The 144,179-nt window shown below is 38.2% G+C and overlaps 4 protein-coding genes across 6 annotated transcripts; 1 reads left to right on the top strand and 3 right to left on the bottom strand.

Annotated features, from left to right (window-relative positions):
- Window positions 1–9,814: 9,814 nt before the first annotated feature.
- On the top strand, window positions 9,815–17,618 carry shha (sonic hedgehog signaling molecule a). The gene is made up of 3 exons (XM_079801125.1): window positions 9,815–10,603; window positions 14,086–14,347; window positions 15,853–17,618. Exons 1-3 carry the CDS (start codon window positions 10,301–10,303, stop codon window positions 16,545–16,547), a joined length of 1,260 nt encoding a protein of 419 aa, XP_079657251.1. The 5' UTR covers window positions 9,815–10,300; the 3' UTR covers window positions 16,548–17,618.
- A 5,292-nt stretch (window positions 17,619–22,910) lies between these two features.
- On the bottom strand, window positions 22,911–83,662 carry rbm33a (RNA binding motif protein 33a). Of its 3 annotated transcripts, none has more exons than XM_079801101.1 (19): window positions 83,459–83,662; window positions 81,705–81,786; window positions 80,188–80,239; window positions 75,526–75,599; window positions 66,651–66,927; window positions 58,813–58,932; window positions 58,529–58,715; window positions 57,515–57,810; window positions 52,688–53,012; window positions 52,111–52,172; window positions 49,832–49,958; window positions 49,258–49,607; window positions 47,392–47,676; window positions 46,777–47,067; window positions 44,148–44,741; window positions 37,664–37,828; window positions 30,901–31,065; window positions 27,886–27,974; window positions 22,911–25,143 (listed from the first exon to the last, which is right to left on the bottom strand). In XM_079801101.1, the coding sequence occupies exons 1-19, from the start codon at window positions 83,475–83,477 to the stop codon at window positions 25,095–25,097; spliced, it is 3,609 nt and encodes a 1,202-aa protein (XP_079657227.1). In that variant the 5' UTR covers window positions 83,478–83,662; the 3' UTR covers window positions 22,911–25,094. The 3 variants fall into 3 exon arrangements, with proteins under 3 accessions (XP_079657227.1, XP_079657229.1, XP_079657228.1); XM_079801103.1 differs by having other exon boundaries at window positions 49,270–49,607; XM_079801102.1 differs by having other exon boundaries at window positions 52,688–53,009.
- Window positions 83,663–114,314: 30,652 nt separating this feature from the next.
- en2a (engrailed homeobox 2a) lies at window positions 114,315–116,833 on the bottom strand (the record flags this gene model as incomplete). The annotated part of the gene is made up of 2 exons (XM_079837186.1): window positions 114,315–114,631; window positions 116,353–116,833. 2 exons carry the CDS (start codon window positions 116,831–116,833, stop codon window positions 114,315–114,317), a joined length of 798 nt encoding a protein of 265 aa, XP_079693312.1.
- Window positions 116,834–134,564: 17,731 nt separating this feature from the next.
- Window positions 134,565–141,135, bottom strand: insig1 (insulin induced gene 1). Its single transcript, XM_079810686.1, has 6 exons — window positions 140,804–141,135; window positions 140,326–140,665; window positions 139,581–139,705; window positions 138,956–139,122; window positions 138,621–138,720; window positions 134,565–136,271 (listed from the first exon to the last, which is right to left on the bottom strand). The coding sequence occupies exons 2-6, from the start codon at window positions 140,657–140,659 to the stop codon at window positions 136,242–136,244; spliced, it is 756 nt and encodes a 251-aa protein (XP_079666812.1). The 5' UTR covers window positions 140,660–140,665; window positions 140,804–141,135; the 3' UTR covers window positions 134,565–136,241.
- Window positions 141,136–144,179: the final 3,044 nt, after the last annotated feature.

Raw genomic sequence — 144,179 nt, 5'->3', positions numbered from 1 at the left:
TGGATGCTTGTCGAGGAAGTAGTTACACAATAGGCTGCTGATCTAGCTACAGAAGTACTGTGCTGCGATGTCCTCACAGCTGCCTGTATATATAATGTGGCCATTACTAAGTTTAAACAACTCAAAAGGTTCATCCCTGCTCCCGAATCTCTGCTTGTGAGCAAAGCAGTTCTGCATTAGGCAACTTTGGCTGTTGATTGACATACATTTGTTCTTCGTGTCACTCAAATCAATCTACTGATCAGTGTTGGAGGGTTAGGCGCAGCTGAGGCGTTGCATCTCTTTCTAAACCTAATTTATCTTTGTCACACAAATACATACGTCTATCTCTCGCAGACAAACGCACACACTAACCTGGAAGTCTGGAGAATTCTTCTTGACTGCACCGCTAGCTTTTTTTAAAATCCCTGGTCAGGCTGCTGTATTGTCTGTTCGTGAGGATGTTTTGTGTGTGCACTCACTTCGGCCATCATAACTGTAGAGTAATCGTAGGGTTTTTGTTTGTGCCTCATACATAAACTCAATAAATGAAAAGGATAGTTCACAGAAAACTGAAAATTCTGTCATCATTTATTCACCCTCATGTTGTTCCAAACATGTATGACTTCCTGTCTTCTGTGGAACACAAAAGAAGATATTTTGAAGAATGTGTTTGTCCAAACCAACACTGGACCCCACTGACTTTAGGCCTATATCGTATTAAAAAAAAATCATCTTTTTATATTCAACATTCATACAGGTTTGGCACAATATGAGATATGAGATTTTTTATCTTGTGTGAACTATCCCTTTAAATTCTTTAATATACCAATGTAATTTTGAAATAATGTTTTATAAATAGGTGTGGAAATAAAAGTATGTGGGGTTTTTTATATTCTCTATGTGATCCTCCTTTTTTTTGCTTGAGCTTAAGTCTTCCATTAGACTAAATGACTTGAAAATCCATCCCTCACTCCTACCAGAAGCTAATTTAAGTTGCGGGTGTTCCAGTAGGCCTGTTTGTTATACTTTTATGCAGAGTTTTATGTCATACATTTTTGGGGATCCCTCTTTCTGTTCAGAAGTTCTATTCTTTTAGTAAAAATGCTGCATCTGTATCTGTGTTTTAGCAGCCACTTCTCCCTCCAATCACTGATAATATAAATGTTATGTCAACCACTACACTAAGGGTCTCTTACTACAGTTAGGGAACACCTCCATATCGCCCCCTATTGGCTTTTTTCAGTAGTTAAAACACTAAAATTGTTACTGCTCACATTGTATTGGCCCCTTCACCTCTCATTCACAGTAACTCTGTCACACAGAGTATGGTGCTCATGGTCATTTTATACAAGCTCAGTCTCGATCACGTTTTTTGCTTAAGGAGACTTTAAAATGCTCAGCCACATCCTCATCCAAATCCTTGCCCCACCCCCACTGCTGCCTTTATACATATACATTGGGTTCTTATGTGGAGAGACTGTTGTTTGACCCCAGCTAACCACCGTTTTATGTCACTTTAACTCATATTCTGTCCTTTCCTGGTCTCATTTGCTGTCTTTTTGTTCATTTCTCTGGGATATGTGGAGAGTCATATATATATACTCATAATTCAGAGAGTCAGGACAGTCCTTTACTGTGTTTGAGGTCTTCATATTCAGGCCTTAAGATTTAAAGCAGGTGAATGATAGTCTATATGCAGTATGAGATATGATATATGATATGATTGATATGATATGATTGATATATTATAAAGCACATAACATTTAGGTTTAGTCTATTGAATGGACTAAATGAACTGAATGCTTTTGGCTTACCTCAAAGATTAAGCACCAAATATCATTGCCTATTGCTTGGCAAGGATTTTGCTGTTAAATAAGACTCTTAAAATAGTTTTGGGATCAGAAACCTGCTTATGAACCTTCTATTCATCATAATCCAAGCAATGTTACTCAAGATGTTGAGATGTGGAGGCTTTTTTTTAAGGTAAATGTCTTTCAGAGGAAGTCATTATATATTTCTTGAACATCAAAGTGTCAGTGGGACAGGGAGATAAATTGTAATTGGCCGGTTCGGGTCATGCTCAATGCCAGGGTTGCCTAGAGACAGGAAACGCTTGATTCTAATTGGGTTGTCTGTCTGATGCTGCTTGCCGGTGTCCTGTCCTGCATCACAGCACACGTTATTTCAGTCCGACACCCAAAGATCTGCATGACCCTGTGGTCTAGAAAGCAGATTGACAAACGAGAATCATTGCTAGAAGTTCTTGGTATGGTAGAGCAAAGCCTGGACTCAAGAGAGGAACTAGTTGGAGTATAGTATAGTTGGGCTTGAATTGCTCTGCAGAAGGCTGTATAGCAGAGGGAATATCTTGAGGAATCACTAAAATTACAATTTGTCATACACTGAACAAAAAGCCATTTAGTGAAATACTCGTATTCAATGCTTTGGTGAGGACAGTTCCACTAGATAAAAAAATATATATTGCATCTTTTTTTGTCTAATCGTGATGAGTTAGTCACATTTATAAAAATTGTATTTGACATAAAATAACTATTTATTTATTTATTTATATAAATATAAATATGATCTTGTCTACTTCAACTGTCCTATATAATAATAATAATGATAATAATAATAATAATAATAATAATAATAATAATAATAATGATAAGACAAAATTCCTTCATTTGTGTTTTCTCTCACATTACATTGCCTCAAACTCTATTTTCCCAGGGATGTCTATTTCAGCAAATGGTTATTTTAATGTACCATAATTCTGACAACACACAGGGTTTGCTATCGCTAGTAAAAAATTCACAGTGTTTATAGCTTACAACATAAAATGGTTTTGCAGTAGCATGTTTAACAATACAATTATATATTTATATATTTAATACATTATTAATTGAATTAATCTACCAAAGGTATATTTTGAAACATCCAATAAGAAATTGAAAATCCTTTAAAACATGCAACCATCCTGGGAATTTATGGAGCTTTAATGGTACTATAAAAGTCCAGATTTTGTTAGAAAGGCTGTAAAATCCAAAGTTGGCTGACAGAAATTTATATAGTACTGAGATCTCTTGTGTAAATCTTGGAAGAATTGCCCTTAGATTTAAACTGGTGGAAAATGATATATGTATATATAGAATACATCAAACAAAGGAAATTATTGCAGTTGCATTGAGATATCATAGTACTTTTATTTAAAAAAAAAAAAAAAAAAAAAACTATTTTAACAGCATTGTAAATATGCAGCATTGGTGGTGTGTACAGTATATGGCAACACTTTATCAAATGATATACAACAGTGCAGCTTTGTAAAGAGTGCTAATGTGAAGATTTAGCTTTGCAGTATAATGTCTCAGAATTCTGATATAAAACTTGACTTATATTTCCAACATTATATTGGTCAGATTTTTTTTTTGATCCTGAAATAACAACAAAAGCCTGAATACTGAAAATAAAATGACATGTTATTTGGTTGCCCACTATAACATTTTGCAGATAATTTGAGTTGAAACTTTTCTCCATTGTTATTCTCTGCATACTTACAGACAGCAAGCCAATGATGTGAATGGTTGAACGGCGGATGTTTAATGCAGGAATGTTTGCATTTATTTCAATCTTGGATCTGCAAGGCCATAGAGACAGTGTCCTTCACTTCAGCCTGCTACAACTTCAATATATATATACAAATATGTTTTTTAAAATATACTGATCAGATCATGTCATATTCTTATTTATGGTAATTACAAATGCTAAGGGCAGCACAAAATACAAAATCTGAGAAATCTGTGAGTTGCTCTCCACTATAGACATACTGTATATATTACAACAGCACTTGAGTGCAGAAAAATTCAACACATTTGTGAGTGGTGAGTGTTAGTCTGCGCCGGCTCTTCAGTTCTAATGTGGCAAGTTGGTGAGGTTTTATGCACCCTCCCGTCATTTATTCTGGGGCGACTCGGGCCGCGGATGTGGCAGGGTCTCACTCGGCTGAGTGGTGAATCAGATTGACTACATGTTGATCAAGTTGAAAAACCTGAGTGGGCACCAAACATACAAATAATTAATTTATGTGATTGAAATTAGTGCATCATGCCATCATGAATCAAATGTGTATACATATATACATTATTACATACTTATATGTGCGTTTTCTCCTACCCCTTCTATGCCTTTCATATGCACTCACACCTGTCTGTTTTCTTTGTGATCTTTGGTTTTGTGATGCTGGTCGTGACGTTTACAGCTAACATTAGTCTACAGTAGAAGTGCTTTAAATCGCCCCACCCCCTTCCAGTCAGACAGAGTTACAGTCATAAAGATAAAGGTTGAGGTGCTTTCCCACCTGTGTAGACACAGATCAAACCGACTGCCAACATGATCCATACTGTTACGTATTAGGAAGTCATTCAGCGGAAAAGTGATTGAACACTGGAACGTTCCTTGTGATTTTGCTCATATTCTTGATTATTTACATTTATGGAGAATTTGATGCATCATTGAGAAAAGTGTACAAAGATTAAAAAAAAGTGTGTGTGCTTACAAGCTGTATAAAGTACACACAGTAGTCATTTTTATTGTGTTCTGTAAAATGTGGGTAAGTAATCACATTTTACAGAAAAGACTTCTTCGCAACAACAACGAAAACAAATGGTTGATGGTTACATGTTACGGTTTCAACGTGTTTGTTTTAGGTTTGTGTTAACATAATCTCATGATTACAGCTGAGATTGATTTGTGTGTGAAATCAACGAACAGAAAGATGGGATTAAAGCCAAGACAAGAATATTTCAATACAACAGGTGTCTTATATCCTTGCATGAAACAAAATCTTCTTATCCTTCTGTGGGATTTTTTTGTAAAATCATGCATCTGTAAAGGACACTTAGCCTTCATCTGCCGACGGTTAACATATAGGCTAGGGATCGCTTTAACAGACCACTATGAATTTACATCAAAAAATAAATACTTGCATTGCAAAACACTTTTGCTGCTACTGAGGTGGGATACAGGTCAGGTTAGGCACAGGTTTGGTGGTATGGGTAGGTTTGTTTAAGGTCTAAGGGAAGGCTCAATAGAGTAATTATAGATATAATTACAGCTGTAATTACATGCAAGTACTTTTAAATTACAAGTACAATGTAAAAACATGTATGCACACAATAAGTGCATTGTATCAAATGATTAATTTAAATGTACCTAATAGTCACCTAATATGCTGCGTTTGCCATAGGCTATATGAGGACGACTGACCAAATCAATCAAATGGAACACAAAGAAAAAAGCTGATTCTTTTAAAGTTATACCGCCTCTCAACCTGGTGCAAGCTTTGCAAGCATGTGTCATGTGCCTGTCTACTGAGCTTCTACCACATACTAAACCAACCACCTTTATTAGGGGGCTCTGAACTGAAGGAACTGGCTAAAAGGTGAGTATGAAGAGAGACATGAGTATGTAAAACGTTTAGTCGCAGAGAACGAGCATTGCTTAGTTGAACAGGCATATACTGCTGTTGGTTAAGGGTAGAATCAAGGTCTGAAGTGGTTTTTCCTTTCTAGCAAAAGGACACACCTGGAAGGGCTGGTGCAGGTTTGTCTATCTGTCTATACAGTAATCCCCCCTGCTTGTTCTGGGAAAATTCCACAGATCTGAACCACACCTTTCAAATGCTTCTAATATGATACTCATCTACTGGAAACTATTATTTGAACAGACTGCAGCTAGATAAAGTTGGCCTACTAATCTGGAAAAGTCTTGTTTGCGAGAAAAGTAACAGTTTCAATATCTAGATGTGATTTTCTAGAGATTCTGTCTTTTTTTTTCTGGATATAGTTGAGAAAGTTGTTGCTGGCTTCAGAGGTTTCATAAAACTGACAAATGCCTTTGCTCTATGACTATTAGTTAGAAATGCATTTGAGCCTTGAACAAATACCTGATATAAAACACACCGAAACGTGTCTAAACCATAAACATCATAAATAGATTTAGAAAGTTGATTTTGCTTTTGAAGCTACCACAAGACATCAGAGCTTTAGAGCTTTTAAAACAAGGTGAGGATGTTAAATAAGCCCACAGACGCAGTTCTGGACTTTCTCAACCATTTGTTTTAGGCTACTCTTGGGATTTAGGGCTTGCTTCTTTCTTATTTGCTTTTTTCTTTTCAACATTTCTACAAATAACAAGGGATAACATGTACAGTCAGTCCCTCATTATCGCTAAATGAAACTTCAACCAGGGGGATCAGGACCCCAATTTGAAGTGTGAAGGTTGCTGTACATTAGCCTGCTTATTACTTATGGATTCTTTTATACAAAAATATAAAACTAGCACAGCTCTGTAGCAAATTAGTTGCCTGTGACAAAAGTCAATTATACATGTTAAGAGGTAATTATATCAAAAATAATTATTAGTAGAATGAAGCGTTTCAGAAAGCCATATCATAAATGACAATAACCTTCGCAGGTGTTCACAAAAAAGTCATGCAAAACGCACCAGAGAATTTCAATGCCATAATAAACTTCTACAAGGATTTCAATATATAGCTGATGTAGTACTACATACAAATCATCTGGGTCAGAAGACTCCTGAAGAGGTGTGTCTTGAGACTCGAGAGATGGGAGGATTCTGCAATATCAAGTAATCGGTCACAGCATCAATTCGTCTTTCCACATAATTCTCACCATTTACCCTGTGCCTGTGCTTAATATACACGTTTTTATTTTCATGTTTTCCTCTTCTCCTCGTTTGAGGCTTTGCTTCTTCCCTGTACAATCGTGCTGCCCTGGATCGCAAAACTCTGGCGACCGGAATGAGGTCATTATCCAAGGCTGTGATGAGGAACTGCTGCACTCTCTCTCTTCCTCAGCAGCAGTAGTCTGTGGGATAATTTTGCTCCACTCCTGATCTTTGATGACTTTACAATGCTTATTTCAAAACTAATTCTTATCTATCACCTCAGAAGCTGAAGCATGCAGACACATGTAGTTAACAATTAATTTTACGATCAATATGAAAATATTGGCTGTAATGTTGTTCAGTGAGCAACGTCCTGGAACCTGTCCAGTAGACTATACTGAGTGTGGGAATGTTTTGAAATCACTGTTCACTATTCTTGTGGAATGTTTCTAAACACTCAGGTAGAAAGGCAGTGCTTCTCGTGGTGTGATGGTGATTTAATGACGCTTTCACTTTTCATTGGTTACTGTGGTCAGCCGCATTGAGCGTTGACTAAATTTCCAGAGGAATTACTGTTGCTCTAGGTAATATGGCACAGGCCACAAGCACCCCAAGTTCATTAAATAGATACTATCTGTGTCCTCGGGTCAAATGGCAATCGAACAAAGCATGCTGCAGCAGATGGTTTACTCTCATGTGCTCACTTATTTGAATATTACTTAATTTATGTATTCCTCTGCTGTCCGTCACCATTTTATAGTTCTGACCAAGTCTTTGACATACCTTTTTATTTAGACCATTAAATCCACATATAGCATTAAGAAACAACAAAAAGTTGAACCATTGATAATCATTATTAGTAGTATATGGTGGTTGATGGCGATTAAATTGGTTTTCTCAGCCTCCACAGGGGAATTTGTCATTATCATGGCACTGAGTGGAATGTGGTAAGTCAATATGAAAATGCCATTGATAACATGCAAAAATACTCCCCCCCCCCCCCCCCCCCATCAGTCTTGGGTTTCTGAAATACTCTTAGTGCTCACCAGCCCCCTTCGCCCCCTAAATCTCCGTTCGAATTGAAAATAGCATGTATTTGCGCATCTCTTAGACTCTCCCTCCCGCTGTGTTGGGTTGACCTGGGGCTTGGCTGTCTTGCCTTGGCCTTGAGAGGACTGAGACTGTGTTTAAGTAGAGGGAGCGGCTGAGCGAGGCAAATAAAAAACTCTTTACACACTCCGAGACTGAGCTGAGCTGGAACCTCAGGTACGCGATTGTGAAATTCCCCACGTTCCACTCCCTGCAGTCCACAACAACACAAAGAGCTGCCCGAAATCGAGGCTAAGTAAGTGTTCCTCCACAGAATGCTTGTCCTTAAGACTGTTTCGCTGTACACTGACTGCTTAGGGTCATTCTCAAAGGATTAGTCAATTGGGGCGGCACATGATCTTGTATGAGTCCCAGAATTACACGACGTGTTTGTTTGTAGGGCTTATTCATGCTACACATACCTGAATGACCTGATCTATTATGTCTACTGTCTGCTCCCATAGAATTGCTGCAGTATGGTTAAGGAAGATAATTTCAGTGATCTCATAATTGCTGATGAATGCAATCGCCAAGATGTAATTGTATAGATAGCGGGGGGTTTCTCCTCTGTACTCCTTTTTTTCTGGTAGACATCCCCACTGATGTATTATCTTTCTTATACACTGAAGGTAAAATATCAGATTATTGCCAACCTCCAAACCCACTTCATGTTAAGCTATAGTTCATAACACGTTCATCATAGTGTGGCAGCGTATAGAAAACCATATTACAGTCTGTACAGTTCACTCCTGTTAGACCTCTGTGGCCAGTTGGTACCAAAAGTAACCAAAGTAACTTCTGTGTGACTGTTTGCTAGAAGTAGGAGCATCATTTGAACTGCTTTTCTTTCAGTTGCGTATTCAGAGTTTATAAAGTTGTTTTAGAAAACTTCTCGATTTGCTCTCAACATTCTGAGAGGTTCACACTGCCTTCAAATTTAGGATTAATATAATGTAGAATTGAATAAATTGACCACGAGACAATCTCCAATCAAAAATTATGAAAAAAAGTTTTGGGGGAAGACAAATCTGTACTTTTCCTGTGTGATGACCGTTAAATATATCTTTACTAATTGTTTTACTCATCGTTATTTAATGGAATTTGTGAAATATGAGCTGTCAAAAAAGTGCACACCTCAAAACTAAAACAAATTGGACAACAAAACATCCGTGTCATGCTCACTTGAAAAAAAAACCTTCAGCAGGGGTCCTCCTTTTCTTAATGTATTTCACAAGACAAGCAGCCACCATCTTTGATAGAGCAGTCTGGAAAATGTGTGAAAACAAGAGAAAATAAGACAATGAAACACATACCTTACCCGCTGCTATGGGCCAGGGAACACAGTGGTTACCATGGCTTAATCTGTCACTGAAGTGGACTTTAAGGGGTGACAGGGTTTTTGCAGGCTGATCTTTCTCCCAAACAGACAGCTTAGCATTTGTGTGCACAGGAAGAGCCCTTTCCAATATCTCAAATAAGCTGTTGGGCAGAAGAGCCAACTTAATCTCTGTCTACTACTCTCTCTCTCTCTCTTGCACCAATGGAATATGGAGGAATAATTAATTGTATCCTAAATTAACCAAAATATTCCTGGCTTTTCAGTTTGGAAATAGTCGTTTGGACGATATTTAAAAGAAAGAGAAATCCTGTAAATTGTTCAGGAATTGAACCTTTCACTTTAAAACTTTGAAAATGACAGCAAGACCTGATGCTGATGTAACCGACACTGCATAAAGCATATTCTGCAAAGTTCAGGTTAGAAGTGAATGGGACAACAAGCGAGCAACCTGATAATTATGTGGTTAAAGAGATAAAAAGAAAAAAAGTTTACATTTAAATTAAAATGTATGTTAGTGTTTTGATTGTGATTATTTTATGATAAATCAGATTAATGTGCTGCTCATGCACATGTCCTCACTGGTGATAGGCTAAATGAAGTTTTGAAAGTCGCACAATTAATTCACCCTTAAGTAGTAGGCCTAACATGAATACAGACCGAATGACTGAAACAAAAATGGTCCATAGGTCACATATACGGATGGGGCATTTGCATCCCAGTAACAAACTGAGCACACATGCATGTCGCAGCCTCACGGACAGCAGCGGGGGAAACTGATGCGTTCACATCTCACCGTGGCCCTCCCCTGAAACCCACCTTCTTTAAAGGTTTTTGCGCGTCCGTTTTGTGGGATAACATCAGAAGGGTTCGTCCCGTCGAGCCAATCAGGTCCCTCCCTACCTCAGATCGCAGCTATAATACATAGGAGTAAAGAGGCTTCTCGCATAAGTGGCTGTGGCTTCAACTAACGTTGCGATTTCGAGGTCAGTCTTACCTTTCACATCCACGCCGCAAACCTCCGATGCGTTATCAGACGCACATTTCCACACCTGTCACGGTAGGGCTTGGCGCTGAGGGACACGCGTGAGCTGAGGAGACGGCAAGGACATCGCCGGAGATCCGCGCAAGGAGAACGAGAAATCCTGCTAGACAGACCGCGCAGGGCGCTCTAGAACACCGCAGCGAGATTCAACGTGCGGCAAAATGCGGCTTATGACGAGAGTGCTGCTGGTGTCTCTTCTCAGTCTGTCCTTGGTGGTGTCCGGACTGGCCTGCGGTCCAGGCAGAGGCTACGGCAGCAGAAGAAGACATCCGAAGAAGCTGACACCTCTCGCTTACAAGCAGTTTATACCTAATGTCGCGGAGAAGACCTTAGGGGCCAGCGGTAGATACGAGGGCAAGATCACGCGCAATTCGGAGAGATTTAAAGAACTTACTCCAAATTACAATCCCGACATCATCTTTAAGGATGAGGAGAACACAGGCGCCGACAGACTCATGACACAGGTAATTCCTTCGCAAATCGCACCGGTGCTTGTATGAAGTCAGAGCTTAAGAAAGTACAGTTCGTGCAAGGATTGCGAATTAGTCTCACGGCACGGCTCTTTCTAATGAAGCTGTGTGAGAGACGTGCCATCAGGAGAGGACCGGCTGGTTGCCTCCTTGCTCATCCTCGCTGTGGAAGGTTGCGTGAAATGTTTATGCGCTTCTCTGTTCCTATGTATAAATGTGTCTTCGCCGAGATAGGCTACATCAGGCGCGCGTTATGTTTTATGAAATGTGCTAGGTACGGCACCTGATCCGAAGGGACTGTGGTGGTCATAATATGTCAGTCTCATGACAGCTAAATATAGAACGAAATTAAGCGAACATGTTCATGGGATCGCTTAGCCAGACCGCAGCCAACCCCGCTCGCAGCGGCTGCTTATCAGGGCATGAAAATATTGACATTTCTCAAAGGATGCTCTTAAAATTGTTTCTGCTTATTAATGGGCCAGGACGGTACCACTTAGTGACAGATTAGAATCAGATACAATGGCCAATAGGTCTTCACCCCTCTTCTTTCGATATTATGCAGGAGTTTGCTCATTTTCTGGCAATTATTTTACGCCCCATGCGATGCTGCATAGCCTATCTATAGGCCTTTTTTTATTTAATTTTTTTTTTTTTTTTACAACTGACCGATATATAAGCAACATAGAGCGATGCACGTGCATACTGAAATAAGTTTTAGGTGGTACACCCCAGGAGTAGACTAGTGCAACGTTATTTTAATTGCATATGCGCTATTATTTTGATACATTTGCATTAATCCGTTAGATACGGTAAAGTGTTTTCCTTGCATGAAAGTATACATCGACTAGTCAGACATTTATTTTAAGATTAATGCTAATTGTGTGTTGCTCGAAAATTATATAAAGTTTTTTTTTGTACATAACATTTATTTATTTTTTTATTTATTTAATTTCTCAAAAAGAAAGCTAGTCCTCTGAAAAAGTCAGACAGCTTCGGGAATAGGCTGTCTGTCCCCAACATGGCTTTCCACTCTCGTCGCATTAGCAGGGATCATTTGAACTTTTGACCCTTTGCCAATGTAAAGGAAGAATAACGTTGCTGCTTAGTAATGCATCGAAAATGTATTTGCTATACAAAGCATATTGAGGTCTGCTTCCGTGTAATTTACAAAGTGATTATAGGATATTTTTATTAGGTTATTTTGGACTTGCCTCTGTTGAAAAGCTGCTCGGTTCAAAGTCTAAGTCATGACTGGTTATCGCATGGACGAGGTTTGCTGAAGCATTGCGAATGTCAACCAGAGTGAATTTACACGCGCCGCGCAGGTGCATTATAAAGTCTCCCTTTTTCTGGTCCTTAAAAAAGATGAAACCCTTGTCTGGTGTGGTTTTCTCAGATGTATATCAAACTCTACTTAAGGCGAATGTGATTATACGTGTGTGATGACCCGCGGGCACACACACACACACACTGCCATTAAAATAGGAAAGCTACCCTTGCAATCTTGTAACTTCAAATGGACGTCTCAGCTTTTCAAAGGGAGTTAACGAGGTGTCCTGTTAGCAAATGTTTTGGAAAAGCGCATCCGAGTGTAAGAGATGGTTTGTTGGTTGAACACGCTGTGTAGTGAATTGGAGTTAATGGTGCTACTCACGAAATTAGGCGCAAGTGCGAGGGCATCCAGGAGGCTGTTTGCTCTGACAGGTAGCTGATAAGTGTTTCCTCTAAAACAGTTCATTTTGGGAGGAGATTAGTAGCTGACTGTGACTACGGCTTGTTGAACAACCTCGTGTGGAGCACAAAGCGGCGGGTTCCCGCTGCGCTTCATGGTGGCTGAACAGAATTTGGCTTGATTTGCGGCACACGACCCAATGAATTAATAAAGAGTTTAGGCTTCACGGGTCTTGAATCCCCGGCACTTTTGCTCTGAATATGCTAGGTTGTTTCTTTTGGTCCCTTGTTTGTATGCTCCTCTCTCATTCGAGTTCCACGTGTGCTGTAGTGCAGCAGATTAAAATCACTAAAGTTAAATCAGTAGTTACAGGAAATCTTTTTTTTTTTTCTGGTAGGATAAAGTACCAGTCTGTCATTTTCCATTCAGTCCACAGATGTATCAGTATCTCAGGAAGAAAATGATTAATGTAGCTGCATATAAGAGGATGCATCTGTGAAGTTTTTGGTGGTTTGATAGATTCACAGACATAGAGATGTTATAGAGTTTGTATAATAGACAGAGAATTGAATGGAGTGAACTGAAACATTATATGTTGTAAAACTGCTTGTACTTTTTTTTTTTAAATGTATGATTAAATATAATCCAGTGTAATAAGGTATATGTGGGTTTCAATGCAGACATGAAAATTAGAGGGTCTAGCGAATCAGTAGAAAGTGGGGCGATAGTAGTCTGGTACAGACATTTATGTAGATGTGCTACGGATGGTGTGTGCGCTTGTGAAGGGGGGAGAGAAAGAGCCAGCGAGTGAGTCAAAGCGAGGAGGGTATGTGTGTGAATTATTACAGGTATTAATTTGGCTTAGTGTCACAATTTGCAAGCATATTTTGAATAGATTTTATATAACCTCTGAAAGACCGCCGGTTAAGCAATCACATCACGTCCCTTGAGCAAACCTGTGCTGCAAGAATAATGAGTAGTTGCTTCTCCTCTTAGACGCAGTGAAAGAGTCTTTTGTGGTGTTTTATTTGACATATTGGTTAAGTGTTGGGAAGAGTTGTCCTGGAGAAGGCCAAGCATCCCAACACAAGGTCCCGGGAAAGGTTAGTGGGTGCACCACCCAAACATGGCCTGATACTCCATAGCTCGTACCTGCACCTCAGCCAAACCCACTGCTATAAACCAAAAGGTTATGATAATAAAAACCACTAATCACTTTTCAGTATTTTTTGCCTTCTAATCTCAATTCACCATTGTATGTATTCTGGCATTTTAAGCAGACGAGGCCTTGATGCAGTCACACCTTTCCCTAGTTGGATCTATATGTTTTAGATCAGTGAAGCGAATGCAATAACTTATCAATTTTTCATTGACCTCTTTGGGCAGAATAGCCTTGCATGCAAGGCTGAATTATTTCTAGTGTAAATACGGGTTTCTTATTTCATTTATAGACTCATTTGTCAGTTAACCTATTTGTCTGGACGTATTGACTGGGATAGATACAGAATTATTGTCAGTAAATGATGTCTGGAGTGCGGTGATCCTTGAAAAGGTTGTTCAGAACTGACTGATTGTTATTAGAGGTACTACTGAACCAGCCTATCACACCCACGTCTTTAAATAAACTAAAACTGTCGGTTTGTTTAAGGGGATGTAAACAGCTTTTATGCAAGCAATCATTTAGGAATTTTTGGAGATCAAGAGGATACTATTTTTTTTAAATGCTTATTGCAACATGGATCAATGAATGGAAGTATTTAAAATCTGCTCTCTTCCCGTTCTCCCTCTGTCTTTCCATTAGAGATGCAAAGACAAGCTGAACTCACTGGCTATTTCTGTAATGAACCAGTGGCCGGGGGTTAAGCTGCGTGTGACAGAGGGCTGGGATGAGGACGGTCACCATTTTGAAGAATCACTCCACTACGAGGGAAGAGCTGTTGATATCACCACCTCTGATCGAGACAAGAGCAAATACGGGACACTTTCCCGGTTAGCTGTAGAAGCTGGATTTGACTGGGTCTATTATGAGTCCAAAGCCCACATCCATTGCTCTGTCAAAGCAGGTAAGACCATGGCAGGATGATTAGAACTGCAAAATATATGCTAGATGTGACGGACACACAATAAAAATAATAAACTGCTTTTAAATGCTGATACAATAAAAGATGTTCCTTATTTATTACTTGAAGTCTAAATTATAACTGTAATCATAAAAATAACTTCTGGCAAAGAAATGATTATTTCTAAATATTATTAATAAATCTAACGTATATTTTAGTTATGAATAATAACCAAGTGATAGGCTATTCCTCTATTAGATCGATTCAATCTTTCACTTTACACTGTGAGTTAAAACGACTTTCCAGCCAATATATTAACTGATCTTACATCGCCCCACTCTGTCTCTTTGAAGGAAGCGCTTATCAAGTTATCACAAGATCACTCACTGCAACAGAATACACACTACATATGAAGACACGTGAAATCAAACACGCACGCTAAAAGAAAAAAAAAAAATGACGAAAACCCGACGAAGTTTGACATCACTTGCGCATATAAAATGTAGGCCTAATTCTTATCAGGAATCTTTTATTTATTTATTTAGTAGAGTAATACGTTTAACATTGATCTAAGGTAATTTAGCTGGAACACATTGGCAAAAGCCTCTGAGGCTTACACCAAATCTTATAATTTAAATTCTAAACACATTTACAAATACATTACAGGCTTTAAACAGAGCCAGTTCGATCTCGCTCGCCCAAATCTGTTTCTCAATTGTCACCATCTTATTTCATGCCCTAGAATCTTATGAGAGGATTAGACGAGAAGTCCATTCTATAGCTCTGTTTACCGACCCAAGAGATCGGAATGTGAAGAGATCCCACAAGGCCCGAATTATTGTGTCATTAAGCTTGACAACGGAGAGCATGATGGTTTCGAAAAATGAAAGGAAAGAAGAAGAGGGCATTGATTGACTACCGCTAGCATTTCTAATTTACATTCAAATCTACACCATTAGAGCCTTGGAAAAGTGTCTGGGCTGAGTAAATAGGTACTATTTGAGCCTGCTTGGGGTTTTTCCTCATTCTATAAGTGTGAATTGTCACATAGAAGTTTCTGCACCTGAGCAAATATGAAAGAGGCGCAAGGAAAGGCAGAAGTGTCCTTTTCCAAGAGTGCTCTGTACACAAGCCGCATTAGAATGACAATGTCCGGCCTTTATTGGTTTTTAATTAGAGCAGTCCATGCAGGCTCTTTCCTCCTTCATCTCACACAAAGACATTTTTGGGGAAAAGCTTTCGATTTACAGCCTAATTCCCGTTGCCAAGTTTTCTTTTGTTTATTCAGACTTTTTCTTACGTGAGGCGACTTTAGGGGCTGATAGTAGCCCACTATAGTTTACATGCATGTTTTTCGACTTTTTCGTTTTACTTACCCTCGTCATAACAACTCAAAATATAGCTGCCAGGCCTGATATTAGAGCGTAGGCTAATTATGTAGCTAACTTCTTGATGTGCTGCATGAAAGGCGTCCCGCTTTATTCACCCACTGCTATTTGTCTCGACAGAAAATTCGGTTGCTGCGAAATCTGGAGGCTGCTTCCCAGGGTCGGCTCTGGTCACGCTCAAAGACGGAGAGCAGAAGGCCGTGGAGGACCTGAACCCCGGCGACAAGGTGCTGGCGGCGGACAGCGCTGGGAACCTTGTGTTCAGCGACTTCATCATGTTCACAGACCGAGACTCCGCGACGCGACGTGTGTTTTACGTCCTAGAAACGAAAGAACCCGTTGAAAAGATCACACTCACCGCTGCTCATCTCCTTTTTGTCCTCGACAACTCAACGGATGATCTCCACACCATGACCGCCGCGTTTGCCAGCAGTGTCAGGGCCGGACAAAAGGTGATGGTTGTTGATGATAGCGGTCAACTTAAATCTGTCATCGTGGAACGGATATACACGGAGGAGCACCAGGGCTCGTTCGCACCAGTGACTGCTCATGGGACCATTGTGGTCGACAGAATACTGGCGTCCTGTTACGCCGTAATAGAGGACCAAGGTCTCGCGCATTTGGCCTTCGCGCCCGTCAGGCTCTATTATGCCGTGTCATCAGTCCTATTCCCCAAAAACTTAAACAGTCAGTCCACTGCGACTTTACAACAGGAGGGAGTCCACTGGTACTCCAGGCTCCTCTATCAAATGGGAACGTGGCTTTTGGACAGTCACATGCTTCATCCTTTGGGGATGTCACTAAACTCGAGCTGAAAACCTTCATGGAAATAAAGCAAGAGAAATCACACTAATGTAGGATATAAGACAATGTTAGTACAAGAGAGAAAGAGAGAGCGAGAGTGAGAGAGAAAGAGACAAAGGCCCCGAGCGGAGTTGGGATATTTATTACAATGACTTTAAAAAAAATGTCATTTTCAAAGAATAAATGGAGCCTTAAAAGTTTTCTTTGCATAATTTATTCTCGCGTGAACTCAGGCTGGTGGCACACAAACGGATTCGAATGATCATCCAGCGGTGCAGAATCTATTTTTGTACTATATCTCATGTAAACAGGAAAAAAAAAAGAAAAAAAAAGAAAAAGAAAAAAAAGATACATGTAAGAAAAAAAGAAAGAAACTTTCATGACAGGTTGTAACATTCTGTGCATATGTGCAAATGACTGTTATATTTTAGGGGTAAGCAAACGCCGCGGGGCTCCAGAAATTATATTTTTATACACAGAATTGTACATTAGATTTTGACCGTTACCTAATCACTTTTCGTTATTTGAAATAGTGTAAGATACGAGAATATATTTTAATTTAAATAGATGCAGAGTCTTTGCAGTCTTGTGCTGTTATCTCTTTTAGAATTCTCTATTATTTTGCCATTGCTTTGGTTGTCAGATTGGGACAGACATATTGTTCACTCTTCTCTGGTTTCATTGTTTCTTGTATTTCTTTAAGAAAATACGAAATGCACATTCTGACAATTCAGTAACGATAATAGTCCCACAGGAAAGAATAAAGGTTTTCGTTAAACAAATTAATAAGTAACTACTGTACATTTACTAAAATGTATTTTTCTTTTCATATTTTGTAATAGGTAAATAGTTTTATAGAAATAAAATGCAGCTGATGCACAGTTTGGATAGCATATGATTGAGTGGCCATACCAGTTAACCTGCCTCTCATTGAGGCAAGGTGTCAGGAAATGTATAGAATTTATTATTTATATGTTTATTATAAATGAATGAGATAAAGAAAATATTCAAACTGCTCGTTGGTATGTTTTTGTTTCATGAATATTCATTTGATGATGCAGAAATTAAACATCTTGACCTATCTTTTGAATGATCAGAAGATAATATTATTGTTGTTATTGATGTTATTAACGCTCATAAACATTTCATTGTTATTGTTGTTGCTTAAAAAGTCGGCTTTTGGCGGCAGTTTATTAAAATATTATCTGGGCTAATTATGTTCATTGCACTCACCGTTTAAGACATGTCACACACAAAAAAAGCAATGACTTACAAGTTGCCTTAATGCATATATTTAAATATGCTACAATAATTAAACAGCATACAAAATATTTTATTGCTGCAATAAAAACGTTATCTGATAGAGTTGACCAAAGGTGCATAATAGGTTTCCAGTTTCCCCCCATGCACGTAAATCCAGCTATTCAGTTTGCATAAAGCTCGAGTGGGAGAAACAAGAAGTCCATTCAAACCAACGTGTGGAAAATGCGAAATGAAGTTAAATCGTACTGTTGGAAGCGGCTATCGGTAAGACGCGAAAAAGACTTTGATCTGGATTTTGTATGCTTGCGAAAAGTTGTGGTCCCATGTTAAATATGAACAGGACAGTCCTTAGCATAAACATCTGAAAATCTCTCACGCAGATTAAAAAGGCTACTGTTTGCGTGCTTTAAGCGCAGCAACACGTTCACCGGAAATCGCCTCGTCTATTATTTCTCATGTCGAGGTGGCTTTTACTCACCACCATGAGAATTACGTCAAAAATATGTGACGGAATCAAATACATTTTTAAACGACTAGACTGTACAGTTGGCTATTAAACACAGTTACACACTTTTCCAGTCTTTAATAGTGAGTTTCATACTGAAACAGGTGGTGCACCAGGTGCAACAAGAAGAAGGGAGGAAGACATCCACTTTAATTCTAATACACGATGCACGAGTCACTCGTGGTTAAGGTAGCCTAAACCCAAACTCTAAGGATCTCTGAGATGTTTCCTTTGGTTAAATCTACGATGTGATAATACAGTCTAACTTTACGCAGCCATCTAATAATGAGCCCCAAACCCATTTACACGTTCAGACTGTAGAAATTCGAAATGACAAAAGCTGAATACATCCATAGCAGTGAAATAGTGCTGTTTTGTAAAACTGAATGGCCAAATGTCATCCTTGAAACTTTCGCAAGCACCTCCCCAGATCACGATATCATTCATGTGAACTTTCTGCTGAACAATATTATCAATGAGAGGAATAGTCACAGAGAGCCAATGTGAGCTCAGCTGATAAACTGGGCATTGAGAATAGTAGGCTACTAAAGTTTGAAGCGAATGTTCTTGTCTGACTGACTGCAAAACAGCATGAAGGGTCAGTAAATATGAAAGATGGCTAGATTAGGGTCTTCACCATCTCCGCGTTGCACCAACAACAAAGAACTAAATATACAACTATATCCATTTATTGTCTTTTATGATGAATGTGTGTGTGCGCATGGACACTTTGAAGGGTGTTAAAACTAGTGAGTGAATGGAAGTTTGAGCTTTTGAACTCTGTTGCAACACGAATAGAAATTCCACTACCAATTCTTGAGTAGACTTCATTGTGCTGCAGGTTTTGCTGCTTTTTAGAGCTGTTGGTGAGGCTCACTCTCAGCCCTGACCTTGAGCATTTACACAGACACAAAAGCGACTGGGCGAAAGCATTCCTCGGAGCAGGTAAATAAAACCAACTAATCCTTCAGAGGGGCCTTGTGTCTGCGGAGAGAGCAACTGTTTCAACAAACGCTTGCTGGCAATTGCAAACCAAAATGGACTGGCAAACTGTTGCGAGGTGTGAATGAAATAAAGGTTGCCTATCGTTAAATTCCAATCATTCATTTTAATTGCCTAAATATTTACCCAAGTGACAATCACTTTTCCAAAAGTACAATTTCCAGGGGACTTTAAACACCTACAGCTTTTGACAGTTTGGTGTGGAGAACACTGCTTATTGATTGCTGTTAAAAACTCTGTAAGAGTTGGCTCAAAGAGCGAGAGGCTTACTTGATACTCAGAAAGTATCAAAAGCCATTCATTTATCACTCAATAACAAGAACATATAGGCAACACAGAAGATAAGATCCAGGAAAGGATTTATTGAAAATAATGATTCATAACAAGTACAGTCAAGACATAATATTGGTTTCCACTTGACAAGCTCCATAAAAGGTTACTAAACAAACATCATTCATTTTCCTCAGAATTCAACATGTAGGACAGTCCGGTGTACACATTTCAAACGCAGCAAAACCGTATCATTAATACAAGACTGAAGGACAACAAAACGGTGATCAAAGCAGCATAAATCACTTCCCCATACAATAATGATTTCCAAGTAATGTTTTCTTTTCATCCAACAACACAACACGTGTGTACAGCTGGCAAGAGTGTACAGATCTTTCTTGGGCTTTGTGCAAGTTTTTGAACTTTGGAACTCAGTAGGGTGTGGTCCCAGAGACGCAAAACTTCCACGGACGTGGGCTAATACAGAAAGGAAATCCAGAAGCAAGGTCCCCCTGCTTTAATACAGAAGGATTATGTTCACACAACACCACAGTGAGATCAACAACAGCCTTCCCATCAAGCCTCGGCCCCAGATGAAAAGAGAGAGAGAGAGAGAGAGAGAGAGAGAGAGAGAGAGAGAGAGAGAGAGAGGGAGGGAGTATGAAAAAGAAAGAGAGAGAAAGATACAAGAGAAGGGATATCTGGTACCACTTAAACTGAAGAGCACCTGTTGAGAAATTAAGACAAGTTAGCATCATCTGGACGACTCCAACACCAACACCATGTCTTGACTGCTTTACTGTAGACAGACAACATTATTTAGAACTGAAACCAAAAGGAGGGTTTTTCATATTAGTTTAATATTTCCATTTTCTTGTGTTACGCATCATTTTAGATATGCAGAGGTTTTCAAAAGCAATATTTCTTTAAATGGAGCGAGGAGCTACACTCGAATTTTAAGGAGGAATTCGATAAACGTGTTTTCATTATAATAACTATCAAAACTTTACTACATGATAAAATAGGCCATGTTATTATTTTTCTCACTATCACCAAACCAGAAAGCTAAACACCAGAGTCTATACAGATTTCAGACTTCTGATTTCAATGGAACACAGTACAGTATATGCTTCTAGTTCGCAATCAACATATTTTGGAGGTCTCCTTTATTTGACAAACACAGTTCAGATCTTGGAGAGCAGAATTCAGGCGCACTAGTGCTGGATGCGGGTATGGGAAGGTATCAGTTATGCACGCTTCTCCCTTCAGTCAATCATTACACTAAAGCTGATAAACAAGGCTCGAAGCTAGCATAAACCGCACAAAAACTAAGCAGTTGAAAGTTTACTTAGAACCATCAAGCCATGCTAAAATGAATGCAGCATCAGATCAACAGAGCGCTAAACAAGACTAAATTCAAAACCAATCTGCCAATCTGTATACTTCATCGTCCTGTCCGGTGCAATCATTGCAATGATTAGTGTGAAAATGTATGATATTCTCAAAACTCATCGGGTCACGCACATTTTAAAGTTACATATGCTATGTTTACACTGCAAATAATCTTGCAATCGTGCCACAGAACGACTCCAACACCAACACCATGTTTAAAAGTTACACAGAATTCCACCTTGTCAGCCAGAAAGCATTATCAGTATTAGTGCAAGCAATTTGCTAGTGCAATTTCAAATACCAAAAAAAACTGAAACAAAATACGATTCCTTTTGAAAACCATACGATTCCTTTTCGAATGACGATTCCTTTTGAAAACCAATGCCATCTTAGAATGTAAAGGGGCTACAGTGCATTTATTTTATGAAAAACCCTCCTTTCTGTGATCCTGGAAGCTCTGTCCTGGAAAAGAGAAAAAAATGGTTTAATTACAAGGGACAAATAATCATACTGCTGCCAACTGGAAGCAGTGTATTGTGTTTGACAGATAAAACTGAGTAAAAACACACCACATCTCCGGGTTTTAAAGCTGAATACCATAACGCAAGTAATCTAATGCCCCGGTTTCACAGACAAGGCTTAAGTCTAGTCCCAGACTAAAATGCATGTGTAAACTGTCTTCACTGAAAGCAACTTGCACTGACATATCTTAAAATATGTCAGTGTTGTTGTTTTGTCTCAAGATGCACACCAGTAATGTTTTTTTTTTCTTTCCCTAAGGCATGTTTATAAAAGCTACTTAAATGTCCTAATTGAACTAAAGCCTAATCCTGGCTTAATCTAAGCCCTGTCTGTGAAACCGGGCCTAGAAATCCTAATCTTGAAGCAACAGGCCATCCCGATATTTCTATAAACTAGCCAATTGTTCAACTGCAGCAGGATCCATGTAAAAAAAAAAACAAAAAAAAACATGGGGAGTGTGCCAGCCATTTGTGATTGACAGAAATTAAGAAAAAAACATAAAACAAAAACATACCAAAAAAAGTAAAATACCTATTCCATTAATTTGGATTATATAGCTTGTCTAAAATTTCTGCCAAAAAGAGACCCAGAAGTCTCTGAAAACTTCAACTTGTCACATGTGTGATTACAGTTTGGAAAGGGACAGTTTCCCCAAGTTACACTTACAACGAAGTTACCAAAAGGTTCAATATGAATCAGTTTTTCTCTCTTATAATGACCGTTTATAAATATTACGTCTTATAAGATTTATAATTATAAATATATTAATATAAAAAGTGTTTCTCAGACTAGTTGAAACATTTTAAATCCATAGGATTCACTCTTTTTTATATATATATATATATATATATATATAAATACATTCAAACCAATAAATGAAAAACAAATCTGCGCCCTATACCAATTTTAAACAGACCAGGTCCACAAAACTCAAAGTTAACAAAAACAAAATAAAATGTAAAAATCTTATTTCAAAAGGATCCATATGTGTTTTGGTTTTATAACATTATTTACAATCTTACCCATTATATATATATATATTTCTGTGATTCCTGGAAACTCACAATGCAAATTATTAATACAAACATATAGACAAAGAGGGTACTGGTATTAAGCATGGCCAACTACTGTATTATAAATTACAAGTGCATCTTAAAGCAAGTGGGTGTTGAAGGGTAGCAGCTTTACAAATGAACTTGAAAGACAATGGTCCAAAGTCTTGGACAGTCAAGAGAAAATTCTCCAGATAAACTGTTGCACCTTAATTAGAAATAAAATCAATGTATACATTTTGCACCAAAACATTCGGGAGGATGGATGAAAATTAGGGAAATGAGTATGTTGTGTTCAGAATAATAAAACACATATTTTAGGATGCAAGAGAGAATCTTCAAACACAAAACAACATCAGACAACAGTTAATGGTGATAAAGACAGTTGGCTTCACATACCCGTATTTACATGGTATATATGTGACCATCTTTTATTTTTCATCTTTAAAATAATAAGCTCTAAGTTCTGCATTAACAAAATTGTTGTAAAATGACCAAGGGATGCTTTTTTTTATGTTGATATATAAAAACAAACTGAGAAAAGAAATTCACCTGTCACATACAAGTAGGTATTTTTAAACCATTTCAAACATGGAAAGATTTCAATATGAGAAAACAACAGACTTGATAGCTTCATACACGTTTTTTTTTTCTTCTCCATTATATACAAAAAAGGTGACCAATGATAATAGTTGCTCCCAAATCCTATGAAATTGTAGACCTGGATGTGCTAATAACTACAAACATTTATTTGATACATTATTTAATGAAATGCTATAATATAACAGGCATGTTGTTATACTGTTATATTATCTAAAACTGAGATATTTTAGATACTATAACAAGACTGTTTTTGCTACATAAAGTATGTAAAGTGATTTGATATAATTAATCAAATTATGAACAATATAACCCACTAGACCACAGAGCAGTTCAGGGGCAATAACGTGACAGTTTAGTTTAAGGTGTACAATTAGACTTTACGAGCACTATACCTTCACAGTACTGGTGGAATACTATTATTACGGTTATTAATCACAAGACGATGATATAATAATTTAGGATGTGAAATGATCGAAGCTATGAAAAACCAGGGAGCGAAATATATTCACTGGAGACTGACAATACATGAGGATTTGTGTTAAAAAAAAAGTCTTCATGGGTAACAACATACAAAATAAATAGGAAAATAAATGAGAAATGAAGGATTTTAGAAGATTACCTGACAGCTGACCAATCCCTATCCCCATCTACTCAATTCAGCTAGAAACCTGTATTCCCGTCTGACCGACTTCAAAACGATTAACTGAGTCCAAGCTATAACCATACAATCATTAGAAATAGTTCACAATATCTCCTTTCACAAACAAACAAACAACCTCAAGTTGTTTTTGTGAACACGATTCCCAAACGCATTCAGTGCTCTAGACAACCCACACCAGCATCAAAAGCTACAATAAAATCCTACCAAATCATCACATAGGCCATATTCAGTCATCCTCTTCAACACACACACACACACACACACACACACACACACACAATATGCGCTAAACTCGGAGGAAAGAAAAATAAGTACATTAAAAGGGGCAACTTTCTCAATGCCTTTAATACTTTCTTAGAAGCCATTTCTAACAACTAACAATTAAAAGAATCTAAATATGCGACTCCAGCATCAACTTAAAATCAAAGTATAAAAGCCATTTACAGTCAGCTGTCTTTAGGTCACAAAGACACACTTCATGAACCACCACTCCAGCTCTGCAGAACAAAACTCAACTGCGATACAATTATAATGGAGAAAGGGACAATGAATTAACTCAAGATTATAAATAGTCATGGACAAATGCACAAAACAAAAAGAGACATTCTAAATCTCACAGTGGCTTCCAAAAATATTCAACGAGAAAAAAAAAACCTCAACCCAAAAATGCCCCTGAAGTTCCATATAACACAGCACCTCTACAAAGCAGTGCTTTTCACTCTGATGTCCACAACATGCCCTGAGCGACTACAGAGCTCCATCCAGAAGAGCTCTGCTGCTCTCTACAGGTGACAAAAACAACTGCAGCGTACAAAACATTCATTCTTTGCTCAAGTCAACAACTGATTTAATTCCAAAATAAATTGACCAAAAACAGCCATTGAAAAGAATTGTTCTAATGATCTGTTTGTTTTGAGAGCTACAGGATGGAAGCAACTATTATCAAGTGTCATAAAAATGTCTTGTTTCAAACCTCTGTCTCTTTTCACCTGCTGTTTCAGGCCATTACTGATTTCCATATATAAATGAATGTACAGAAACAAGAGAGACTTCATGCCAAAGTCATTCACAACATGAGTTCTAATGCTGTGCCATATCCAGCAGGACACAGCTAGTGTTTGGCTTCGTTTTCGACTCTTTCATGCACGCGGATTGAGTTTTTGTTGACAGTACTTTCCACACAGCTTCCAAAGCTTTAGCATCCTGATTGCGCGTCCGTCTCTTAGAAAAAGACGTGCTCTTCTTGCTCACTTCTCTTGTCTTCTCTTCTGTTGAACTGACTTGTTCCTCAGCCATCAATAATGGAAACATCGATGTGAGACAAATCTATCATGTGCCTATGTAATCAAGGGAACATGTGATTGAAATGAGAAACTCACATTTAAAAGCAAGCTAATCTGGGGCATCTCCATCAAAACATGAGTCAGTAGAGTCACAGTAGAGCTCTTGGTCTTTGTTACACAGTTATGTGAGTAATACTTGCTGAATGTTTTTTTTTTTTCCATTTGCCCTTCAGCTACACAAACCAGGCTTGGGCCACTAACACCAACATATTAACGTAACATTTGGTCTAATGCTGTAGCACATTTTTTTTCTTGCTTCCCAGCAGTAAAGGCCTCTTCACACCATATTCTGAGATTCAATATTTGATAAGTGTCCTACAACACCAATAAGATTTAGACCAGGGGTGGCCAAACTCCGTCCTGGAGGGCCACTGTCCTGCAGAGTTTAGCTCCAACTTGCCTCAACACATCTGAGAGGGTCTATATACCTCTTGCTATTGGAAAAAGCGTAACGGCTTACTTGGATCATGTGAGGCACCTCAGCCTATCAGATAAAGTTTACATGAATCAGTTTCTTGTGGATTAGCGTGCTGGTCTCGTGAATAAATGTCCTATATTTGGTGTTATATCTTTAGTAAATGTACAGTAGGATTGCATTGTTTGTGGAAAGTGCTTTAACTGCTTTGATCTCTAACTGCAAATCACTAGTCACTGAAGGGCACATAAAACTAATTAAGATTACACTAAAACAACTAATTAAATACATATTTAATTCATAAAAATTATATGTATATATATTTACCTTCATTCATTAAAAAGCGTTATATCATCATTAGGCACACAGCAATCATAAATCATTAGTCTAACCTGGCAGCGATAGAAAGAACACTTCATTTTTTTATTTTCATTAAACAACTTACAATATAACACAATTTTTGCAATTCAATTATTCATTTTATCTTAATTCATTAAAATACATAATTTCAGCATCATATGCATACACGCAGTTACAATAGTCATTACAATTCAGGTCTTATCAAAACTGGTAAAACCTGAAAGCCAAAGAAAGAAAACATTGGTATTTTTTACTTTCTTTAGACAATATACATCACTCAATATTACTATTAAATACTATGGTAATGCTGCAAATGAGTCCCGACATTCTACTCTGTCATTCTACCTTTTTATCATAGTAAAATCTATTTATCGTTCCCAACAAAAGTATTGTTTAGTGTAAAACAGTCGATTCATTAAATGATAAAGTATTTCCTCACAAAAGCGGTTTAATTAGTGTTGTGAAGCCTCTTCTTCATTGACATCCATAAAAAAAAACGACCTCTGGTCTCCTTCCCTCCATACCAGTGTTAGCATTAGCTGTTACTCTTTTTTGGCTAAAGGTTGCAAGCTTGCTTTCCAGTGGCTTTGCTAGTAAGACCTTGATTAGCTGGTTCAGATGTGTTTCATTAGGGATGGAGCTAAACTCTGCAGGACAGTGGCCCTTCCAGGAGCAGGACTGGACACCTCTGATTTAGGCACTTTTGTCAAGTTTTAGGGATATTATAAGGACCAGACATGAAAAGGTCCATAGGAATCTAATTAAAATCTTATTCGCAAAAGACATTTATAATGTATATTAGGTCTTAAGGCCAATTCACACTGCACAGACAAACGGCAATAAACAAGTCGCCCATTGGAATTAGAGCTTTATGAAAAATAACTCTTGTTCACATTGCCCCAACTGACACCGACAAACTCGAGCGCCCACGGAAAAACACAAGATATTCTCCATTCATTTTAACCAATAAAAATAAAAGATTGCAGCTTTTAGACAGCTCTTTCTTCTCGTTTTATAGTTAATTTGAGGCCATTTATATGGCGTTAAAGGGATAGTTAACCCAACAATGAAAATTATGTCATCATTTACTCACCCTCAAGTTGTTCCAAAACTTTCTTTGTTCTGCTGAACACAAAAGAAGATATTTAGAAGAATGTTTGTAACAAAGCAGAAAGAGCAACCATTGACTACCATAGTATGGAAAAAAATACTATGGTAGTCAATGGTTGCTCTTTCTGCTTTGCTACAAACATTCTTCTAAATATCTTCTTTTGTGTTCAGCAGAACAAAGAAACTCATACAGGTTTGGAACAACTTGAGGGTGAGTAAATGACAGAATTTTAATTTTTGGGTGAACTATCCCTTTAAATGTTGAGAGAGCATTATTGTAACGCGAGAGTGCATCCATCTGCTTGCAGGCAGATTTCTTTCATTCTAGCACAAAACTTACTGGAAGCGCGCTTTCAAATGGCTCTGCTCTCGCTCAGATTTTACACACGCTCAAACTTTGTCCAGTGTTTTCTGATTTGTCCAGAAACCTGCCATTTTCACTACAAGGATAATCTACTAAACACGCCCAGCAACTACGCGCAGGTCAGATTACATCAGTTTGTTGTCGTTTGTTGGAAAATCATACCACACTGCTCAGACATTCCACGATCCAACAAATGCTGATTGAACATGTTCAGTTGGGTGAAAACAAACTCAGACCAACGGCAACAGATGCCGACAGGGCTAACACACTGATCCAACAAACTCCGACAGACCTGTTTGATGGTGTTTGTTGGCATTTGTCTGTGCGGTGTGAATTGGCCTTTAGTGTGAACAGGCCTTGTTCTACAAAATCATGGGGGGAAAAGTCCCAAAATCTATTTATCCATAACATGTTAACGACTCTTCATTTTAATTCATTGTGCATTAAGAAAAGCACAATTAAGTTTAAGATGAATTCAAAAGCTTACCTGTGAAAGCTGTGCTGAAAGCTCGCTGCATGTTCTGGGTTCACAAACTTGGCAATGGCTTTCCGCTGCTCAGGCAACATTGTAAACATCTATAAACGAAAAGAAAAAAAAAAACACACAAATGACGTATTAGCAGACGGTTTTATTATATAAATGTTCATCTACTTTTTCTGTAAGAGGTGACCTCTGTTTCTTTACACCTCAAGAGCAGGAAAAACGTCAGGAGTGCATCACTGAATGCACACAGCTAGATGGCGCTATTGTAATTGTTTTCTGGGTAGAGTGGACTCTTAAAAATGTTTATTCATGGGGTCATTGTCTTGTCAGGAAGCAAATCTTCTCTCAAGGCGAGGTAATTTGCAAACGTCATTTGCTTTTATGTGCAAGTGTATGCTAGGTATAATTTAATGTTTACAAATTATTTTAATGCACAGTGTGGAGGCAAACAACATCTCACTAGTAGCAAGGCAATGCCAGAATGGACACGTTAATGATGTCATTGATGTCTGCAGTGCAAAATTTGACTGGACGGATAAAAATAAGTTCACTTTCTTTAGCGAGGTAAGCTTAGTTTACCCACAAATGAAAATTCTGTCATTAATTACTCACAATTAGTTAAATTAGTTACTCAATTAGTCAATGTGAGTATAGTGGTTCAACCTTAAAATGTTATGAAGCGGCGAGAATACTTTTTGTGCACAAAAAACAAACAAACTTTATTAAAAAAAATCTCTTCTATTCTGTGTCACTCTCTTACATGATTCACGTAAGCACCACAATGCATGCATGTGGTGCTCAGCCAATAGTGAGCCGCCGTTCTGCCGTAGAAACGCTGGAAGCGCTGCACTGTGAATAGCCCAACAACATGAATAGCGTGAGAGAGTGACAGGGAAGAGGAGACATTGTTGAATAAAGTCGTTATTTTTGCGCATGAAAAGTGTTCTCGTTGCTTCATAATAGGGGTGTAACGGTACACGTATTCGTAACAAACATTTTCGGTACAGGGCTTTTGGTACGGTGCACGTGTACCGAACGGTTCTGAATGCAATATTTAACAGTTAACAGTCGGCTTGTTTTAAGCGCGGAACACACTTCAATCCTCGTTCCCACACGAACATATTAAGCATTCAGTCCATTTTATCACGAAATTCAAACGATAAATGCTGTTTTGACGCTCTTTAATGTGACGTGACTGATCACTATATAGGCGCGTCAGTTCAAGCAGCCGTGCGCGTGTGTGTGAACGCGATCACCTCTTCCTAAAGAATAAACATGAATTAATATCTTAAGGTATGTTGAGGATACATTAACACTTACTGAAACGTATCATGTGTCTTGTAATCGCTCAATCAGTGTTTCAACGTCAATATTAAAACAGCTTGTAAACAATGTCACGTAGCATTACATTTACCTCAGAAGTCTTTCAGTGTCTACAGCTGTTAGTTCACTAGAGAAATCAACTCTTTCTCTAAATATATGCACTATATTAGCCTTTATTAATTCTACTTAACCTGTTAGTGATGTCTTGTTTATTTAATGTTTTAATGAATTTAATGAAAATGACAGTGTATGAATGATTATATTTCAACAACATATTGGAGAAAAAAACATTTTAATATTAGATTTAGAAGTTAATGCAAAAACTGCCTCACGTGAAGTTTACATGTTTGCATACAATGTGTTATTTGAGTGTTGATTATTAGATCTAAATATAAATAGCAACTGAATTTAAGCAAATAGTTTGGGCTCTGTTGTTAACCTTTAATATTATAGTCATGTGCAAGTAAGGGCTCCCTATATAGTTTACAGCATTATCTTTAAGAAACTTTGGTATAATTGAATTAATTTAAGGACAGACAAATTTTTGATCAGTAAACCACTGTTTAATAAAAATAAATAAAAAGCAATAAAAAGTAAAACTGCTGTACCGAACCTGTACCGAACCGTGATATTCATCAAAAATATCTTAATTTGTATTCCGATGATTAGCGAATGTCTTGCCGGTTTGGAACGACATGTGGTTGAGTAAGTAATGACAGAAATGTCATTTTCGAGTGAACTAACCCTTTCAATTTATTTGAACAAATGTGAATCAATTAAGGAGGGATGGAGATGGAGAGAGAGTGTGCATCTGTATCATGTATGTGAATGACCTGCATCTGTGCAGCGTCTACTAATAGTCTCTCTAGCATCACTACTAATAGCGAAGCTCTGAGTTTAATTACTTCAAAACCAGTAACATTACAATCTTGTAGCTGAGAAATATGAAGTAGCTTTTCAGTAGCGAAGCTATTTTATTAATAAAAGCTGCAGGACAGCATTAAGTTTCAGTGCTCCTGAATTTCTCTCTGTGAGTGACTGTCAGTGTGTTTGTGCTACGAAGGCAGCATATTAATTTACAATGGTGATTAAACTAACTGTGTGTTAAACGAATATAAATGTACACCTTCCAGCCAATCAGAATGGAGAATTCAGACAGACCATGGTATAAATTACTAGAATTAAGTCAAAACTCCTTCTGGATTGATTTAAACATTCAAACAACAGTAAATTCGGGTTCTCACCAACATAATGCTCTAATACCAATTATTTAAACCTCACTACAACATATTCCACTTTCCTTGCTGGAAAATAAGAAAATATTTGTTCTTAATATATTATGGTCTCCAGAACAGTTAACTGAAATGTAGTTGTCATCTAATAATACATTTTGTAAATACATAATAAATATGCTTGAAGAGGGAAAAACAGCCAAAAGAAGCCCCTCTGAAACATGGTGCAAAGAAGCACCACTTTAGACCAAGATATTGTAAAGTTATAAATACCTTGAGCCATGTTTAATGCTCTTTGGCCAGCAGGTGGTGCTGTCAACAATTTGGTGTTGTATGCTCGAGGCATTGTAATAATGATATAGCAAGTAACACACAGTATAAACAACCTTTGCTAGACCCCTAATAAAAACTAAAAAGAAATATACCGTTTTGAAAAGTGCAAAACAAGTCATTGTGGTCTAACCTCAACAGGGCCAATGGAGTTGAGAAGGTTCATGAGCTGTTTGTTGGTTGTGGTGGTGGATAAACCCTCGATGCAGACTGTGCTGGGCTGACAATCCTGAGCTCTTGGGTTCTGCTGCATCATACGCGCCCCACCACGGCCACGTCCTCGGCCCCGAACTACTAACTGTGGACATCAGTAACAGGAATATTAAATAAAGATGGAAAGTACATTTGGTACAGTACATTTTACCATCAAACAACCACTATGATATTAATAAAAAAGTAAGAGGAGACCATAACAGAAGAAGCCAATGCTTTAATGCAATTCTGGAACTAGGGATGGTTATGAAATTGTGGAATCTTTGTCGTTTAATTCATTATACGCAAGATATTTTTATTCTCTCTGCCTGTACAACGGTTCAGCAGAAATCCCACAATCCAGAAATTGCTCTTATAAACAGACACATTCATACACATTAATGTTTATATCTTCGGAGGCATTGTTAGACTTCCATGGTTAAAACATATGAACAGTTTCAAAAAGCAAGTTAAACTATAAGAATTCATTTATTTTCTGTAGCCTTGATTAAATTAATATTCGTTTTTAAAGTTAAACTTCCTTAGTATAACCATTTGTTCATTGTTATTTGTGACGCTGGTTAAATAAATGCCTATCTGTGGCCAAGAAGCCAGTTGCAACATCAAGGTGAAGTGCCTTTTGTCTGAAATAGGCGAGAGACAGTCCACCAATCTCTTCAGCACTTTACTGATTAAGCGTGAAGCAGCTAGAGGGAAGAGACTTCTGAAAAAGGCCATCATTAAGTCACGCCTGGAGTTTGCTAGAGGCCTTGTGACAAAACCAGGTGAATGAAAATGTTGTGGTCTGTTGAGACTGAAGCTGAGCTCTTTGGCCTTGAAAGCAAAGCTCTATGCTGGGCGCAGACAAAAGACAGATAAGGCCGACGTTACAGTTAAGCACAAACTTTGGGTCAGTATAACAAGCCTTTCATTTTTTTAAGGCAATAACCTATTTTGTGATTTTATGGCACTATTCTTTGTATGATTGTTCTGGATACTAAACAAAAACACTTAAAAAATCATTTTAAAACTAATTTGAACTGAAATTCTGGGGATATACCGATGGCCGATATATTGACCAATAAATTTAATTTTTATGAGCTTGAGTTCAAAAATAAAAATTCTCACTATTAAACACCCCAAGCTTGTGCCAAGCACTGCAAAATAAATCAAACATACACAGTACAGTAGCCTAGCGCAAGTTTTATAATATATTTTACACTCCTACGGCCAACTTTCTATGTAAGAAAATCTACTGCATTAAAAATAGATAAAATAATGCCTAAATAATGCAAACAAGTCATTGGACAACATTACTTATAAACAATAAAAATGCATGTGTCAAATGCATAAATAAAATGGAATAGCCTGTGCACGGAAAATAATTAAATATTTGAATTAAACCATATTGTTAATATAAATGATACGAGAAAAATAAAAGTGCAAGTTATTATTAAATAACGCATCAACGTTTTTGAAAAATAAACATCTAAAATGAATAGTTACAAATAACAGCATTGCTGTCAAAATGTAAGCGCTTTGTTAGCGGTTTAATTAACTCAACTACCCTATAGGAGATTAATTAGATATTTATGCAACATGAACATAATTTTACAACTTATATCTGCACAAATTGACATGAATGCACATGAACCAAGTTACGTGCTAGACAGAATATGCAACTCCTGTTGGATGCGTTCTTACGGTATAACAACGCGCTGAAACGTGACAACTAAACCCAAATAATTCACAGTGTTTTATTACAATAGTGTTCTCATTATACAGGGAGTGCAGAATTATTAGGCACGTTGATTTTCTGATCATATTTTTTTTCCAGGCACATTTGACCAATTCCAAACCACAGTAATCCTAATAACTACTATTGATTTAGTATTTAATAATGTATAAGTGATATATAATTGTAAATGAAAATCACCTTATATTCAGGTGTGCAGAATTATTAGGCATGTTTTCTTTTACAGATAAATTGAGCCAAAAAAGAGATTTAACTCAGACTGAAAAGTCAAAAAGTATTAAATGCCCATGAGAAGGATGCAATACTAATGCAATACTAGACATTGCAATCTGGCAGTACGTTTTGGGAGTTCATTTTAGTCCATCCTGAAGTCCGTTTTGCAGAGATGGACTAAAAATGAACTCCCAAAACGTACTGCCAGATTCTGGAAGATGAATTCTTCAAACAGTGGTACTAGAGGATGTGGTGCTGGTCCTTCAAGAGTCACTCTCAACCTATCTGTCCATAAAGCCTATAAAAAAACCTTCTTCATGTATTTTACAACACTTCAGCTTGTGATTCTTATCTAGTGGGGGTCATTTTTTAGGATTCTTTACCTAACTGAAGTCTCTGAGATCCTGACACCTTGCACTTCTGGAGACTCCAGGTAGGTTGCAGCTTTGGAAAATGGTGGCGCTGGAGACTAAAGGGTTCCTGATGGTTTCACCCTTAATTCTTCACCTTAATTCTTAATTCTTTTGCAGTTAACAGGTGTCTTTTCTTCACCACCTGTTTTTGTCAGATCCTGCTGACCCAACGAGCATTTCACTGTCCAATGGTCACGCCTTAACAGCAATGTCTAGTTTTGCATTAGTATTACATCCTTCTCATGGGCATTTAATACTTTTTGACTTTTCAGTCTGAGTTAAATCTCTTTTTTGGCTCAATTTATCTGTAAAAGAAAACATGCCTAATAATTCTGCACACCTGAATATAAGGTGATTTTCATTTCCAGCCTTCATGAACAATTATATATCACTTATACATTATTAAATACTAAATCAATAGTAGTTATTAGGATTACTGTGGTTTGGAATTGGTCAAATGTGCCTGGAAAAAAAATATGATCAGAAAATCAACGTGCCTAATAATTCTGCACTCCCTGTAATGTTATGTAATATGACAGTCCCAATTATAGATATTGATGTTGTGCATTGCTGAATGAGCTGCATGCGCTGACGCTAAAGATTATCACTGACGCGCTTTACTACCATGCTAATTCTTAACCAAATCCATTCTATATAAGATAAATCAGATACAGTGGGGAGAACATTTGATACACTGCCGATTTTGCAGGTTTTCCTACTTACAAAGCATGTAGAGGTCTGTCATTTTTATCATAGGTACTCTTCAACTGTGAGAGACGGAATCTAAAACAAAAATCCATAAAATCACATTGTATGATTTTTAAGTAATTATTTTGCATTTTATTGCATGACATAAGTATTTGATCACCTACCAACCAGTAAGAATTCCGGCTCTCAGACCTGTTAGTTTTTCTGTAAGAAGCCCTCCTGTTCTCCACTCTTTACCTGTATTAACGGCACCTGTTTGAACTCGTTACCTGTATAAAAGACACCTGTCCACACACTCAATCAAACAAACAGACTCCAACCTCTCCACAATGGCCAAGACCAGAGAGCTGTGTAAGGACATCAGAAATAAAATTGTAGACCTGCACAAGGCTGGGATGGGTTACAGGACAATAGGCAAGCAGCTTGGTGAGAAGGCAACAACTGTTGGTGCAATTATTAGAAAATGGAAGAAGTTCAAGATGACGATCAATCTCCCTCGGTCTGGGGCACCATCCAAGATCTCACCTCGTGGGGCATCAATGATCATGAGGAAGGTGAGGGATCAGCCCAGAACTACACGGCAGGACCTGGTCTATGACCTGAAGAGAGCTGGGACCACAGTCTCAAAGAAAACCATTAGTAACACACTACACCGTCATGGATTAAAATCCTGCAGCTAGTGCAAGGTCCCCCTGCTCAAGCCAGCACATGTCCAGGCCCGTCTGAAGTTTGTCAATGACCATCTGGATGATCCAGAGGAGGAATGGGAGAAGGTCATGTGGTCTGATGAGACAAAAATAGAGCTTTTGGTCTAAACTCCACTCGCCGTGTTTGGAGGAAGAAGAAGGATGAGTACAACCCCAAGAACACCATCCCAACCGTGAAGCCTGGAGGTGGAAACATCATTCTTTGGGGATGCTTTTCTGCAAAGGGGACAGGACGACTGCACCGTATTGAGGGGAGGATGGATGGGGCCATGTATCGCGAGATCTTGGCCAACAACCTCCTTCCCTCAGTAAGAGCATTGAAGATGGGTCGTGGCTGGGTCTTCCAGCATGAAAACGACCCGAAACACAAAGCCAGGGCAACTAAGGACTGGCTCGTAAGAAGCATCTCAAGGTCCTGGAGTGACCTAGCCAGTCTCCAGACCTGAACCCAATAGAAAATCTTTGGAGGAAGCTGAAAGTCTGTATTGCCCAGCGACAGCCCCGAAACTTGAAGGATCTGGAGAACATCTGTATGGAGGAATGGGCAAAATCCCTGCTGCAGTGCGTGCAAACCTGGGCAAGAACTACAGGAAACGTATGATCTCTATAACTGCAAACAAAGGTTTCTGTACCAAATATTAAGTTCTGCTTTTCTGATGTATCAAATACATATGTCATGCAATAAAATGCAAATTAATTACTTAAAAATCAAACAATGTGATTTTCTGGATTTTTATTTTAGATTCCGTCACTCACAGTTGAAGAGTACCTATGATAAAAATTACAGACTTCTACATGCTTTGTAAGTGACCTGCAAAATCGGCAGTGTATCAAATACTTGTTCTCCCCACTGTATGCATGTATATAATATATATATATATATACACACACACACACAAAATAAACATAATGTTACAACTTACAATTGCACAAAGCAAAAGGTTGCGAATGTACAAGTAAACATGACTGTGCTAGTCATGAAGCTATAACTCCATTGTGGATGCGCTCTTTGAGTAACATCGCGCTAAAATGAGAGTTTCTTTATGGTCACTTTTGATCCATTCAGTGAGTTCTTTAAAAAAAAAAAAGACAAGAAAAAGGAGAAAAAAAAAATTTCATTTTCATCTTACCGACCCCAAACTTTGAAATACTAGTGTGCATAAAAATTAAAAATGTCAAAAATATTTCATATACATGCTGATGTGTTGCTGAATGTATATTTGAAAGTATACAAATTTAAATCTGTTCAAGTTTGGTTCTGAATTGGTTATGATAAAATATTACAATACAATGCAAAGGCATTTCATCCATCTTTTCAAACAAAAGCGAGGCATCAAAAGGCCCAGGCTGGCTCTGGGCCCAACTAAGTGAAGCTGCCACGCTGAAAAATCCCTTATGGGTTCTCAATGCTATGAGCTAGATGCTCTCTCATCACTTACGGTGTATAAAATTCACTTTTGCTCCAAGCGAGACACCGGGTACAATGTCAGTGAGTGATTTACAAGGCCACAGTTATATCAGTAAACAGCAGCAAGTGTTTAGAATATCTGACTCAACATGAGAGCTCGGGCAGATGCAGCAAGACAGTCTGACTGAGACAGCGTGAGCGGCTGTGCAGGAAGGCACTCTGCTGTGACTGACTGACACACGTTAGCACTGTATTTGTCCCCTGAGAACGGACTACTGTACAGAGACGGCAGCGTGTGGAAAAGGCCAAGGGATCTTCATCTCTCCTGCTTCAGCCTGTCAATATCATCACACCTGGCACTCTGTTCCATATCATTACTGCTCCTGCTCTCTTCCAAAACAGCTACCAGTCCTCTGGGAGAAGCAGTGACACAGCTGAGCCATAGCAGGAAACCAAATCTGCCGTCTTCACTAGAGCTGAAGCATGAGGGAGAGAGCCACTTAGAGCAGCTCTTCATGACGGGGAAAAAGAGGAAATGATAACTCTAACAACGAGCGCAGATGTGGATTGTATATTCCGGACAGCACTACACATGCCCATGAAGAAAAGCAAATATAAGTAGAATGTGCATTCAAGTGATTTTGGTCAGAATAAAATGGACGTACAGGACAATTTCATCCTTCTCTCAGTCTTTCACTTCCTGACAAAGACAGAAAGCTTTTTAGTTCTAATGCAACATAATGAAGAAGTGTGTGTAATTGATGTTTTCTGTACACAACCATTCAAAAGTTCGGGGTTGGTAAGATTTTTTTTTTTTTTTTACATTTGACAATTTAAAATAGCTATTTTCTATTTTAATATATTTTAGAATGTGATTTATTCCTGTGAATTTTCAGCATCATTACTCCAGTCTTCAGTGTCACATGATCCTTCAAAAATTATTGTAATATGATGATTTGCTAAAGAAACATTTCTGATTATTGTCAATGGTTTAAGCAGTTGTGCTGCTTAGTACTTATGGAAAGCTTAATAAATCTTTAATTTTCCAGTAATCTTTGATGAATAGAAAGTTTAAAAGAACAGCAAAAGGCCTTCATTTCATCAAAAAATCTTACTGATCCCAAACTTAAAGTAGAGTAATTTACCATTCTTGTGTTGGCACAAAAATGATGGGAGACGAGGAATTTGATCTGACTACCCATACACCAGTTACGTACGTAACTTTCCGGCAAGTTTTATCGTTTATCAACAGTATACAAAGTGTGTACAGACAATTCACAATTACAGCTTATTATGAACAACAGAAATTAGTTTCCGCCATAATGCTTTAATTCAGATGTCCCCAATTCAGAAAGCTGTGGGGTTTAAAGAAAGTCGTAAATACGTTAATTCCAACATGAGCACCATTAGTATCAGGAATTAGTGTCAGCTGTGCAAAATGGCATTGTGCACCTGTCCAATTAAGGGCTTATGAGAGTAATCCAGATTCAATGTCATACCCGGTTCGTTTGGTTTGCCATGCCACGGCCAGCCTGTTGTTGATTTTGTACACCACCAGTTGCCATGGTAACTTTCCTGATGGGACCAAGTCTCTGTTGGTGGGCGGGCCGACCAATTGGTTGTTGCTGTTGCTGTGGTGGACCAGGATTGGGACCGGCTTCTGCCTACAGAATACAGAGCAGATACGTCTTATAACCCATAGAACGAAAATCCCCAACAGCACACAAAATGAGTCCATCAAGCTGAAGTCTGACTGCATCACAAATGTTCAAACTGCTTATATCAAATGCAATCATTTATACAATGCCAAGCCGTAGAGTTCACAAAATGTACACAATGTGGAACATGAATAACTGAAAAAAATCATAAAACCATTCCATGATGTGATGCGTTCTGATTTTGGGATGATACTGTGATCAGTTTCAGAGGATAAGGTGAAGCTGAATTCATAAAACATCTTCCAGAACAGTGATGACTGCATCAATGGCATAAATGCCATGGATAAAGACCTGTCTGAGACTGCACAAACTGCCTCTGGCTCTTCCTCGAAATTTGCAGGAATTCGGTTTCCTCATCTTCAGGAAAACCTTTCAAAGTCTCTACGTTATCTGATGGCTGCTGGGTGTTTTCAGATGTTAAAGGCCTTGAAAATGGCCAGATTTAAGCGGTTCACAGGAATCAAAACTCAAAAAAGGAGCACACTTTGTATTGGGCTCATTTCGTATGTTTCGTCTGGAAAATAATCTATGATCTATGAAATTGTATGATGTTTAATGTCGAAGGTTTTTGTGTCTATTTGTTAATTTGGGACTTCTGGACTATTCTTTTTTATTTTGAATTGAAAAGGTAAAATTAGACCTTTGGGATGCGACGCTACTATGACATATATTCGATTCAAATATATGCAATTTAATATGTATATAAATTCTTATAATCTTTACATGAATCATAGAATATGTTTACCTTTCAGATAAATCTCTTTTACTGGGATTGTGCTTTAGTTGATCAGTTGAATAACCAATGACAGACAAAGGCCAATTCACACTGCATAGACAGACGTTGACAATCACCTGATTACAGCACATCACTTGTCAGACAATCCACGACCCTACAAAAGCAGATTCAACATGTTCAATCGACGAAAACAAGCACCAACCAATGCCGACAGGGGTAACACTGATCCGACAAAACCTGAAGAAGTGTCAGTTGGTGAGCATCTGTCGGTGCAATGTGAATTTGCCTTAAATTGCCAAAATACAGTTTTAAATAGATTAGTTGATTTAGTTGATAGGATTTTACATGACACATTAAAAATATATGTGAATATTAAATGAATATCAAAATTATTCTCAATTAACCTGATATTGTGCTTAAACTGATTGGCTTATTGCGATTATTTAAAAAATAAATAAATAAATTGCAAAGAATGTAATAATTTTTTATACGCAGCTTGTCAGTGAAGCACGACTGTGATCAGTAGTAAATGCAAGCAAACATCTTTTCAAACATGAGAAGCATTGACGAACCTCTTATTCAACAAAAGACAACATTTAATAACTTTTTTTTAACTCCAAAATCACTTCATAACGACAGTCGAGCATCCTTCTGTGAGATGATGTGGCTTCTTACACAGAATAAGGCACACAACATATTTCATAGTATTCTATACAGTGATAAAGGCTATGTTGATTGAGCATTGAAGTATAAACATACTTTATTATCATGAAAATACCAGAGAAGGCTTGAACTCAGATAAACCATACACCGATCAAGCATAACATTATGACAGGTGAAGTGAATAACACTGATTATCTCTTCATCACAGTGGTGGGTGGGATATATTAGGCAGCAAGTGAACATTGTCCTCAAAGTGGATGTGTTAGAAGCAGGAAAAATGGGCAAATGTAAGGATTTGAGCGAGTTTGACAAGGACCAAATTGTGATGGCTAGACGACATCTCCAAAACTGCAGCTCTTGTGGGGTGTTCCCGGTCTGCAGTGGTCAGTATCTATCAAAAGTGGTCCAAGGAAGGAACAGTGGTGAACCTGCGAATGGGTCAAGGGCGGCCAAGGCTCATTGATGCACATGGGGAGCGAAGGCTGGCCCATGTGGTCAGATCAAACAGACGAGCTACTGTAGCTGAAATTGCTCAAGAAGTTAATGCTGGTTCTGATAGAAAGGTGTCAGAATACACAGTGCATCACAGTTTGTTGTATCGCAGGCTGCATAGCCACAGACCGGTCAGGGTGCCCGTGCTGACCCCTGTCAACTGCTGAAAATCAGAACTGGACCACGGAGAAAAGGAAGAATAGTTATCTTTTTGTCATGTTTTGTCATGTTATCTTTTACATCACGTGGATGGCCGGGTGCGTATGCGTCGCTTACCTGGGAAACACATGGCACAAGGATGCACTATGGGAAGAAGGCAAGCTGGCAGGGCAGTGTGATGCTTTGGGAAACCTTGGATTTTCCAACCAATCAGACCATAAGGCCTGATCAACGGAGAAATGGGCAACGACCTATTGCTTCTCTATCCGTCACCATGTTAAACCCGCCAATAGCGTGCCGGGTGAATAAGCTAAGATAAGAATGTACAGGTTTACAAACTGAGTTGCAGGGCGAAATCAAATCGCCGGCAGATCAGGCTGGGTTTTCCCAGTCTACCACCTTGCAACTTACAGGACTTAAATGATCTGCTGCAGACATCTTGGTGCCAGATACCAGAGCACACCTTCAGGGGTCTAGTGGAGTCCATGCTTCGATGGGTCAGGGCTGCTTTTGCAACAAAAGGGGGACCAAAACAATGTGTGAATAATGTAATAACGTTATGCCTGATCGGTGTATATTGTCATATTGTTTATTAATCAATCAAGGCGTTTCAATCTTCTGTTTATTAAGATTTTTTGATTTTTGCACAGTATTGTTAAGAAATCCTCAATGACAAAATTCACGACTGAAAAAATAGTCTGTAGGTGCACTTTGAAATGTTTTAACTAATCATCTTGTAATGAATATCATTTCAGCCCTACTTTCTGGGTATGAATTATATGCATTGAAAGACAATATACAAGCAAGCACTGTAAAAGTTTTTGCCACAAACTCTATTGAATGGCTTCTCTCCTGTATGATTTCACACGAGTCTCTTCATACCTTTCTGTACATGAATTATGAGCTTCCAGAACTTCTCATTGAGGCTGTGTGACCTCCTAATTGAACTCCTTTCCACAAATAGAACATAGCAATAAAAACAGTACAAATAACAAAAATAATAGTACAGTTTTTAGTATAGTTAAGAGTATTTCTTAGTCTTATTAAGTGCAAACAATAAGTGCAAGCATAAAGTACTCTCTCAATATTCAAAGTGCAAACAGAGAGCAGAGCTAAGAGGTGGTTACAACTACACAGCGCAGCCTAAGATAGGTTTGATATTGGGAGACAGGCTATTGTTTGTAGCAGGGGTGATGCAGACAAGGACGATTCGGTATCGGTTCAGTAATAGACCATAACCGATTCTAATGTACCGATTCTTTTCTGAAGTCATTTGTCACGTACGTGCTTTGCCGCGGTAGCATACAATGGCAGAGCGAGGCGAGACGAGAGTGTGAGTAATTAAAATGCTTCAACTACTTTAAAAGCCGACATCTGGACCCATTTTGGCTTTTATGAACAACCTGGTAAGCACAACCTGGAGAACACAGCACACACGCTGTGTGTAAATCAAAATCTGATTTATCAAAACCATTTCATTTACACTTAGGCACATAAATGTATCTCTGCAAAACGGATATAAATCCGATTTCCGATCAATTCACGCACTATATACAGATTTAATGGAGTTCACGTCACCGAAAACAACAGATATGAGCTGCATTTTATTAATGATCAGCTAATTTCAAAATCAAAGACCGCAATAGGAGAGCGCGGCAACAGCACTGGTAAGATCATTCAGTTTCTTTACTTTTAATGAATATGATTGTATGTTGAGCATCTTCGACTTTACTTTCGGTAGTTTGTGTGCTGGCTTGATGAAAAAATACGCAGCTGGTCGTCTGCGGCAATGCGTGCTTCAGTAGCGTTGTGTTGTCATATCGGGCTACAACATGCCATATAGCCCATAACACGCTCTCACTTTTTTGCATTGTTGCGAGGAGTAAAATTTACATATGTGGGTTCAACAACCAGAAGCATTTAGACTTTAGTTTTGACTGTAATGCGGCCCAGACCACCTCCTGAAGTGGCTTTTACTATTTTGTGTATTTGTTCTAAATACACATGTTGTCTTCTGTGCCCAGACTTGAGTTTTTTTGTTTGATACAGGGAGGTTGCGAATTCGCAATCACACGTACTATGTGTATATGGAGTGGCAGTGCTGAGCGCGCATTCTACAAGATAAGACATTTAACATGCTCTGTTGCCAAACGAATCCTCCGCCATGGTCTTGTGATCTCGCTTTACTCTCGTCATATGATCAGAAAACTGTAATTCCTGCTGCACTGTGTGTGACTGCAGCTCGTGCAGGATGCGCAGAGCAGACCTTTACAATAGCTTACAATTAAAGCGACCGTTATCCAACTGAATTAAATGGTTTTTATTTCTATTAAAAAAGAAAAACAACCGTAATGAAACGTAAACATCAGACGAGATCTCGTCACACCCCTACTGTTCATTCTATCATATTTTTGGCACATTTAGATATGCTCCAGTGAAGCTGAACAGTAATCATGATGTTTAGGCACTAAAATGTTTTAGCACTCATTACACAGAAATCATATAATAGTTAAGGTAAGTTAGACAACGTTTTTCATAAACACTTTGTTATACTGGTTGACACTCTCTTCACATCCTGTACATGTATTGTATCTACCCAATAGCAATGCCAGTGATATCACTAAATGTAATATTGTCCACTACAATGTAACAACAAACATCAGAATGTATTCCTTATCCGACAGCAAGACTGCATATATTCAGGCTGGTAAAACATTAATATGCTCCCTATAGACTCATTCCTTCAGTCTACAACAAAGACATAATTGCCATACGTGCTACGCTCATCCTTTTCTTCCCATCTGTCTTTTTCTAAAATATGTGCATTATCTCTTATTCTGTCTGTCTCCATCTGAGGGGGTTAATGGATTAATCTAACTCAATACAAAATCCACACATTCAGATTACATCTATCAAACGCCCCGCTGCAATACACAGAGGTGGGGTGACGGCACCTGACAAGCACCTCCCCCTCCCCCACCCACCCCGTCACCTCCATCCCCCATGCTGCTTTTGTACGGCACAGGCTTTGTATTCTTTCTGATGAAAATTTAATTTGCTCTTATCAGTACGGCTAAGCTGGGAAAAATACAAATCCGCCCAAACCGCCATCTCTCTTTCTCCCAGACTCTCGCAGGTATTATTACACCGATATCAACATAGACGAGGAAGATTAATTGCAGATGTCCCCGGACTGACACCTATTCTAACACACTTCAATGATGAGCTGATGGATGGATAAAGCGAGAGGCGAGACGAGATAGATGAAGAGAGTAACACAGAGTGAGCACAAGTTAGAAGGGAGAACAAGAAAGAGAGATAACATTGTCAGGCAGCTGAGGTTGACAGCAGGAGAGGAGATGCACCTAGAGGATCAGCTTCTCTTAGTCTGACACCCCTCCCCCTTTTTCCTCTTTGTCAGTCAGAGCCACGGCATTTTAGATAGCTGTGTGTAGCTTTCTATTAACTAAGTTGACAACCAGTTATCTTCATCCACAGAGATCCGGCACTCAAAGGAGATATTTAGTTTCGCTTCAGGCAGGAGACTGGAAAAGGATGTTTTCTCTTCATTCAACACAGCAAATCATCTCTTAGAGCCCATAAATCATTCTTGTGTCCTCCTTTTCTTGGTTGAGATGCATAAAATGTCCTGTCAGATTTGTACATAACCACCTCAAACTCCAGTCTTAATGCAAAAGGGTAGCTGAAACCCTCAACATAAACTTCCATTAGGTCTTTCTCGACTTGGCTCATAAAAAAGCACACCTTGACTTAAAGAAGACACAAACCTTTACAATGTCTGGATCGTTTGTCACTCAAAGTAAACGCGCAAATGCCAAGCGACTCACTTTAATGACGCCAGGATGGTGCCATTTATGGGCTTAAAAGGTAAAAGTGTTCTGTCAATTAAGTGTGGTATCACAAAACACAGAATGGAAACCACTTTTGGTATTGATTCTTTCAAAAAGAGAAATTCGCTTCATACTTTAAACAGTTTTTAGCTCTAAAAACTTAAGTGGTCGAAAAAGTAGACTCCTTGACTTTTAGAGTAATTGGAAATCCTCCTTGTCCTCCTTTGATTTATTCTAATCAAGAGCTCTGGTGACAACTACTTCAAGAAAACCAAAGGACAAAGACAAAAAAAAAAAAAAAATCTGTGGCATATGAACTTTAAAGATCACATCTAGAGTTTAAACGGGCAACAAATTCACTCACCTCTCCCAGAAGCTTAACTAGTCGCACTTTCTGTGGAACCTGTGGTGATTCTATGCTGTTTGTTCTTTGCATCACTGTTCTTTTCCCACCGGGCTGAGGCTGAGGCTGACCCAGGCCATGCCCTTCTAATGGGCTGGTCTGAACAGCACCCTGTTTTTGAGTGCTTTGTGGGGTTATGGTCCTCTTCTGTTGTGGTTGCCACTGGGCCTGTTGGTTGGCATCAGGTCCAGGGATCTGTGGCTTCTGTGGCCCAGACCAGCCTGAAGCCTGTGTCTGAGGTTTAGTGTTCTGCAGACGAGCCTTCACATTCGGACGAGGGGAACTAAGACCTGACAAAGGGTTCTGGGGGGTTCCATTGGAGATCAGTGAAGGGACTGGCTGTGGGGGTTGGGCTGCAGGGGTCTGTGTGGGGTTCTGCGTTTGTGGGGTCTGGTTTGGGTTCTGGCCACTGATGCGCTCCATCAGTTGTCTTTTGCGCTCACCAGCCTGCATCTGCCTGCGCTGCTCTTTGCGCTTGAGGATCTCTTCTCGTAGACGCTTTTGTTCCTCAATCTTCAGTCTGTACTGACGCGTCTCCTCATCTTCACCTGGGTCCTAAACGAAGACAAATATAAATTCAGGAAAAGCAAAATAAGTTTTTGTTTTAAACATTTTTTGAATATCTTAAGGATTAAATTAAAGGGTTAGTTCACCCAAAAATGAAAATTCTGTCATTAATTCCATGAAGTTCCATGAAAGGCACTTAAAACGTCGTTACAAAGTCTATCTCACCACAGTGGCTCTACAATAATCATACAATGCGACGACAATAGTTTTTGTGCGCAAAAAAAAAATCAAAATAACACCTTTATCCAACTTGTTCTCGACTTCCGTGTGTGCCTCCACGACGCATGCGCGAGAATATGACGTAGCGCCGGTGTTCGGGAATCGATGAAATACACACTTAAGCCACATTTTGAGCACTACGCCGAGACCTAAAGCACGATCAATGTAGAATCCAACAGCTTAGACACGCACGTCTTCCTCTGCTCGTAAACAAATCGCTTCTGGGTCATATGTCCGAACGCCGGATCTGCGTCATATTCTCGCGCATGCGTCGTGGAGGCATACACGGAAGTCGAGAACAAGTTGGATAAAGGTGTTATTTTGATTTTTTTTGGCGCACAAAAACTATTGTCGTCGCATTGTATGATTATTGTAGAGCCACTGTGGTGAGATAGACTTTGTAACGACGTTTTAAGTGCCTTTCATGGATCTTGGAAGTGTCAATGTACTGAATGCCAATGGAGGCCTGTGTGAAGCCTTTCTCAGCCATCAGCTTTCAACTAAAATATCTTCATTTGTGTTCCGAATATGAACGGAGGTCTTACGGGTGTCCAACGACATGAGGGTGAGTAATTAATGACAGAATTTTCATTTTTGGGTGAACTAACCCTTTAAGGTTCCATGTCACCTTTTACGGTGAACATGCACAACACAAAGGCAAATTGTAGTCGTGCATACATGCTGGACAAAGTTTAGCAACAATTGCATTATCTAGAACTATTAGCCTGACTTAAAAAAATTGACTGGTATGACTTGCCAGATTAAATTGTCTGAAAAGACTGCATTGCTTTTGTTTGGCTAAAATCCATGGCTATTTTCATGGCAAAATTCAGGTTATAATTAAAAATATATATTTTTTTGATCTTAGAAGAATTTACTTTTATAAAAAGTAAAAAAAAACAACTACAACTTAATCTGGACTGATTCTGGATTATAGTTAAAAACTAGGGGTGGGGGGAAAAATATCGATTCACATTTGAACAATTATTCTCAAAAATTGATTTTTTTAAAGTGTTACATGTTTTTAACTTTGCAGTACTACTTTTACCTTGTATAGTGTTATTAAATCACAATAAGCCACGAAATGTATTTATTTTCAGTTTATTTACCAGTTTTATATTTGCAAAAGTTTTTATTTTTGTCTCTGGCCTGCCTTGCTTTATTACAGAAGACTGCCATTCATGTGTTTAATGACAGCATTTATTTTATAATATTGGGATGACTAAAAGGGGGTTAGGGTTACATTTCAAGGTTTAATTCAGTGAGATTTTTTCTTCAAGACCTATTAAAATAAATCGATAAACGAGAATCGTTTTTTTAATTGAATTGTGACCTCAAAAGGTCACATCCAGCACGAGCTGCAGTCACGCACACTGTGCAGCAGGAATCAGTTTGCAGGAGTAAAGCTAGATGATGGACAAGACCACGGCGGAGGATTCGTTTGGCAACAGAGCATGTTAAAAGTCTTATCTTGTAGAATGCGCGCTCAGCACTGCCACTTCATATACAGAGTACATGTGATTGCGAATTCAAGCTCCCTGATGCGCGCAAATTTGAAAGGTACCAAAAGACCCCCCCCCCCCATTAAAAACAAAGCTTTTAGAGAAAGTATCAGTACAAGAACGATAAGGAGAGTCTATTAGCCACAACAGTAATAGGACTATGCTAACGTAAACTAACTAGTGAGGTTACTGCAGTATAAAAATGCTGTTCCCATCGCAAAAGTATATGGGTGGAAAACATGCTGAACATTAACCCCCTCTCAAATGAGATGTGTGTATATAGGCATGCTATGCAGCATTACCTCTTGAGTGGTGCTTGACTGTGCAGCTGGATGCTCTCTCTTCATCCCAGGCACACTTGGCTGCTGTGGTGCTCTGGCAGAGCTCTGCCCTTGTGCCACAGGTCCTCCCCTTCCTGCTGGTCCAGAATGAGCAGCCTGCCCTTGCCTAACATTCTGTATTGGCCTAGTAACTGGCTTTGCTTGCCCACTAGGTACTGACGGCCGGTTATTATTGTTGCTAGATGCAATGGGCAGCTCACGAAGGTTGCTGTTGCGTTGAGGAGGAATCTGTTGCAGTGGAGAAGGAGGAGTCTGAAGAGGGGGCGGTCAGATAAAGGTGTTGACATTAATAAAAGTATTGCCAAGACGGAAAATCACTAACACCAGTTTTGCTTCAAAACCTAGTGAACTGACTGACATGTAAATTTATAATCAATAGCCAGGTTTCCACCGCAGGAACTTTCCCCAGAAACTAGGGACTTTTGGGTGGTATTCAGTGTGCAACAGGGCAGCAACAGGGCTGGGGGGTGAAATGTTCCTGGGACAAATTGTTCCGGGTAATTTTGGTGGAAACAGGGCTATTATTGCTCTTTACATCTTGCTTATTGCAACAAATACACATTTGAAATGGCTTACCATTCTGGGCCTGCCATGGTTGTTTCGTTGCTGGTTGCCCTGTGGTCGGGACTGCATCTGTCTATGGCTACTCTGAATGGATTGGCGGAAATGGGGCTGGGAGAGGTGCAACATGGCATGGTGGTCCCTTGGGTGGTGTTGGTGGTGCTGTTGGTGTAGGGGTGGAGGCTGGGAATGAGCCAGGCCCTGTGGGGGCAAGTCCTGTCTATGTTGCTGGTGCTGCTGCTGGTGCAAAGGCTGATGGGATAGTGAAGGATCATGGTGCAGGGGCTGCTGCAATAGACCCTGAATACCATAAAAACAAGAATACAGCCAGATTGAGACCTATAATCAAATGTGCATAAAACAGGCATGTGATCAGCTAAAGACAAAAAAGAAGGTACTGGGGCAACTGGCGAGTAACACCGTTTGAACGTCGAATTTTACTCGCATTTGGTGCTTTGAAACATGCTAAGGGTGTCCCGCAGATGCCGCTGCGAACTCGTGCTACACTGTCAGAAGCAATCTGTGCATGATATTAATGCATTAGAAAAAGTAACATTTTAACATTTTTAATTTAGTAATTGTTTAAGGACATTTCGCGATTTCAATCATCATAGAGTACCCCTGCCTAACCATTTTTTCTCTGATTTACGCAATTCACATGGGTCATACTTTTCAGGTCAGAAATCCATAGAAATACAGATAAAAATCACATCCCTGATTAAAAAAACACAGATCAAAGTTGCCATCTCAAGTGTACAAATGAATCAGATCCAGTTTTATATTTTTGTTCTCTTAAGGACATTTACAGTGAAAATTAGGCCAGCCACGAATGAGAATCATAGTACTTTGGAAGTCAGCCCTGTATAATATTTAAGTAGTCTACCAAACTAAAAATTTGTCTGAACCAGTTAATATGTTTAGCAAAGAAAAATAACACCACGTTGTGTTTGATGAGAATCAAGAGAAACTATTTTCATGAAAGAGAGATAGACATCTGATGTGTAACACAACTAACCCAGTGACCTCAAATAACCATGATCTGACAAACAGTGCTAACACAAGAGGGCAGTCTTGTCTGCTGCTTGGAATGGAGACGGCAGCTTCTCCTTGCTCAGTCCACCACTACACAACCCCTACATTTTATACTCATGTACAGCTTACAATAAATGGTTTTCAACCAAACTAAAACACTTTAGGAATGACTCTGTGCCATGTACAATACCATTCAAAAGTATGGGGTCAGTAATATTTTTTCAACAGAAATTAATACTTTTATTCAGTAAGTATGCACTACATTGATCATATGTGACATTAAAGACATGTATTATCTTACAAAAGATTCAAATAAATGCGGATATCTTGATCTTTATATTAAAAGAAAAAATTTAAAATATAGCATTGATATAATTAAGAAATGTTTCTTGAGCACCAAATCAGCATATTAGAATGATACCTGATGGATCATGTACTGATGCTGAAAATTCAGCTTTGCCATTACAGGAATAGATGGCAATCTATAGGAATAGCATTTTATTATTTTATTATTATTTAAAACTGTAATAGTATTATACAATAATACTGTTTTACTGTATTTTTTATATTAAATGGAGTCTTGGTGAGCATAAGAGTCTTCTTCTAAAAACATGGGGGAAACATTTTTGCTAACCCCAGACTTTTAAATTGTAGTGTACAGCTGACATATGGACTACATTCCAGGACTGAGACTTTACCACATCATAACATTTGTGAATACAGGAACAATTTTAATAATTCACACTGAAAACACAGAATAATATTTTTCATGCCATGCTGTAAAGTAACATGTAATATAATGTTCATCATGCCAGCAAGGCCATGCAGATTTCTGGTAAACCAACTTACTCTCTGGCGTACCTGCATACCAAACGGCATGTGCTGGGGGCTAAAGGGGGGACCCTGCTGCTGGGGCGAGAAGGGCTGTCTGTGACCCACAAAGGCACGGGGGCCAGGGGGTCCTGGAGGGCCTGCATGCTGCGGGCCCATACCCGGCCGAAGGGGCTCTCTCTGGAAAACACCTCCTCCCTGAGGCCCTTGGTTCTGCCCGAGCCCCAGAGGACCAAATCCAGGACCTCCTAGCCCCCCTTGTGGGGGAAAAGATGGAGGGCCTTGCCCCGAAATCGGAAGAACACTGTTATTCATGAGGGGGGGAGGGCCTGTCTGGTCGAACATTTGCTGGCCTGAAAAACGTGGTTCTAGGAATAAGAAAAGAAAGGAAGAAAAGAGATACTGTGAACGAGAAGCTGAAACCTGCAGGATCAATTCTGACATTGTTGATGTCACGCTTCAGTTGCCAAGCAAACGAATGGATGGAGAAACAAAAGTCAAAACAGATACATATACATTTATATATATATATCAGACAATGCAGGTATAGTCTATGCAGGCAACTAGTGTAACCACCTTAATTTGACCTTACCACCAGTGAAAAAGTGATCTTGATCCTGGTGATGTGGTGGTGGTCCTCTCCATTGCTCCTGGGAGGACAGAGGCCGCTGAGGTGGGCCAAAATTCCCTTGGAGATGCTGCTGAAAATCAGGAGGAGCCTGGAGGAGGACAGAAAACGGCAAAAATGAAAATATGACTATTCCAGCATAAAAACATCACCGTTGACACATGAGTTTCAAAGCCAAAAAGCTTCTTATTTGTGCTCCTCATCTTCTTTTTAAATGTAACTCTTCATATTAAGATCATAAACTTCAGCTTATACCATTGAGGAATCTTTTAGGTAGAAAGCAAGCTATTTGCATACACCCTTGAATTATAAATCGTTATCTATTCTCAGTGCTTACCTAGCCCAATGCTCATAAAACTCAAAATCCCCTCTCTACCTTTACAGAAGAAAGAAAGATAACGATCCTTACTAATCCTGGAGTTGAATGCGAATTCCCTCTCCTTTATTCTTTGAAAATATCCCTCGCTTTTAAGAAATTAGCCTTCGTTCAAAGGGGCCACACTTCAGCAAATTGTGATGCTTAGCACCTCTTTACTCATTATAAATGACTTAAGATGCAATCAAACTTTTAATCCACGTTTTCAGCTCTGATCTTCAGTCGGCCAGTGAGTGTCACCAAGGCCAGCCAAGTTGCTTAACAGAAAGTCAATCAGGCAGCTTAGCTAAGCAATGGCCAGGGGGGAGCGAGAGAGAATCACATTGTTATTGTGGACTTCATTGCTCTATTCAAAAGGTCAGCTCCTGTAACACAAAGGGAGCTTAAGTACATTCACAATACCTTTGCAAGTTTGCATTCGTTTGATAAAAGGAGCATGTCCTTTCTGGGGGCTAATCTTTCGTAAATACCCATGGATCTGTTCAATATGTAACCAGTTATGATCTGCCTGAGAGATAGAGAGGGAGTGGGAAAGACAAATGCCAAACATGGGCGGCTGCCATTTTGGAGACAAGCCTCATGCGTCTAAAAATACACCTGGCAAATTCTTCATTTCTGCTGTTCAGTGTTCAGGTATCTGACCAAATGTCAAAGTTGACTAAAAGCAATTTATCCATTAAACTAGAATAATGCCTAACAATGCAACACATGTTACTTACAAAAGAAAATCAAACTTGAAACTTCTACTAACTTGCAAAATGAAGCCAGGCTGTAGGCTTACTAAACAGTTTAATGATTTTTCTGCAATGACCAGCATCAAACATAAAATACAATATAAATATGTAGCATGGAGATTAATATTCAAAAACTCTGCAGTAGTAAATATTCATAGAGAAATTGTGGATCAGCCTATTGTAAGATGAGATGTGATCGTATGCTAATGTATGATAATCAAGTGCCCAGAGGGCTAATGGACGCTGCTCCCTGCAAAATGCCATTGGCATTTTAAACGGTGACCTGTCTGTACCAGACTGGCTATGGGAGACAGACAGCTGGAAATGTGTCATGAATGTGTGTGTGGAACTCTTCCTATTCAGCAAGATTAGGGATGACCAACCACTGTCCAGTAAGTGTCCAGTATCCCCAAACTAGTGGCCGCAGTACATGAATAGCTGACAAATAACATGGACAAACGTTAACTTTCCTTTTCCCCGTCAGGAATTTAGGTTTGAATTTTTATACATTTGAAATTGTATTTTAGGTGATGTGACTGATCATAATATGCTTTTTTGCAGTTAAATGGTCAATGTAGTCTTATAAAAAAAAAACTATTTTATAAGCATTATATAAGAATAGAAAAAAAAGTTTAAAATAGTTTTAGATAAAAATGTAGCATGTAACACTGGCTGCACAGCGTTTCTGTAACTGCCATTTGTCATACTGAAACATTGTATTGCGCATCCTTTTGAGAGCAACAGTAAAAGGGAAAACCAAAGTATATCAGTAAGGACAGAGAAGAGAACTGGGGGGGGGGGGGGGGTTGAGATGGTCTCCTCAGCAGTAAATCACTTTAGCCACAGCACAGGCAGCTGCCTGATGGTTTCTCTACATCCTTACAGGCAGTAAAGGGCTTTTACATCTGTTCCGAGTTTTCACACTCTCTATTTCGATTTCAACTGGCAGATCTTCCCCACACATGGGGACATTTTTGAGACATGCCTTCCGCACAGCAAGACAAATGTTGGTTTCTGTGACTACGGGCCAGTCAAATTCAGGAAATACCATGATGTCTCGACCGTAACACACTGCAGTTTTATGCAGAGCGAAAGCACTTAAATCTAACTTTAAGCAATGTGAGGTTACTTACCGGGAGTCTCTGTGGAGCGATGTTAGGCCTCGTTTGGCTCTGCACAGGAGGCATTGAAGGAACTGAGATTAAAATGGAAATAAAAAAAGCATGAGTCAGGAAAAGGGATGCAGAACGAGAGAGTGGGGCGGCGTAACAGACACCATAAAAGTCTCTTCTTGCCACGTGTCTAAACCATGGTTTGTCACAGCTGGTCACAGAGAGAGGGCTGTTCTGCTGATTAAACTGTGCATCTCTCTCTCGAGCAGACTGGGCCACCTAATGAGATAAACTGACACTCAAAAGGAGTAATTTAGCTGCGAATCATTTCACCTCCGCAGATGTGTGCATTTCAGAAAGATGGTTTAATGCTGATGGACTGCCTACAGAGTGAAGGCCATACCAAAGGGGGAAAATACTTTAAAAAGGACCAGAGTGAAAATGTGAGTAAGCATCAGCCAAAGTGCAAAGCCTAAAAATGAACATGAAATATAGGCACTTTACAATGTCAAACTCATTTTACAGCAGATGCTCAAACAGCTTCGATCCACACAAATATATGAATATCAGGTTGCTGGTTTGGTCTCTGGGGCCATACCTTGTACAGGTGAGGAGGAGGGTCCTCTGAAGTGAGGGTTAATGTGAATGTTCTTGGGGTGGTGCTGTTGATGCTGCTGGTGTTGGTTTTGATGCGCGTGTGAGTGCCGCGGTGGTGAGTTCAACAAGGGCAGTCCGTGCGTGTCGTGTTGTGTTCTGGGCCCTGCGGAACGGTGGGCCAGGTGTGGCATCAACAGCTGCAGCGGCTGCTGAGGAATCGGAGTGCCAGGATCAGGGAATAGCCCAGGACCTCCAGAGCCTCTTGCACCAGCCAGACGCGACTGATGGTGGTGATGCTGGAGCGGAGGAGTCATTCTGAGCTGCTGCTTTAAAAAAAGAGAGAAACAAAAAAACCATCAATCAATAGTGTAAGCCTTCTCTCTTTCACCCCAAAAAATCATCATCTTGCACTGTTGTGACCTTGGTCTCAGGACGACCCCTTTAATCAAGTAATCAATCATAAGAGCCATGTGACTGCGACTGCGACTGAATCTGAATTAAATAAGTAGTTTAAGATGAATACAAAATGCTAAAGTACACTCACAAAAAACATACACTGTGCCTCTGCGTCCATGTTGATTTATGCTAAAGAACAACATATTTCATTTGATGAGTGAAAAATGTACTCCTCAAACTACAGATACACATTGCAGTCTATTTCAGAAAGCCTTGGACATGTAAGCACACTATTATGAACTCATCATCAGATGAAGACAACTTGTACATTATATGACAACTCCTAGACAAGAGTGAAGGGGAATTCAATTAAATCATTACAGCAGTGCACTATATACCACTGTCTGAAGCGTAGCGTAAAAGAACACATCAATGTCGAGGAATGACAAGTTGTGTCAAAAGCCTGAAAAGGCTTTCCTTCTCAATAAAAGAAAATCAGCTTTAAAAAAAAAAAAAGAAAGAAAAAGGTGCAGCACGAACGTTCGAACGAACAGCTCAAGCGCAAAGGGATTACACCCTCGACAGATATTTAATAATAAAATAAGCGCAGGAAGCTAAATCCTTCAGCAAAGTACAAATTTAATTTGGTGTAATGCTTCCTCAATGGACTCCCGCCAAGTTATTTGCCATAATCCATATATCAACATGGATAAGAGGGGGAGTGAGAACAGTGATAATTGACTTTTACTCAAAAGCAAACTGACTCCACAACACAAGGGTGAGACAAGACACAAATCAAAGCACCAACATCTAAAACTGATTCAAAATCTTCAATAGCCTCAAAAGGAACATCAAAATGTAAGAGCCTGACCAATCAAATTAAAATTTGTTTGAAAACAGAATAGTTGTCACAAAAAAAAAAGTGTCTAACAGATGTAAAATATTTTATTGTTTATTTACATGTAGTGGGACTTTGAGTCACGACACAAATCGGCACAATGCCAAATCATTTTTGTCTCATTATTACAGCGGAAACTACTTCATTTATGGTAATACAGATAAGAGTAAGACATCATTAAAAACTGAAAGGTTCTATTTTTATTTGTGTACACTCACAATAAAAACAAAAAATTTTGCTTTTGTAAAATGTTTTGTAACTTTCTATTCATCAACAAATCCAGAGAAAATTATCAGTTTCCAAAAAAAATATTAAGCAGCACCACCTGACTGCTGTAGATTCATTTTGTGTTGATAGTGTTGCCATTGAAACACAAAATTTGAAGTTTCCATCTCTTCCAAATTACAGTAGTTATGTTGTGAATGCAGCAGAATGAAAAACGTTACCTTGTAAATGTGTATTTGCTCCACTGAGGCTTAACAATTCAAAACAATTAATTGTAGGAAAAGCCCAGAAAACCCCTTGGCACAGAATCACCATGGATTACAATCAGTGTATGTGCTATTTGCTGAGGGAAAGTTTTGAAACACAGGTAAATTGGACAATTGCTTATCAGTTCTCCCTTTTACGAAGCAGCTCACTGGTCACTGGCCAGTAGGGGTGTAACGATTCAAATTACTCATGGTTCAGTTTGTATCACTTTTTTGGGGTCACAGTTTCTGTACAGTTTGGTAAGTGCGAAGTTGACTAAAGAAGTACTGTCAAATAAAAATAAAGAAAATAAGAACAATTAATCAAACTTAAAGCTATAGCACAAATAAAATAAACAGTGCTTTTCAGCTTTTTCAGGTAGGTTGAAAATTGAATCAAGTAATTCAATTCAATTCAATTCAAATTTATTTGTATAGCGCTTTTCACAATACACATTGTTTCAAAGCAGCTTTACAGAAAGTGCATTTCATAGATGTACAGTAAAAATGTTAGAAAGACAATGTTAAAGAATAATGTTCGAAAAAGTTAATCGTGTATTAATTTAGGCCATAACAACGCTGGCGTTGAGTCGTCTCTTCACAGGCGTGGAGTAATCTAATGTAAAATAAATTTGCACAGTTTTCATTTGATAAATTAAATCTAGATTAATCCTTATTAAAAAGTTACAAAAAATGAAGGTATATTAGGCAGCTTTAAGTAGGGCTGACCAAAAATAAAAACCTCGATTAATTGAACATTTGACCTCGATTACGATTAATGAACAATTATTTTTCTTTTTTTTTCTTTTTGCCCTCATAAGGTTTTTGAGTAAGTTCACTGATAAGGTTTGTACTGTAAATATGTTCTACTATTAAAGGTGGAATTTTTTTTTCTAATGAAAAAGTGCATTGTGATTTTAAAATACTTGAAGGAAACGGTTCACTTTCAGCAGTTATTGTCTATGGAGCAGATTTCTGTTTGTTGTACATCAGATACAGATAAATTAACACAGTAGGCCTACATTACATTTATTTGAATGCATTAATGAGAGAGTGATTGTGTGTGTGAATTACTCATACCCTCTCTATTCATTATGAAGCTGTGGTTTGTACTTACTTCAAAGGTATTAAAATGTATGCATATAACGGTTGAGTTTCTAAGCTACTTTAGTGACTTTACTTTAGTCACAGCTTCTGTCTGAGTGTTCGTTTGTCAAAATATATCAGGCATTAGTTCAATATAATACACATCTCATGGTCGAAACTCGCTTTAATGTTCAAACTGGCAGGGCTTAAACCACATACAAATGACAAAGCTTTGTGAGGATGCAGGTGAAAGCAATAGGTGAAAGAGGTCTGCCTTCAGGGCGCGCGCGTTTTCAGAGACGCTCAGCTCTGTGTCACTGAAAAAAGCTGAGCACTGAACGGAGAAGTTTTCCGTATTGTTGTTTTTGAATAGTTCACAATCGCTTTAAATGTTGAAACTGGCAAGCCTTTAAACACATTTACTTGACAAACTTTATGAGCATGAAAGTGAAAGCGGCTTCGGGGCTTGCGCCCGCCATCTGTGTGTGTGTGTGTGTGTGTCAGTGCGTAGGCTATAAGAACAGCAATTAACTGACCTGTATAAACTGTGTAAAACATGCAGTTACTATAGTGATTCTGGGCATCTATAAACACAGATAACTGCTCCTGCATCTCTCTGTGTGCCTTCAAACTGCACTTGATGTGACTGACGGGGCGGAGTCACGTGAAAACCGAAATAACCGACATGGGAAAAATACGTCGGTTAGAGGTTCTGAATGTCGGTTTCGGTTATTTTTCGATTAATCGTACAGCCCTAGCTTTAAGACATTCACGGATCCATTGGGGGGCAGTTGTTGCCTAATGGTTAGAGAGGTTGCAGGTTCGAGTCTCGGTACCAGCAGGAAATGTAGGTTACCCACAACTGAGGTGCCCTTGAGCAAGGCAATCGTTCCAATCGCTCCCCCAGTTGCCCACTACTCTGGGGGTGTGTTCAATACTCACCGATGTGTGTGTGCACTTGGATGGGTGAAATGCATAGCGCAAATTCCTAGTATGGGACACGTCACGTTCATTCCTTCAAAATGAGCTTAACCACTTAAACTCCGCGGACCCTGTACATCCGGAATTACATCATGATGTATTAACTTTCAATTTTAAATGTCTTTGGAGGAGCTCTGACCTCATATGTGGTACTATTTGAATGCTTAGAGTATACTTTCTGGAGATATGCATCACTTTGGCATTTGTTTTACACAAAGTAACTTATTTACACTAAATTAATCCGATACCATTTGGCCTACCCAAATTGAAAAGCTTCCCATACCCACATACAGTGGCCTAAATTCTAAATTTTTGAGTCATTTTACAGGAAACCCTTTGAAGTTACATAGAACACTGCTAAAAGTGATAAACATGTAAGTATATGTCGTCTGAGCTGTAATAACCCCCCCTTGACTGCAGACAATTTTGGCTGTTTCCACTAAATTCCAGAAAATACTGGAAAAAAGATTTTTGTGTGGATCATGTATGCAAGATTTATCCAAATAAATCTAAATGGAGGACTATTACCTTTTTTATGTAATATCCGTCTGTTTTACGTGAATATTATGACACGAGTGAAGCACAAAGCTTTATTTACAAAATAAATAATATGTTTGCAATTAAATGTTACATCACAGCAATGGAAACGTATGGATTCATGACAAACGAGAGAGGTAGGCTTTGTGAGGTGAGCCAAATTTAAGCTTTGCGTTTTGGTCACCCGATTTTCAACGAATTTAACAATAGGCTTACTCCATTTTATTCTACTTGACATGGAATCTTTTATTTATTTTCCCATATATATATATATATTGTGTGTGTGTGTGTATATGTATATATATATATATATATATATATATATATATATATATATATATATATATATATATATATACACACACACACACACATATATTTGATTGTGGGAAGCCAAAATCATGATCGTGATTAAAATTTGATTAATTGTGAAGCCCTAAGAGACCTGTCAGTTTCTTACCTGCATTCCTAAATTCACTTGCATCAGTGGAGGCCTTTGCTCATTCATTCTCCCTTGACCTCCAACTCCATCACCACGGAAACCTCCCATTCCAAATAGAGGGAAATCGCCTCTTCCACCGACTCCTCGTCCTCCTGCTCCTCCTCTGCCCCTGATCCCACCTCTACCTCCCATTCCTCCCCTCCCTCCATCTGCTCGTGGCCCCCCTCTCCCTCGTCCACCAAAACGGCCCTGCCTCCGCTGACGTTCCTTTTCCTCGAACTCCTGCAGGTCTGCTTTAGCTTCCTCAGAGAGCTCTGAAAGGAAAGACAAAACAAAGATACAGATTTATTTTATACTGACAAATGAAGAAATTCAGTTTAAAAAAACTTATTTAAACCATCTTTCAAAAGTTCTTTTGAAGGATCAATTTAGCCTTTTTATACTGCTCATAAATAGTGATAATGATAATAAAATATAATAATTTGTCTATAAGTGCTTGAGCCCTCAAGTTAAAACATTAAAAAAGCTGTCCCAAATGTACTGTTACTTGAGTCTGTAACATTACACGATACGAAAAAACTAAACAAAAATAAAAAAAATTATTATAAACACTTACAAGATATACAAAGAAACATTAGATAACTTCTGTCAAGTTAATATATTCAGTTAACCTCACAACAAACAACAACAGCCTTCACTGATCATCTTACCAACAAAAATATTTTGGTAAGACTGTATAACTAGGTAGGCTTTGCTCCTGAATATGAATTATGTCATGTTAATCCAGTAGGTCTGCCTTACTGACCTAAAGGAAGACATAGTTAAGTTTAGGTATGGGTCTTGATGACCTAATCAAATGGACAACTAGTCACTCACACCGGTGCAGCCAAATCATAAAAATACAGAGTTATTTTTACTCATAAACGTTTGAACTGTAGAATGTAAAATAATAGTCAGGTGACTCAAAACAAGACCATATTAGATTTTTAAACCTGGAACAGTACAAAAAGGTGTTTCGTATTAAGTCCTTACCTAATGTTTCTGGGATGTTCCTTCTTTTACTGACAGCATCAGACAGCCTGACCACTGTGTCATCTTTACGCTCTGTCTTAAATCGCAGACGTCTAGATTCTTCGACATCTTCCTCTTCCTCATCAGATTCCTCCTTTACATCTGCATCCTGCTCTGGCTCAGCTTCTGGATCATTTTCATTCTCCACCTGAAGCATGCAGCACACATAAATCATGAGACTCATGCCATGTCATTTTAAGCATCTCCATAAAGAGTGCAAACAGTCTAAAGCAGCTATTCTTTACCTCCTCCAATTCTGTGACCTGAGAGCTGTCCTGCTCCTCAGTTTCCTCTTCACGCTCCTCTTCAACCACTTCCTGTTGGTCAGTCTGCTCTTCACTATACTCAGTCGGGTATTCATCCACCTGGGAAGAACAAACAAATATTTACTGCATTCACTGGAAATTCAAGCAGGGTTTGAAAGTCAGGGCTAAACAGATCTCTTGTATATCATGGATTGAAACACCTGTTCCGGACCGTGTCATAGGTCGGAACTACCAAAAACCTGTTCAATGCCACAAACGACACTGATCAAGAAGATAAAATATTAGAATGAAGCAAAATCACTTGTGAATGAAAATGTTAATGCCACATTTGAGTGAGAGGCCAGAAAGGCCCAGTGCAGCATTCTGAAGTCGGGGAAGGGAGGGAAAGGGGGCGCTGAAGGGGAGTCTTCCTAAATTAGCATAACAGTGGGAGCCCAGTCTCATTACTATTCCCCATTACCATTCCTGCTGATATTTGAAATTCAATGAGATGTAAATGTTTGACATGATACACAGAGAATGGGAGATAAACACGCACACGGCTCAGTGGTGGTGAAAATATCATTGACTGTGTTGTCTTTACACACACTCACTCACTCACATGCACACACACACACAAACAGACACAAAGAAAGCTCCAGCACACACACAACTCACTGACAGGGAAAATATCATCATCTGACTTTGAGCAAATTCTCACACACACACTCGAGCACAGAATGTACAAAAGAACCCGGAGAGACGGGCACACACGGCTTCTGCAGACTACCTTGCTGAACCTCATAGCCTCCACCACAGGTCTTGTCTCCCTCCTCAGGTTTTGTGCCCATCTCTGTTTAAATCGTCCACCACAGACCATGTCTCCATCCCCTGCCATCCCTACAGATCCTGTTCCTGCCCACCTGTTATATCCTACAGGTCCACTAACCAATTTCCCTCTGCTGAAGCACACATTTCACTCTTTAAGATTTAACTTTGGCTGTGGGAATCTGAAAACACTGAAATCACTCTCTTATAGTCATGTCTGCAGGGAAATTAAAAGGGTCCCATTATGTTTTTTTCACATTTTTCAACTTTAGTTTGTGTGTAATGTTGCTGTTTGAGCATAAAAAAAAAATATTTGCAAGGTTACAAAGCTCATAGTTCACACCAAAGGGAGATATTTGATATAACAGAATCCACTTTCCAAGAACTACATAGAACGAATCATTTTCCGGGCTTTGTGAAGTCACAATGTTACTCAATTAAATAATCCCCGCCCACAGAATACACAAAAACATAGGACGAGGCCTGGTTGAGCTGCATTAGAGAAGTGTTGTCGCTATGTCAAAGAGAGACTGTTTTTTCCACCAAAACTCATTTAATTGCCTTCTTAAAGCTGACGAACTTAAAGTGGTTTCAATTTATTTTAAAACACTGTTCCTGAACATTATAATCCCAACGTTTATCTGTGTGCTGCACATTTGACTGAGAACAGCTTCCAGAACCCCAATGCAGGTTACGCACAAAAGCTTCTCCTGAAATTCAGGCATAACAACGGTTACATCACTTGCCCACCAAGGCACCGTGGTTTTGATTTTTTAATTGTAATAATTTTTTTTGGTTCAGTTAGAGAACAGACACTACAAATAAAAACTGAACATGTCTGCCCAATAAGGCATAAGCCAAAAGAGAGTCGCAGCACAGACCAGCAGCAGGAGTCAGATTTAATTCATCAAGAGAGCGAGAAGCTGAATCACAAGATGATCACGGAAGATTTGTTTTTTTTAAAGCGAAATGTAAAAGCATCTATTTAAGGGAGTTTGTCATTGTACGGTTTGGTTGTTGTGTTTTTCATTAAGAATAAGATCATTCAAGCATTCGCCCTCCCTCGAATTGGCACTAATTCTAAACCGAAAGTAAAATGTGCATGGCCGCACTTTCATTTGTTCACGGCCGCACAGTAACGGAGAGGGAAAATTCTCATCGCCACCTCCCGAATAGGTAAAAAGGCTAATACATTTAACATTTAGATTCTATTATTCTATTTTCCACAATGTCAAACCAATGCAGCTTAACCCAAAATGCAAGCTCAGGCATGCGCGTCTTCCATACAAGCTCATGCAGTTGTGCGATCTAGACAGAGAATACTCAGTAGCAGCCTTGAAGGGAGCTAAGAAGCGATTATATTTATTAAGTATAACGAGGTTGGGTTCCTATTCAACTGTCCATCCTATTAAAAAACAGCTAGGCTAAGATAATTGTATTTTGTGTGTAAAAATATTCAAGCGCGAATAAGAACCGTTTCGAGGGGGATGCCAGGTGTGCAAAAAAACAAACAAACAAAAAAAAAACGAATATTCTATCCCAAAATTGAAAACCGAATATTAACCCACCAAAAGATTATTCAAATATTCTGGTCCAGCCCTACAAATTATATCTTGTGATAAATATCAATATCGGTCAATATGGGGGAAAAAAAATTGTGACAATATAACAATGCCATTCTCCTCTTATCTTTTTTGTGGCACGTCCTGCTCTGCATTTTAGCATAACTCTTCACTGCTTTCACATGCAAGTAATATAAATAATAGTATTTATTACTTATAGCCATGAACATATATTAGAGTAAAGTGACATACTTTTCACTTTTAGGCACTAGCACACGGTTCTATAGCAATTATTGTTGCAGGGCACCTTTTATAATATATTTGGACAACATAAATTTCACTGCAATGGAAAGTCTACAATGCTCAAGCAAACTTATATTTGAAGAGACAGTGTTTTTTAGTCATATCCTTGAGAAAACGTGTGCTGTATGCTTTTATTATAAAACTCTCCAGGTCATTTATCTACAGTGAATCCAGATCTCAGCAGTAACAATAAGACTTGATAATAAAGTACAGAAATAAAAGGAAACTGGCACTGAACAGACAAACTTGTAACGTGTGATGTGAGGGCAAGCCCTCTGTGCACACAAGCCCTCTGTTCACCTGTCAGCATTGTTCTGGACACCGGTGATCAAGCGATCACCTGGACAAGCAGAATGATCAATGACATCTGTCCTGCATTAAAGGTCAATGAAAGACAGAACAAAAGAAGCAGTCTGATGAGCCTTGAGTCCTGCAGGATTTGATCAGTCTCTGTGTCTTTGTGTAAAGTGACTAACTCTCATGCTCCATGGCTGCATTTACACTGGCACAAAAATCAGATTTTTTTTATTCGCATCTGACACAGATAGGAATTTGTTGCACGTGTAAACACAAACATTTGCACAAGATACAATTTTTCTTCATCCGATTTAAGCCACTTACAAATGTGGTTTTAAATCAGATACATATCCGATATCTGGACATCCGACCTACGTCTAAACACGCATTGCCGATTCCCCTTTGAATTCAAAGTCACCACAAGGCGAATGCGACCCCTTTGCCCACAAAGAGAGCTTTTTAATGTTGTATTATGAAGCAGATGTGCCTGTACGCGCTCGCAGATTTTTTTATGGAGGTGGAAACTTTATAAAGGACAGAAATTGTGCACACACAGAAACATTCAGGAGCTGGTTTTTAACCTCTGCCCCGCGAGTTTTATAAATAAAACAGCTTCACTGAAAGCTACATTATATTTGACTCTGAAAGCTACATTATATTTCTCAGCAACTTCGCTGTAATTAAACCGGAAAGACTTCTCAGACAGTCTGAGTACTATGAATACTATACTGAGTTAGCTTTTAAGTCTTCTTGCACTTAAAGGATTAGTTCACCCCAAAATGAAAATTTCCAGATCTGCGTGACGGCTCTGCGAAACGATCGGTCATTTAAAAAAAAAAAAAAAAAAAAAGTAAAATTCATATTCTTTTTAATAGGGGCTGTAACGATTTGACCAAAAATAAAAACCTCGATTAATTGAACATTTGACCTCGATTACAATTAATGAACGATTATTTTGCTTCTTTTTTTTTGCCCTCATAAGGTTGAGTAAGTTCACTGATAAGGTTTGTACTGTAAATATTTTCTACAATTAAAGGTGGAATTTTTTTTTTTAAATGAAAAAGTGCATTTCTTTGTGATTTTAAAATACTTGAAGGAAATGGTTCACTTTCAGCAGTTATTGTCTACGGGGCAGATTTCTGTTTGTTGTACATCAGATACAGATAAATTAACACATAGGCCTGCATTACATTTATTTGAATGCATTAATGAGAGAGTGATTGTGTGTGTGAATTACTCATACCCTCTCTATTCATTATGAAGCTGTGGTTTGTACTTACTGCAAAGGTATTAACATGTATGCATATAACGGTGGAGTTTCTAAGCTACTTTAGTGACTTTACTTTAGTCACAGGACAGAATTGACACTGCGTTTCTGCGCGCGATCTTAACGTGATGTGCGAGCTTCTGTCTGAGTGTTCATTTGTCACAATATATCAGGCATTAGTTCAACATAATACATATCTGATGGTCGAAACTCGCCTTAATGTTCAAACTGGCAGGGCTTAAACCACATAATGACAAGCTTTGTGAGGACGCAGGTGAAAGAGGTCTGCCTTCAGGGCGCGCGTGTTGTCAGAGACGCGACACGGCTCGGCTCTCTGTGTCACAGAAAAAAGCTGAGCACTGAACGGATACGTTTTCCGTATTGTTGTTTGTGAATAGTGCACAATCACTTTAAATGTTGAAACTGGCAAGCCTTTAAACGCATACTTGACAAACTTTATGAGGACTAAACTGAAAGCGGCTTCGGGGCTTGCGCACGCCGTCTGAGTGTGTGTGTGTGTGTGTCAGCGCGTAGGCTATAAGAACAGCAATTAACTGACCTGTATAAACTGTGTAAAACATGCAGCTACTATAGTGATTCTGGGCATCTATAAACATAGATAACTGCCCCTGCATCTCTGTGTGTGCCTGCAAACTGCACTTGATGTGACTGACCGAAATAACCGACATGGGAAAAATACGTCGGTTAGAGGTTCTGAATGTCGGTTTCGGTTATTTTTCGATTAATCGTACAGCCCTACTTTTTAACCTAAGTTGTTCATCTTGCACAGATCTGCGAGGTGCTAAGGATGACGTAATCACATAGGAAAGGTCACGCCAGACATAGGCAGAAGTACTGCCCCCGTGTTTACAAACGCCCTTAAAAATACTACATTAATGAAAACACCAACCCTTGGCAAAGTTGGCCTATGTATTCACCTGTAGCAAGAGAAAAAAAAAACTTATTCATTTGGTTATGATCTCCCCTACAGATTAAATGCAGGACATCAATGTCTATTAGGGATGCAACAATACAGTTAGTCCACAGTTCAATACATACCTCGGTTTTTAACCACGGTTTTCGGTTCGGTTCGGTTCTGATGGCTTGTCACATCAGTTTTTTGTTTTTCTATTCTTAGGCGACAGGAACAGCAAGAGGTTAAGGAGAAAAAAGACTATTTTTTATTGCAATACTCTTTCTTTATTTTACTTAAAAGAATTGAAAACCCTTGCTTAAACTTAAAACTTTACTTTAAAAAAAAAAAACACTTGTACACATACCTAGTGTATTGTAAAATATAAAATAAATATAAAGATTTACACTGGCAGCTCAGCGCTGTACAGCTGCATTTATGAATGTATTTTGAGTATGAAATTGAATGAATAAATGTAAAAATAAAACACTACATAGACTTCACTATAAAATATACATTGATTCTTATTAAAGCTATACTGTATTAGTTTTTCAGTCAAGAGCAATGAGTGATTTTCTCTTTGTCTTTTGTTGTTGTATTAACATTAAAGGGATAGTTTGTTCAAAAATGAAAATTCTGTCATCGAGAAATGAATACAGGTTTGGAACAATATTAGAGTGTGTCAATAATGACATTATTTGAGATGTGAACTGTCCCTTTAAGGACAGCGTGTTCACTACTGCACTGCTGTCAATTTAAGACCTCTGTGCATCTAATATACAGACACACCCGATTTAACTTTCACTTTAGACATAACTGACTGTGTTTATGTTAACCTTGTGTGTATTTGACAGTATTACCGCAGTAAGACGACTACTTAGTTCAGTAATCACGTGTTTGACAGGCGTTTAGTGTGCGCGCTCGGAAAAGCATGTTAAAACCGAGCACGCGAATGAGCCGGAAAGGCTTTAAAACGCATGGAAATAATGAACTTTCTTGATTGTGAATATCTATAAGTGTTCCGTGAGTATAACTCTACCACTAACGTGTGATGTGAATGTATTTTGCGTTGTTCAGTATTGGGATGGAGGCAAATTATAGAATTTGTAGAAAAATAATTAATTCAATGCAAAACCGAAAAAAAAACACAATTCACAAACGCATATTGAACCGTGAATGCCGTACCGAACGGTTCAACATTATATTGAGAATTGTGGCATCCCTAATGTCTATCCTGCAAAAAAAAAATATTACCCTGCTTGGAAACAACTACATTTTTCCTAAGGTGTTTATTTCAATCAAATACAAGTGATAATTACACATAATACAATGTTACACTTGTTTCATAAGATTTTCAAAATCGTGATCTCAGACATAACAAAAACCAAGGCGTTGTCATGGCTGACAAGCCCATTAAGTCTTTTAAGATACATTGTGACTTAAAACTGCGGTATGAGAAATTCACTAAAAGCTAATGTTCTCTACAGAGGACAATAAATAATTGCTGGATGACAAGGCAAATCTGAAGAAATGTACACTAAGCATAACACAGAAAGTCAGACAAACAGGCCAAAATGACTATGACATGTATCCTGCACACAGCATTGACCACTTACAGGGAAAATGCTTAATCCTTTAAACCGTTCCACACATTAACTCTGGATAACAGTAAACACAAAGATGCTAAGCCTCAGCAGCTAAGCGACCTAGTAAACAGAGATATCATACGGTCAAAGAAAACAGAATTTAAAGCTGCATTTAAGCAATGGCAATATTGCTCAACAGTGCACCAAACAGCTGGCAAAGTTAGTTTATCACCTTTGAATTCACAGCAAAAACTTTTCCACATCTGTTGGGCCAATTACACTTTAGCAAAGCAAGTCAGTTTCTACTACACATTTTTTCAGTGTTTTGTATTTTCTTAGCACTTCTTTCTTCAGTATAAAACATAGGAGAATATCCCAGACTCCAAACCCCCCAAAAGCAGTAACTAAGATTCCCCTTGTCATAGAGCTTTGAATATAAGTAGCAGTTGTAGAAAATTCCTTTAAAAAAACCTACATATGACTTAAGATATGTTATCAGGTGTCCCAGACCCATGTTTATAGATTGGATAGAGGTCAAAAGAATGGCCTTTCCCAATCTAGTCGGACAGCATCCATTCTTCTTAAGACACTGTCACGTGGGATTGAATTAAGAATAATACTGCCTTGGTTTGCCTTATTACATCTTACTAACTTGTCTGATTCATAAAGGAATCTTTGTTTCAGTAGGATCTTTTGAAAACTAATCTGAATGACAAATCTCATTTTTGGATGAACTGTCTCTTTAAGATCTAAGCTAATAAATAAATAAACATGTACAGAAAGGACAACTCATCAATCATGCTCCTGTGTCATGCTTGCTAAAGACCACTTTAAAGAAGGTCAATAATCTTTTCACCTACAGCCAACTTTATCAGATCTTGTCTGAGAGCTCTTCCCATTAGCCAGCATGGATTGGCAGGACATCTACTGAACAAAGACTGTGAAGAGTCTCACCCTGAACAAAACCTTGAGGTCTGAGGGTCACAAAGCATGAGTTGTCAGGCTGCAGACATGGAGGAAATGTGGTGGGGGGTTTACGGAGAGTGTAAGCAATAGAGATAGCAAGAGAAAGCGTTACTTACTTGAAAATCGTCATCCAGGGGCTCGTCGATCTGTAGCTCCAGAACTTCATCTTGATATTCATCACAATTCTGGTCTCCTGTGTATTCCAATCCTTCATCCTCTCCTTGGTACTCATTTGCCTCATACTCCCCACCCTGAGAGAAACCCGGTTGGCAACCCTCCGTCTCTTCATAGGCATTTTCAGTACATCCACCACCATCAGGGTCTTCATCTTGAAGGTGACCAGAGGTGCCCAGACCCAGTGTTGCATTTAAACTCACAGCCTCACCCTGACCACTGAATCAGACACAAAGACACACGATAAGCACTGGACAATATAGTAATGAATTGGTAGATTTTCATTTAGCTTTTTTGTTACAAGTGCCCTTGAGTTACCAAAAGAACAATGAGTCTGAATTGAAGTGTGTCAACTAAAATTGTTATTTTAAACAACTTATTTTTATTGCAAAAAAGAAAGCCATTTGATTAAAGAAGAAGGTGTCAAAGTGAGTTCAATGTCATCTCTAATAATGTTATGGATGAACTGCTCTATTGATTTTAGAGCACTGAAGCTTTGCATAAATTATGGGGTGAAGACCATTTTGAAAAACAAAAACAAAATTGAAATGTGAACAGCTTAGGTAGTGGTGCATTCTATACTAATTGTGAGCTGACTTTTTTCTATACAACAATAATCTAGAAAAGGCTATTTCGGGCTATACTGCAGACTATTTCCACCATTCATCATCATAAAAAACATCAGAACAGATTTACTAAGTTGTGGCTTCAACTGTCATGACTTAAAACACACTTCAAACAAAGATCAGCTTAATGTTATATTGGTCTGCTGCCTTTTACACACGTTTTAAATAAAACACTGCCAACTAAAAACGTTTTACCCAAAGAAATAAATAGTATTTTGGAAAACATGTTACTGATATACATATATGTATATGAGAGTCCTAACAGTAGAGCTGGAACTAACAATAATTTTTTCAATTGATAATCTATCGGTTATAATTAGGGGCCAAGCACCGAAGGTGCGGAGGCACCTATTGTAATCATTAGATTTCTTATTATTCCTCCGCCATTGGAGTCTATGGCAGCCCATAGAACTGCTTGCAGGAAAAGTTATGAAATTTGGCACACAGATAGAGGACAGTCGTAACTGTCACTATAGCAAATTTAGTGTCTCTAACTCAATCCCTCTAGCGCCACCACCTGTCCAAATTTTTACATTTGATTCCTTGGCTCAAGGCGATTCGATTGTAACAAAATATGTCATTTTCGGTCATGTAAATTTTCCAGCCATTTTGAATTAAAGGTCCCGTTTTTCCTGTTTTTTTGAAGCTTTGATTGTGTTTACAGTGTGCAATATAACGTGTTCATGTTTCGCGTGTTAAAAAACACAGTATTTTTTCATGACTTCCTTATTCTATGAAGTCCCTCCTTCAGAAATACGTAACGAGTTCTGATTGTGCCAGCGGTTCCCGTGTTGTGATTTGTCAGCAGTTTAGCGCACGTTGCCCGGAAAGGTCACGCCTCTTACCATAACGGGGAGATGCATACGCTCTAAGTACAGCGTCCCTGAAGGCCAAACAAAGGTGATTTGACTCCGGGATGAAAATAATAATGTCGCCATGTCGTCGAGACGAACACACTACAAATGCAACCCAACACAACACTTCCTCTTCTCCACGCGGGAGCAACAAGACCACGCCCCCTTTTTTGCGTATTCTTGTGGGCGGAGGTTAGTCAAAAAACTGTTCTACTGACGTCATTAAAGAAGGATGTACAGGGATGTAGTCCAAACCGGCCGTTCGCTGTAGGCTTTGAAAGGGAACTTCTGTTAAATGAAATCTCGCTTGGCATTGAACTTTGAGCTTTATAATTTTACAGGTATTATTTATGCTCTAACAGCAACATTACACACTAACTAAAGTTTGAAAAATGGGATCACGAAGAACAGGACCTTTAAACTCTTTCAAGGCCGTCGCTCCGATTTTCACAAAAATTGAACCAGATCATCCTCAGACCATACAGACAAAAACGTGTGGTATTCAAGATGACTGTACAACCGTTCGCAAACAACACTCAAACCAATTTTACCTAGCAGTTGCAAAAATACAGTTAAGGCTACATCTCTGCAACGCTTTATCGTATTCAAATCAAATGTGGTCAATGTCATCACAAGCATGACCTGAGGCAACATGCAGCATTTCAGGGGTTTTTTTTGTTTCAGCGATTTTGATCCAGAGATACAAAAAATGGCTATTTTTGCTTATGACTTTTGAACCGTTTGTCCAAAAATCATAAAAGTTCAAAAACAGATTCGAGACGTCATGCAGAGTCGACTGATATCCAATTTTACCATATCGGCCATTTTGGATGTCGGCCATTTTGAATTCTGTGCTAAAATGCTGTATTTTATGAACACATGAACGGATTGTTACGAAACTTGGTATGGGTCATCACCACGATGCCCTGAAGGAGCCTGAGAAGTTTTGAAACAGCACCACCTAGTGGAGAATTTTTTTCAAATGCTTATAACTTTGGGTATGGTTGACTTATTTTCACAAGAGCCATCTCCTTAGACTCCTGAATTGTTGCTGAGTCCCTCGATACCAGACTTGCCAGGTTTCGCTTTATGGTTTATGCAGCGTTGTGATTTAGCAAAAACAATCTTCCAAACCGTTAGTCCGATCGAGACGAAACCAGCATAGGAAACACGGAATCCAAGTTGATTAACTAATTGTTTAAACCCAAATGTCATAATTTTGATAGGAAGTGGCAAAAAAATCTAAATAAAGTTTTTTTTATGTTATTGATATAAATGTCTAGCCTGGATGCCAGCCGAACTTAGTCCCGCCCACAACAATTGTGCTCGGGCAGTTCGGTCTGGACTTTCTCCATAGAGAAGTAATTATGCCCGAACCAGAACTGTTCAGACCAATGAAATCGTTAGGGCGGGCTTTAGACGATGATGGACAGATGCTCAACAGTAACGTAATCATCCACGTCATCAAAGGCGCTTGGGTTGATTTTGTTCTAATCCTAAACGGAGAACTTGCTCGTATATGCATTCACCTTCACTATTTCTCTCAGAAATGATGATCGTGTTGGTAAGTAGGCCTACTCTGTGTATCCTTATATTCTTTTTTTACAACACCGGCAAAGATCGTTTACACTCATCTTTTTCTTCTAACGTAACTTATTCCAGCGTGCGTGCAGACAGGGTTGCCAAGTTTTTACAACTAAACCCGCCCAATTGCTAACGTTACTCAAAACTAGCCAAAAACAAGCCCAATAGCTTTCCGGGGAGGTTCTCCGGGGAAAAAATGGCATTTGGGGGGTAACATATGTGTTATTTTGGCAGGGCTGCCTGCTACAATTCGCATTCCTGGGTCTGTATATCACATAATTGGGGTCGCTTCAACCCGCGGACTTGGCAACACAGTGCAGTTGAGTTCTGTTGACATTTGACAACTAACGTTAGGCGTCGCTCCGTTGCTCTGATTGGTTGTAGGTCTATCCAATTTAGGACTTTCCTGGCTCGGTTGAAACACGCCCAGGGCTCCAGAGTGCGACTAAATGGTCGCATTTTGCGACTAAAATTTGAGTGTGCAACTGAATTTTACATCCAGTCGCACATGTGCGACCAGTATATTTGCCTGCTGTCTGTACTGGAGAAATTAAGAAAATACACTTACTAATTATAATTGATGGACGTTATGTCTGGCAAATTCTATCTTTGCCAGCCGTTTCTATATGAGATAATATTAAACCATTTGTCCGTGATGCATTTTTGCCATTCGCAATCCAGAAGAGAGAGAGCGAGCGAGCTCTCTCACGTGGAGCTACAGCGAACACAACACCAGTCAGCTTAATGAGTGACGATGGCCAAGAGAACTACACAACAGTTTAGTCTGCTTAAACTTTAGGGATGTGCTGTGATATTAAAATAATTTTATTTCCGATTTTGGCTTCCAAGAATTATAAAAAGATGGTATGAGGTAAAACTATTCCGTGTTCAGTGCCGTGTTCAGTCGAGCTCATCCTTCCCTTCATAGCCTTGCGCTGTCATTTCTCCCTAAACCTAAACTAAACGTCAGAATCAGTGATTGTTGTAAACTGCAGTCTCTACTGTTGCTAAACTGCGGGATGTGTTTGAAAATAAAGAGCTATTAAATGCACAATAATTTCCAACTTCAAGGCGGCTTATGTGTGTGTGCTGCGAAATGGACCGACTTGCACTTAATATTTTAGGCTTCGTGTGCGCGTCTAAACCATCAAATACACAACAAATAGCCTGTGTCAAAATGACCGGATTGGAGAGTAGTTTCTTTAACAGTTCTTATCTTAAATGGCCGTAAATAGTTTGGAGAAATAGGAGTATATGATATTATTAGTTCTGCGTTCGGTCTTAAAGGGGCAGCGTCTGATAAACCTGCTGACGATTGAGCCATTAATTCGAATCGAACAAAAGGCAAATAGAAAATATTCACATCTCTTGAATTAATAACTTTAGCTTTTATAAGCATTAATCTATCAATTTATACAGTGAAAACTATGCAGTGTTATTTTACATTTCATTACTTTATTAGATTTCTTTGTAGGTTTGTTCTTTACTGTAATATTAATGTTAGCAGACCTTCCTAATGCCTGCACACTGGTCCGTTTACACATAGATGTTTTATATTTTTGTTCAAACTTTGCGGTTTCTTTTGCTATAGATATTTTACTTTTCAGATTATAAAGCCATGTTAATTATGTTCTTAATTATGTTTTTTTTTTTAATAAAAAATAAATAAATAAAATATAATAAAAAGAACCGGTAAGAATACTGTTAAAGTACCGGATCGATAAGCAGTATCGGTAAGAGTAGTAATACCATTAAAACCTTAACGATACCGATCCCTATTAGTAATACAGTGGAAATTAGTAGATTTGGTTAGCATGTTGATTTACGGTGTGCGCCCCTAAAATTTCTGGTTGTGCCCCTTAAATTTTCAGTTGGGGGCCACTGTGCTTCTAGTGAAAAAAGTTAGTCTGGAGCCCTGACGCCCCATAATCACAGCCCAACGGAGCAGTATCAGACTCATATTCTGACTAGAATTGAGTATGACGACGTCAGGCTAATAAATGTATTATAGGCTATAACTCTGAAACAAAATAAGATATAGTCACCAAAATCGACACATATGTATGGGCTTACTCTGAGGACACATAAAAAAATGGTGGGATTATGCCTCTTGGTGGCGCTATAATTAAACAAAACATGAAATTGGCTCTATACAACTCAATGTATTAATGTGGGGTTAATTTTTACTTAAACATTTTTGCTTAAATTTTTCTCCAAATGTCTTTACTCATTTTTGCAGTTGGCCTGCTGCTAGCTTCCTTGTTTGCTTCTGTTGCGCTTGGCCCCGGTATTGCTGCTTGTAGCTATATTTATTTATTTATTTGTTCATTATTATTTTGATTAATCGACTGCTATTCTGCGATAAGCAATACAAATAATATGCTATGAACAATATAAATGTTTATTTTTCTGGTTAATCTATTGTTTATTTTCTGAATACTCAATTAATCCTTTGCATAATTTTAATTTACCAATAAATAATAACTAACTAATCTATGTAAGAACTTTTACATTATGATGTCACTTTTTGGGATTTACAGCGGCAATTGCTGCAATTTCAGTGTGAATAAATGAGTCCAATCGAGGTTCAAGTTCTTCCATTAGATATTTTAAATAATCAACAAAAGCATTACAGTCCCAGTGAACCCGAAGTAGCAAGTGAGTTTTCGTCAGTGCTTTGACGCATTTCCAAGTGAAACGGAATATTGAATAAAGTGCAGGGTTTTACTTCAGCGCTCCTCCTCTCCATCTCTCGCTCATAGCAGACTAGCGGTTGGAGGGGAGTGGTTAAGGATAGTCAAACCCAAGCTGTCAAACTGATGTAATCGGAAAAGGAACGCCATTCCAGACCGGAACTAACTTTTCAGATTTTGATTAAAGATTACTGTGACAAAAATATTTTCTGACTCAACACCGGTAACATCACTTGCCCACCGTGGCACCGCCCCACCGTCGTTTAGATTTTTTTTATAAAATAAAATATAAAATTATTTAGTTCAAAAGCGCCTATTTAAGGGAGTTTGTCATTTGTTTTGTTGTTGTGTTTTTCATTAAAAATAATAGGCTAATGAACCCACAATTCAAGCAACCCAGAGCCGAATTGGCGCTAATTCAACCGAAAGTAAAATGTGCACGGCCTCACAGAGCGCGCATTTGACTGCGCGCGCGCCTCGTCCACTTGGCACTCTGCGATGACGTCATTTGCAGACGCATCGAGTATAAACAAGGCTTTACGGACAAAATGTCATTCATTCATGGCGTGCGTCTCAATCATAGACCGATCAATGCCTGATCAGTGCCCTGACTACAGAACTAGTGAACTGATTGAGACGCACCCATGGCCTCACAGAGTGTGCATTTATGGACGAACTGTCATTCACGGTGTGTGCCGTACTGGCACGTTTTCAGTTCAGTTTTCAGTTGCGTTATGAAAGCCCAAGGCCCCGAGCAGTCGTGTGCATGTTACTGTCGTTTAGATAGAATTAGTGATTTAAAAGCCCCCGCCGGTGATACCGGTATTACCAGTGTTGTCACATGTCGATTAACCGGTGGGAAAATTTCCTCACCGTCACATCCCTAATGAGGACTTTAAATGCTCTGTAACTGAGAGTACGAGAGATGTTTTCTTTTCAGATGTTCCTGCATAGGCGTTGTGCTCCTGTGGTGTGGTAGGCCATTTCAGTTTTACAGAGCGTGCACTTTAGATAGGGCTCAATATTTTAGTAATAACGCCTGGTTTTTAGCATGCCCGAGAGTCGGAGCCGGCATCATTGGGGAATATAAACAGCACGCTGAATCAACACATTCCGTGCAAATCGGCAAATGTATGTAATCAATTACATCGATGCACCATTCCAGCGCTACCAAACAGTCTCCTAAATCAAGCTATTTTAATCTATATGTAGCACAGGGCACACCAAGACTCTCTCATTGTCTTGTAGTTTGACAATGTAATACAAAAAATTACTAGTAATTTCTTCAAATTCTTCATATAACACGTTCAGTTAGTGCTCAATTTGGTTTCATAAATCATACAAGTTATTTGTATAAAAAAAAACTATTAAGCCAAACAACATAGCCACAAACACAACATGCATAGAAAATAGGGATGGGCAACAGTGGTCGAGTAATCGAGTACTCGAACGTGACAGCGATCATCGATAATGAGAACGATGATCGCCCTGAAAAAAAAATATTTGTCTCTTTTTTATTGGTTATTGTGTCGTTTTGCGCGGTACCGGAGGTCTGATTGGTTAGCGTTATACAGCACGCCTCCAGACCGCGGCGAAATAAAGTGAAACTGAGGCGTGCATTGCAGTGATGTCTGGAATCACTGTGATCATTGAATGGTTAGTGCAAGATGTGCAGCGCCAATCTGTCATAGCCTACATAGCATTATAATGAGAACACGATGGAAATTAGAATGCTGTAAATGATCTGTGCTTAGTTCCCCGTGTATCAGCTGATCCACAGAGAAACTACCGAGAACACTCAGACTAGCGCGTGAAGTTCATGTGCGCATTCGCGTCCTTTTCTGCAGATGCACGTTGTAAGATTACTTTTATGTTGTCTATCTGATTAATCTAATATAAGAAGCGTTTGGTTGAGCTTAATAAGCTAGCAAAGCGCTGCCGTTATACCGGCTGTTGTTCATTCTCTTCAGTTTCAGTTCAAACGCATATTTCATGCTCGACATGATGGTTTAGAGACAGTCATATTCTTTTTAGATAGGCTATTTCTTTCTCAGAATCATTTATATTAGTAATGCAGCAGTGCTATACTGTTCTCGTATTTTTTAACAGTAGACCTAGTTTATTTAAAGTTGTTTTTCGTTATGAGTTCGAAAATGCGCAGTGATGTCTGTAAACGCTTCGATCATGAATAATAAAATTAAGTGCATGATGTGCAGATCGATCTGTCAAAGCATTATAATGAGAACATGATTTTAATAAAATGTTGTTTCTGTGTGCTTTCGTTGTCCGTGTATCAGCGTTGTTAAGGGAAGAGCGCATTCAAAATGTTCCGTTTCAAACCCTTCGCCTGTAAAATCTAGCACGCTGAAGTTCACGTGCGCATTCACGTCCTTTTGTGTTGATTTATGTCGTAATAGGTTCATAATAATCTTCATATTAATATTGATGTAGGGTGCGTTTGGTTGAGTTTATTAACCAGCTAGCAAGCTCTGCAGGGTGGTGTTATATACGATATTACTGACTTGGTTATTTGAGACGGTCATTTTATAAAGATGTTTCTTTTTCAAAGACATTTATGCATCATAATCTAGCAGTTATTTTTTGTTTTATATGTTCATGTTTTCATATACCTGTTTTCAAGTCACGTTTGTATTTTTCAACAACCATTTTCATAACAGTTTTAATTATCTCAATGACGGACATGCCCCGCCCCCTGCACATGCCCCGCCCCCGAGTACTCGTTTTTGAGACCTATCGATGATCGAAATGAGAAATTGACAAAAATGCCCATCCCTAATATAAAAGACACAATTGTCTTGAACTCAAAGACAAGAAACGTTAAAAACAACATAACATATCTGTAAAACCAATTCTGTATACAACACCTATAAAATTATTGCCGTAAGGACTGCTTGTCAACTTGAGTCTTGTAAAAACCATCCATGCTGTGTTCACCAAACTATAAAGGCCCTCAAAGTAGTAATTAAAAACAGCAAAACATTGTCACTTAAAAATGTATGGATTTTGCAGTGCCTTTATTTGAGAGTATTGTTGGAGTACCTTGCATTTTGGTCCTCTTCATCACTTTGCAAGAGGTCATCGTTTAGCTCCTCATCTGACAGCTCTGAGGGGTTCTGAGGGTGGACAAAAAAAAAGAAAAACAATTAAAAATCCCTTGCTTAATCTACTTGATTTTTTGGTGAGAATGTTTCATATACTGCCTTTTAAGTCTTTGATAACAATACAGAAATAATTTCCAGCAGGTAAATTATCCCATGATGTACTCACCCTCAAGCCATTCTTTCTGATGAACTCAGAGTTATATTAATAAATATCCTGACGCTTCTAAGCTTTATAATGGCAGTGAACCCACAAGTTTGAAGCTCAAAAAAGGTGCATCCATCCATCATAAACGTACTCCACATGGCTCCGGGGAGTTAATAAAGGCCTTCTGAAGCAAATTGATGGGTTTTTGTAAGAAAAATATCCATATTTAAAGGTCCCATGGCATGAAATGTTCATTTTATGAGGTATTTCAACATTAATATGAGTTCCCCTAGCCTGAATATTGTCCCCAAGTGGATAGAAATGTTTATCGGTGTAAAACCGAGTTCTGGCTGTCTTTCTCTGCCTTTGAGAAAATGACAGGCCAGACGAGCCAATCCTGAAGTCTCCTGGTTTGACGTCCAAGCAGGAACGGTTACCTCCCTTTCCTCCGCCCAGAGAATCTGGCACGCCCATGCAAACGCTATATTATTGTCCTCGGCTTGTGAACGAGTGAACGCTGGCAGTTTCTCAGTGTTTGGATGTACAAATGAAAACAGAAGTCTTTTTTCAGTTCCTTCTGATCTGTGATCAGTGATTTCTTATGTGTAGCTAATTATTTATTATTCGTGCACACGCAGCGGCTTCTCTCTCTCCCGACAGAGCGGTGTTTTCGTGTTTTCTATCTTGTGAGTCAGTGTTTTTGTACGTCCTCGTCGCGTCTATCTGTTCTTAAATGTGCATACAGTCGTTTCTGCTCCAACATCAGCAGAGCCACATCTTTAGAGATAAACCTCACGCACGCTGAAGCTCGGCCTTCAACATCCCTGACCCCCAGTACTGCATCTGGCCCACAGCGGAGGCACCAAACGCGACGCGAGATTAAGCAGAAGGGGGGTAAGCGTGAGCGTATCCGGCTAGGCTAGCCAGCTTTCCCCACAATAAACTGGATTACATTCGATTACTGCTGTTGTGTCTTTGTTTGCGCTGTGTAAGTTACTCAATGCGCGTCACTGACGCTTTTGATATGATTGGAGCATATCTAGAAATAATGCTTTAATCAAACTTACTAACTCGTTCATCTCGCTGTAATGGTACATTGCATGTGTTACAAAGTTGGTAGAATAAGGAGGAAGACGGGTCGGCGTGACTGGGACTCGTGTTTATTCAGAACTCTCAGATACAAACACAATAAACTCGCGCTGACAGACAGCGCTCTAACAACTCAGTAGTTACTATAAATATCTTTGTTAGCAATCGCTCCGTCTCCGTGATGTCCGGTTCGCGAACGAATCATTCTTTTGAATCGGTTCTTTTTAGTGAACCGAATCAGTTCACCAAATCGGACTGAATCGCTCTAAACGGTTCGCGTCTCGAGTCAGCGCTGATCCATAATTTACTAAAGTTACTAACTTTCTGACATGAGTGACAGCCCCTCCGACTAGAAATAAACTAATAACCTGAAGTATATTCTAGTAACTACAACAGTTCACCCTGAACTGAGACATGATGAGAAAACTGATGAGAAGTGAACTCAGGTCCATCCGTCTCTCTGGCAGCAGCTCGTGCGTCGTAGAACTCGTTAAACCACGCCCCCTCCGCTCATTTCAAATGCAAAGATGTCAGCCAATCACAACAGTGGGCGTTTTTACTGAAGTCTCACAGCAGACACGCCTCTTGAAACAGGGCAGTCAGCCACAGGGCAAACAGCAGTATAGACAAAATGCCTTTTATTTCTAAATTATGACATTTTATGATGTAAAAATTATACTAACAATATAAGTACACCTCAGGAAACACTATAAAATAATAGAAAAATGCCATGCCATGGGACCTTTAACACATTCTAAAGTAAAATATCTAGCTTCCGCCAGACCGCCTTCCGTATTCAACTTACAAAAAAAGTGTAAATGCTGCGACGTATGGCGTCAGACGTAGTGCAAGTGTTTTGAACTGCGAGGTGTTACACTTTCTTCGTAAGCTGAATACGGAAGCCAGTCTGGTGGAAGTTGGGATGCACGATATATCGGCAACATATCGTTATCGGCCGATAAATGATTATTTTTGATGTTATCGTTATCGGTCCAATAAGAAAATTTGACCGATATAGTCAAGCCGATAGATAATGTATTATTTCCTTCAGCTGAGACGGACGCGCTGTCCACCATGATGGGTTTGAATTGCTCTAAATATGTTTGGAATCACTTTGAAAAGGAAAATACAGTTATGTGCAACATGTGCAGCGCAAGTCTTCTATAATCTACATAAAATGATAATGAGAATACAATAGGCTGTAAAAGAGCGTTGTGTTTCAGCGCGTTTGTTGAGGGAAGAGCGCGCCCACGGAGTTACACCTTCATGACGAGCACAGTCAAGTTCGCTTGTGCATTCACAGCCTTTTGTGCCATTGTAAGTTGTAATATTATATTTATAATTATTCTGTGTATGTAATATCATATAGGATGCGTTTGGTTGAGTTAATAAACGATGCAGTAAAGCACTTCATTGTACCGGTCTTTAGCTTCAGCGCGCGCCCACGGAGTTACACCTTCATGACGAGCACAGTCAAGTTTGCTTGTGCATTCACAGCCTTTTGTGCCATTGTAAGTTGTAATATTATATTTATTATTTTGTTTATATAATCCCATATAGGATGCGTTTGGTTGAGTTAATTAACGATGCAGTAAAGCACTTCATTGTACCGGCGCGCGCATTTCAAACAGAAATGCACAGCATTAATAACTACTGGGACTGTCCTATACATTACACTGCAATGAGAATATTTCTGTTATAAAAAGTAGTGAATTCTCTGGGTTTAGTTGTTTTTCAGCGCGCTGTTGTGGGAAGCGTCAACAACGCATTCTGACCAGCACAGTCAAGTTCGCTTGTGCATTCGCGTCATTTTAAGCATATGTAATTCGTAATATTACGTTTTTGTAGTATAAACATCTGATTAAAGTCATATAGGATGTGTTTCGTTAAGTCAATAACCCGCAGTGCGTCACTGTACCGGTGATCATCTTAAGTTTCAGCACGCTCTCAAACAGGGGAAGAGCATCCACAGGAGTTATAACCCTTCACCTATGCGTGATTTTGTGCTAATATAAGTTGTAATATTATATTTATTTTGTATAAATATCTGATTGTTCTCATATATGATGCGTTTAGTTGTTAATTAAACTTCTAAGCGCTTCAGTTTATGGTTGTTCGTTCATTCTCTCCAGCTTCAGCGCGCTCTCAAACAGCAACATCATTCCTAATAGACTAGACTAATATTACAGATGTTTACTATTACTGTAATATTAAACTTTTTTTTTTTTTTCAAAAACACAGAAGCATTATTTTTTATAATTAGCACTTTTATTGTTCTCGTATCATTTCCATCAACAATATGGTTTGATTAAAACCATTTCTTTATCGTCTGTGCGGAGGTTATTTCATGCACTTGCATTCTGATTCTTTATTATGCAGCCTAAGTAATGCTGTTCAATTACTTGTTTGCATTATTTAGGTATATTATTTTTATTTTTTAGACAATATAATTTTTGGTAACATTTTACAAATAAGGTCTCATTTTATTAATGCATTAACTATCATGAACAAACAGAGAGCAATAACCTTTGTTTCTTTTAGTAATAAAATGTTTGTGTTTTGTAACAGTCCATTCACAGTTCATACCTAATGTTAAAAGACACAACTTTGGGTCTGAATATGTTGAGATTAACATTAACTAAAATTAATAAATCCTGTTGAAGTATTGTTCATTCATTGTTGGTTAACTAATACTAACAAAAATTAAACCTTATTGTAAAGTGTTAAAAAAAAAAATTTGGCCATAGGAGTGTAAAATTAATTTGAAAAGGTAAGGAATCTCACACTGGTTCAAATAGGCTACTGTAGTGTATAGGTTTGATTTATGTTGAAGTGTTTGGGACATAGCTTTTAATGGTGAGCCTTTTGTTTTTGTAATCAGGCTCTCAGAGTTTATTAAAATTTGTATTTAGATTTATCGGCCAATATTTCGGTTATCGGCTTTCAAATATTAAGAATTATCGGTATCGGCCAAAATGTTCATATCGGTGCATCCCTAGGTGGAAGCTATATATTTTACTTTATAAAGTTTTCAGAAGGCCTTTATTAACCCCCAGGAGCCGTGTGGAGTATGATGGATAGATGCATCCAGTACGTTTATGATGGATTCACAACCATTATAAAGCTTGGAAGAGCCAGGATATTTATTAATATAACTCCAATTGGGTTCATCAGAAAGAAGAAAGTCATATGGCTTGAGGGTGAGTAAATCATGGGATAATTTCCATTTTTAAAAGTGAACAAACCCTTTTAGTCAGCAATTGAAAAACAAACGATGCTTTCTGCCATAACAACAAGGTAAGAACAGAGGATTATATGATATAGTGTAGAGGGGAGAGGAACTGGCAATGATGAAAACCACTTTACCTTTTTTGATGACAGCCAATCTTCTTCAAGTAAGTCTCCCTCCTCCAAATCACTGTGAATTAATACAAATGTATTAAATAAAAATATGCTCTTTTCACAATAAATCTTTGAAATGTCTGATTTCAGCAGAGCAATGAAGATTAGATATTAAAAGCAACAGCTTAATTTGATTTGGAATGCAAACACCACACCCAACATCAACCAATGAAGTCGATATATACAGGGGTTGGACAATGAAACTGGAAGACCTGGTTTTGCGGTCAACACAGCATCAACTCATCTTGGGAATGACAGATACAAGTCCTTCACAGTGGCCTTCACAGAGTGATTTTGAGTCATTCCTTATCCTGAACAGTGGCCACTACGTGATGCTGGTGGAGGAAAGCATTTCCTGAATTGACAAAACACCCCAAAGTGGTTCAATAACATTCAGATCTGGTGACTGTGAGGCTATGGGAGATGTTCAACTTCACTTTCATGTTCATCACACCATTCTGTCACAAGTCCTTGCTGTGTGTATTGGTGCATTACCATGCTGCTACACGGCACCCCCTTCAGGGTACAATGTTAGAACCATTAGGTGTACATGATCCTCCAGAAGGTTCGGTAGTCCTAGGCAGTCCATCAAGCACTATAGGGAATACAATTATATTGCAGCCTAAACCAACACTGATCCACCCCCATGCTTCACTCCCGGCACGCAACAGTCCAGGTGGTAAGCCTCTCTGAGGCTTCTCCACACCGTAACGTCCACAGATGTGGGAAAGACCGAGAACAATACATGTTTTACATTGTCCACAGACCAAGATTTGCACTGCTGGCACCAATGAAACCGACATTTGGCATTGGCATGAGAGATCAAAGGTTTGGCTATAGCAGCCTAACCATGAATATTGACAGTTTTAGCAGAAACAGGAGAGTTGAGGTGCACGCATTTTAATTCTGCAGTTAGGCAGATTTGGTTTTTTGGTTTTTGGATACAATCTGGGTTAGTACCTGGACATCCTTTTCAGATAGCTTCCTCTTGCGTTGACAGTTGTCCCTGTTAGATATGGTTTATTCTATCTGGCTGTTTGCCGACATTACCCTTACTACCATAGTTCTCGATACACCACAAAGACTTCCTGTCCTGGTCACATATACGCCAATGAGATGCAAGCCAACAAACTCTGATATTATGTTGTATCCAATTATGTTGTGTGGATTGCAATATTTTATGTACAGCTGTGCTATTGCTCTGCTAATTCAACCTTCACAATCAGCTCTTACTGATGGAATGTAAAATCAGTGAAGATTGGCCACCAGGCCGTGCATATATAGGCGTGAAAACAACACTAAATTGGCAAGAGCTTCAGTTTCATTGTCCAAACCCTGCAAATGCTTTTGTGATGCATTTTGGATGCTGAAATGCTTTAAGTGTTTCCAGGAAACTGATTCTCTTATTATTTCTGCCTAATAGAGAAATGAAACATGCAGAGCAAAACTGAGCCAGCAATGGGACAGTGATTAAGACTTACCTCTCCAAGTCGTCATCATCTTCTCCTCTCCGTCTTCTTGACCTTTCCGCACCAGGTTTATCGTATTCATCGAAGTCATCATCTACATAAAGACAAGGGAACAAAACACATTCATCTTTTATTATCATACATATAAAATGTTATTGGATGTGTATAATAATAATAATAGTACATGTTCAGACCTTGCACAGAACACCTCAAAGTGTTGTGCATGAGATGTTAAGTTTCAAGACACAATTGTTAGTTGAAGGAAATATACTAGTCTTTGAAGAATGATTCCTATCTTAAAGGGACAGTTCATTGGAAATTAAAATTCTGTGATCATTTAGAAAACACACAGAGTTAATATTTTGGAAGACCATTGACTTCCATTACATGGTTAAACACAAAGACATTTCTTAAAATATCCTATTTTATGTTCCACAGAAGAAAGTGGGCCATACAAGTTTGAAATGACATGAGGGTGAGTAAATTAAATAATTTTCATTTTAGGGTGAACTTTCACTTTAATATAGAAGTAATAGCAATCGTTTATCAGATAATCAGCTCGATATTCCAGAAAGAAAAAACATTTCAAAACGTAACCACGACAGATATTATTTGGAAGAAGGTTCTTGGGATATTTACATTCTAATTGACAGCATATTTAACCGCTTTAAAGCCAGCACGAAACAGACGTTGCAATAGCTAGCTAATCGCTGCCCTATTGTGACATATTTAAGAGCTTCTCAAACAAGAATAAATGTAGGACGGAACTTGATTTTGTCTATCATGAATTGATTAGATCGTAGTTGTTTGCTATTGCTGTAACCTCATGTGAGTGACAGTTTGTCCAGCCCTCAGGACAGTATAGTATACACATCAGATTTAATGAGTACAAGGGCACATACATTTGAAAAAAGAAAAAATCAATTATAATAAATACTGCAAATGCAATTTTTATAAAAAATAAAGAATAGTACATTTTGATTTCATGGTGACTTTTAAAGCAGCACATTTTCCTCTGCTTATAACCCAAATAAATGACTAAACAAGAAAATAGCATTAAAATCGTGTCTGCAGTGATGGCAGATGGCAGTGGTGATGGTGTACGATTGACAAGTTGAGGGGATCAATACTAACAGACAGAAAAACGACATGAACTTATCTCTATAATAAATCACTCCAAAACACACTTGAAATACGACCACGCCTACATTTAAAATAAAAACAAATACGAGTGACAAACAGTCCAGTTGTGATTAAATACGAGATTTTCTCAAAACATCTCATTTGTATCTCTGGCACGGTTAAAATAACAGTCCTGCTGTCTGTTGAGACACCGCTAGAGATGCTTACGTAACTAATCCAGACCCAACCTCATTGTACTATACACGAACAATTCTTCATTCACCCTATAAACATCAACATTACTGTCAACGCATTAGTTATCTGTTGCATTTTTGCATAAAAACACACAGGAAACGCATTCATTGCAACCCTTCAGCTAGCTAGTTAGCAACCACCGCAAATGAATAAGAGACGTAAATGTACGTCTGCTCATGACTCACGACCATCGACATGACAAGCCATAGCCATAAATACAGCCTAACGGGCAGTCGTTTTATTCTTAAAATAAAACTGTGCTCAATACGTACACCAACAGAAGATCTTAGAAGCACAGCAAATTATGAAACAATAGCAGCTAACTCGTTACCGCTAGCTGGGAGCTAAACTAAGTGTAAATTAATAATGCATATATATATATATCATACCCCCGGCATTGGTCGCCATAACCCAAGACTGTATGTTATCTTGGAGACTCTGGTATCCCTATGACGTCGATGAGTGCATTGATACTGGTTTAAGTGCAGCGCTTCAGGCCGTTAGCTTAGCGTGAAATCTCCTCAGTCTGAGCTCTGAAAACATCTGCACAACAATCATGGCGACCGGACTGAGCCGCGCTGCATCATGGGTATGAAACTGCAACGAGGGAAGTGCAAAAGGTAGGCTACAGACTAGCCTGACGTATTTAGTTTTACGTCATGAAAATGAAATACTATAATTTGGCGTGACATGAACCAATTCAATTGTAGTTATTTGTATGAGGCTATTTATAGGCTTTAAGCTGCTTTATCAGAAATGATTCAGGGCTCTCAAGTATTATTGGGCGTGAGACACACGCATTTCAATCCGTTCAAACGCTTACATGCCACGCCACACCTTGTATTTCTCACGCATAGAAATTTCCAGGATAACGCCCACCAAGTTGAGCCACTATTACAGGAATCAAGTGAGTTCCCCATTGTTCAGAAGGCCATGCCACCCACCAGCTAACGTTAATCAAATTTAAAAATAGCTACCGAACAGCCAATCAGAAAATAGCATTGCTGCATTCTGATTCCAAGGACACATTCTGTTCGGATGCTCGCTGAAGTGGATACAGACTGATCGACGTGGGAGAAGACCATATCCTATGAGTACAGTAACAGGGCTTGACATTAATGTTTGTCCGCTTGTCCGGGACAAGTGTATTTTTTGAAAGAGAATTTTACTTGCCCGACCAGACAAGTATCCTGATTAAAACGTTGATGATAAAAACAACTAGGGAATCGCCAAAATGCAAGAATGATTTATTTAGTGTAAGTGGCTATCTATAGTCGAATAATAGGATAATATATAATGTTTAATAAACTGACGTAACAATTTTGCGCTGTTGACGCTCTCACACAAAGAAACTACAGTTAACATTCACGGTTAAAATGACAAATTGTGAAGTTTTTATATTCATAACATATAATACAGTTAAGCAACATCACACAACCAAGAGTGCTGTTTTCCTGAAAACCATCACGACTGAAAATGACACTAATTGTTTATGGAACTTTCATATGAAATCAATTAACATTAAGTCACTTACATTTTAGATGCAATATTGACTGTTTTTGTCAGTGGCGTAACTTTGCTTTGAAAAGTGATGGGGACACCGGGACACCGCACAAGTTTTGCTATGTGTTTATTTAAAACACACACGTGTTTATTTAATACGGAGACGCATTTCTGCCACACACATATTATTTTTCCACTCAATTATGTAGTAATAACGAGATCTTATGTCATAAAAACGACATAATTTTCGGCATAACAATAACGAGATTGTATGTTGTTAAAACTACATATTTTTCTCCTAATAAGGACATGTGTTGTATAGTGATGTGTGTATAGGCCTATATCTGTATCCATATTAGAGAATTTATTTAGCCCATGCCTTTGTCACACTTGTTTGAAAAGCAGAAGCAAGCTCAGCGTAAAATATCTCATCCGGATCGGATGGACCGCTCATGTGGCGTAACTTTAACCTTGTAATGACGGACCCCGGTGCAGCCACAAATATCATAACTATCTATAATAAGGCCTACTGTATTAAGACATTCTAGAAATGTATTAAAAAGAAAGACGCTTTCAGCCTTACTCAACGGCCGCGGAAACAGGCCAGTGGGTTCAATGCATTCCCGGGGTTCATATTTTGCTTTCCGATGTATTAAATATAAAGGCAATTAGTTTATGAAACCTTGATCAAAATTTAAATACAATTCACTTTTCATCATCAACATATAAAAATTAAAACAATAATATAATAGGCTAATATTTAAACATAACTATGAATCTAAATAGGCTACGTTTTGCATGTAGCCTACTTCACTCCAAACGCTTAAAAAATTTATTTTGTTTATTAAACAAAAAGTTTTTAATTTCAAATTTAATTTCTAAATTCAGTTCATATTTCCAGCAAACAAAATTCCGAGCCAAAATAACAAAGTGGTAAAAAAAAACTGCAACATTGAAAAATATTAAAGAATTCGTCGGTGCTTTCGTCGGCATGGAGTGGGGTCAGACATGATTTCTATTGAGTGTTGTTTTGCAGAAATCATTTCTTTAAAGTGAATTTCGTTTTCTATAAATTGTATTTTAATTTTTATCAAGGTTTCATTAATGAATGGACTCTATATTTAATACATAAGAAGCAAAATAAGAACGGGATTGACGTGCGTAACGGACCCACTGGCCTGTTTCCGCGACCTTTGAGTAAGGCTGAAAGCGTCTTTCTTTTTAATACATTTCTAGACTATATGTAGCTATTGCAGTATAGCATACAATATATTACTGTAGGCCTATTATAGAGTTATGATATTTGTGCACCGGTTATGCCACTGATGCTAACATGAGCGGTCCATGGCACCTGTTACCCGTAACGAAGTGGTAAAACTTTGAGTTACCACCATGCAATTTCAAACATTTTGCTCGTCTCTGTATGTGGCAGGCTGGCAGCAATGCGTCACAATAACCTGGCGTAAAAGTCGATTATTCTTTACAGATGGCGCGGTGTGTTTGGAAAGAAGACGAGTTCTTTATTAAACTCATAAAAAAAAACAATAGAATATAAAATGCCACAATTTATCAAGACCTTGAAGCAGATAAGAGAGAGAAACACCTCGTATGTGCCGCTCAAGTATAAGGGGCTTTCCTTGCCATCAGTGCTTGAATAACACGCGCGTCTCCTTCCAGTAAAAATAATGCGTGCGGTGGCTGGGATATACATCAACCTAAAAACATACGTGGCATAATTTTTGGAATGACTTATCACGTGAGGAAAAAAAATGTTTTAGTCGCATAACATCAGTTAATGGAAACGCTGTCATTTCGCAATATTTTTTGTATTGACTATTAGGAAATATGGCAAAAGTTTTGTGCAAATCTGTAATGGAAAAAAAAGCTTCTGACCGGCGGAAAAATGTGTTAAATGAATGTATTACGATTTGTAGATCGTGCTTTTGCTTTAAAACACACCTTCCGCAATCTATTTTTCAATTACTTTTAAAAAGTGGTGGGGACAATATCGAGCCTGGCAAAAAGTGGTGGGGACATGTCCCACCCGTAAATTACGCCTATGGTTTTTGTTCATCAGTCATAATAGTTCCAAACAAAGATCACAGCAGAACCATAACGCATCCCTCACAGCGACAGCGTGTTACTGAATGATTCAGCGTTTTGAATGAATCGGTTGAGTCAATGATTTCTTTCCAACATTTCTTATTTGTAAATTCAAAACATTTTTCAGTGTAAATTATTTAATTTGATTGGCAACAGCCCTATAGTGTCTTATTCTAATTTAATTTATAGATCAAATGTAAGAATATAAAATGAAAGCTGAAGCATAGCCTGTATTTAATACGATTATGGAAAAATGCCCTTCATAAAAGGTAAAAATATCACAAATATGCAGATTTGATTATGTCAAAGCTGATTGAACACTGGTGAGAATAAGGCTTCAGAATAAATTATATTTACAACACAACAAAAAAAAAATGTATTTTTTTCTGGACAAGCAAATGTTTTACTCGGACAAGTGAATGACAGATTTACTTGTCTGAAGGACAAGCACGTGAACAGGCTTAATGTCCTGACAGTAAGTCATCTCATAATTGCTGGGGACTATGTGTCCAGGCAGCTGGTAGGTTAGAAGTTTGACCAGAGTATGTGAATTTCAGTAGCTATTCTGACACTTGTTTAGTATTAAATCTGATTCAAAAGGAAAGAAAAAACTAAAAATTCCAAATTTAATATGGAATATTCATTTGCCTCTTCTCTGACATCTTTGAAATAGACAAATGCAATAATTAATACTATGCATTATCTGGATAAATATAATGAAATAGCCTTGGCCAAAGGTTTTCACATTTCACACACGCACTAAGAAATTCTGAATTAAATAAATATTTTTTTATTAATGTGTCATTTTTCAGATCAGAACCCCGTCGCCAAAATCTCACACTGAACTCAGTTCAAAACTTCAGAGCCCTGGAAATGCATCCCTTAACATTCAGCCTCAAAGCTCGGCTTATTGATTGGGTGTTTAGACCATGCTGAAAAAAACTATAGAAACCATCACATAAGTTCTAATGGTTTTCACCAAAAAAAAAAAATATCATTACAAACTTTACAAACCATCAAGCGTTGACCTAATGGTTTCAGTAGCAGTGTTGCCAAGTTTGCGGCTTCCCCGCAGAATTGGTCTACATAAACTGACGAATTTTGTGTGAAAGGGAATTTCTTTCCCTTATGAAAACAGAATGTTTATGATTAGGCCTACTACTAGTGATTTTCAAGATTCAAGATTTATAACACATAACAGTTACTGTAAAATATGCATTTTAGGTATGGGATTGGCACCTATTGAATTGTTATATTATAGCCTGTTTTGGTTATTTTAGATTGGCCTTTGGACTGGTTTTGCACAGATCTGGCAACCATTGTCCTGTAGTGTGTTTTGGGCAATATTCCATTAGGATTTAATGATTTTAATAGCACTATGGTTTTAACATGCAAGGCAAAAAATTACCAATAGAGACCCACTGCGACCATTACAGTTTCCATTAAAACTAATACAATTCTCATTAGAACCATTAAAACCATTATTCCATAAGGGTTTCTTTTTCTTTTTTTTTCAGCAGGAGTTAGTTTAGTCTCAGTTTTAGACAACCTTGAGGTGACAGATGATCATGTCAAGTCAAATCTTAGTAGCAGATATAAGGCTATAACAAATGCAGATATCCTCTTTTTCTTGCTTATTACAGTTGGAGGTTGTAAAATAGGGTAAATGCAGGTAAAGTGGGCCAACTTTTGTTAAATGTATAGCCTAAAGATACATAGATGTTTTTTTCTTTTCTTTATAACGTTTGTTAACTTTAAGTGCAGCTGTCGTTTCAATTTAACTATGTGTTGTTTGTAAGGTATATCTATCAATAAACATTTTGAGATCATGCACTCCAAACTATTTTTTGTCAGGTAAAATGGGCCATCCTTGATTTATAAAAATTATCCTGTATCTTAAGTAAAAACACATTTTTTTAACAATTAAGAGGAACATAAAATGGTATTGTAAAATATTGTAAAAAATAATAATAATTCTGTATTTGTTTTCTCTAAACACTTTAAATGACCTTTAATTGTGTCCATATCTTAAAGTTTTATATTCTGCATCTATTCTGCTTTCTCTTTCCTTTCCTCCATCTCTGACTTGAATTCCCTGACTGCACACTGATTTCTGTTAAAAGGTCGATTATACATGTCAACTATAAATAAGCAGTGAATGTCGCTGCCTTTTTTTAATGAATTTGATTATACTGAAGGTTAAAGATCGCACATGCTGAATCCATGGCCCACTTTATTTAACGCAGCCAAAGTGGGCCAGCGCCTTACAAGCCTTACAAACTATTTTATCATTAGAGAAATAGTGTCCCTTTAATTAAAGACCATTGTTTGCTCTGAAAGTATAAACCCATTGAGCACAGTACAATCAGGCTTAAACGACCCACTTTACCTGCATTCATTTTCATGACGTTATTTTAACATCTCTACATTTCATTTAACAGAACATCTTTGAAATTGTATAGAACACTTCAGAAAGGATCACTGCAGTTTATGTGTGAAAATATATTGGACAAGTAACTGTAGGCTATTTCATAGCTGGCATTTAATGACTAATGAAATTAATTTTTCATAATGACTTTTTTCCTAAGGAACAGCCGCAGAATCATATTTTTGTTGTCAACAGTCCAAATTCTGACAATTATGTTTTTTAAGGCAGGCTATTCATGTCAAATGAATAGCAGTTGGAGGTTGGGAAGAGTTAACATAAAAATGATACAGAATATTCTAACAAATTTCTAGTAAATTTCAAATAAAAAGTCTCACTGAGTGTATTAAAGACATAAATTACTCATTCATAGTCTATAAAAAACAGAAATTTTAAGAAAAAAAATCACATTTGATCCTCAACTTTTTTTTGGAACAAGCTATAGGCCTACAACTATAGCAAATATATTTTTATAGTGAAAAACATTAGTGTTTCAATGGTTTTTAATGTTTAGCAGTTCTTTCATCAGTCATTAGAATAATGTTTAATAAATCCAATAAAAATTTGATCAATTTATTAGTTTGTATTGTGCTGCTTCATGTTATAGTTAGCCTACAAATTGCTGTGGATTGGCTTAAGAACCAAAAATCAAACCAAAGTTTATTAATCCTAAAGCCTATGCTTTGTATTATTATGAAATGAAACGGTCCTACTGTAACTAGGCTGTTTATATTTTTCTTTTATGGTTTTCATTTCTCTTAAAATAGGCTATAATTCACCTATCCAAACTAGAACACGTACACTATTCTATATTTTAAAAAAAGTTATCCTTTGGTGGTGTAATGCAGGAAATTATTTAAAGCTATAGTGCAGAATTATTATGCCGTTTTCTTTTCACGTACGACTCAAGAGTTTACATCCATATATCAGCAATGTCTGCACGATAAAACTGATTCATCCCTACCTCCAATCATATTTCTGCGACTGCGTTTCCTAAAGATTATTATCTCCCTGCATCCATCCGGGGAGTCATTCAGAGGTTATCATTTTTTTTGGTCTGTTGTTATTGGATATCATGCTGAAATTCGGAACGCCATTGGTCTGGTGCTTGTCAGTCTGTGGCGCGCCGACGCTCGTGAACGCGCTGCGCAGACAGTGCACGACACGTAAGTGGCCAGAGAGTGTCTGGAGTCTGTCTGAAACTGATAAAAATGGTGATGGAGTTTATCCAGAGTCTCGCTCATAGTCATTAGAAAAACAAAGGGAGACAGAGCGGAATTTTACCATCATCCAACACTGTAGTCATTTCGTAGCTTGAAAACTAGATTCTATTGTAGCGCATTTCAAAGTTTTATTCCATGTTTTTCACCAGACAGACAGTTCATTAATTCACAGGTAAGATGACCGTGGCGGGGCGCAAATCTTTTTGTCTAATACAGTCTGCCGTTGTTATGGTGATTGTGTTGTTCATGAATATATTAGTACTTAACTGTGTGCGATGCTGCTTAATCATAGCAAACAAGACGACGCATGTAAACCGCCGATCGGATGCAGGGTGGTCATTTTAATGTGATTACATGTTACCGCATGTCGTTCGGCGGGATGAAGAAAGAGTTTATCGCGACCATCTCTTCAGACAGATGACGCACCTGTGCTCACGTGAGCGCGGTTTCTCATTAACCCCATGAACTCGTGGTGCCAAAAACAGTGAGCTGTAGTGTGAATATCAGCGTGTCAGGAGTGTATACAGATCATGCCGTTATGCGCCAAGTCGTCTGTTGTCTATCCGCAATTTAAGGCCCGTCTTTGTGCGTGAAGTTTCCGCTTGCGGTGGATGACGCGTTGTAATTTATCATGGTTTGGCGTTTAGACTGTTTTCCTGGAGCAATTTTTTTATTTTAAGGTAAATACCTGGTTAGTCTAACGACAGTAACTACTTAGACTTCAAATGCATTTTGGCAAAACTACTACCAAAAATAAATAATTAAATAAATATACGCAAAAACCTCCTAACGCGTTTGAGTGTCTGTATTAATACGATGGCGCTAACTTGATATCTCATGATATCTCCGGTCACAGCTCGCAACTGGTGTCAGTTCAGTTTTGTTGCGCCGGGATGGTATCGCCCATAAATGGTTCGTTCCCAAATAGCTAATATATTAACACATTAAGTTAACTAATGGTAACTTAGTCTATTTAAATTAAAATGTAGCTATAATTTGTCCCCAAAAAAATATAACTCGTTGACTTTATCCACCCGTCAAAAATACAGGGAAGACGGAGGCTATAGTTACAAATGTTTTTTTGTTTGTTTTGTTTTTTGTATGTTTATTTCACACAAATAATTCAAAGCTATCTTAATTTTAGTGAACTTTGAATTCACACTATCATATTTTTGAGCTGTTGGGTGAAGTGAACAGAACACTGGCATAAATTCAGACAAACAATTATTAACAGAAAGGTAGCTATTATTTGACTGAAAGGTTGACCCTTATCATGCATAAATGTTAAGTTTGGGCAAGTTGCCCCAGTTATATTGGGGCATGTTACATTTTTAAAATGTTACAAATTATACAATTTATAAATTGCCACATTTATTGATCAGAACAACGGTTTGAGATTTTTATGTTAACATGTACGCGTTTGCTGTTAAATACGTGTTTCATAATTGTTTCTTTGTTTTAATTTTGTTGAAGAGTCAATAATAGGCTGTTTAATGGTCATTGTACCCCATATACTGTAACGTGACAACATGCCCTGCTGCAAAAGTTCAACTCGTGTTTAATAAACTGCTTTTTTTTTCATTTGCAAATAGTAAAAATATTCTATATATTTTTTTATTGCTAAGACTTTAAGTTATTGAGTGCAGAAATACCAAGAAATATTCACTGGAGTAAAAAGATTCCCCTTTATTTATAATTTAATGAGGACATTTAAATAGGCAATTTTTTAATCCAATTTTGTCATAGTTTTGTTATACCATATTTCCGTGGTGTATTTGAAAGGTATCAATTGATTCTGGTATTATATTGTCTTTTTCATGATCAGAATCATGAATGTTAATCAAAATGCAGAATTCATCTGTGCAGACCAAACCATTTCAGTTTCGTTAACGGGCTTATATGCTGTCTTGCAAACAGTCATTTCTTAACTTTACATTTATCAGTCTCTGAAGTTAGAATTGAAGGTTGAGTGTTAGAATAGGTCTGCTTTCCTCCTCTGTAATTGTTCTAAATCATCCTTTTTTTGACCGAATGTATGTTCGTATTGGTCCAGATTTGAAAAGGCACCATGAATCTGTTGCCCATGTGGCTTGGCTTAGCATGCTCATGCATTCACAGTTTTAAAGCAGACAGAGACATCTCTCTTTGATATTGTTATAAAATAAGCAGACATAGGACTCAGCTTTTCAGTCATATGCAAAACAAGATGGCTGCTTCACAGGAGGCACAAGGATATACATTGGTAGATATGGTCCCAGGTCCCTCCTTTATATTATGTTTTGAGTCTGTCTCAGCGAGAGAAATTGGGACCCTGCACTCACTGGATGTTATCATGCCCTGGCCCAGAGGGGTTGTGCCATCAAAAACAACATCTAAGCTAAAATATTATTGTGACAAGTTACGATAACTGATATAAATGTATACTTAAAAAAAATCATTGTCTTCCCTTTACTGGTGCATATATGTTATGTAATTATAATTAATTATATTATCTAAGCACAAATATATATATATAGTATAAATACTAAAAAGAATAATCGGCCTAATCATTGAAGGTCACACAAGGTTATGGTGAGAATTTTGTAATTCTTGTTGTAATGGTAGATGGCATCTAGGTTTTATAAGTTCTGTTTGTGTATGACGCAATGATTAAAATAAAAATGCTTTATATGACACATAAAATATATATATTTCCAATTTTAAGAATCTTACTTTGCGATGGCTCATATATAATGTAGTGATTAACAGAAAACAAGAATTCCATCCATTCAAGCTTAGTAACTAATAGCAGAATCATTTTTAGACCTAGTGTTGTGTAAGCGTCTGTTATGTTAGATACAATTTGCTAAGATAACACATATGCAAGTTTATTTCGATGTTTGCAGTATTTAGACAAAAGACTAATGAAAATAAGCACTGAATTATTCCTATTTTAATCGTAGTAATGTTACAAATAAGCTTTCACGTTTATGCTTTTTTTGGGTATCTGCTAACTATTTTGTATTTTTTAAATGGAGTATATTACGTTTTGAGGCACATGGTCAATTTAGAATAGGTGTGGCTCACTATGAGACGCTTAAAGAAATCTGTTTTCTGTTGGTTAGGTATTTTTGTTGCCTACAGCACAAACTGATTTACAGATATTTTCTGCCAATTTGAGCAGCTCAGCGCATACGTGTTCATTTTGAGGTTTTCATTATTGTAATGTTAGATGGTATTATAAATGCGCCGCTGCACACTTCTGAATATCAGTTCACCTTACAGGCCTATCAGCGTCCAACCTCAGTACTCCATGTCATGTTTCAACTGGTCAAGCTGTGTGTAAGTGTAAGCATGTTGGTTTTGCTCATAGGACCGTAAAACGTTTGGTTTTAATGTTTTTGAAAATGAAAAATTGTGCACATCAGCAACCTGTTGGTGGAATTATGTTCCTATGCTACTAGTATATCTATTTCAAGTATTATCAGATGTTTTATGCGTGCGTAATGATATAAAATCTATGCTCCATCTGCTATGATTTCATGTTTATTGAAAATGCTAAAAGATAATGAGATTTTTAAATAAAAAAATGTATGTTATTATTTGATTATGATAATATGTGTAAAGAGATGTAAAAGTAATTATGACACTCTCAATATAAAACTTGTATTCATTTTAATTCTTTGTGTTTGGGCTTTCTTTATAGGCAGGAGGATTCAGCTACACTTAAAGGTGGTACCGGTGTTCTGGAGTTGTGCTGCCGTGCTGCCGGTAGGTTTAAAAGGGCATTTCCCACAAGCACATTTGGGCATGTCATGGAGAGAGAGGTGGAACGGCAGGAATGCAGAGATGTGTGCAAAGGTGCGATTATGAAAGCCTGCAGGCTGATGAGTGTGCATCAGAGAGGCTAATGCTAACCGAAACGAGTCTCTGTTTTCCTTTGTCAGATGTGACGTTTGAAATGTTGCTGAGCAATCGCACTTTCAGCTTGGCACACCAATCATTTTCAGTACTCACTTCTCATATGAATTTCTAACTGATTTCTTCATTGAACACAATGATTAGACGGGTTGATTAATGGACAGGTAAAAAAAATACTGTACAGACAGTCTGGCGTAGAAAAAGCTTAGAGTTTAATGTGAAGGTTACAGGGAGACTCTTCACAATAGTCATTTTTGTGACTTCATATGGATGGTTAAAAGCTGCCAAGCTTTTTTTTTTTTTTTTTTGGTGAGAAATAATATCTCACAAAATGAAGATGGCAGCCATTTTTATTGCAGTGTCCAACAGCGCCCCCCGGGTCTCTCTGTAGCTCTTGTGGAGCGAGCTTATGGATTTTGTGTGTGAAAGAACAAGGTTCTCACTCTCCTGCATTGCTTGCATATATTCAATATCAAAGCCACAATGGCATTTTAAAGGGATCACTGGCAGGCAGCCAAAGCATAGAGCCTCTCTCTTTTTGGTGGCTGTCCTGGCTTTCTTGCTTTCTTCCTATTACTCATGTCCTCGTGCTGATGGCAGTGTAACGTCTGACTCTTCTCAAAGCTTTACCCAAGTGCTGGAGCGAGACATTGGATGTATTAGGACAGCTGCCTCCATTTTAGGGAGGAGTTTTGCAGAGGAAGATGGATACCCTTTCCACAGTACCAGAATTTGCAGCGTGAATCAGTTTAGACTTGAGGCATCGCCTGCAATATTTAGCTATGTTTTGTCGTTCGACGTTCGTTTGTTAAAGATTTACCCCAAATTTGCTTCAATTGCATTCGTTGTGTTTACATGAGATTATACATTTGATGGAACACTATGAATGGTGCTGTGGGTGCAAATTTGACCCGTCTCAAATGAAAGCAAATGTCCTTTTAATGGCTCTTTCGACCTTCCGCATAGCTATGATGACATTCGAAATATCTTTTTTTTTTTTTTTTTTTTTTGCCACTCACACAGATTTTTTTTTTATCTGCTTTTAAATGCATTTCTGGAAGTGATATTGTTTGTTAGTTAGTTAGTTACAAATATCCAAATAAAATGGTGCCCTCAGGCTCTCAGGATTTCACTGGTAAATGATGATGTGCTCTAATCTGCTGTGAAATGTTAATTGTCTTATTCCTTTGTATATTACACATGCATGTTTAGATTTTTTTTTCAACCCCTAGGTAGCACATTAGACAGATAGTATGACTCTAAAATATATTACATCACACATTATTTTAGTAGGATTTAAAAATATTTTAACTAAAAGTTTAGTTATTTGATTGTGCCCTTTACGTTATGTTTTTATTTAAGCGTATATATACGATTCTTTATTTATTCTCTTGGAATATTGTCTTTAATGTTCCCTATCCATATCTCGACAGTGTCTCTAAAGATGATTTTCATTATATATCAGTATTATTGTTGTAAATAGCACAAATAATAACAAGTGCACGTTTTGTTGCAAACGTTCATTAAAGTATATACATCTAGGAAAAAGGAATGCATTTTGAAAAGTGTAGTGTCCTTTAAAAATATTATTTTGCCAATTTGAATAAATGCAGTAGTATTATTAACATTAAATAAACAATTCATTTTAAATTGCTTTGATAAATCGATGTTGTCTTGTGTTCATGAAAAATGTAATTAAGCCGTTTCGTCACTGTAGATTTAATTATTTGTGTAAACAGTGTTATTCTTGTTGTTATTTCAATAAAAATTGTCCTTTAAATGAGAACAGTCTATTTGTGCTTGAAAAAAATATTTTATCGATTCATGTGTGATAGAACTAGGATATGAGCGAGGCTGGTTTAGAGTGTGTATAAAGCCACAAAGGTGCTATTGACAGTGTGTGTGTGTGTGTGTGTGTGTGTGTGTGTGTGTGTGTGTGTGTGTGTGTGTGTGTGTGTGTGTGTGTGTGTGTGTGTGTGTGTGTGTGTGTGTGTGTGTGTGTGTGTGTTGGAGGGCGGATTTGTGGCTTAGTGTCTGAGGCCTTGTCCTTCAGTATCTGAGGTACACAATGTTCTGGAAGATTCGGCCCCTTGAGTGACCCATTGGCCCTGAAATCTGGCTCATAACTGGAAAAGCTTTGATTTGCGAGACTTATGAGGGGTCTTTCTGTTATTATTTGTATAGCTAGAAACAGTATTTTTTTTATTACAGGAGTATGCAACATAATATAAAAGATAATAATACAAATTATAGAAAGGGATGATTTACATTCACAATTGCCCTGTGTATTTCAATAATGCTTGTGTGCTGATAAAATATAATGCAAGTTTAACATGTATAAACCTTCGAAAAGTACAGTTGTACAACTGACAGTTGTAATGTACACATTATGTAATGATGCACAGTGATTATATAATACATTATAACAATTTTGGTACTGTGCGTGAGGACAGGAAATGGGAAGAACAGTGGGAAGAAAAAAAAATGACTTTCAGTGTTGTAAAAGTTCTAAAATGTTGTTTACTAAAGGTTTGAAAATATGCAGGTTGTTCCAAACACATCCGCGATGAGGCTAAAATGTCATATATATATATATTATATTATACTGTTCTTTTTAAAAAGAAATATTTAAGAGTACTTACGGGGTTTATATTTTCAGAGACTTTTAATTCTTTTATGCCTAAAATCTACTAAATTACGTTTTGCGCATGCTAAAACAAAGCTGTTCAAATTTAGGGTCTGTCACTTATTCTTTGTCAGTTTGTTTGCAGAGAACTATATGCCATCATGCCAGTCCTTTCATAGCGCATTCATAATTATTTGAGCCGAGTAGTAAACATCGATTTAATAATGGCTAACTGGCCCAGCACAAGCATAACTGATTCAAGGCTATGACAGATGAAATGCCAATCTTCGCTAGTTCATTTGGTTTACTTCATGAACTCCTGCGCATATGATTGAGGAGTCCTTATATTTTACTTAAATGCATGTAAGGCCAAACACAGCTCAATGTTAGGTGTATGACTGTTTGTCCTTGTATGCTTTTATTTCTAATTAATGGCTTTTCAAAGTTGCTGGTGCTATTTACTAGAGCATTATATTATGCGTTGTTCGAAATCTTTGCTATTTTGTTTGAATCAGCCTATGAGTCAAAAACTTGATATTAAATAACATTGTTGAGGGTTCTGTGGAACTCAAAAACAATCCTTTTCAGATTTGCTTCCTTTTCTCGTTGCATGATGTTATTTATGTTTCACTTTTTATTTTATTTTATTTTGTTTTGTATTGTTGTTTGCATGTTTTCTAAGCTGTCTGAATGATTTATTACGTTTTAAAGGAGAGTTAGAATGTTTGTTTGTTCATTCCATCATCCCTAAAGGAATAGTATTTTAATGAAATATCATCTATAATCTCTCTCTCCCCCTCTCTCTCTCTCTCTCACTTTTCCTTTCACAGCTGCTGATCACTTAATTGCCTTTTAATTATTCGGAACGATGCGATGTGTCCCTGTATGCCCCTTTTTAACATAAAATCACTGATAAATACAAACCTTACTGCTCCCCCTGTGACTGTAGATATATGTCAAATATTGCCTCATATGCAAACAGTCCGTTTGGTTTTATTCTTTCTCTGTCTTCAGCTGTGGTTGTATATTTTTCCCAAGCGGTGTTTTGATTGAACTATTGAGAGGTGATACTGCGATTTAACCTCGACCCACCCCTTTTTATTCTGTCAGGTGCTGAGGCTCGCCAAACAGTCAAAGCGTTCAGACTCATTAACAGTTACAGGGGTAAATTTCGTTTTGATGCCGGTCTGCTAAATCATGTGTTGATGGGTTGAAAACCAAATGAACTGGTCACAGTGATTTAAAGGCCAAGTGGTTAATCCTAGCAAAGAGTCTGTGACGTAAACACCAAATGAACACTGCAGCTCTTCGATAAGAAAGAGCTGCGCTTAAGCACGCAAACATCCCAAATATCAATTTCACGTCTGGTCTCCCACTGACACTCAACGTGTGAGAGTGCAGGGGTTACACCAAATAGGGCCTTGGCAATAGTATCATGTTATCTTCTATCAATTAGTGCCTAAAGGGGATTAACCCCTGCAACACAGAGGAAGCTGATAGTATCTCTGTTGAATTGCAGGGGTCACCTGCTTCCCTCATTAGTGATGACCTCTCCCTCTCTCTCTCTTTCTGTCTGCATCCCTCTGTCATTTTTATATATTTACTAGTTTAATAGGGGAAGTAGACTGATATGTTTTTGTGGACATGTTATCATGGATGTCTTTTGGAAGGAGGGTTAGATATTCGGTGATTAGTCACGCTGTGTTGTGTTTTGCTGGTGTTGTTCAGGTGAGAGTGAATCAGCAATGTATTCAGAGTTGACAGCATTTCTTTTATAACAAGGCCAGCAGAATGAAACTCAACAGTTTGAGTCTGGCTAATGTTAGTGTGTCATGGCACACAGGGAATAAACTGCTGCTGACCTTACTCTGTATTCATGAACCTGTGCTGGTGTTAGTATCTCTTCAGGAGAAGTTAGGGACCCACTTTATATTAGGTGGCCTTAACTACTATGTACTAACATTTAAATTAATCATTTGATACAATGCACTTATTGTGTACATACATACATTACCTGCATGTAATTACATCTGGAATTAATTTCTGTAGTTACATTTCTGTTGAGACTTCCCTTACACCAAACCCTACCCTTAAACTTACCCATACCAGCTCACCTGTTCCTAACTTTACCCGTATCCCACCTCAATATCCGCAAAAGGGTTTTGCAATACAATATGAACACAATAAGTACATTGTACTTACTTTTTGATGCAAGTACATTGTAGTTAAGGCCACCTAATATAAAGTGGAACCGAAGTTAGATTTTATAACAATACCTTTAAAGGTGCTCTAAGCGATGTCACACGTTTTTTTAGGCCAAAACATTTTTTTGTCACATACAGCAAACATCTCCTCGCTGTCCGCTAGCTGCCTGTCCCCTGAACACACTGTAAAAAACACGGTTTCTGTAGTCCGCATAAGCTCCAGAAAATGCAACCAAAACAAACGTGGGCAGTCTGGACAACGAAGCATAACAAACAGTGCTCCAGCCAATAGCCGACAAGAATGATTTGGGGGTGGAGCCCAAGTAATATTTTGAAAAAATTTGGGAGTCATGTTATTTTAAATATAACAATCATTGAAAGTGCAAAGAAAGACATATATAAACGATAATATATTTTAGATGTGGCATGGTAGTTACCGTTTACCAGTTTGTATAGAGGCGTTTAGTAGTTCACCTAACAATGAAACTTTACTATCAACATACCTTCATGCTGTTCCAAAACAGGTTTTTTTTGTGGAATATAAAATAAAATATTTAGCATATTGTTCAAGCTGCTCATTTACATACAATGAAAGGCTGCTAAATTAATAATTTTCAGTGTCAACTTCCCGCCATTATAGTAGTTTGTAACACGTTACATTCTGTACAATCATTTACTTTATGTATCATAGAAGAAAAAAAGACATACAGATTTGGAGCAACATGAGGTAGTGGCATGTCCACCCTGGGTGAATTTTTCGATCATGTTTCGATCAACCTACATTGTTTAGGGCCTTTTTGGAACTCAAAGAATCATTTTCAGATGTGTTTTGTTGTTTCTTTTCTCATTGCAAAGATTTTCTCAGCTCTATGCATGGTTATGTTTCTCTTTTTATTTTTATTTGCATGCTTCCTAAGCTGTCTGAATGATTCATTAAGTTTTGAAGGAGAGGTTTGTTTTATTCCCTTCATCCCTAAAGGAATAGTATTTTAATGAAATATCATCTCGCTCTCTGTCACGTTTTTTTTTTCTTCTTTTTTTCTTCTTGAACTAGGGTGCCCCATGAGGGGCACAGACTCTTTCAAGGTGGCATGAAGCATGACCCAACCTTCCTCGCAATATTAATGATGATAATAATAATAATCATTTAAGGTATTTATCAACCATTAAATAATCAAAGCTGCCAATATAGTAGAACGACTGTGATTCAAACCAAGTGTATTATATCTGATTTCATTGATGGTTCCATCTCTTAGTTTGGGGATAGCCAATGCCAATTTGGAATATTGGGGTGGGACCTGGGTTGGCCAGTCAAATTTAGGTCTCCTATCTGGACTCACCCTTGACAGTGACCCTAGATGATGACAGAAATGGCTTCTTTAAAAAAAAATATATATTCCTGCTAAGATTTGTACTAGTGAATTAAGGTAGGTAAGAAAATACTTTCGGTAAGTTGAAATGTCCTATGTGAAATGAGTTACATTTTAAAAATGTTTTTAAATCAGCAAAAGTTGCTGCTTTTTGACCTCATATTAATTGAGAGACTACAATTCAATATTTATAGTTATAAATATTCATTCGTGAGACTGCAGGACCATTTGAAATGAACTTGTGAAGGCAAAGAGAAGTTTAAGACAGACCAAAAGAAAAGTGAAAAAGAAAAGGTGAACAGTTAAAAGATTTAAGATATCCATTTTCCCTTACCCAAACAATATACTTTTTAACCAAAAATCTTGATGTTAACAAGCACATGGACGTCGACTACCCATAGGCGAATCTCATGAAAACGTGTTTATGGTTCAGAAGAAAAAAGAAAATAACAAATTGCATTTTGCATAAACTAAATGACCTATTTGCAATGCATTAAAATGGTTTGCATTGCATCGTGACATTCTTTTCACAAGAATTAAGCACATTTACCCCTAAATTCTCATTACTGTAAGTTGAATTTCTGTCAACTTAAGTTCAAATAGTTGAATTATCATTAATGTTATTTTTAGAAATGAATTTGTGCGCTCATAATTGGTCTCTATTGCTGCAGAAAGTTCATGAAGAACAACCTGTTCCAGCTGAAGCTCCATGAGCATCAGGAAAAGAACACTTGCGTTTTGTTTTAGCTGCCAGTATTTTTACAAACAAAATGTAATTCGTTTAGATGTTCTCTGCTGGAAGTCTGTTTTTATTGCTCTATTTTGTAATAGGAAGTGTGACTTGAAATTGAGCTTCATTAAAATCCTACATACTGAGGAGAAAGTTTGAGTACAGTTTTGATTGATTATAAAAAAGATTGTATTAGAGGGCTAAATCAGTAAGGCTGTAAATATGTTGTCTGTTCTTAACTGAAATTACAGCAAAAAAACAAGACGGCAAATTTATGACCCATGCCGGAGCACTGTTATAGTTTATTTAATGAGTTTTCACAAACCAGAACACAATGTTTCATAGGTGTGTGATTTGTGCTGAGAGCAGTGCATGTCTCACAAAATTATTTGCACAATTAATTCAGACCGTTGTCCACAACACAGATTTTTTTTTCCCACACAATGCCAGCGAAATGTAGCCAGTCATTTGTTGATAAATTTATAACAAGCAGTCCTCCATAACAAGCAGTCCCAAGCATGCATCAATGTCCTCTCAGGAAAATGATTCTGATGACTTTGAAATCAGTGTATATGTTTTGATTGTGCGCACAAATTGTCAGACTTGTTTTAACGAGTAAATAAATATGCATAAAATGTTTTTTTATTTAATTGTTGCAGTACTTTACAAGCCACAGGGAAAGTGTTGTTATAGAAGAAAAAATATTCACTTACAATTATGAAAAATAAAAAACAAAACTGCAGCTAAAACTTTCCTCAGAGATAATGCTGATGATGCAGTATTTAGTTTTACTACCCATATTTAAAGTGGCCATTTATGACTTGTTTATCTACATTGTCCAACCAGTAAATCACAAGAATTGGGGATTGACACTAATTTCATGCTTTGATTTTGATTCACAAGCTTGCGATTCAATTTCAATTCGATATCGAATAATTTGGAAATGTATCAAGTATACTGTACTTGATACATATCCAAATGAATCGATATTGAATTGAAATTGAATTGCAAGCTTGTGAATCATGGCAAATGTACTAATTTTGTAAACTATTCAGGGAGTCAGTTGGTACTACATTACTACAATGTTGAAGGTTAAAAGTAGTCGATTTGTATACAAACACTTAAATTATCAGCATGACGGTGAATTATGGGTTGAGTGATTTATCAAACGTGATGAATGAAACAATAACAACTGCAATAAATGTCTAGAATGTGTGTGACAATGTTTTGTAGCAAAAATATCTGGTAAGACACAAATCCTTATTAATTTTAACATAGTGACCTTTTTTTCAAACATTATGAAATTCCACACATTCTCTCGTGTCGCTTTTGTACTTTTACATAATACCGGTGATTGTATAATTTTAAGTTTCTTAAACTTAGGAGAAGAAGGTTTGACACCACCCTTGAAATGATGCAATCCTCTGTAGCCAATCAGAATCCTTCTTTTTAATGGCCGCATATTAGAAAGCATGAATGAAAGGCTGTTTTATTTATTGCAATATGTGCTTAGACTCTGAAATGTGCAACTCAATGTAAAATACAATTGCATACTTTAACACCTGAGATTCTTTTTCAAATCTTATGTCAGTTAGCACACAGAAAAGATTGTGTATCTATTTTTGTGCATTTCTCCTTTTCATGTTCTCTAGTCATTTTCCCTCTCCGCTCATGCCGTTTTAATAAAGATGCTGCCACAGACTTTCATTAACTGGGTGCTTCGGGCAAATATGCAGTAAGAAAACACACGCTGTCTTTGGCCTTCCAGCTGTGTGGATGTCCATCAAACTCTGTAATGTTTTTTTATACTTCAAAAGAGGTAATGTAATTGACTTGACAGACTTTTGACATGTTGGTAAAAAAATGGCTGCTACTTTCAATCAGCTGTACTTCACAGTCAACTTCAGTGAAAGAAGTCATGCAAATGATAATATTGTGCGTTGTGATATAATGTAAAAAAAAATGTAATAGGTTTGATTGTACAAGCAAGAACAATATTTGTATCAGTGCACAGTTGTATTGTACTTTTACGTTGTTTTTTTTTCATACACTAATTACATTGTTTTAATATGTTATATTAAAATGTATTTTGCCTAACTGGACACTAGTCAGTAGAATAGGTTTTGCATTAATTCAAGTTCATAGACACTTTTATTAAAATTACTATAATTTGCTTTAAAACATCAACACTGTTTTCAGTTTACATAGAACATAATGGTAATATTTAATTCTAGACTTTTTCTTGTTTTGTTTGGTACATTAGTTCAGAGAGGGCATTTTTTTGTGTCATAGCAGAAAGGTGAATTTAATCATAAAAAGCATTGTGATAAATTCTGCCAATTTTTTTTTATACCGCGATAGATTTTTAAGGTGTTAAACTTATTTGACTTATGTCTGCACACTCTCAGTTTTAACGTCAGAGTAATTTGGCTGTGCTGTTCTGCAAGGAAAAAAAATAATGATAATCTTCCTCCATGCGATATGGTAAGTTAATAAAACTATTTTTAGCATAGAAGACTTGGACAGTAGCCTCCACAGCACAGGCCTTGCAGACTCATCTGTGTTTGGTGGAAATGGCATAGAAAAGAGTTAATTATTTCCACCCAAACCCAAAATGCCTCTGTCTCTCTCTACAGATTGGCTTGTGATTTGCATGAGGATTTTGAGAAGCTTTTCAGCATGTTTGCCATGTCTGTCCTGGCTGTCTGTTTAAACAGGCCCCGAGTAATGAAGAAGAGAAGATGGAAGGAAGGAAGGAGGGAGGGAGAAAAAAGGAGGTGTGCTAAACCCTGGTTTCCCTCCTCAGCCCTTTTGGGATATGAAGGCCCCAGATGGTGTAGGGGTGTGAAAGCAACATTGTGTGTGTGTTTGTGTGTGTTTGTGTAAGTGTGCGTCTGTCTTTCTGTCTGTCTGTCTGTCTGTTCGTTCCAAAATCAGGGGCATCCTTAGTAAAAGAACCCGGCCCTGATGTCATCTGTGTGAAGCTTGTCTCTGTCTCTGAATGGAGACAAAGGAGAGTGGACACAACTCCCCCCTCCCCATTATCTTTGTCCCCGTTGCCCTCTCCAGCCCAGAGCCTGACACCCAGTACTGAGGGCTTTGATTAGCCAAGTGGAGACACTGGGGGGTCACACTACCCTCTGCCCTGATTAGCCTGCACTTGGCCACTGCTGACCCCTCCTTCCAAAGAGAATCATGTGAGGGATCTGGAGATATTGAGACGGGGCATTTGGGAAGGAACATAATGCACCTTGACCTGTCTAGACTCTGCTGTTAACAAATGGATAATGTGACCTTTTTCATGTTGTTGATGTAGTGTTTCTACCCTCTCCCTCTCTCTCTCTTTCTCTCTCTCTCTCTCTCTTTTATTTATTTATTTATTATTTTTTTTACAGATAACTAAGGTAACTAATTGCACTGTAGTTTGAGGATTTTAGAAGTATTCAGAGAAGTGTTTATCGAAGTATTCCGGGGTTTTTTTTGTATAGAAACTTTTAAACTGGGATCATTCCCAGTGAAATTTTCTTGACATGTTTCCGCCACAAGTCAGAACAAAATGAACATTTTCCCCACATTGTGAGACGTCACATTTTCTGTAAGTATTTTTATTAACCAAAATTAATCTCTGCATTTGGTGTTGATTTATGAAGATAGTCTAGCAGTCTTTCAGTTTGGGATAAAGTTTGAAATGATCTTTACAAGAATGTCATATATGTCACATTTAAACAAATACATGGTAGTTGATGTAAATATTACTCTACAGTCTAGGTGTAACAGCATCAATTATGTAATTTATTGGTGTTTTGTAATGTATTCTGTTATTTCCAGTATTGATGTTAATTAGTTTATTAAAGAAAAATAAAATATTTACTTTGTATGTGGGTTTCATATCTAATGTTGCACATGGACGAATGTTGTTAACTATGAAAAAATATTAATTTGTTACACTTAAGGTGGGATGTACTGAATCTTAAAACTACATCATTGTCCTTACTTTCTTGTATTATTATGCTGAGTCAAGGTCTCTGGTAAAATATGATGATTGTGCCTTTTGGGAGCTAGATACACAAAACCTGATGACAGGTGAAAAATTTGGTCACAAGAATATTGCATTTTCACAATATTTCTGAAATGCTGGTGTGATGGTTGTGTGTACGCTGTGGTTTTCCTTTCATTATGAATGGCTGTAGGCATAGTTTGCTCAGTGAAAGTGCAGGAAGTGCCGCTGTTGTTGTTCCTGTGCTGTGGGTGGGTACTTTGCTTTCCTACTGCTACTTGGCCATCATGCAGCAGTTTACTCAACCGATCTCGTGTCTGTGATAGTCAAGTGTCCCATCAGGTGCGATTCTGACTGGATTAGATAAATCTGACCCTGGAACAGCCGTTCTAGAGGTGGTTTGTAGGAAAGGCGGGGTGGTGGGGGTTGTTATGGCGTACTCTGTGTGGCTGCTCGTGCCCCGCCCTCTAACCAGCCACTCAGAGCCAAGAAAATGGCAGCTGCAGTGAGCTGCCAAGAGAACACCGATTCTCCACTCACCCCTCCATTTCCCCAAACCCCCCCCCCCACCCATCTTCCCCGCTCGCCTTTTCCCATGTTTTGTCACTTTTGAGGTAAAATGAACTGGAATCTTGTGTCTTTTTGCAGTCTGAATGTCTCAAGCCTTTCTCATTGATGCTTTTCTCATGGCCATGTTTTGGAAAGTGCCCAGGTTTGTGTGTTAAAATAAAACGTCCCTCACTGCTCAAAAGGAAAAGAACTAGATGTTCTAGACCTCAATCATCCATATCCTCACGCAGAGACACCTCTGCACACTTAACTCGCCACTGTATGTAACGATGAAGAATATAATGGGCGTCATTTACCTTCATACGGGGGAGGCTTTAGTAAATGCATTTCATGGCAGTCAAAACGTCATGAATGTTTTAATGAATGCTGTCATATGTATGTCATTTGTGATGAATGGATGTAGTCAGGGTTTTTCACTGTTGCACTACCACATGGCAGATGATTGAGAGTGGGGGAATCTGGACTGCTGGGGAAAAACCATAGCCAGTGCATTTGCTCAGGTGTTTACATTCAAAGCCTGCCATTCTTTGAGAATGACTTTGATTAAACTTGTCAAGTGTACGGAAATTTTGAAATAAATAATATAAAACGTATTAGATGGACACCTGAGCATTTGCAAAATCTTCGGCAGCTTTTCCTCCTGCCTTGCTGTACCATTAATTCCTCAAATATGCTTTTCATGAAGGTACTCTGATTGTATGTGCAGTATAACAATGCGTTTCTAAATTTGTAGTCTAAAGCATGTCATTTTAGATGGCTGTGGCAAAGTTTAGCTCACTAAAGTGTCTAATTAAATCGTTGTAACTCAAAAACAGTCTAAACAATGACCCGGTTTGTTTGCCTGTCTTGTGCTTGGCTTTGCCAGCACACCAGAGTGAGGCAGGGTTTGTCCACGAAGGATTTAATATAACTCTCCCTGCCCTGACTATACTATAATGGAGCAGACACGTTGTCTCTGCCCTCTCTGATATTGACTCTCTCCGAATGTGTTTGTGTATGTGAGCATGTTATGAGAATATGTCAAGGTTATTCTGTGGAAAACATGTGACCCTTCCTATTTTCCAGCTTGAGTTGATGATAAAATGGAGCTTGACAGTTCAAATGAATAGATCATTGCATGTCGGACTAAAAATTACACTCTGTATACTTGAATGCTCTACCTTTAGATGGTGTCATTGAATTTGATGCCTATGAGATTTTTTTTGTTGTTGTTGGTTTTTTTTGTATCTTACATTAATGTGTCTCACTGTTGTTGTATTTGTGAATTTATCTCTGTTACAGGATAGCAAAGAGGAACCGGGATGATGGGTCTGCCGAGATGATACAGGTAGTATTTTAGTATTTTTAATTGTATGTATATCTGTCTTTACTGCATTACTCTTTCCCTGTTCTCTACTCTCACTTTCTTTCTCTCACTGTTTCCATGAAGACAGAAACAGATTTTAACTTCATACGATCAATACAGCTGTATCAGCAAATTATAAATATTAGCAGTTTAGCTTAAGCTACCATAGTTATCCAATCATTTGTTTTGACAAGTTGCACAAATGACTTGTTCTTAATGTCAAACCTATTTGTTCAAGCGTGTTTATTTTGACAAATGTCTTCTTTAAGTATATAGCCCACTCTTTTGACATTTTTATTTTATAAATATGATCTTTATGTATTATCCAAATGAATATATCCAGAATTGAGCCTGAGCTTGGATAAATTATATTTCACCTCTCAGTACTTTTATAATTACTTGATGGCTCATCCATATGCCACATAAATATAGCTTATTTTTAAAATAGGCACAATTCACCACTGCGTTAATTGCAAATTAGTTTCATTTTAGTTACACTGTCCTGGTGTTGCTTGTAGTGTAAGTGTATTTGTGAAAAAGAGAATCTACAGGCATTTTGTTTTGCTTTAGAAACTAAGTTTAAATACGTACCAAAAATGTTTTTTGTATCAGGAAGTAGCTAGCACACACACATCGTTCACTTAATATTTGTAGACCTTTAAAGCGAATGTTTTAAGTGGTTATTTTGTCCTTCTCATAGTTAGTGGGAGTCACGGCCAATTATGTCTCTAAATGTCGTACAGTATAAGGTCAAAAGTCGCTGTGCTGTATTAAAAAGATGACAGTAACCATTCTGGAAAGGTCAACCACTCAGTTTGTTACCAAAGGCAAAGTGCCACAGTGACGCCTCTGAGCTTTTGATTTACTTTATATTACATTTAGGTAATGATATATCTCCAGTAAACTTCTACATCCAAATGTTCCCGGTTGTCCAGTCAAATTGTAAGTATGGCCTGTGGTCTTATTTGCATTCATGCCAGATTTTAAAGTTTTGAGATGGTTAATTAGGTGTAATGTGTGGCTATTTTAATTATAATTTTTAAGTGGTGTACTTCTCTAACTACTGAACACACCTGAATGTGAATACATCTACATCCGATTTTTGCATTGTGGTGGTGTTACTTTAATTTGATTTAAAGATCAGAAAACTTTTTTTTGTTAAACGAACTTTAGGAGTTGTATGTTCAGCATTGCTGTTTTATGAATCACAAATGATATATTTAATTTAGACACAATATATTAAACCGAAATCACATTTACTTGATTTCTTTTCTTAAATTGTGATTCCATATACACTACTGTTCAAAGGTTTAGGGACGCTGTCTAATGCTTAGTAAGGCTGCATTTATTTAAAAAAGAATACAGTAAAAACAGTTATATTTAAAAAATATTATTGCAATTTAAAATAACTGTTTCCTGTTTTAATATATTTTAAGTTAATGTATTCCTCTGCTGGAAAAGCTGAATTTTCAGCATCATTGCTCCAGTTTTCAGTGTCACATGATCCTTCAGAAATCATTCTAATATGCTGATTTGGTGCTTGAGAAACTCCTTCTTGAAACTCCCTCTTCTTCTTCTTCTTCTTACTATTATTATTATTATTATGTTGAAAACGGTTGTACTGTGGTCAGTAAATGTTTTAGTGGTAGTGTACTAGAAATTCTTATGAAATACAACAGAACAATTTGTATGTTATTCTTAATTGTTTTTCGTCATGTATACAATTTGAAGAATTTGTGTTGTTTTTATGACACCCATGAAGTTATTTTAAACTTCAGAGTTGTTCATAATCTTTTTTTCACACGTCGCACACCAGGGTTTTTTAAATCACACTATAAACATTAACATTTCAACAGGTGCACGTGCCACTCACTAACCTCAGCGACTGGCACTTGTACCTTACATGCTCATTAAAATTCCTCATTAAGGTTTCTTTGAATTAGCGTTACCCATGTAGTGTTGGTGGTGGTGTGTGTGTGTGTGTGTGTGTGTGTGTGTGTGTGAGACTTAAGAGCGAGGAAAAAGCAAGAGACTGGAGTTTCAATGCCTCTACTTCCTTTTGTCCTCTGAGTTGACTTCTTAGGAGCCCATTGCCGGAGTTCCATACATGAGAGATCAAGAGTTACCAAGGTGCTCAGAAGATAGACACAGACACACACTCATTCACTCAGACTCATTTCCTTTGCATGTCAGAGCCCTGCTGGGGTTTCAGTAGAGGTCACTGACACCACCAGTTGAGCTTTCCCCTAAATGAAAAACCAACCCCTGTGTATGTTTGTATTTGTGTGTGTTACTTTAAAGAAGAGGGTCCTGCATTAGTTTAGTTATGATATTATTATAGGAGTATGTTAAGAAGATGTAAACTGACTCCGTCTTATATCTATATTCTCTCATTATGGAATAGTATCAAGATGCATGTTCTGTGAAGTATTTCAAGGTAAAGAAGTAGTTGTCTGTGTGCACCTGTAAACAATGTTGAGGTAAGATAAAATACTCTTTTCTTCAACTCATTCCCATCAACTAGCTGCAGCATTAACTTGTATTGTAACAAGATTAAAATATATTTGTCCTGCGGATTAGCATTCTTTACCATCCCTTTCGTTCCTTTGCCGGACCGGTCTGTGTATGTGCAGCAGTCTTTTTGATCTGCGGTGCGTAGTGAGGACCCTGGCTTGGGTCTGGCCATCCGAGGGCCTGGTGTGAAATCGGCCTGATGTCATCCCTTTTGTCCTCCGTTTGCATCCCTCACTCCTTTAATGACGTTTCCGAACCTTGCAGGCGCATTCCTCAGTGGTCCATAGGAAGCGTTTGGAGAACTCGGGGCAGAATAGCACAGTGGGAGTGTTTGGAGTTTGGGGGGTTGAGGGTGTGCAGATCTTTTGTATGGAAAGCAGACGAGTAGACATCCGTATTCTGATACTTTCCCTCCACCTCAGGCTTTTCTGTTGTTTGTCTGAATTGGCATGATATCAGGCAAAGTTGAAGTTTGATTGAAATGGTATAATTTGATAGAAATGTAAGAACGTTGCCATTAAGGAAGCACCAAAAGTGTATAATCTTAATGTGTATCTTTATACAACAGTGTAACTGCTTGACTACAGTTTGCAATCACTCACAATAGTGTACTTCCTTGCCCTAGACTCTTCTGAGCATTATTTATGTGCACATAATTTACACTTGAACTCTGAAATGCATATATACATATTAGTGTGTGTGTGTGTGTGTGTGTGAGAGAGAGAGAGAGAGAGACAGAGACAGAGACAGAGACAGAGACAGAGACAGAGACAGAGAGAGAGAGAGAGAGAGAGAGAGAGAGAGAGAGAGAGAGAGAGAGAGAGAGAGAGAGAGAGAGAGAGAGAGAGAGAGAGAGAGAGTTAAATGTGGGTGTAAGGTGGAGAAAGCGAGAGCTGAAGGGGGTGTGGACAGGATTGGGGACTGTTCAGAGGAAATGAGCCACCTGCAGCCATGACAGGAGGTTTTGACCTTCATTTGGGGTTCTCTCTCTCTCTCTCTCTCTCTCTCTCTCTCTCTCTCTCTCTCTCTCTCTCTCTCATTATTTGCTCTCACACAAACACATACTTTTTCTCTATAGAAATCCAGTCAGGGACCTCTCCCCTCAACCATTGGGCATCACTTCCTCATACAAGGAGTGCTAGAAAAGAAATGTAGATGAGGCATTGTCATTGAGCAGGTCAGTGCATGGGAAATGCCAGTTGTCTGTGCCCCCCTTCACCTCCCCCCAGAGGACAGGTAGCCTATGAGCAGATGATTTTTTTTTTTCTTTCATTTACATATTTTTAAGAGGAAGTCAAGTTAAAAAGTTGGTTTAGAATATGTAAGACGACCAACATTGTTACCTCACTTTGTAGGTTTAAAGGCAATAATTCTGCTTTTATTTAATTTTTTTTATTCTGTTAATGTTGTAAAACATTGTATTAGGTGACCTACAAAGTTTGTATAAAGTTTTTTGGTCTGTTAATATCATAAGATATTGTATTAAGTGGCCAACAAAGTTTGTATGAAGTTTGCTGAACTGCGCATATGTAAATAATAAAACGTGCATCTAACCAGATTTTGCTTTTACCCCAAACATATTTCTTCCAAAATTGTATTTGACCAAAAAGTGTGCATTTTTATAATTTCTTTTAAATGGGTTAAATAGGCCTATGTATTTATTTGGATTTATGTCTTAAGGATTTATTTTTTGAATTTACAGTTATTTTGCGTTCGCTTTCGATCAAATCCAGGAGTTAAAAGGCTGATGTGACCAGGGTATTATTTCGTATAATCTGTTTAATTTTTATGAGATTTTGAATTGATTTTATTAATTGTTATTGCACATTTAAGTGAAAGGTTAGCGTCCGGTTTAAATTTAACACTGCAAAATTAACCAAAATTAACTACAATAAATAAATAAATAAATGCGTAGCAGTTGTTTTCAATAAAGTTAGCAATGACTGTTAATTAGCCTAATGCGTTTGTCAAAAGCAGTAGTTCTTCATATGATATTTTTAAGAAATTAGGCTTATAAAGATCGTGTTTTCTAAAAAAAGTATCATTATTTATTAGGCCTATAAAAAAAATATTATTTCTGCCCCATGTCTAAATGCAACTAATAACTGTAGTATAATTTGCATGTTGATATATCTGCGTAACGGGAACTTATTTGGGAATATCATTTTGTTTTTGTTTTGTTTTTTCAGAGGAAAATCCATTGGTTCACTCTGAATCTCGTTTCCCGGGATATTCTTGACGTTATCTCGATGCGGCATATGCTCTTAATTTGTTAATAAGAGTCGGTTTTTTTGTTTTGTTTTGGTTTTTTTCGGGGTTTTTTTTATAACTATAATAAAGTAGGTTAGGTCTGGTGAATAAGCATGTCTGTGGGCTACAGATGTTTTTGTTTCCTTGTGTGAGCATTTCAGTAAGTGGGAAGCAAACATGGTATTAGATTTATTTGTTTGTTAAACTGTGTTGTTGGGTTTTTTTTTATTTTTTTTTATAAAGGCTGGTTATGGAATAAAGTCACTTGTAAGCTATTCAGCGCCTCTGTGGCAATGATTATGTCTCTGTCGTCCCAGTCATGGTGCATGGGGCACATGGGGCAGGGCAAAGGGTTCCAACACAATTTTGCTGATACAGAGAATTCAGAAGTTAAACAAATGAAGAAGAAAAAAAGAAAAAAAAAACATCCAAATGAGCATGCGTTTGATAGTGAGTATTACATATGGCTTTATCTGCAATGCTTCTCCAATCCCTGGGCTACTGCTGAGGGTGCATTAGCGACTCACTCCTGATTTGGTAAAGCTTTGTGTGCCAGCGTCGTGACGTCATGTCCGCTGGGCTCAGCTCCCATTTGATGAGAGCATGGCACATTCTTTTCCACCAAAGAGCAAGATAAAACTGCAGCGCGAGATACCTAGTTATTAAATCTTAGAGAAGAAGCAAATAAAGAAGCTAAAGAGACATTGAGAATTATTATTCTTATTGTTTATTTAATTCTTATCAAGATTTCAGGAGGCAGTTAATTACACAATTAATACGTACGTGATACAAATTATTTACACATATAACAAACAGTACCTGTAAACACAAAATAAAATTGTATTATCTTAATTTTTCTCTTTTTTCAGCTTTCAACATAGCTTTTATAGATAGATCTTCGCTGATGAGTAAATTCATTAGGTCGTATATATCAGATAGAAGGCCATATTCATAGATATGCTCATATGCAATTGAACTAATACTGTTTCTCTGATTCGGCACAGTTCTGTGTTATTAAGTTCGCACTTGAACTTGTAAGGCAAAGTGTGTTAAGTTTGGTGGCTATATAGTCACACACTCTTTTCAGGTATAAAACAAAGAGATTCAAAAAGTAAAAATTCCACAATTTTGGTAGGCTATATGGATACAGTCTGCAACTTAAATCTCGATCATACCGTTTTAACTTTTCTAAACACGCGTGAATATGCCTAATATGACAATTTGCAGCTTTCATGCAAAGGCCCCAATACCTTTTCATTCACATAAAGAAGTTATTGCAATATAAATAAGCAATTTAAACACCTTAGAAATCTACTCTCACATAAAAAGCAACACCGGTCATTGGATAAAGTTTTTTTCCTTAATATAATCTATATAAATACATAACAAATATGAAGTCAACATTAAAACAGTATTTTAACATCTGCCATACAGTAAACAGCTGGTTTGCTTAATTTTTTTTATTCGATAGTTGTGTGTTTATATATAGTATATTTATATATTTGTTTATTTTTCTCTGTGATGTGTTGTGGCGCTTGTCCTGGCTTTTGTCAAGAGTGCGCATAAGCGAAATCATTGTCAGTGCTACACGTTTATAGGCAGCATTATAATGATTAAAACATACTTTGCTACAAAAGATGATTATATTGCTCTTTTATAAAAACTATGTATGCGATTTAAGACGCTGCGGTACATTTGTTTATTTTAGCGCACATATTTGAAATGTTTTGACCAGGCTATGAATGTTATTTCGTAGCTATGTTAGGCTTTCTCACATAGTAGTTCAACCAGATAACCTATGCACTGTTAAAGAAGTTTTTGCGATTTATTTTTTACCCTCAATTTACTCTTTAAAATAACCAGGCTAAGACGGTGAACTTATTTACAATACAAAGAACAGTGTTTTTTTTTCTTCTTCTTTTTATTTTGATAAAAATTCCTGCTGAGATCCGACGATTGCTGCGTCCATTTTGTATCAAACCAAATGATACGACAAACGTGGAAATAAAACAACTCCTAATGCATTTGATATCACAGTTGCCTGGATGCAGCAGAAAAGACTCTTTGGACTTAAGCAAGGTTTTCGCATTTTTTTTCCATGAACTAAAAAAAATGTAGTATATAAACGCGCGTTGCGCTATAGTGGAAAACGCTTGGTTCTAGTGACAGCATGACAAAGAAGAGCGATAGAAACACTTGTTTCTCAAGAGAGCCACTCTGCCCAAGTGCAAAAAACGGCTCCTATATAGCCTATTTTTGAAATAATCTGACCATTATTTCATAAGAGAAGTGTATTCAATAAATGTATTTTGTCATAAATCGATAGGCTATAGCCTCTATTTAACGTTAGTAATGCTGGTATATTTATTAACTGGCCCTTTTATTCTTTTGAATTATTGCATTGTAAATATAACCTTGCGCCCCCTCCCTCCCTCTCATTCCACCCCACCCCACCCATCACCTCACCCCTCCCGCTTTCTCTGTCTCAGTCACTGTCTGATTTGTCTTCCTTTGACGTGGTGCTGTGGTTGTACAGTCCCTGCGCCATCAGGTGTAATGCCAGACCGTTCTTGGTGCCGGTGGCTTTTTTGATTTTGGCCCGCTTATTCTGAAACCAGATTTTGATCTGCGATTCATTGAGGCCCAGTTCCTGCGCCAGACTCTGTCGTCGCTGCTCGGTCAGGTAGCGGTTGGACTGGAACTCGGCCTTTAGTCTCTGGAGCTGCTCCGCAGTGAAGGCCGTGCGTGGTCGTTTGTCCTCCTTACTTGCGTTTTTCTTCTTTGGTTTGCGAGATCTGGGACCTGCGTGTGTGGATGAAATAACACACCGTTTTTAGAGCGAAGCACAAATTGCATAACAGGCCCAGTATTATCTGTTTTTATGTTCATGCGGGGCCTGGAGAGAGGGGGCTGTAAACATGTGCTACGAAGTGTTGTAATTTATTAATCTATTTTACGTAGGCTATATTTATTTATTTATTTATTTATTTTGCGTCACATTAGGGTGTGAGCTGTATGGATCTCTCTCTCTCTCTCTCTCTCTCTCTCTCTCTCTCTCTCTCTCTCTCTCTCTCTCTCTGAGTGGAGGCTACATTAATAGGTAATGCGGGAAACCTCAGAGATGAAGCAGAATTTTGATGAGGGATTCGCGCCTTGTTCATATTGGACATTTCTTAGTTAAAAAGCCTTTGTAGACATCGAAATGGGATGAGTAGCCTATGGTCATATGGCGATCATACGTAAAAATTAACCCATTCGACATCATAAATGACTAGTGTTAGTCTAGCGCACTAAGAAAATGAACGCTTAACGACACTGAAAACGCTCCGACTAGAGTTGGATAATAATGTCATGGATATTTGAATGTAAAAAATCAGCACAACGAGAAGCTGACGTGAACATTTTCAACGTGAAAATAAATAGCCTAATACCCTGTCGCGCCAGTCTTTCGTTTTAACAATAGTTAACAGGCCAATGGATTTCCTTGAACAAAAATAAAAGGATATAAAAATGATAGACTTGAGTGCGAAACACGCTCTCTCGTAAACAATTCTATCAATCAGCACTCCACTCTTTCATTTAAGCTGTAGGCTAACTGAGAGATCATACATTTACTATTCTAAAAATAAAAAAAAACAATCGACGGACTAGGCTAAATGACCTCTTGTTCAAGTTTGCTAGCATTCAGTAGCCTATTCACATAATGTTTTCTTCTGTTTTGAATTATTAGCAATATACTAGTTTTCGGTAAATATTCAAGTTACGAAATAGGCCTACTTTACAGAGCATAAACACTCATGAGAAGCTGCTTATTCAGAATATAGTAAATGCGAGGCCTGCTCCATTGTCAAAAATATGCTAATGAAATATCAACAAAGAGGGAAGGCTTACAGGGCAAAACCTTTGACAAAACCAAAAACCTGTATGTATGTATGTATGTACAGCCATTCAGCGTTTCTGTTATATTTTATTTAGCCTACATATATTTTATTAAAAGTAGATCCATCTTGACACATTCTATGTCCTATTCTCTTCCTTAAAACGATAACAAAACTAGCTTACATCATTATCAATCCACAAGCGAACGGTATGGAATTCAAATGAAAGACAATTCAAATATATAAATAACTCTAAAATAATAAGTTTGATCGTATTTGCGAAAATTTCGTTAAAACTACTTTTACACTTTTCGCAACATTTAAATTGACGATCTTAAGCTATTTTGAGGACCCTTGTCGTTTTGCAAAAGCTATAGGCTATACGATATAAATCCCATCGTAATGTTTCAGTAGCCTATAAATGTTCAGACATGAAAGATATATGAGATTTTAATTGGGCTATTCCGTTATCTTTAGTGAATTGTAAAAATGGGTTTGGGTTTGTTTTAGAATTAGTCTACCCTCTACAATTGGGATACGCGATTAAAATCGAATACAGTATAGATTAGAACTTGTAGTAGCCTACTTTGGATAAATTTAACAGATCTCCCGGCATGTGGTTTAAGAAAATGAAGGAAAACGTACCTGACGACGGCCTGTCCGAGTAGCGTGTGCAGTAAACCCAAGCGGGCCACAGCATAGACTGACTAGGGTGTCCGTTTGAATTGCTCTGTGAACTATCCGATTCTGAACCCAGGCACTGATCCACATTCTCCCCGCGGGGCTTCAGGGGCTCTTCGCTCTCTATCTCAGCCTTCTTTCCTCCGCTGCTCGTGTGCGTTGTGGAAGTTCCCTCTGCTGGAACAGTACTTCCCACCTGTCCCGTGCTAGGACCCGTAGGGTTGTGATTCTCTCGAGCGCCGTGATTGCCCTCATCGCGCGTGATGTTCGCTTCTTTCTTACGGCCAAAGTCCGGCCGCAGGATGTTATCGATGAAGAAGTTTGTGATTCGGTGCGGGAGCTGCAGGTTCCCTGGAGCTTGCAGAAGGGGTCGTATGGCACTGTTGGATTCGTCCGCTGCTCCTCGCTGTTCCGCGTCTCTTGCGCTCTGCTCATTCTCATCCATGCTGAGACACACTCTCCACTTTCCGTCCTTAACCCTTTATCGCTCTCCCGCACTCAGGCAGTCGCACCCCACTCCGCGGGCGACTCCGTCCACTTTGTTCACTTGAGGAAAATTTTAAAAACTGAGCAAGAAAATCTGTCAGTGAGTTTTAGCGACAATAAAAAGCCTTTGCGCACCGTGGTCACAAAGGAAAAACATAGTTACGGCTTCCAGTCACGGAATGTTCTCTGTTTAAGGTTGATGAACCGTAACTTTCCAGTTTGGTGCAATTTGTTTTGTGCGCAATGCAACTATGGAGGCTTCAGTGGCTACTCTGAGAAGTGGGGCTCCTAACTGCTCCTGAAATACTTTCACTCCGGATTTTTGTTCTTATTTTTAATACGAGCCCCCAGTGACGTTACACTCCGGTATCCTAGACACGTGCCTTCGACCAATAGAATAGTCTGGAGATAGTCACATGGCCCTAATTCGCGAGTAACAGACAACACTCATCCTTGCACTTTTAAAGACACAGTGCTTCACCAAAATACAAATTCAGACCGTGCCAAAAACGCAGCCTGCATACTGAACACGGACTTCCCATTTTTCTCTTAATCATAGAGGTTTACCTGTAGTGCAATTATTTCTGCTATGCATATTTTTTATACATGTATCATTATCCAGATTTGGACGTCAACTCACTATCCGAATGCACTCACGAAACCGCAGATTTTTTAAATCCGATTTTTTTTCCCAGATTATCATTTTTTGTACTATTGATACTGTTAAGTACTGTAAAGTTTTCAGCAGGGGAATGTTTTATTGTATCACTTATATCACAGTTTTTATCAACTGTGAAAATGGGTAATGTACCTGCATATGGGCCTAACACATAATGCGTCAAACCAATAGGCTACTAGTGGAGAAATCGTTTCCGCAATGGAGTGCTTGCTGTTTCCAAACCATAATAACATTACAGTTTTCTTCATGTTTGATGCATAAACATTTTATTTATATGAAGAGCAGTACGAGAACTTCCCGTTTCTCAATGTTTAAAATGTATAGCCTACAATTTACATCCTGTACAGCGATACAGATTTTCAGCATTGTTATTACAGAATCATGAGTAGGTACACACTATTTATACGCAATAAAAAAAGTTAATAAGCCTTAAACAGAGCCTATATGCACTGTGGCAACGGCTGGAAGCTTGTATAGCGGATACGGTTCCTGACTCGCGCTCTCCAGGTACTACGGAGCACCAAATCCATGCATTGCGCACATCTTTGTGATTTACATAAATTTTATCACGCAGCCTGAGTCGTTATATCTATGAGGAATGGCGCATATAAGGAGCCCATTTGGCTACATTGACTGTGACCTTTACTGTGTAGCTATAGCACATCGAGCACATCAACAATAACAACGATTTGGCTAGCATATGAGCTTTTGAATCCTTTGTATAACATTTGTAAAGACATCACCTTGTCGGAGCTGCCAGGTTAGTCTAGATTCTCCCAGTGAACGTGCAGAATGACTTTTACTGAAGAGGTTTCTCAAGAGGCCCTCTGTGATTGCATTTCTCATTATGAAGTGTTTCTGGCAAGCCGAGACCGTGCCATCTCTTTTCAAATTGGTGCACATTATCTGCTTAACCACGTCTTTTTAATGCCACTAACAAGGTAAATCTTGTTTTCTATTTTTCATGATTGTTTCCTTTTAAACAAAATGTTACAGCCTATAGCCTATATATAATCTTCCATTCTGATTTCATATTTGTTTTACATTGAGTTAATTTAAATATTGTTGGAGGGTGTGGCAAAAATATTATTTAGTCATGTTTTTATATTGGTTCCTATTGATGACCTATTGTTGCTTGATGAAGATCCCCCCCGACAACAACCATTTGAATAGCGGTACAATAGCCAATGGCCTGTTGTCCTGCTCTTCTCAAGAGTGGAATGGGACACGGTTGTAATCTAAGGGTCTTCTAGAATGATTTGGCTTTAATGATATGGGGCATTCTTCTACAACGATTTGTAATTACCCGCAAGATATTCACCGTAGACTCCATACGCGGAATGGGGAAAAGACAATAGAGCGATTGACAGATCGCAAGCGCCGTGGCCTGCCCTCTGTCTCTCTTTTGCCACAGTCAAGGCTGAAACGCTCGCCCTGGCTTAGGCGAGAATTGCAGTTTACGCAATTATTTCTTTTTGCTTTTTTTTGCGCATAGAATAAATTCATTATCAGACATGCATATCAAAACAGTTACATCATACATTTTATAAGAATTATAGAGCCATCACTAATTAGAATATAACAATAATGCAAAGGATCATTGATAGGGATTCTGTAACTGAACCATATCTGTGTCCTCCTTTACCCTCTTTTGCTGTTTCATCATCTACTGTAGGCTATGTATCTTGTGATTTCATTCATCCAATATGAGGCGCCCCCTCCCATAGCAACAAAACGCAGGTTAAGCGATGTAAGTATAGCTTTAGTATACTTTTACTGATGTACAGAAAAATAATACATAATAATAAACCCAAAGTGCAATCCAAAATGCATATTTATGCAAAGGTAAATCCTGACCATTCACCTTTTTATGCTGGATTAGGCTGCTACATCCAACCCGATCTGGACTACATCATATGATTTATTACGATGCCTTTTCAAGTAGCCTACACTCGTCCAGTTTTTTTCAATACAGGCCTTTCATATCACGTAATTTTAACACTATATTGGCAATTTTGAGGTCCAGTTCTTTATATGGCAGCCATAACTGCACTGGCACCAATAGTCAACCCATGTGCATAGGATTAAGGCAATATACGTTGATGTTTTTATTTACCTTGATATGTCATCAGCCTTTCCGTCTTTTGTCTTTGTACTCTTATTTGTGTTCTTCCTATCTATATATGTTGTTCTCCAGAATGCATAGTCTACCCTGAGGGACATTTCATTGTCCTTATTCATCAAAGATTTTAATGAGCTTTTTCATTTCACCGCGCCTTGATGCCCAGACAAAACAGTGAGGTCTAGTTGGCAATTCTATACCACTTCTTGAGCACTTGAAGGAAATTGAATATTTTCTACACAAGGCAGTATATTTCTAAAGAATTCCATTGGATTTGCACCTAAGCAAGGCTTTTTAAATGATTTCAAGGAAAATGTTACTAGCGTGGGTATAGGAGAATCTCGCTGACATTTTCTTGACTGGATAATTAATAAAAAAAAATTGTAAATTAAATATATTTTGTGTTTATATGGTTAAAAGTAGGCTAACATTTGGTGATTGTATTATAGAGAAATGTTACAAAGAGTTTAAGTTGTGTTTTCATCGTTATACTGTTTAATCCCCTAACCCATTTATTGATTTTATTTATATAGATTCCATATGGTTTCCCTATTTCGCTTAACATAGACAAAATAACGTCCACAGCATAATTCAAGTTTTCCATATTGGGTAAAAACAAACATTTTCTAAATATTAATTAAAAAATATTTATTTAGTTATTAAATATGTTTATTAAATACATAGGCCTATATTCATGTTTGTAAGGAGCACAATGCAAACATTGATCATACTTTTCCAACCAACACCCTTCAATTGAGTTGTGGTCGATGCCAAGGGTCTTGTTGTCGATGTATTTTGAGGGCGCAGGTGATCTGAAAGTAATGTATTAATGAAGGCGATGATATCATGCATACATATAGAAACGCAAAAGACAGATCTCAGTTAAACAACTTAAAATGCTGGTGGTTTTAAAGTGTGTTCAACCGAACAGTCTCGATATGATTTTTGGTGCTACTAAAAAAAGTAGCACCAACTGGTGTCCCAAATGTCGAAGTGATGTGCCGTTTGCTCTTGAAAAGACCGATGATCTCAGTGTCTATATTCATATATAAAGTCCCTATATAGGCCTGTCAATATATGATGGATGGAGTCAGAGTATATAGGGCTGAATTTTATTTGAATAGATGTTTTACATAGGAGTTTAGTTTAGAAATGCCAAGTGTTTGTCGAGGTGTGTTGTCTTTGGGCTCTCTTGAGCTTTAACGCACAGTAGTATATGCCACTGGTTCAGTCACTACAATTGGTGCTGACGCGCTGACTCGATTTGTGAATGGACGCGCTGGTGTGTGTGTGTGTGTGTGCGCGCGCGTGCGCGCTCCAGCCTTGGTGATCATAGAGCTTGCAGCCTGATATAAAGGATAACACACACCCCTTAACTCTCTCACTCTCTCTGTCTCGCTCTCAAAAGACACACAAACACTCATACTAACACGGTCAGTCAAAGCACGCCTGTGATATGAGTTCTGACACCATGCAAAGCAGGATCCAGCCAACCACCAGTCTAGCATCTGCAATGACACGATGACAGTTATTTTCGATGGTACACACACATTTCTTTTCCTCCCAAAGATTTATTAAGATGTTTAATTTTTACGAATCATTGTTTTTTGAAAAATTTCCATACCTGAAGAATGCGACAAGTGATTGGCCCAAGAAATGATTTAGTAATAGGCCTAGCCTACTATCCAGAATTTTGTCCAATACCAAAAAGAGAAAGCAATACTTATGTGGGCATTGCTCTAAAATAAACGCATGACTGGTGCTTCTTGTTTTAAATCCAGATTCCTCCATCAAAGCCAGGGAACTGTCGGGGTCCGGATCCTAGCTGAGTGGACACTTTGAAAACGCCGGGAGGATAGAGTTGATAGGTTTTAATGCTTTTAATTCTAAAGCGTCTGATCGTCCTGGCGTAAATAAGTCTCCTTTCAGTCGACACAGTCTTGCTGTCCCTGACCCACCGTGCATGTGGCGTCCTCCACAAACCTAATTAAGGCTCTTTAGATGGGATCAAGTTAATTGAATGCTGCTCCCATCTTGAGACCCTTTTTGGAGAAAATGGCTTCATTGACAGTCAAAGCTTTAGCCTTGTATCTCTCTCCACTCATCCCACCTTGAAGATTTCAGTGAATCGGAGAGACAAAACGGTTTTACGTGCTTGAGTAAACACCTTTTCAACTAACGTTAAAATCATTAATGATGCTTAAAATGTTTAGACACACACGTCTTACGTCGGTTGACATTTCAAATGAAAAAAAGTGCCACAGGTGCATTTTCACTTTCACAAATACCAAGCGTTTTTTCTCCGTGAAAACTCGCATTTAGAGTTCCTCTCATACATCAGCCCATATTATATTTCATCAAACGTTTTTTCCCCGAATTCCCCAAACCAATGATTCCAAATCAAACGTGCAGAAATAGCCTAACATATTTATAAAAAAAACAAGCCTTTCGTAATTATTTTTTTTAAGTTACTAACATCTGGGTTCAAACTACCAAGATGTTAGTAACTTAATAAAAAAAAAAAGTTTCAAAAAAATGTCTACACTTACGAAAGGCTTGTTTTTTATAAATATGTTAGGCTATTTCTGCACGTTTGATCTGGAATCATTGGTTGTATTTAGATGAATGGATTCTCTTGTTTTTGTTTTTTTTAGGCTATATGCTATATTATGCATTATGCGTGAGTTTTATTTTGTTAAACAGAATTTATTCCATCTTTTATAATTCCGTGCATGTCATTTAAATGTTGTTCGGTTGTACTTTTATGGAAGCGTTACTCAAATGTCGGTGTACAGTTTGTTCTAATCACTATATTACTAAAATTAGCATGTTTGTAAATACTGATTTAAAAAAAAAAGTTAATTGAAGTTAGAGGTGGTACGAAATCAAATATTTTTTTTTATATATCAATGATTTAAAATTTGTATTTCCTTAAATTATTTAAAATTAATGTAATTCAAATTTAATTGTGTCTCATGATATAAACATTACTGATTGGTTGATTTCTTTAGGAAAAGCTTGCTTAATCCTTGCTCAATACTCAATTTCTTTTTAGATAATGTGTCCCAGCTTAATAAAGTGGGACCAGAATTCGTTAAAGCGTGTGCCATTTCATGATCTCATTTCCAGTTCATTTGAAAAGAAAACATTTTCTAATACAAATAGCCTAGCCTATTATCAGTGGCCTGTATGCCGTTTTAAGAAATTCGTCTCCCATTCATATATTTGCTAATACTTTAGTGTTTGTAAAATAACAGGTGACGATAATTATTAAAGTTGTATTATTTTTATTTCTCTCTATACATGCAATCAAGTTAAAACATAGGCCTATTTAAAATGTCCCTCAAATTGTGTAATGGCTTTGATTGCACTTGAGAGGATTTGCCCGGTCTACTGACATACGATATCTAAAGTACAGTTCTATAGCCTATACATGCTATAGTTCTATTGAAAAAAGCAAAGCTTCAAAATAAATGAAAAAAATATTTTATCGAATATAGCGAATATTGTATTTTTCATATGCGCAGTGGATGTTTGGTCCCTCTCTAAATGTTAATAAATGTATAGGTGTATATCACCTGCTGGGCTTTCTTGTGACAATTAGGGTGAACTATAAACACCACGTGGTGGCTATACACGTCAGGGTTAAGTTTTTTTTTTAAGCAGCACGAGGACAATAACCTACAAAAAACTATTTATATATAATAAAAAAAAACAAGCAAATACATCAGACAGCGTTTAGTCCGCGTGCTATAGGTTACCTTTGCCGATGTCTGAACACCCTGGGTGGGTCACAGGGTGCTATCATGGTTTCTTCGCGGGAGTTTAGATGCTTCAAATTCCATTGGCACCTGTTTCACGCGCTTGTGATTGTTTACGACCCTCGCGACAAGTGTGTCGCGTGACGTGTGCAATAATCACTTGTCTCTAAACAATTTGCCCACTTCCACCTCACTGTGCACTTGTTGCTTAACTCACTTTAGCGCGTCACTCTTTTTAAAGTAGGCTAATTAGTATGCTAGCACTACATAATGAGCTCGTGCACATATAGCTCAGTCAGTCAGTAGTCACAGTGCAAATGCTACAACAGTAAAATGTCATAAGTTTGTGAATTAACGAAAACAAATTTTAAAGAAAAAAGGGCTAGTTAAAGACACCTGATATGATAATGTAACGGGTCGAAATTCAAAAGAATATGCCATTTGTACCTAATCCTCGTTGTGGACTTGCTTTTTACTTCGTGTCCGCATTTGGAGGACACAAAATGGGCTTGGATATTCTTCGTGTGTGGCATCACTAATCATATCTTCAGATTCAGCATGTATAGGCTATATAGAGAAGAGGCTGATTCCATGTGTGGCGTGCCCCACCTTTAACCTAACCCCTGAGATATTTATTTTGACCACAGCTGAGAAGAGAGGGCTTCCTGAAAAACGAGGCCTTTTACCAGTTGCCAATCATGGTAAGGCATGGACCTGATGGGATATACGGTCAAAGGTCTCAGAACGTTTCTTTCGATTACGTTCAAAGTTTTGAATGCAGAATATAATTCTACCTCATATATTTTGAATGTGGCTTTGGTATTTTTTTTTTTGAACCCCAGTGTCCCTTCCAGTGCCTCTCTGAGAAAGCTGGAGTCCTCTTTTGTGCGTCTGTACTCGACCGGAACCTGCTCCGTCCACAGCTGCTCTCCTGCTTTGTGATGAGGAATGCGTCATTTCACCATCTTTCACACACACTAATCTATTTATCTCCACTTCCCTGTTTTTGCACTTTCTGTATTCTTCATTCAATTTGAAAATATTCCGGTACATAAGCTGTCTGTCCCCTCTTTGTGCTTTGAATTCACAAATTTGACAGCGCTTGCCAAAGACAAATTTAAAGAAACCTGTGCACGATGATTTGAAGAAAAATCTAATCGTTTTAGTCATCATATTTAAATTAGACTTGTAATAAACGTAAATTGAATTTTAGGATGCTTAAAGTTTACTCAGCTGAACATGTGAAAGATGACGTGTGAATGTTCAATAACGCACTGGTGCAAATTGCATTGCTTTTTTTAAATATATTTAAATACAAATAATATATTAATATCCATGTTTTATTTTCTTTCTTTAATAGCCTATACTTAAATAAAATGTATGCATACATCCTCTTCATTATTGTGGCCTTTTGGTTACATAGCATAATATTTCATTAATCACAGTGGTGGTGTGAACAGTTAATAGCTGACTAAATTCAAAGAAAGGGGCTCCTGAAAAATATTCAAATGCCTAAATATAAAAACTCTGACATCAAATCACATAATTTATCTAAAAGTAACACTTTTATCTAAGGCCACTGAACTTGTGTTAAATGTTTGTCTTTTATATGACAAAATATCTGTAAAATTTAAAATAAATGCAGTATTTTGAAGAAAACCAATGTAATTGTATTATTTCAGTGATGTGTAGGGAAATGGCATCCTCCCTTCCTACAAGTTGAATAACAGCACAGATGGCTGATTTCTGAAAATGTGGATTATTATTGGAAATGAAGGCTATAGTCTGGAATCAGTCTTTTCTCTATCAGATTTTTAAAATAACAGTAGATAAAATACCCCCCCCCCCCATCTTTATCATTATCACTTAGGCATACAGTAAAAAACCCTGAACAACAGGGTTTTTTGTGGCACAGGCCTACTATTAGAGTGTGTCTTCATGTGCTTGATTAGGTTGTAATGGTGGCAGGCCTAACAGCAGTCAACAGACAGTTAATCCCAGACCGTAATGCCATGTGTATTTCATTTGCACTGTAAAGGATTTGTGCGGATCAGTCGCTTCATGTGTCACCACCTGATATTTACTTTTCTGACTGCAGCCGTCACAGAACTGTGAAATTCATTCCACTGCACTCAAGAGGGAAGTATGTTTGATTTTCATTTGTACAATGCTTGAAAGAATATCAGTTGTAATCTTCATTTTTTTTGACATTGTTAATATAAAGTGCCCTAGTAATAAATGACTGGCCTCGTCATCCCCCACATCCACTTCATTCACCTGCAGATCACTATAGTATGTTTTTTCCGAAGATTTAAAACAATAATAATTCAGACTCCTTTGGCATTATATGTGTGAATCCTAAATGAGATCAATAGTAACAAAATGGTAGGGAGGGTGGTAATGCTGTTATAATGACAGTTACCCTTGTTGTAGATTATTGTAACACTCATAAATCCTGTGACCTTGACCCTCCTTACTGAAAAGCACTTTGCCACCACCTTTACTACAAGAGAACTTGTCTTGTGATCGACCATGGAATCCATAAACCAATTAGAACAGGCAGGGCTGAATCAGACTGACTGAGGCGAATGGAAGTCCTGGTCAGTTGTGAGGGGTGAGACATGTTTAAATGCCAGACTGGCATTTGAATGGCATCGCAGGCAATTTGGACTGAAATGGTGCACTGTTTTTTTTCCTTCTTTTTTTTTTTGCACCCTCCTGTAACTCTGTCGCTGGTCTACTGTGTCCCATTAGGTCTAATTCTTCAATTCATTATCTTGATACCCTCAAAGATTGAGTGAGACGCCGATGAGGCTCTGAGCGAGAGATACTGAGTGAGAGAATGGAGAGAGATTGTCATTGTGGCTTAACATGCACACGTCAATCCTTAGATTCAGTGACATGCAGTGTTGACTGAGGCGGAAATTATTTCAGCCTGGCGGTCCAATTTAAGATAATTTTGTTAGCGATTCATTTGGTCTGTTTTTGTCTAATTGTGCATTTTTCTATATGACTGCATTATATCTTTTCAGGTGCCAGACCTCGGCTTGTGTATTCTGTGTAATATATATATTTTCTTAGTGTCTCATTCTTCTTTTTCATTAATTTATTCAATCTTCTCTCTCCCTCTCTTTCTTTTTTTTATCCCTCCACTCCCCTTCATCTCTCCTCCACTTCCCCATCCTCTTGTACTCCTGAGCTAGTTCAGTCAGAAGCCAAAGAAATGTCAGGGGTGAGTTCAATAAGTCTGGGTAATTGCGATTCTGTCTTCTCGTCCGTTCGACTGAATCATCTTCCATTAGAGGAGTGATGGGAGGGGGCCCTTACCCAGGGCCAAAGAGCAATCTAAATCCTCAACGCCTGTTAAAACCTCTGCAAGTCATCTCCATACAAACATGTGGAAAATCCACCAACATGCACAAACATTTCTTTTGTTATTTTGTTGTTCTTTATCTTTTGCTTGTACCTTTACTTTGCCCTACACAGGACTTTTGGTACAAATCAACTTTTACAAGTTCTTTTATATAATAATAACTTGCAGATTAAATTTTTTTAGGGACAGTCTTTGTGCAAACTGAGGTTGAATGTCATGCTCAAGGGCACAATAATGACAGAGTATATCAGAATTTTTTTTTTATGCTTTGCCCTGACAAAGGTTTAAATCTCTGCCTAGATTCATAACCACGCCACGTTCACCACCAGCAATACTGTATTGTTGAGTGCAAATCAAAAAACATTTTTTGTATTCTTTTATTGCTTTATTGTTGCTGGTTTTATGTTCAATAACCAAATGCTAGAAAGGTACTTTAAATATTGCTAAACAGCAATTATAATATTCCCACATCTTCAGTGGTCCAGAATCACTTTTGAAACATCTGGCTTTTGTATTAGATGTGAAGGGACATCTTGTATACACAATGACATGCCTGTCACTGTTGAAGGATGACTAGGAGCAGGCAGTGTTCATGCAACCAGGAGGGGTCCCTCTTTAATGAAAAGTGTACAATACTGCCATCTGCTGACGTTAATTGGAACCAATTTTATGAAATTGTTCCTTGCTGGGTGTATATAAAAAAAAAAAGCCAATTTACCTAGTGATGGACCATCCAGGGTGTCCAAGATACTGGTAGGCTATAACGTGGTTTGGAGAATTGATAATAAATATCAAATATGGGCAAGACACAATATGACACTTTTTTTCACTTTTATTGGGCAACTTAGTTTATATTGTATTGTTTGTAATGCATTATGATTCACATTCATTTTACTGATTGTATTAGATAACGTCTAACTGTATTTGAAAAGGTAAGATGAAATGTGTTTGTTTCTCTCTCTAATGTGGCAATGTTTAAATTAGAACCTTGTTAAATTATCTATATAGAGAACGAGCGGAGCCGAAACAGCCGGTGCTGAAGACCGAAAACATTCCCATGCAAGAGAATAGAGATATTCATCGTCACAAGACGTTGGTGAGCATTGAGCACTGAAATTATTCTCCAAAGTTTTGCTTTATGACCCGGTATGAAGTTTAAAATACATTTTGTAGAATCAGAAGTTCATGCATTCATTGGTTTTATGATTGTTTTCCCTGTTAAGTTACCACATAATTATCTGATGGTAGTTTTATTTTCCTCATGTCATATATGTCTAAAATAATAAGTAATACGTAAATTATGTCATTTGTGTGATATGTGCGCCATGCGACTGTTGCAGTCGTCAAGCTCGTGATTTTCTTATTCATTCCTTCGTCTCATCCTCATTATATAATTGAGTGGGCTAACTTATGTTCTGTCACTTGTCAGATGTGATGCAGGAGAACTTTGTCATTAATGTTATTTTTAAATTTTTTATTTGAATTTGCAGGTTTTGAGCCCAGTGCTACTTTTTCTTCAACAAATCAAGTTTTCTTAAGATATCCTGTTATGCAGAAGACTTCTTGAATGTATTCAGATTTTTTCCTTATTTAAAATAAGGTATTTTCACAGTCACCAAATGTCCTGTGTTGGAATTGGCTGTCAATAAAGTGATGTGATAATGTCAACCCTGTTGTCTGTGTTCTGTATTTTGCTTATTATATTTATGTTTTTAATCATTTTTGCCTTTTGGGACAGTGAGAAATAAACAATTGTTACTACAATTTACAGTTTGGTAAATTCATTTTTTGTCTTTGGTTCAACATATTTCTGATTGAGCCCATGTTAGCAGACTGTTGCCACAATTGATAAAATTCAATTAACAGAAATTTAATTTGGCCTATTGTAAAATTTAGATGTGACCAGTCACTAGAACATTTTGAATTGGAGAGGCCTGACATTTTTTACAGTGTGCTGATAATTTGTTAATATAAGATTTTTCAAAGGGGCTATATGTTTTTTTTTATTGCCAAGTGTGAACAGCTTGTGATGAAAAAAAAAAAAAAATGAGATCATGGTTTTTTATGAAAGCCTGTAGACTAATTTAGGCCTATAATGTCAATATGCAAAGAAAATAGATTAAAGGTGCACTGTGTAAATTTTAGTGGCATCTAGCTGTGAGGTTGAGAATTGCAACCGCCCACCCCTCTCTTTCGAAGCACAAGCTACAGTGGCTGATACAGGACAAAGATGTCGTCTGACACAACAGAGCTCTTTAGAGCCATTTGTCCAATTAGGGCAACTCTAGAAAACATGGCGGTACAAAACGATGACTTCACTGTAAGGGGACCCGCGGTGTATGTAGATAGAAATGGCTCATTCTAAGGTAATAAAAACTGTTCATTATGTAAGGTCTATATTCACCACTGAAAACATAGATATGTATATTATGGTGGAGGATGTTGCTAAACTGTCAACGAATTGAGGTTGAATATATATACATTTCTTATCATTGATTGCTGAGTGCTCTCCACTCGTGTTAGTTGTCTGAACGTGCTCCTCCCGAATTCTTTCCGAATTTTTTAATAAAACATTATATTTAGTCTATTCTCAAATAGGCTACTTTATAATAAATTATTAGTTCAAGTTGCTTAATGACATTTGGAATATATTGCCAAAGCTTTTTAAGTATATTTAAATACAGAATATAATTACACCATAAATTGATAAAAAAATTTTTACCTCATCTGTCGACATGATGCTGGTTAATTGAAGAGTTTGTGAAAACATATAGGCCTACACATCGCTATGATCAGGTCAGTGGTGGATGCAGAAAGTAGATGATGGGTGGGCTGGAATAATTTGCATCACCCCATGTTTTTCAACCGGCTTGTAATTGGGAAGAAAATAAATTGACGGACGGGTCCCCCCCAGTATAAACGCACATGACTTAAAGGTGAAGTATGTAAGATAAAGATTGAATAGGCATGAACATGTCAAAGGACGGGGCATTTCACTGCAATGCGCTACAATGAACGCTTCAAGACAACATCATCATGCACTAGTTTAGAAAGACAAATGTTCCAGTTTATAAAGTTTAATTTGATGTGTCCAGTGTGAAAAGCCTCAAATAGTTGTGGCTCATCATTTAAAAAAAAATGTTGGATGGATATATTATTAGCGAGATGCTTGCGTTCACTCTAAAAAAAAAAAAAAAAATGCTGGGTTAAAAACAATCCAAGTTGGGTTGAAAATGGACAGCGGTTGGGTTAAATGTTTGCTTAAAACAACCAAAATAGCTGGCTTAAAACAACCCAATTGCTGGGTTTGTCCATTTTCAACCCAACTTGAGTTGTTTTTAACCCAGCATTTTTTAGAGTGTTCGCCAGCAAAACAGCAAGTATTCCTCGTTGGATCTTTTATTGTCTATAGTCTTTTAATATAGTCTACTTCAACCTGTTGAGACCTGCATGCCTTCTCGGAATCTAAGGAATGGCCGTTTGCAAGGTTGCTTTATTTTTGAAATTCCACTTGGTTCCACTAGTGTATTGAAGCACCTCTACCCGTCAATCATCATTATAATAATATAGAAAGATAAATATTGATTAAGGCTTTAATTATGAATTTAATTCGGATATATATAGGTATTGAAGCGGCAGTGGATTTCAGAATCCAACCTTTCAGTCCCCTTCCTTAAGTGCCCTTCAAGGGTGCAAAAATGTAGTTTGGAATTGGCCCTCTATCGGGACCTTAACAGTATACTGCTTCTATTGCTTTTACTTCTAAGCGAAGAATGAAAAGTATATCAGGAGTGAGTTATCAGTGCATTGAATCACTTTTGCGATCCTAGGAGCTATGTTGTCTGGGGCTATATGCCCCTGGTAGGTTCTCCCAAGGCAAACAGGTCCTTGGTGACGGGTCAGACTAAGAGCGGTTCAGAAGCCCATTTTGAATAACAAAAAATCAAGGACCGAGACATCGCCTGGCATGGCGCAGCCGGGGCCCCACCCTGGAGCCAGGCCCGGGGTTGGGGCTTGTATGCCAGCGCCTGGTGGCCGGGCCCAGCCCGAATGAGCGTCGTGGGGCCGCCCTCCCGTGGGCTCACCACCTGCAGGAGGGATCGTAAGGGGCCGGTGCATGGTAGATCGGGCGACAGTCGAAGGTGAGGCCCCCGACGACCCGATCTCTGGACACAGAAACTGGCTTTAGGGACGTGGAATGTCACCTCGCTGGCGGGGAAGGAGCCTGAGCTTGTGCGGGAGGTCGAGAGATACCGACTAGAGATAGTCAGGCTCACCTCCACGCACAGCTTGGGCTCTGGAACCACACTTCCTGAGAGAGGCTGGACTCTCTACCACTCTGGAGTTGCCCATGGTGCGGGCTGGAGTGGGTTTGCTTATAGCCCCCTCAAGTCTCTGGATGTTGTGGGGCTGTCTTGGCTGACATGCCTTTGTAGCATCGCGTGGTGGTTGGGGACAGTACCTCTGGACTGGCAGACCGGGGTGGTGGTCCCTCTTTTCAAGAAGGGGGACCAGAGAGTTTGTTCCAACTACAGGGGGATCACACTTCTCAGCCTCACCGGGAAAGTCTATTCCAGGGTACTGGAGAGGAGAATTCGGCCGATAGTGGAACCTCGGATTCAGGAGGAACAGTATGGTTTTCGTCCCGGTCGTGGAACACTGGACCAGCTCTATACCCTTTCCAGGGGGCTGGAGGGTTCATGGGAGTTTGCCCAACCAATCCACATGTGTTTTGTGAATTTGGAGAAGGCATTCGACAGTGTTCCTCGTGGCATCCTGTGGAGGGTGCTCTGGGAGTATGGGGTCCGGGGCCCCCTGCTTAGGGCTGTTCGGTCCCTGTACGACCAGAGTAGGAGCTTGGACCGCATTGCCGGCAGTAAGTCAGACTTGTTCCCGGTGCTGGCCTCCTCAGACCAGGACCTTCAGCGTGCACTGGGATGGTTTGCGGCCAAGTGTGAAGCGGCTGGGATGAGAATCAGGACCTCCAAGTCCGAGGCCAATGTTCTCAGTCGGAAAAGGGTGGCTTGCCCACTTCAGGTTGGTGGAGAGTTCCTGCTTCAAGTGGAGTAGTTCAAGTATCTTGGGGTCTTGTTCACGAGTGAGTGAGGGAAGGATCTGGAGATTGACAGACGGATCCCTTCCCTGGGCGGTGTTCTGGGCACGTCCCACCGGGAGGAGAGTTAGATAAGTCCATACATACCATTCTCATCTCTGTGCATGCCATAACTCTTTCTGATGCACCCACCGCTAGTCTAACTTAGCTCAAAGACTGGAGGTAAAAATCGAGTGTTTCAGGATCTAGGCTCAAAACCAGGGTAGAAAATAGCCTATTAATTATTCATTATAATGTTTTTGAACATAAAAACCACACAAACATCATAAGTTGACCTCGGACAACAGTAAAAAAAATAAATATTAAAAGCCAGTTCATGACCCCTTTAAACATTTACACCTATCAGGCATAACATTATGACTAACATAACATAACATAACATTATGACCATTCTAATGTTGTGTTGTGTTTTGTTGCCAAAACAGCCGACCTGTCCTCGACATGGACTCCACTAGACCCCTGAATGTGTGTTGTGGTATATGGCACCAAGACGTTAGCAGCAGATCCTTTAAGTCTTGTAAGTTTCGAGGTAGAGCCTCCATGGATCGGACTTGTTTGCTCAGCACATCCCACAGATGCTCGAATGGATTGAGATGGATTGGAATTTGGAGGACAAGTCAACACCTCAAACTCCTTGTTGTGCTCCTCAAACCATTCCTGAACCCTTTTTGCTTTGTGGTAGGGCACATTATCCTGCTGAAAGAGGCCACAACCACCAGTTTCCATAAAAGGGTGTACATGGTCTGCAGCAATGCTTAGGTAGGTGGTAAGTGTCAACGTAAAGGCCATTACATACTCTGCAAGAACAGAGAAAAAAGTTCTCGCTCCCAGGGCTGCGAGACATTACATAATTTTGTTCTCGCAGCCCTGGTTTGGGAGTTCTCGCAGCTTGTTCTCGACACATCATCTGAGCAGAACTTTTTTCTTTTGGGTGTCCAAGAACTATTGAGTAATTGGTCAGAAATTTAAAGTGGGCGGGGTTAATGCAGAGAAAAGGAAATGTTCGGCACCTGCTTTTCTCATGAAGTATGGAATGTCCTGGCCAGAACGAACGTTGTTCTTGTTCTTGCCACCTCAAGAAAACGAACAAATTTCTTTGTTCTTGCGGAGTATCCACCAAGCTTTACATCCACATGGACGGCAGGACCCAAGGTTTCCCAGCAGAACTTTGCCCAAAGCATCACATTTCCTCCGCCGGCTTGCCTTCATCCCATAGTGCATCCTGGTGCCATCCATGTGATGTGAAAGAAAACATGATTCATCAGACCAGGCCACCTTCTTCCATTACTCCGTGGTCCAGTTCTGATGCTCACGTGCCCACTGTTGGTGCTTTCGGCGGTGGACAAGGGTCAGCATGGGCACCCTGGCTGTGATGCACTCTGTATTCTGACACCTTTCTGTCAGAACCAACATTAACTTCTTGAGCAATTTGAGCTACAGTAGCATGTCTGTTTGATCGGACCACACAGGCTAGCCTTTGCTCCCCATGTGCATCAATGAGCCTTGGCCGCCCATGACCCTGTCGCCGGTTCACCACTGTTCCTTCCTTGGACCATTTTTGATAGATACTGACCACTGCAGACCGGGAACACCCCACAAGAGCTGCAGTGTTGGAGATGCTCTGACCCGTCGTCTAGCCGTCTAGCCATCACAGTCTGGCCCCTGTCAAACTCGCTCAAATCCTTACTCTTGCCCATTTTTCCAACACATCAACTTTGAGGACAAAATGTTCACTTGCTGCCTAATATGTCCCATCCACTAACAAGTGCTGTGATGAAGAGATAATTAGTGTTATTCACTTCACTTGTCATAATGTTATGCCTGATCTGTGTATTTAACATGCAGTTTGGCAGCTCATGTTTTTTCTTGACCTTGAAGGGAAGACAATGTGGTAGTTTAAACAGTAACAGGAAATTATATGGCTGATTTTTTAAAGATGTTTTAGTGTAAGTTGCTGTTGCAAAAAATATATAATTGAAAGGAGAATGAAGGCAGAGAGATGCAGGGAGAAGGGTTTATTTTGAGAAAACATGTTAATCAGTTTGATGACAGAAATAATACATGGAGACAATAGGTTTCATTGAAAAAGATACTTCTGCTTACTTCTGGTATAAATGCCTAATTAGATTGTCCAAAAGCTACAAGAATGTCAGTAATGTTTCACATAAATATTTTTTGAAAACTGCTTGTTTCTCAATCTGCTGTGTGAGCAACAATACGGAAAGCAACATTTAATGCACTTAAAACAAGAACAGACATCTGGGCTAGAAGTTATTGGGTATAACTTTAACTTGACTTTTTGCAACCTAGGTGTTTTGAAGATGAAAAATGAGCCTTTATGTGCCATTTTTAAAAGCTGAACATATTTTACACAAGCTAGTGACAAGCTTAGTTTAAACCTAAACCAGTGTTTATGACAATACTGTATAAATGAAAATGTTTTATTTTAACATTTAATATTACAAACAGTTCTGCCTGTAGTCTATTTTTGAATTAATGCAATTGGCCATGACAGCTCAATTTAACCAGGTTTACAACTCATTATACAATTTGTGGTTGTATTAATGAATAAAATGCACAATACATTTTTTTCATGATTAGCACACAAGTCTCAAGATGAAATGAATAGCTCAAAGACTGTATACAATACACAATTTTATTGAATTTCATTCATGGAACCTAAAACAATATAAATGAACCAAAGTGTTAAAGACACATGCACACTCATAGAAACACATTATTGCATTTCTCACTCCCCTTTAAATAAAGCTTTCATTCAGTTTTACATCTCTCATTCCCTGAAGCTGAGAGGTTCAGACAGAGCCTGTTACTCCTAAGAGCAATGTTTTATCACGGTTTTAAAACATTTCCCTCATGTTCTTCTTCCAACATTCCCAAAATACAGTACCCAGCATTTTGCGTAAAATGATTTTTCTCCAACTTACTACTGCTAGTAAAGACACAGAACAACATATAGTTGTTTTTTTCTCTTCAGAACAGTGGAAATGGTCATTGGTATCATTTGCAAGATTACCTTTTGTGCGTGGCTTCTTTTAAAAATGAGTTTGCGGTCATACTACACCTTCACATATACGTAAAAACTATGTATTTATTGCTGGTTTGTTGCTATACTGCACACGAGTCATCTGGGGTACCTTAACATTGTAAAAAGTAATAAATATGAAAGAATACCAGGCTCAAAGAAACTGATTGCACTTAATTTGCTAAGATCCCCAAACCTACACACTAGCCCAGTGATACCTCTCATATTATATAGAAGCGGCTACAGGTGATAAGCAATACACAATAAATGAAGCACAGGAAAAAAAAAATAATAATTACTGTACTGGAGAAGTGACAAAAGCACTTAATTCTATAATACAAAGGCAATCACAGATTGCAAACCTTTGAGGCCTTCCAACCTTTTGATTTAGAAACCTTTAAATGGACTTCATTACACCATTTCAAATGATTCTATGAGTTTAAATGAATACAAATAGGCATCCTTGATGTTTTAACTGGTTTGATTTTTATTTCAAGGTGCCACTTAATTTCTCAATAACTAATGATTCTAGTTTTACTTTTGGTCTGCGTTAGCAACAAATTATAATAAAAACATGATAAATTCAGTCAATATACTACACTAACCAGCGGGCACAAATGTGATTGGCAATCAAACCTTTCTGGTTCTCATAACAACACTCAAGATGGTCAGTCTGTATGGGAGTCTTGCAGTGCTGCAGCCGTTTTCAAAAATAAAACTACAACAAATCCTATATAGACAGTACACAGACCTCTTTGGATAATAGGTATTTCGCACAGTCTTGAATTTTTTTTCCCTTTGATTTCTCTTTCGGTTCTCCAGCACAAAGTAAAACACACACAAAAAAAGTGCACTTCCACAACACCTTTTTTCCTTGGTCTTATACATAGGACCAGCACACACACTCATTTGTATACACAAAGTTTCACCAAGCTATGATTTTGTACAGTCCTATATTGGCAGTTCAGCAACCTGGTAATAAGGAGACTGATGTTACCAGTAACACTACTGCAAGGAACTGTAACAATGACGACGCTGATGGTAGTAATGAATGCCAGGGGATTCTTTTGGCTGCTTGAAGGTGCTGTTCATGGCACACCGGGCCAGCTCAGACCAACCCGCTCTTTTGTTTTCTTGTATCATTATAAAGAGGAGCAAAATTAAGAGCAGAAGTTACGCTTGGACAGAAACCAGGGACACCCAATATAGAGTCTCAGTTTGCACGCCCTCTTTTTTGGCACTCTTCGAAGCTCATTTCATGACCTCTGACACCGGCTTAGTCATTATGAGGCTTCTCAGTCGAGCCCTGTGGGAAAACAGACAGTCCGTTAGTAAAGAAAATACAGTGTTTCGCACATCTAGACTAACCAAATAAAACAGCTTGATTCCATTCTGTCCCTATTTTCCATAAAATAGGGACATGCACATACCGAAATTAACAATATAGTTAAGTATTGGAAGTCAGAGCACTCGGCTTGCTTTCTAACTATTTAAATATGTTTCAGCACCCCAAGTGTGCTTTAAGCAATTCAAAATTGGTTGTCATCACAAAGATGAACCTTGTCCAGTTAAAGCCCACTTGGCCACTCAAAATTGTTACTATAATTAGTTTGCACTATATATGACAAGCACAAATTATACAAGGTTGTGTGGATGGGGAGCTCTGTAAAATATGATAGCCTCTCATAGATTCAACTCTCTCTCACATGCCTCACCTATGGGCAGCTGGCCAGCCTCCTAAGAAGAGCAATCTCTACAAGAACTCAATATTGCTATATTTAATTATCCAAACGGTTGGGTGGTAGGGTACAATGGGGTAAAAGGCTCCTTTGATTTTATTTTACTCTAAACTACTAGATGGTACAATTTTTTTTTTTTTTTTAAATTCAAGATAATTGAAGCAACAGTTTTTCAATAACGGAAGAATATGTAAAAGTATGGTATTTGGGGCAAAATGCTCCATATTTAACATAATAAACTGCTGGCTGACTTTTCCATTTGTTGACATGACATGGTTAGATTGAATTCAGATTGTAAGTATGAAGTCCACCTTAGAGATAAGTACCATATTTATAATGAAACCATCATATTTAAAAATTTGATATTAATCATATAATAAAATATAATGTATTGTTACTACTGTAAATCTATATTAAATTATTATTGGATCTCCTTCAATGCTTTCAGAATCTTTACTTTTTTAAATGATTTTGTTTCTATATTTTTCAGATATATTTCTATATTAACATATTTTATTAATAAAAAATGTATTAAAAATTGTTTGCTAGAGTGAAACTTTGCTTTTATGAATTATTTTCATACAACATTTTCTTAAGGTGTGCCTTTAGCCCCGTTGTACCCTAATCATAATACATTCTTCACAAATGATTCAGTGGAGTTTTAGTAATACATACTCATTTTAATTAGTCAAGAGTTCTAATCAGAAATATGCATCTGAAGACAGACACTAAGGTCCTGGTTCAGTATATTTAGGTACATCAGTCCAATGCATCTCTCAACTGGCCACTTCATAAAGAAAGTTGAGAAAAATACTAGGAGAGCACTAATCCCAATTGGTCAAGCAAAATCAGCCAGTGCCAACTCGAAAACAAGTAACAACATGCAGAATGCACCACTTGGAGCCAGTAAAGCACTTTGTTTACCATCTCTCTGACCATTAGCATGAAAAACAAGGAGCGTAATCTGCTTTCACGCCCTTATGGAGAAAGAACGAGGTTATGTCAGCAAGACAAAGAGGCACAGCTGACTGAGAAGGCTTGGATGGGACGGCACAAACATGCCTCAGACTACAATCAGCAACTGATTAAGATGTCCAGGCATGACGTTTCAGCCCAAGCACAAGATAGCGAGGGTGTCACCAGCACTGGAAACTTGAACTGATCACTCTAAAGGAATGCACTTGACAGATGTTTATTGTTTACACATTTAACCCTACACATTTCTCATTAATTTAGGAGTGTTGTAAGAGAATGAAGTACAGTCTAAATCCCTAGTTTTCCCTGAGATCAGGTGCATTTCCAAATCAAAACATATTTTTTTGTTCTCGAACACACCAAGGCAAACTGCCAACCACTTTCCAGCTAACTCATGGGTCCACAAAGAAATCACATTTGGATACAGTTCTGACCTTCATCAAATACAGTGACCAAAAGCTAAATTGGTCATTGTGCTGCCTTTTATAAATGAACTTGGATCCCAACTACATCTCAATCGGTTTATGAAATCACAGACGTCTTTGTTAACGACTGCATCTCAAACGTTGTTTACAAAAATATTAATGCCTGAATAGTGCTCAAGTTTGTATGTTAAATTGTAAACATCGAAATTGTTGTGTGTAATAACCTGGGTCTTTGGTTCCTAAACATCCTAGAACTAAACATTTACAGCGAGTGCTGTAAATAGCTGAACTATTCCAGGATACTGAGTTTCACTTTTGCTTCTGTGGGTGTGCCTCATTAAAGTTTCATTTCTGAACTCTAAGACAAAAGTGTCCACTGGCCTAGTGCAAAGCACTCCAGGAAACTAAAGACAATACTTAAGTAATGTAACAGAATCACTCTACATGAATGATTTCATGGAATATGAAAACAGGAAAAAAAGGTTTAAGCAGAAAATATGAGGAAATGTTTCTTACCATAGCTAGCTGTCGGCCGATATTCCCTACTGTCACTCCACCAGAGAAGAATATACAAGGCAGCCATGAACGTACATACAAGAAATCTGGAGACGTATACCTGAGAAACAAATAAAAAAAGCATTGAAACAACTAGCTAATAACCTTTCACAACGGTTCAATTCAAGCTATTAGGGGGGTTAATTACATTCACACTAAAACACTTACAAAAATATATCTGATGACTGAACATGTTCTACAGCTGGAAATCTAAATATGGGGACTCAGCCGTTACTTGGTAATGGATGACACATGACAAAATGTTTTCCACTGTATGTGTTTCAGGCATAACTTACTGGTAGATGCCATTGTAGACCAGCAGCTGAGCAATGAGAGTGGCTAGAAGAGCAGTGGTCAGCCCTAAACCAAAGCCGCTCCTGGAACGGTCAAAAGTCCACCACAGGCCCAGAGACAGGGCAGCCAGAGTTAGTGAAAGCTGCATATTATTGGCAAAGTCCAGTTTCTGTGAGGTACTTTGATTTAAGGAAATAGTTAGTTAGTTCTAGGTGAGCACTTTCCTTGGATAAATGTAAACAAATGTTTTGAGACGTCATGTGATGTTAATTAAAGTGCTCACTGGTATTTGAAGAAATCTGTTCAAGTACAATATTATTACATATCTTTTTGACTTAAGGCAGGAAAACAGAGCACCACTTTTGTCTATATTTTTGGGGGTTTGTTGTGTTCAGAATTAAATGAAACTTGCAAGTCTAGTGTGTGAGATCATCACTTAGTGTAAGTCATCAGTAACAATTTATAAAGTTGGCAGGTGTATGATGTAGTGTTTTAAAGCCTGTTTCAAAATCAGATTTTAAAAGTGGTGTGGTGTTTTGCAGCCTTAAAACACAAATCTCAACATAGTTTAAAAGTTTTCATTGTCCACAATGGCTACAACTTCATGAATGGCGTTGGTAAGGATACAGCACTGGCATGATTGATGCCCACAAAAACGGCAATGCAGCGCATGACGCTTGCCCACTCCCGTTTGAACTTGTGTGGCTCTCCAAGATGGCGATCCAAATAGGGGTACAAGAGACCAACCACAGCTGAGGAAAGAGAAAACAGTGCTTTAAATAACACTAATTCTCAAACACCCACATTTGATGTCTGAATCTAATGTTAAAGTTAATTGTTCAAATTAAATTTGACCAACTGTATAATAAATAATTAAATAGACCCTTTTTATTTTTGAGATGTAAATTGAGTTAGTTCACAAAAAGTCTTCTTTAAAAGGCATTAACTACTGAAAAGGTTGCAGACTGTTTATGTGTCCACATCACCACTATGTGAACTGTGAGGAATGCAGGAGGAGGAGTCGAGCGTGACCGAATTATTTATTAATTTATGTTGCACACGACTTCCGTGTTTCTCTTTTCGGCTAAGTGGCATGTTCGGCGTACCAGCCAATGGCGTGCCTCCCTCGCAGCTCACCCGTTTTGAGCGCAGCCAATGAAAAAGCGGCACCCCAAGAATGAACCCGAATGCCCGGCTGTTTCCAGGGCAGTACTTACCGATAGCGACAAAGCACAATGTCAACAAAACTGCCCCCAACAACCCGTCTATCGACTCTTACGTAATGTAAACAAGATATCAAAAGGCCCACATTTTTGTCTTATCGACACTTATCAACAAAACAGTGTATTCGACCCAACCGTGCCCGACTCACCAGCAGCTGTGCCACAGCAGAGGGGAATCCACCAGGCGGATGAAAACAGCGTGTCCAGCACTTCCTCTGGGAACAATGTAACGTTTCTCTGAATCTGTAGTAAGTTTAACACCAAGGCGAGAACAACTCCAACGATAAACAGTACAAGCCCCCGTCGAATTAAATTAGCGGACTGGATGCTGTGCACAGAGCCGTATGCATGGCTCAGCACTGAGGTTATGATGGACATCATTTCAGCCGTTTTACTAACAATCCAGCTGGCGCTTGACAGGTCCTTCGTCTTCACACTGGTTGAACAGGAGCAGCTCCAACAGTGTTCCTCTAGTCTTGGCATTTGGCACTGTGAAAACCAAAAATGAGAAGGAAAGACACGTTATAATAATGTTGAAAGTGAAGCTGTTACGTTACAAATACTTTTAGCTCTAAAAACAATCTGTTCTCAGTAGAAATAACAGAGTTATAGGCTATGAAAACCCACCTTGATCCTTAGGCAGTGTCCTCGTCTAAACCGCAACGCGACTGTGCCTTTTAAAACTATTTTGCAAAACTCGGCGCTAACAAAAGACGATTTCAGATGTGTTGTTTTGTCCTATCATCTCTTCGCGAAACGCTGCTGCCTTTTTCTTTCCACAGTACATTACTGCCGCACGCGCGCTTCCTCTGCAGAAAACAAGCGCGGTCATGTCTGGTGAGTCGCGCTGGCCAATCAGAGAGCGGCGGGCCATATGACGCGAACGCACGCCACCTCCCTCTCGCGGACACGCGTTGTTGATGCTGCTGCTGTCCGGTCAGCTGTTCGCTCTGGTGTGTGTGTGTGTGTGTGTGTGTGTGTGTGTGTGTGTGTGTGTGTGTGTGTGTGTGTGTGTGTGTGTGTGTGTGTGTGTGTGTGTGTGTGTGTGTGTGTGTGTGTGTGTGTGTGTGTGTGTGTGTGTGTGTGTGTGTGTGTGTGTGTGTGTGTGTGTGTGTGTGTGTGTGTGTGTGTGTGTGTGTGTGTGTGTGTGTGTGTGTGTGTGTGTGTGGACTGACGTGATGACAAAGAGTCATGCAAAGTTTTAAACTTCTGGATTGGTAAAAGATTTAATGACCTTGCTTGGCCAAATCCTTTTCTCTGAACGATACTGCTCTGATTAGAGATTCAATTTTAAGCGATATAGTCACCTGTTTGGGGAAATTAAGTTGTAGTCTAATATATTTAGCGGACAGACAAGAAAGCATTATGTAAATCTAAACACTCTTCGTAGTTTGTGAATGAACAGGCCCTGCGAGCGCTTGAGATTAAGTTGTTGGTTATAGGTTAGGACAGCGTGCAGTACGTGATGCGTGTGTTGGACTGAAAGGAGGGAATCGGGTCATGATGCTCAGTGGGCTGTTCCCCCATAGTAAATAAGCTGGTGCACACGTAGTAGCTAGCCTACATTTATTGATTCAGAGCCGAGCAGAGTTCAAACTCTCACCTGAGTGGCACCACTATACTCACTAGATAGATGGTCAGATGTTTGCCCTTTGTCAAGAGAGACTATCAACAAATGCAGACTCAATGTGGCTTATCGTTCATGCGAGGACATGTGATTGCATGACTTTGCTACCATGGTCATAGATATGCTTGTACAAAAACAACATGTAGGCCTACGTAAATGTTGACGTGGTCAGCATTTCTGTTGTGTCTAGTTAATCAAGCTCAAACCGTACGTCTGTCCTTCATGCAGAATCATGTCTCAAGTGCTATAATGGCTGGTGCTGAAGATTATTCATTGAGCAAGTAAGCCCCATTAACTGCCGGATCCAATTCAATGTTCAATTCAATTCGATGTACTTGTCTTGCGTTTTTCACAATAGCCCATTGTTCTAAAGCAGCTTTACAAAGAATAGTGCCAAAGGCAAGCAGCAGTTGAAAAACTCGGTAAAATCTTAAGTAGATGAGGAAGAACCTTGGGAAGAACCGAGAGTAGGTTGGGAAAGGCTTTCTCCTATTGGGCTGGCTCATATTTAAACACATTTTTGGCGAATTATACACACAGTCATAGATCTATTTATAAAATAAGAAATGTATTTTGTTGAGCTAGGAGATTAACAGAAATCCATTGTGAACTTACTTCACATTATCCGGGTGAAAGTACCAAAACTCACAGATTTGGAATGTGAATGCTCTTTAGCTACTGGTTGAAGTGAATCATCTTTAATGTTCATATTGTTTTTCTAAGTGTTGACACTTTATTTTAAATCCTCGGGCAATTACAACAGAAAAACAATGACTATGATCAGGAGTGAATCTTTTATTGTTTTTTAATATCTTGCAATTAAATATATAGAGGCTGTTGTTATTCTTGAGGAACCCGAGAGTGTTAGTGTGTTTTCACACTTGGGTCCTCTTTAAAAGAACCAAACTCCGAACCAAGTGAAAAAGGACCCAGTTCTCTTTTACGTTCACACTGTCCCTGTCCCTGAAAGAGGACTCTGATCCTTTTTTGGTCCCCTTAAGTGGGAATATGGTCTCAGACCTTTTTGTGTTCATACTGTTGCGCTTTGGATCTAGTCCAGTTCAGTGTTTGATGGCTGACCCAATGGCCTTCAAAATTAGCTTGTAAAACCATTTAAACTGGCAAGGCGCGCAGTCGCATCTCATCCCGAGATTACCTCCCGAGATGATGGTCTCAGTTCGGTTCACTATAAAAGGGGTCTGAGATCGTTTGGAGTATTCACATATGGGCCAAAAATACCGTGAACCACGCTCAGACCCCTGAAAATCACCAAGTGTGGAAACACCCTTATTGTTCTCTTGTTCTCATTTATTAACATTCAGGAAAGACACATACTGACTAAAAATAAGATAACTTATCATTTCATTTATGTTAACTGCAAAGGATATGATTCAAAATGCAAAAAAGTTTATTTAATTCCAATTACATTTTAAAGTTATTAATGATTAAATAATAATAGATGAATTACATCAGTATTTCAGCTTGAATGCGAATTCAGTGTACACAAATTCCCTTTGAACAGGAACCCTTATTGACTTGAGGTGGATGACACTTGAAGGTCTTTAGTTATTCTTTTCTTTGTGCACGTTATGACCTAGAAACCTAGAAGAGCTGCTGTTTTAAGGTCTTTTCTAAATCTGTACAGGTCAGATGTGCCAGTTTCGTACATAGGGGTTTCACATTATTTAACGTCAGTACACACAGTCAGTACACACTAGTGCTATGGATGAAAATCTGTCAAAAACAAAACCATCATCGGCATTTAAATCGTTCATTGTTTTAGGCACAATAAGTTCAGTCATGGTGTGACCCAGGTTAGTGTATAGGCTAAACAATCATCTTTAATCATTATACATTTTCATCCATTTCTGTCCTCTAGAAGCTTCAGGTTCTGGTGTAGCCTAATGAACTGAAGACCACATTCAGTGCCATAATGCACAGGAAGCTCATGCAAAAACAGATTTTTGCAGGCTAGATTTAATTTTTGTCTGGTTGAGAGAACAATACGCCATGTGGAAGTTCTGCCCTATAGTGGCTTAAACTCGGCAGTGCTTTGTGGCAAAACATCTGTGTGGCAATGTGTGGGAAAGAGATAACGTCTGGGGTAGAGACAGCTTTCTGAGCAGGGGGAGTGGGTGGTACAGAAGCGTGAGGCAGACAGGAAACTCCCTACGGCCATCCTTCCTCATATTACTGAGGCCCCAGTGAGGCTCTTCTCATCCTTTGACACCACGCGCACGTGGTTTCATACAGTTATCACAGTGCTTACTGGACAGCACTGTAGACAGACAAACATTTTATTTTTCTTCTTCTTCACAAATGTTTGCAATTCATTCAGCTGAGCCACATTAATACAGATGGCATTCAAATACCTCA

This window comes from Gobio gobio, assembly GCF_949357685.1.
Source record: "Gobio gobio genome assembly, chromosome: 2".
Lineage (NCBI taxonomy): Eukaryota > Metazoa > Chordata > Actinopteri > Cypriniformes > Gobionidae > Gobio > Gobio gobio.
The sequence above is the reverse complement of the archived record's forward strand: the minus strand, read 5'-3'. Positions and strand labels throughout refer to the sequence as shown.

Coding starts and splice junctions, on each gene's coding strand:
- shha (XM_079801125.1), top strand. CDS start 10,301: ATGCGGCTTATGACGAGAGTGCTGCTGGTGTCTCTTCTCAGTCTGTCC. Junction 10,604..14,085: donor CCGACAGACTCATGACACAG/GTAATTCCTTCG, acceptor TCTTTCCATTAG/AGATGCAAAGACAAGCTGAA. Junction 14,348..15,852: donor CCATTGCTCTGTCAAAGCAG/GTAAGACCATGG, acceptor TTGTCTCGACAG/AAAATTCGGTTGCTGCGAAA.
- insig1 (XM_079810686.1), bottom strand. CDS start 140,659: ATGCCAAGACTAGAGGAACACTGTTGGAGCTGCTCCTGTTCAACCAGT. Junction 139,123..139,580: donor GCATCAATCATGCCAGTGCT/GTATCCTTACCA, acceptor AGTACCTCACAG/AAACTGGACTTTGCCAATAA. Junction 138,721..138,955: donor GTCTACAATGGCATCTACCA/GTAAGTTATGCC, acceptor TTTGTTTCTCAG/GTATACGTCTCCAGATTTCT.
- rbm33a (XM_079801101.1), bottom strand. Junction 31,066..37,663: donor TGGCAAACCAAACGAACCGG/GTATGACATTGA, acceptor TGATGTCCACAG/TTAGTAGTTCGGGGCCGAGG. Junction 27,975..30,900: donor ACTCCATTGGCCCTGTTGAG/GTTAGACCACAA, acceptor TTTCGTTTATAG/ATGTTTACAATGTTGCCTGA.